The sequence below is a fragment of the Staurois parvus genome, unplaced genomic scaffold (genome assembly GCF_062004578.1).
Source record: "Staurois parvus isolate SC_StPar_1 unplaced genomic scaffold, SC_StPar_1.0 ptg000156l, whole genome shotgun sequence".
Lineage (NCBI taxonomy): Eukaryota > Metazoa > Chordata > Amphibia > Anura > Ranidae > Staurois > Staurois parvus.
In genome coordinates this window covers 280,389-419,790 of record NW_028317952.1, presented here as the reverse complement: position 1 = coordinate 419,790, position 139,402 = coordinate 280,389, and the positions used below count along the sequence as shown (strand labels likewise).

Genomic DNA, 139,402 nt, shown 5'->3' with positions numbered 1-139,402 from the left:
TTCTGTGGACAAATGAAAATTTGTATTGGCAGCTCTCAGCCAATTTAATATTAAAAAATCCATTTGCAATGTCAAGTACAGAGAACACTTTAGATACTTGTTTATACTTTACATAGGCTTATTCTAAAGAAAATATAAACCTAGACCTTTCGTAAATATCCAACCCAGACACAAATAATTTACATCTGTTGCTACTCAATTTCAAAACCTTTCATTCACATCCAATTAGGAGGGTATATATCCTGCCAGGCATATATCAGAACTTACTAGAGACCGAATTAAAATTTAGATATTAAAAATTAATATTACAGAGAGCAATAACACAGCATAAAGGTAACAGAAAGAAGTTTAGAGAGGTAGAGTACTTGCCAAAAGTCCTGGGTTAAGCAGATCAAGTTTCAGAGCAAAAGGGCACCGTCTCCCAAGTTGGTTCTGATGTTAAAAGGGAGAATTCTTCAACTTCAACTTCTCTCTTAGGCCTGACAGCTTATTTTGTAGTCCCCCAGCAGAGGGTGTCTCTGAAGCCAAGGACCAATGCCTCATTTGGGGAGGGGGTGTCTAGCCGGAGACCCAAGCTAGGACCAAAATCTCTCCTAGCTTATATTTTGGCTCATATCTTTTCCTAGGCACAAGTAACATTCCACCCACGGGTAGATTAATATGCAGACGCATGTGCGGAACGGTTAGATATGAAATATGAAATACATACTTGAATGGTTCAAGAGATGTAATTTTCTGCTTTCCTATATATTCCAGCCAAGGAGTGTGACATATCAAACGGTTTGTCTTATCTTGACCAATCTGAAGATATGCCTGTTTTTTTATGTAAGTCTCTCATATTCCAAGATATGAGACATAGGGGGAAAATGGATTTTAAAAGTGGTATCTAGTTTATTACTTCTCTGGAATGTCTTTGAACTCAGGGGAAAGCTTGGGTTATACTTTTACGAGGTCCCAGAATGCACAGTTTCTTAGACAACCCGGCACCCAGCTCAGAGAGGTTTTATAGCTCGGAGCTCCCCGCTGTGCTCTGGCGTGCCTGTGACACTTCCAACACACACCGACCACATGTCACTGTGGATCTCAGAGAGGGATTGGGATGAGGAAAGATATACAATATTTGTACAAGATGGATGATACTTTGCCAAGATGGAGGTTGGAGCAAAATGGTTGAACCACGTCCATCTCTGTGGGTACGATTGCTACAGTGATATCATGTATCCCTTCTATTTGTCCTCTAATACTAAGGGAGGCCATGACATTTTTGTAAATTCATCTTGTCCAACCAAAGCACACAATTGAGATTCCAACTCCGAAATCTGTTGTGTCAAAGATGACCACTCCTGTTGTAAAAACTATATAGTCAAGGTAATAAGATCAAATGAGCATTTGTTGATCATCTGTATAAATGTTTTAAAATCCTCATTCTGAGCAAAGAGGGTAGGGACAAGATTTGCCCTGAGTCCTCTTGGAATCAACTGTAACTAATAATATGCTGCAAATGTCGCCTCATATAGTTCCGTGGTAGTCAATTTGTGTGCTGTTTGGGTTGAAAAATCTCTTGATCCAGCTGTGCCCATATAAATACGGGACATATCCTCCTCTGTGTAGGAGAAAGAGCCATTTGCAGCCATGAACTTCACATGGGTATATTATTTGATGACAAGGTGAAATGCACTTCAGTCCTTTTGCAAGTGCAATGCAATCAGATCCTCCATATATAGATACCATATACCTATATATCAAAATCAGAATCCAGGATTGCTGCACTTCCAATTTATTGTATAAGTGAAAACAAGTGAAGAATATGTACAACGTTCCATAAGCAAAAGTTTGAGCAATGTTACAAACACCCTTTGTCAGGCAGGAACCCTTTGTCAGGCAGGAACACAAATAAGAGTACATACATACATACAAACAAGATGTGGACATGTCTCACATCATGGAACCTGATCCATTTACTGCCCTATTATAAAAGTACACAAACATAAGTCATTGTACATAGTCTTCACTTATTTTTGCTTTTTCAATAAATGGCAGCAATATGACTGACAATATCTTGAACATGCCGCTTTTTTGTGGCATTGACTCAGTAGAGGCTTCTTTCTGGCAACTATCATCATATTGTGCACAACCACTCTTTTTCCAGAGCAACCTGCATTTCTCTTGACTTCACTTGTTGGTTTTTCTTTGCAGTTTTGGCTGCAATCTTTCTTGGTCTACCTGACCTTGGCTTGGTATCAGCAGATCACGAATTTTCCACTTTTTAATAAGTGATTGAACAGTACTGAATGGCATATTCAAGGATTCGGATTTGTTTATAAAGTATCAGTGCATCCACATGAAAACTAGCAAACTCATTGACTATTTATACATAAACACTACCGTATATACTCGAGTATAAGCCGAGTTTTTCAGCACATTTTTTGTGCTGAAAAACGGCCCCCTCGGCTTATACTCGAGTCAACGTCTGCAGGGGGCTGCTGTCTCTTACCTGGCTCCGGTCCCACGACGATCCGGTCCAGGAAGCGCGGCTGCTCCTTCATTCGGTTCGTCCACTGGATGTTCGCGCGGCTGCTCGGCTCCGCCTTCTCACCGGTGATTGGCCGCCAGAACTGTAGCTCAGGAAAGGCACACAGGCGGTCAATCACCGGCGAGGAGGCGGAGCTGAGCGGCCCCGCGAAAATCGAGTGAAGGAGTTGCAGGTAAGTGTGCCGTGCTTAGGTGCTGCTGCAACCGCATATGCTGGCTGCAGCAGCACCATACTGGAACAGGGGTCAGCAAGTGTCAGTGGGAGGAATAGTGCCCCATCACTGACACCAATTATGGGGCATTATTCCTCCCACTGACACCAACGATGGGGCACTTTTCCTCCCCCCCACTGACACCAACGATTGGGCACTATTCCTCCCCCCCCACTGACACCAATGATGGGGCACTATTCCACCCCCCACTGACACCAATCATGGGATACTATTCCTCCCCCCCACTGACACCAACGATGGGGCACTTCCCCCCCCCCCACTGACACCAACGAAGGGGCACTATTCCTCCACCCCCCCCCCCCCACTGACACCAATGATGGGATACTATTCCTCCCACTGACACCAATGTTGGGACACTATTCCTCCCACTGACACCAATGATGGGACACTATTCCTCCCACTGACACCAAAGATGGGGCACTATTCCACTGACACCAATAATGGGGTGCTATTCCCCCCACTGATACTAATGATGGGGCACTATTCCTGCCACTGATACCAATGATGGGGCACTATTCCTCCCACTGAAACCAATGATGGGGCGCTATTCCTCCCACTGACACCAATGATGGGGCACTATTCCTCCCACTGATACCAATGATGGGGCACTATTCCTCCCACTGACACCAATGATGGGACACTATTCCTCCCACTGATACCAATGATGGGGCACTATTCCTCCCACTGATACCAATGATGGGGCACTATTCCTCCCACTGATACCAATGATGGGGCACTATTCCTCCCACTGACACCAATGATGGGGCACTATTCCTCCCACTGACACCAATGATGAGGCACGATTCTTCCCACTGGTGTTCCCACCCTCGGCTTATACTCGAGTCAATAGTTTTTCCCAGTTTTTTTGTGGTAAAATTAGGTACCTCGGCTTATATTCAGGTCGGCTTGTACTCGAGTATATATGGTAATTGCAATTTAAAAAGCCACAGATGTTGGAAATTAACCTTTAATTGCCATTTTACCCATTTGCCTACTGGGTATTTTTACCCCCTTCCTGCCCAGGCCAATGTTCAGCTTTCAGCACTGTCGAACTTTGAATGACAATTGTGCAGTTATGCAACACTGTCCCCATATACATTTTTTTTTCCTCACAATTAGATTCCAAAATTCTTTTGGTGGTATTTAACCACTTGCCTACCGGGCACTTATACCCCCTTCTTTGCCATGCCAATTTTCAGCTTTCAGAACTGTCGCACTTTGATTGACAATTGCGCGGTCATGCAAGATTGTACCCATATGACATTTTTATCATTTTTTTCTCACAAATAGAGCTTTTTTTTGGTGGTATTTAATTTCCACTGGGCACTTTACTTTTTGCTCTATAAATAAAAAAATTGCAAAAAATTTGAAAAAAAAAAGTTTCTTTGTTTCTATTATAAAATTTTCTCCTTCACTGATGTGCGTTGATGAGGCAGCACTGATGGGCACTGATAGACGGCACTGATGGGCACTGATAGGCGGCACTGAAGGACACTGATAGGCAGCACTGAAGGGCACTGATAGGCAGCACTGATAGGCAGCACTAATGAGGTGGCACGGATAGGCGGCACTGATAGGCAGCATTAATGAGGTGTCACGGATAGGCGGCACTGATAGGTGACACTGATGATGGGTACTGATAGACAGCACCGATAGGTGGCACTGACTGGCATCACTGCTGGGCACTGACTGGCGGCACTGCTGGGCACTGACTGGTGCCACTGACTGGCAGCACTGCTGGTCTGCACTGATGGGCACTGGTGGGCACAGGTGGGTGGCACTGGTGGGCAAAGGTGGGTGTGCACAGGTGGGTGGTACTGCTGGGCACAGGTAGGTGGCACTTCTGGGCACACTTGTGTGACACTGCTGGGTGGCACAGGTGGGTGCACTGCTGGGCACAGGTGGATGCACTGCTGGGCACAGGTGGGCGGAGCTAGTGGGAGCACTGCTGGGCACAGGTGGGCGGAGTTAGTGGGCGCACTGCTGGGCACAGGTGGGCGGAACTTGTGGGTGGCACTGCTGGACACCGATCATCAGGGCACCGATCACCCGTAGGACACAGCGATCACGGAGATCGCCGGGTGCGCGCCCCCAGGTGCATTCTGGGAGTACGTCATATGACGCCCACCCAGAACTGGCCGGCCACAGTGCAGCCGTCATTCGGCTATCTGCAGTCGGCAAGTAGTTAATCATCACTGGATGTTTTATATTTTGCTAAACAAATGAAAAAAGAGCAACATTTTTTGGGAAAAAAAACATTTTACTTAGATTCTGTTATAAATTTGGCAAACAGGTAATTTTTCTCCTTTACTGATGTGCGTTGATGAGGGTGCACTGATAGACACCACTGATAGGCTGTGTAGATGTCTCCTTTCACACTTGCCAGCTATTGGCAGTACTTTCCTCATGCTGACACAGCATGAGGAAATTTCTGCCGATAACCGCCAAGTGCGTTTATATCATGATCAGCTGTGATTGGACACTGTTGATCACATGGTAAACGGCAGCTGTGATTGGCCCTTTACCGTGATTTGTGATCAGCTGTGTCCTTCGGACACAGCTGATCACAGAGAACGCTGGGTGCCAGGCTCTCAGGGGATGTCAAGAGATGCCCTCCCAAAACTGGACGACCTCGCTGTAGCCGTCATTCGGCTATAGCGTGGTCGGCAAGTGGTTAACCTGTGGGTGTCATCTTGTGTGTCTGTACCAATGCCAAACATTTCAGGGTATGGAAACTTTTGATCAGGGCCATTTGGGTGATTTCAGCTATCATTATGATTTTAAAAAAAAACAAATAACTATGTGATAATAAATGGCTTCCTATGAGCATTATTCTTCATTAAAAGGCAGTTTTTTGGTATGATCAGTCATATTTTCAATATCAATGCCAAAATGTCCCGATTTCTGCCAGGTTATGCAAAATTTTGAGCACAACTGTATATACATTCATCACTTTATATAGCTCGAGATTCCCAGACAGGATTTACAATACTTCCCTTTCTTTTTGTACCCCATGCCAGTAAAACCTTCATAAACCTCTTTCAGTGTTTCTTTCAGCACCCAAATGACCTCCCAACAAGTGTCAATGGGAGAGTTTCATTACCACTTTTCTGTATTAAAAAAAGGAAAAAAATCTGCGCTATTTCTAAAATACTGTATCTTGGAAAGCAGCTTGCACAATACCCTGATACTGCATATTCATAAAATATTTCCAGAGTGCAGCGCATATGGGAGACTATAAAATGGATACCTGTATATGTATCATACAAGTGAAATATTACAATATAACATATTTCTCATGCAAAAAACAATAGTGAGTAAATTGCAAAGCCATATAATACCCTGTTAAATCATCTTGTAAAAAAATTACTGACCCTTTTAAAGATGGCCGCCGGGCCTCCTCATGGCTCCGGTGGCAGAATGACGCTGTGACAGCCTCCCCTCTGATGATGTGCCTGTAGCACGAAAGGCCTAAGGAGGAGCTGTGCAGAGCGTGACGTCATTCTGCCCCCGGAGCCACGAGGAGGCCCGGCGGCCATCTTTAAAAGGGTCAGTAGGGCATTTCTTATACTGACACATATATATGCATACTGCCTGTTTTATCATTTATTAATAAACTACATTTTGGAACATACTACACTATCTCTGGCACCTGTTTTTGGGGCTCCTATGTGGAGCTATTACCCCTACAGAGAAGGTGCCTTTACTATCCAGAGGAGGGAGTATTATCATACAAGTGGATTACCCGACTGACCTTAAGGGGATCTCTGGATCTGAGCTGGAGCTCTCACTATATCCAAGCCTGATGACCAACCCTTAGATGGATGCCCACCACCTGGCTCATGGCAGATTAAATACCTAGGAGGATCATTCCTACATGCGCATAATCCATGCATTTCTGGTGAGTGCGCATTGCTACTATTTGAGGCATTAGGCTCTGCAACTTTTCATCTTTCTAGAGAGCACCGTGGATGCTACCTGTTCAATCTGATTGACTTATACATTTTATCCTATCATAATTTTGCTGCATTTTATTCATTTTTTAGTGCTGCACTTTATTATTCTTATTGTTATTTCAAAAGGTATTGTGGTTGCCTCAAGTGTTCTAGCTGCTATACGTATGCAAGAGCGCTCACTACATTTTGCTTTTTAGCGGTAACTCACTGTTCCTATGTGAGGAGGAGAACCCAGGAACAGTGAGTTAACTGTTAACCCCTTCACTACTGTGCACAACACTGCCCCTAATAAAGAGTACCTGTCAGTGCCATCGGTGGATCTGTCAGTGCAGCCATTAGTGGACCCATCAGTGGATTTATCAGTGCAGACATCAGTGGACCCATCAGTGGATCTGTCAATGCAGCCATCAGTGGACCCATAAGCAGACCTGTCCATGCAGCCATTAGTGGACCTGTCAGTGCAACCCATCAGTGGATCTGTCATTGCAGTCTATCAGTTGATCTGTCAGTGCAGCCATTAGTGGACCTGGCAGTGCAACCCATCAGTGGATCTGTCAGTGCAGCCATCAGTGAACCTGTCAGTGCAACCCATTAGTGGATCTGTCAGTGTAGCCCATCAGTGCAGCCATCAGAGGACCTGTCAGTGCAGCCCATCAGTGGATCTGTCAGTACAGCCCATCAGTGTACCTGTTACCACAGCCATCAGTGCAGCCTAATCAGTGTTGATATCACAGAGTTGACATCACTGCCACCCATCAACAGTGTACCCATCATAGCCACCCACCTGCAGTCTACCCGTCATACAGCCACTATCACCAAAAAATATTTTACTAGTGGGAAGGTATATCAAATTCTCAATATGATGGATGAGAGCAGCGGGGAACTCTCACCATCTGATTCTGAATATGAGCCAGTAGAAAATAGTGGGTCAGCGAATGAATTGGAGGAGGAAGAAGTCCCTCCTAAAAGGATACGGTGCTCTGAAGAGCAGGCAATCACAAGCAGCGCCATACACCCCAATGGTCAATCGGCAGACACTAATTGTGCTAAACCCCAGGATGAAAGGCCCAGTACCAGAACTGGGATATCCCACCAGACTCCAAGAATTAGGACCCCAAAATATTTTCCTGATATCCTAGCAAACTGATTATGGCTGTCTTCTAGCTCAGGATCAGCTTCAATCCCCCCTTTCACCACACAGCCAGGTGTGCAGAGCAATCCAGAAATTTTTCTGAAATTGATTTCTTTTATTTGTTTTTTTTTCTGCCGATTTACTTCAATACATTGTGGACCAGACGAACCTTTTTGCCCAACAATATGTTGATAACAATCACAGTACATCCTATGCCCATCCTTTTCAATAGAGACGTCTCACAGTGGAGGAGTTTAAACTGTTTTGGGGTCTTACATTTAACATGGGGCTTACAAAAAAAATGAATTACATGCCTACTGGTCCACCAACCCTATCCATCATATGCCCATTTATTCTGCTGTAATGTCCAGGTCTCACTATGATCTGATCATGCGATTCCTGCATTTCAATGATAACACACAGTGCCCTCCCCGAGATGATCCCAACTATGACAAACTATATTAAATCTGCCCCCTAATAAATTATTTTGCTAAAAGATTTGTGGATCTTTATGTTCCTGAGCAACACATTTGTATGGATGAATCCCTTGTCCACTTCACTGGCCGGCTGAGATTCAAGTAATACATTCCCAGTAAAAGGGCTAGGTATGGCTTGAACCTGAACAAGCTCTGTGAAAGAGCTACAGGATATAGAGAATAATAATTGGCGCTGGAGGGGTGTTAATTATATTTAAAGTCCATATATTAGGAGAGACCATGTGGAGACCATGTGGAAATCCAAAAGAGAGCAAAATAGGCAACATAAGCAGCAGCACCCTTAAAGCAAAGCTGAAACTCTGTAAGTGGAAGGAAGCAGAGGGGCGCAGGCTAAGTGCAGAATTAATAGCGAAGTTTATTAAGACCAAACAATTGGCAACTCACTGAAAAGTAGACAAAGACAGGCATGTCAATGTTATGTCCGGATCCCCTATGGGTGGTGGATACCAGGCGATCTGTGTGTAGCTGAGTTGCGGAGCAGAAGGAGCATCCTAGTGTGGCCGATTGCAGCATTTACCAGCGTGGAACTCAAGATGGCGCCGGACCGGACGTGACGTCAGCAGAGAACATAATGACATAAATGGGTTGTATATATTTGTCATCTGGACAGGTACTGTTGAGATGTTGGACATATTCATGGTATTACTCAATAAGAACTCGTTTAATTAGATTTTTACCATGAATCGGTACAAAAATACCATTGCATTTTTGGATTTGCTAATTTTTGTAGACAAAATGGGATGCATTGCCACTACGCTGTTCCGTAAGGAAACTGTTTGCAACATGATACTTCATAAAAATTCTCATCCCCCTGCACTACACAGAAGCACAACATATCTGCTTGCGGCAGAACTGTACATATTTACAAGATTTGAAATATCAAGCTAAATTGTTACAACGTCTATTAATACATGGATATTGTAGAACACTATTACGCAAAGCATATAATAGAGCTCTGATTCGGGATAGGAATACCTTGTTATATTCTACATCCAAATCTAAAATTAGTTTTCCTCTGTGAGATTTATAACACAATACTCAGTACAACATCAGCAATTACGTAACATATTGCAACATTATTGTTATCTTCTATGGGAAGATCCTACTCTACATAAATATATTCAAGATTATCCTGAGGTGACTGTAGCCGTATTAGTGCACTTGCGACAGAAACAATTGAGTACTGTCCGTGATACTTTTTTTATTTGCACTAACAAACAATTTTAAGGACAAGCTTTCGGGGAGTGTCCCCTTCTTCAGGCCAAAGCAGTACTGATCACAAAGGGTTAGAAGAGATGTTTTGGAGTTGGAAGAAAAAAAAAAGAATAAAGCAGGAAAGCTCGCTCCATCAGAGATACAGTAACATCTAGCCATTACACATTAGGAGCCCATGGTCCCGTTTCATCTAGGGGAGTCACTGCTTGTGGGAAGTGTAGTTATTGCCCTTGGGTTTGGATGGGAACACGCTTCCAGCTACCCAGTGGGGAATTACTCCTCCCCAGATTCCAGGCCAGTTTTGAAACCAGGGGAGTAGTTTACCTTATGCTATGTACATGTTACGGACCGCCTGACAGCACCACTAGCACTCCACTGGTCAGGTGTCCCCAGAGCGCGGAATCTAAGCCCCAGAGTACTTGTTCACCAGGGCCCCTGATGGTGGGGATGGACTTGGAGTACCCCGAGACCAGGTCGCGACTACTGAGTACACCCGTCAGTGGTAGGGGTGTTCGCCAGGGGCTCCAACAGGGGAGAACCTGATATGAGGAGGTTGGGTGACCCCGATGGGATGGATGGCTGAGCAAGTGCGAAGTCAGACAGGCCGAGTCGGTAACAGAGAGGACGGTACGGTACAAGGCAGCGGGCAGAGAATAGTCGAGTCACACGCCAGGTCAGCACAAGCAGGTCAGATCTAATGGGGGGCATTCAGGAGAAAGGTCAGGCAAAGCAAGGGTCTGGGCAGGAGAAATCAGCAGGTCAAGAACAATCTGGGTCAACAACTTACTAGGTACAGGTTCGCAGGATACAGGATACAGGTAAGACCAGAAGACACTGAATGACAGCTCAGGGCCATTTAAATATCCTGCCCTGCGCTGTCATTGGTGCCACGCGCACGCCCACGGTCCCTACTGCGCATGCGCGAACTCACTCGCCGCGGTCAGCCAGGTCCCAGTGCCCGCATTCCAACACAGGGCGGTGCACTGTGCCTGCACCGAGCCCATCGCGGCGGTGATCCCTGACATTGCCGACCCCCTACGGGCAACCTCTGGGTGCCCACCCGATCTCTCCACCACGGGTGGTCACGAAGAAACCTCCGGACAAGTCTGGGTGCATGGACATTATGGGCTGGTTCCCAAGAACTGTCCTCAGGGCCATAGCCCTTCCATTTAATAAGAAATTGGGTCTGGCCCCTTCTTCGGCACTTCAGGGTTGTTTCCACCTCAAATTCCTCTTCTTCTTCAACCGTTATGGCCTCCGGGGGTCTTTATTCTCGTTCTGGGAAGGCATCTGGGATTACTGGCTTCAGCAGGGACACATGGAAGACCGGGTGGATCTTGAGTGTATCAGGTAGAACAAGTTCATAGGCCACTTCATTGACCATCCGCTTAATGCAAAAGGGGCCTATAAATTTAGGTCCCAACTTCTTTGAAGGGCAGAGCATCTTTAAGTTGGACATAGCCAGCCAAACCTTCTCTTCGGGCCGCAACACCAGATCTCCTCTTTGTTTCCTGTTGAATGCCTTTTTGTAGTCTTCTTGGGCCCGACTGATGGCTTCCTGTAGTTTCTTGTTGTTCGAAGAGAAAAATGTTAGTGCATCCTGTGTTGCTGGAACTGGGCATTCCGGGACCAAATCCGGGAGGAAGACAGGGTGAAACCCATAGTTGGAAAAGAACAGGGACTGCCCTGTTGCTGAATGGCAAGCGTTGTTGTACGCGAATTCCGCCAAAGGAAGATGTGGCACCCAGTCGTCCTGAGTGAATGATGTGTAACATCGCAAGTATTGCTCCAGGGTCTGATTGGTTCTTTCGGTCTGTCCATTAGTCTGAGGGTGGAATGCAGAGGAAAGGGACAGTTTGATATCCAGGGCTTTGCACAGTGCCCTCCAGAATCTCGAGGTAAATTGAACCCCTCGGTCCGAGAGGATGTCTTCAGGGACCCCAAGCAGTCTTACAACCTCTCGAATGAATACTTGCACCGTCTCGGCTGCCGATGGAGTTTTCGTAATGGTATGAAATGGGCCATTTTGGATAAACGGTCCACGACCACAAGAATTGCTGTGTGGTCTAGTGAAGGTGGAAGTTCGACTATAAAGTCCATTGGAATCTTCTGCCAAGGCCTTTCAGGAATGGGTAACGGACGCAGCAGACCCCAAGCCTTATTCCTTGAAGGCTTGTTCCTCTGGCAGGTGACACAGGAGCCCACGTAGCGCTTACAATCCTTGGCCATGTCTGGCCACCAGAAAGAGTGTTGGAGAAGCTCCAGGGTCTTGGCCGGGCCAAAATGTCCTGCCATCGGGTGGTCGTGGCAATGTCCCAAGACCAGGGTTCAGGCTTCTTCTGGCACCACAATCCGATCCTCTCTCCATAGGAGTTCCCCCTTGTTCTGGAGGGGCATCCCAACTGGGGTTGACATGGCTGTGGATGCTCCCATTATCCTGGAGCAAAGGTCCGTCTGGAGTGCCAAGAAGTTTCCTGCGGACAGAATAGTGTCGGGTACTGGGACCTCCTTGGCGTCCTCGTACATGCGTGATAACACATCTGGTTTCGTGTTCTTTGATCCCGGCCTGTACGTGATATGAAAATGGAACCTTGAAAAGAACAATGCCCATCTCGCTTGTCGTGGGCGTAAACGTTTAGTGGTCCTCAGGTATTCCAGGTTCTTGTGGTCTGTGAATATCAGGATGGGGTGTGAGGCACCTTCCAGCAGGTACCTCCATTCCTCTAATGCTGTCTTGATAGCCAGTAATTCTCGATCGCCGATATCGTAATTTCTCTCTGCAGGGGTAAGTTTCCGTGAGAAAAATGCTACCGGGTGGAGCAATTCCTTGGTGCCCTTTCGTTGGGATAGAATGGAACCTACCGCATTCTCTGACGCATCTACCTCTAAGATGTAGGGTAGGGAGGCGTCAGGGTGACCCAGAATGGGTGCCGAGGTGAATAACCTCTTTAATGCTTCAAAAGCTTCCTGTGCCTCTGGCGACCATCTGAACCGGGTCCCAAGCTTGGTTAGCTGAGTGATGGGGGAGACCAGACCCGAGAAGTTTTTGATGAACTTCTGGTAGAAATTTGCGAACCCGATAAACCGTTGGACGACTTTCCTGTCCGTGGGTTCAGGCCAATCCAGAATCGCAGAGACTTTTTGAGGGTCCATTGCGACCCCCACGGTGGAGATAGTCAGGCCCAGAAATGTAATGCTGGACTGTTCAAAGCAACATTTATCTGCCTTAGCGTACAACCCATGCTGCCGCAACCGCCCCAACACCCTTGTTACATGTATCCTGTGCTCCCCCAGGGAAGATGAGAAAATCAAAATGTCGTCTAAGTAGACGATAACAAAGATATCCAGGAAGTCCCTAAAAATGTTGTTTACGAAGTGTTGAAAAGTGGCCGGTGCATTGCACAACCCGAAAGGCATGACGAAGTATTCAAAATGGCCAAAACGGGTGCGGAAGGCCGTTTTCCACTCATCCCCCTCCCTTATGCGAACCAAATTGTAGGCTCCCCTTAAATCCAGCTTGGTAAATACTACTGCAGCCTTTAAACTCTGGAACAATTCCAGTACCAATGGCAGTGGGTAACGATTTTTGATTGTGACCCTATTCAATTCCTGGTAATCAATACACGGTCTCAAGGTCTTGTCCTTTTTTTCTACAAAAAAGATCCCTGCCCCTGCTGGAGAAGTGGAGGGGCGAATGAACCCCTTCTGGAGGCTGTCCTCAATATATTCCTTCAGGGCCCCTAATTCGAGCTCAGAAAGGGAGAAAATTCGCCCAAAAGGAATCTCTGAACCAGGTAACAGGTCAACGGGACAGTCATACGGGCGGTGGGGCGGTAGAGTATCTGCTCCCCGTTTACTGAACACATCAAGAAACTCATGATAGGCTGCAGGAATCACTTGTCGGCATCCCCTTCAGAGCACAGGAGGACCTGGGGGACCTCCGGGCCCGAAGTGCGGCAAAGTTCCCGACAGTATGGGGAAGGGAACGAGATTACCCCAGTTTCCCAGTCAATTTGGGGGTTATGGGCCCGTAACCATAGGAGCCCCAGAATGACTGGGAAAAGGGGTGATGCGATAGCATCCAGGCGGAGGAGTTCCTGGTGCTGGCCGGCGATGGCGGTGACAATGGAAGGGGTCTCCCTGATTTTATCCGGGAACCATCGGCCAAAAAGATGTGGAACCCCTTCTCCTTTGGTTGGAGGGGAATACCCTGCTGGTGAGCAAAATTGATATCCACAAAACAGCTGCATGCCCCCGAATCAACTATGGCCATCACCTCCACGGTCCTTTCTGAAAGCTGAAAGGAGAGGGGCACAACTAAGTATTGGGACGGACTCATATTGCCAATAGATAAGGAAGACGAGGTGAACTTACTCAGTTTCTGCGGGCAGGATCGTACCATGTGACCAGCTTCACCACAGTAGAGGCACAGGTTCTGGGAGCCTCTGCGCTGGCGTTCCTCTGGAGATAGCTTAGGCCGTGCCAGGCCTAGCTGCATGGGTTCGGGAGCATCTTCAGGTGGCAGGTTCTGGATGTTTGGCCTAGTTGTTTGGCTGGACCCTTGGAATGACCCCCAGGTATTTCCGCGACCCTGACCAGACCTCTCCAACCTGCGTTTCCGTAGTCTACGGTCAATTTTAATGGTTAGTGCAATCAAGTCCTCTAATGTCTCAGGCACCTCCACCCGGGCAAGCTCGTCTTTCAGGGCCTCTGACAGGCCCATACGGAACTGATGCAATAGTGCAAACTCTTTCCAGCGTGTGTCCCCCATCCAACGCCAAAAATCAGAGGCGTATTCCTCTGCCGCTCGACGGCCTTGTCGGAGCGTGTATAATGTGGCTTCGGCCGAGGCTGCCTGTTGTGGATCATCGTATAAGATGGCCATGGCGTTAAAAAAATTGTCAACCGAACCAAGATGTGGGTCATTGTTTCCCCTTAGTCGGTGGGCCCAGTCTTGGGGTTCACCCTGCAGCAGGGAGATGACAAACCCCACTTTTACTGATTCCGTCAGAAAGGTCCGTGGTTGCAGTTCAAAATAGAGCAGGCAGGAGTCACGGAACGACCGGAAGCGTGTGCGGTCCCCGTGGAGGAGCTCTGGTAAGGGTACTCGGGGTTCCGCCACAGGGAGTGGTGCGGAAGACCCGGGAGCTGGCTCATGGGCTGCTACGGCCGGGGGTGCAGGAGCCGGGGCCTGTGAAACAGGGACAGGTATGGTGCAGGTCTGGAACCAGTTTTCAATCTGCAAACATCTGTCCTGTAATGCGTTTACAGCTTGCGTCAGGGTAGCCAGGTGTCTGCAAACTTCCTCCATCGGGGAGGGTCCTCCTCGAGGCTCAGTCATGGCCTTCTGGTACTGTAATGGACCGCCTGACGGCACCACTAGAACTCCACTGGTCAGGTGTCCCCAGAACGCGGAATCTAAGCCACAGAGTACTTGTTCACCAGGGCCCCTGATGGTGGGGATGGACTTGGAGTACCCCGAGACCAGGTCGCGACTACTGAGTACACCCATCAGTGGTAGGGGTGTTCGCCAGGGGCTCCAACAGGGGAGAGCCTGATATGAGGAGGTCGGGTGACCCCGATGGGATGGATGGATGGCTGAGCAAGTGCAAAGTCAGACAGGCCGAGTCGGTAACAGAGAGGACGGTACGGTACAAGGCAGCGGGCAGAGAATAGTCGTGTCACACGCCAGGTCAGCAACAGCAGGTCAGATCTAATGGGGGGCATTCAGGAGAGAGGTCAGGCAAAGCAAGGGTCTGGGCAGGAGAAATCAGCAGGTCAAGAACAATCTGGGTCAACAACTTACTAGGTACAGGTTCGCAGGATACAGGATACAGGTAAGACCAGAAGGCACTGAATGACAGCTCAGGGCCATTTAAATATCCCGCCCTGCGCTGTCATTGGTGCCACGCGCGCGCGCCCGCGGTCCCTACTGCGCATGCGCGAACTCACTCACCGCGGTCGGCCAGGTCCCAGTGCCCGCATTCCAACACAGGGCGGTGCACTGTGCCTGCGCCGAGCCCATCGCGGTGGTGATCCCTGACAGTACATGTGGAGGCTACTATGTGGGCAAGACCATAAGTCAGCTTAATCAGAGAATACAGGACCATATCTATTATTCCTTGAATGCTAAGATGGTGACTCCTATTAGCCACCATATGGGACTCTATCACAAATTTGATAGTTCACAGGCCAAGTTTACTGTTTTGGAGGTAGTCACTAAAGATCCACGTGGTGGTAATTGGGATCAAAAACTACTACGTAAGGAAACTATGTGGATCGAACGGCTTAATGCAATCCACCCCCAGGCCTTAATGAGATAATATCATACAAACTGTTTCTATAGAAACAGGTAATGGTAATAATGGCTGTCGTGTTTATCTTTGGCCCATACAGTATTTAATTAAACTTAATGTACATGACATATACACTAACTATTAGAGTTTTCTTCCTAGTGACCCCTATTACCATCTTTGGCTATATGGGCTCCAGTCACGTGGATTAATCTTATAGGAACACATGGTTTTTTACTGCGTTTCCATGACTTCCTTTGCGTTTCCATAATCTCCCCTATACCACTGCTTTAATGCAGTACCTCTTTTGTGGAAATTATTACAATCACCCGTAATGTCCTTTTTTGTAATCTTTAGCCATGCTGTAGTTTATGTCCATTTTATGTTATGTTACTGTATCTAACTTATGTAATAATCTGTATGTTATACTGTAGTAGCATTTACTGCAAGATCATCAATTGCTTTTTATGCATTGTTATTTTGATGTGCCTTGCTGCTGTTTCCCCTCCTGATTTCTAGGGGCCAAACCTGTGATTGCTCCTTTGTTGTTCCTGTGGAGTGGGAGCCGTTCCTTATGGGCCGATGTGCTGCCGGGTGGCCACGGTGTCCTTTGCCCCTTTTTAGGGGCCAGACTTCCGTGGCATGGTTGGGACTCCTTCGTCCCTCCCTGTGCACCTGAGCGAACCCAGCCCGCTGCTCTGGATGGCGCATGCATGGCAGCAGTGCACCAGCGTCACCACTGACGGTCGGACGCGGTGACGTCACACACAGCGCCTGGGAGCTATATAGGCTGCAGTTCCTAGCAGTTCAGTGCCATTCTTTCCAGGGCTGGTTGCCATGTAGGTTACTGGGTATTGTCAGGAATGGACTGGCCAGCAATAGTGGGACTCAGCTGCCTTATGAGCTGCAGTACCAGGGCTGGCCAGCGGGTGCTCCCAGCAATCAGAGACTCAACCTTGCAGCCAGTCAAACACCTGGAACTAATTATACTGGTGTATTTAAGGGACATTTAGACCTGCAGACTCTGCCTTGGTGTTGTGTTTCTCTTGGGCCCTGTATCCTGTTCCTGCTCTCTGTTCCTGTCTGATTCTCTGCTGACCCTGCTCTGATCCCTGGCTTGTCTGACCATTCTCCTCTGCCTGACCCTCTGTACCACGCTGCCCGCTACCTGCTGAACCTGGCCTGTGACCCCGACCATTCTCCGCTTGCTCCCCCTGTACCTACCTGCCCAACTGATATTGACCCGGCCTGCCTGACGACGCTTGCATTGTATGCACTGTTATCTGTGGGTGGTTGGTTTGGTTTGTTTGCACTGTGTTATGTTTTAGTATTGCACTGCGTTTATGTTTGTATTGTTAGCGTTAATAAATTATATTGTTTATAACATATCTGAAGTCTGCGTTTCCCTGCGTCAGTCACACACCTCTGGTCATACCCGGGAGCCCTGACATTTATATATGCCTCGAGGTGCGGAAGCGACTCCTTCTCTTTTCTTGCAGTTATGGTCTCTACCCCGCTGAACAATTTGTGCTTATTCCATCGACTAAGCACCAACATTTTTCAACATTGGTAAGATATTCCATTTTGAAGCATCAGGATGATTTTATCTCTACATAAGTAGCCAATGAGATAATACATTTTCTCCTCTTATCTTTACTTATGTTCCCAGACCTGCTTTCCAGTTGGAAGCTGGGCCTACTTTTTAGTATCCCCTAATATTTTGATGGGCTGGCCCAGGTGTACTTTTCAAGCTATACCACTGTGACCTGGACTCATGTTTTCACAATTCAGTAGGTTACCATAACTTATGTTATTATACAATGGGTTATTTTGGGGAAGCATCATATACTAACGATATATATTATAATATTGTAGGGAGTATTTCTGCCTTTTCTACTGCGATATCTTCCCGTTTTGTCCGCTCTTGTACACTAGGGGATATGCCCCCCCTTTCCTTTCTACATCTTCTGCTTAGGCTGAGGAAAAGGCCTGTTTCCTGCAAGGAATTTTGATCTTTGTCACAACAACACCTTTTCAAGGTAACACTCATTAGCATTATTATCACTGGTATGGCCTGATATAAGGAAATGTTTGAAGTTTATATACATATATACTTTTGTACTCTTTGGCTTGAGCTTTAGTATATATTTTTTCTTCTCTTCCTTACTGGCTGGTCTAGACCTTTGGGGCTCTGGATTGTTTGTCATTACTGTGTCCCCATATCTGGCCTTCTGGATGGCCCCTCGCCTTGCGGGAACACAGAGGAGGCCTACCCCTTATGATTGGAGGGTTTTACCGCTGCATGGTGCATATTAATATTATATGTAAGTCATGTTATATTATTGTATGATCCTGTTTGTGTTTACATGATATAATTTGGTATATTCAACATATGTATATCTTTTCTGGATTTTACTACTAAGCCCCTGAAGAAGCGACTGTTGTCACAAAACATGTTGGGCCATTCTTCCAGCGGCTTAATGTCTCTCACCCCCCATAGGATTCTGGTGGTTACTGTATGCTTTATCACTAGTTTTGTTCCATGCAATATGGTGGGTTGTGGGACATTGTCTGCGGGGACATTGTACAATGATTTCTTTTAAACTGAAAGATATTTTTTCATGACTTATTGTCATAATAAAGTACAAATGATTTTACTAATATGTGTTTAGCGTTTCTGTGCCTTTAAAGTCTATTTGCATTCCCCCCCCCCCTTTCTTTACCCCCTTTTTTTGACTGGGCCAATACTTTGACTGTGCTGACCATATTTCTGCCTGCTGCCTGTAATGATCCAGGACTTTTTTTGGACTATGTTCCTGCCTGCTGCCTGGACTATTCATGTGGCTTTTGCTGGCCACATCTCTGCCTGCTTCCTGGACCAGTGCTCTCCTCTTCAGACAACTGCTCTACTATAACCACAGGTAATCTTTTGTTAACCCCTTTTTTTAGCTAGGCTGTGAAAAATTCTTACACATGTGGTATTGTCATACTCAGGAGGAGTAGCAGAATGTATTTTGGCATGTAATTCTTGCTATGTCCATGCTGTGCTTCAGAAATATCTTATAAATTGACAACTTTGTGTAAAAAAAACATTTCATTTTTTCCCATATTTTTCAAAAACCTGTGGAAAAAAATGACACATTCAAAAGACTCATTATGCCTCATAGAATATATGTTGGGGTGTTTGCTTTCCAAACTTTCCCTGGTGCTCCAGGGCCTTCAAAAATGTGATAGGTAGTCAGGAAATTAGATGTGTAATTTATGCCCCTAGATCGAGTGAAGGTGCTACTTGGACGTTTGGCCTCTGTATGTGGCCAGGCTCTGTAAAAGTCTCCATGTGGTATCAGCATACTCAGGATAAGTAGCAGAATGTATTTTGGGGTGTGATTCTTGGTATGTACATGCTATCTGTTATAAATATTCTATGAATTGACAACTTTGTGTAAAAAAAAAAAAAGTTTTAATTTTAATTTTCTTTTCACATTTTTCAAATACTTGTGGAAAAAATGACATGTTCAAAAGACTCATTATGCCAGAATATGCTGAATATGCCAGAAAACAGAATATACAGTATGTTAGGGTGTTTGCTTTCAAAAATTGGGTCATTTTGTGGGTAATTCCATTGTCCTGGTGGTCCAGGGCCTTCAAAAATGTGATAGGCAGTCAGGAAATTAAATGTGTAATTTATGCCCCTAAAATGCCTGAAGGTGATACTTATTATTACTAATATACAGGCTTTATATAGCGCCAACAGTTTGCTCAGTGCTTTACAATATAAAAGACAATACAGCAACGATACAGTTCAATACAAGAGGGTTAGGAAGGACCTGCTCCTTGGAGCTTACAATCTAAGAGGGAGGGGCTGGTGGCACAAAAGGTAATAACTGTGAGGGATGAACTGATAGGAGGAATAGAAGATTCCGTTATTAGCTGAAGGCGGGATAGGCTGCCCTGAAGAGATAGGTTTGCAGAGATCGACTAAAAGTGGGCAGAGTAGGCGATAGTCGGATAGATTGGAGTAGAAAGTTCCAGAGGATGGGGGAGGCTCTGGAGAAATCCTGGAGATGAGCATGGGAGGAGGAGACAAGGGAGCTAGAGAGCAGGAGGTCATGGGAAGAGTGGAGAGGACGGTTTGGGTAATATCTGGAGACGAGGTTGGTGATGTAATTTGGGGCAGTTATAAATGGCTTTATATGTTATTGTTAATGTTTTGAATTTTATTTGTTGGGAAATAAGAAGCCAGTGGAGGGATTGGCAGAGAGAGATGGCAGATATGGAACAGTTAGTAAGGTGGATGAGCCTGGCAGCAGCATTCATGATAGACTGAAGAGGGGATAGCCTGCGATTAGGTAGGCCAATGAGGAGGGAGTTACAATAGTCAAGGTGAGAGATAAAGGAGTGAATAAGTTGCTTAGTGGTTTCAGAGGTGAAAAACAGGCGTATCTTGGAGATGTTGCGGAGGTGAAGTCTACAAGATTTGGACAGTGATTGGATTTGGGGCTGAAAGGACAGATGGGAGTCTAGGATTACACCTAGTACCCTGGCATGAAGGGAGGGACTGATGGTTGTATTATTGCTCTTGATGGAGAAGTCAGGGGAGGGGGCACGAGGTGGAGGGAATAGTATGAGCTCAGTTTTGGAAAGATTGAGTTTGAGGAAGTGGAGTGACAGAAATGCAGATATATCACTTAGTAGGTTAGTAATGCGAGAGGAGACTGAAGGGGTGAGGTGAGGAGTAGAAAAATAGATTTGTGTGTCATCAGCATAGAGATGGTACTTAAAGCCATGGGATTTTGTCAAGTGACCAAGGGAGGGAGAAGAGAAGGGGTCCAAGGACAGAACCTTGAGAGACCCCTACAGAAAGAGGAAATGGAGAGGAGGAGACAGAGTTATAGGTAACGCTAATACTTGGATATTGGGCCTCTGTATGTGGCCTGCCCACCATATAAGGTGATGACAGGTGGGTGGCGGTTCTCTCATTCTGGGTGGACATCATATGACATCCTTTTACTCTAACTGTGCATGTGCGCCCTTGGGGGCACATGGCGATCGGTGATCTGCTGTGTCCCTGGGACACAGCGGATCACCGATCACTGTAAAGAGCCAATGACGTCAGCTCTGTCATGTGATCAGCTGTGTCCAATCACAGCTGATCACATGTAAATAGGAAATGTCGGTTATCGACAGTCCTCTCCTCCCGCTGACACCTCGTGAGGAGAGCCGATAATCGGCATTCCTCAGAGGGGACATGTACACTGGTCATCTAGGCACTAATGATCAGTGCCCTGATGATCGGTGTAGCCCCCTCAATGCCACCTGTAAGTGCCCATCAATGCCACATACCAGTGCCCATCAGTGCACATCAATGTGACATATCAGTGCACATCAATGCCACATATCAGTGCCCATCAGAGTTGCCTTTCAGTGCCGTCTATCAGTGCCTGTCAGTGCCACCTATCAGTGCCAGTCAGTGCCGCCTATCCGTGCAAGTTAGTGTCACCTATCAGTGCCCATCAGTGCAGCCTATCAGTGTCACCAAAAAGTTCCAGTCAGTTCCGCCTAACAGTTCCAATCAGTGCCGCCTATAAGTGCCAGTAAGTGCCGTCTATCAGTAACAGTCAGTGCTGCCTACCAGTGCCCATCAATGCCATATATGACAGCTGCCTTTCAGTGGCATCAGTGATCCCTGTCAATGCCTACAAGTGATGCCTGTCAATGCTCATCAGTGGCACCCATCAGTGCCTCCTCATCAGTGCCACCTATTAGTGCCCATTACTGCAGCTTCATCAGCGCACTTCAGTGAAGGAGAAAAATTACTTAGTTACAAAATTTTACAACAGAAACTAAGAAAAAAACTTTTTTTTTCAAAATTTTCAGTCTTTGTTAGTTTGTTTAGCAAAAAATAAAAACCAAAGTGGTGATTAAATACCACCAAAAGAAAGCTCTCTGTCTCAAAAAAATTATAAAAATTTTGTTTGGATGCAGTGTTGCATGACCGCGCAATTGTTATTCAAAGTGCGACAGCGCTGAAAGCTGAAAATTGGCCTGGGCAGGAAGGGGGTAAAAGTGTCTTGTAAGCAAGTGGTTAAAAACCACCAAAAGAAAGCTCTGTGTGAAAAAAAATGATACAATTTTTGTTGAGGTACAGTATAGCATGACTGAGTAATTGTCGTTGAAGTGTAAGAGCACTGAAAGCTGAAATTGGTCTGGGCAAGAAGGGGGTAAAAGTACCCTGTATTGAAGTGGTTAATCACATGACCCACACAACTAACATGAGTCAAACAATGATTTTACCTATAATATACGACACTATTCTAGTAGTACACCAGAGGGTGCTAGACTCGCCCCCACCCCTTCAAACAGCCATGTTCCCATTGGCTGGGAAAAAATATGTACAAAAAATGGCTCCTGGGCCCAGCAAGGGAATCCCATAAGAAAAATGGAGGGAGAAGGGTACAAACTTGGAAGGAAATATATACAAATACATATTAAATATCAGATATATATTCACAAAATATACATTTTGTTTCCAAGATTTAAATAAGGAATATGTACAATTTTGACTACAGGTCCCTGTAGCCAGCAAATTATCAAGGTGGAACACATATACTGTACATCCTGCCTTTGCTAGCAAATCTGTTAAGCATTTCTTTCTCTTGTGTTGAAGCACCTCCCCCTAAAAGGAAGCCCTCCAACAAGTTGTAGAAAGTAGATATTAGCAAAAAGCCAAAGTCCCAATTTTGGATAGGACAGCCGTCCATGATAAGCCTGTAAAAGAGGAAAACTAAACTATCTACATAGTATGCTAGCAGGGGGTTATGATCCTGCTAACAGAAAAAAACTTTTTTACATACAAGGGTCTCTGAAGGAGGAGCCCCTCCTAGTTTTCATTCTCTTTTAATAATGTCCTGGACCTTACCACAAAGTCTCTCTCAATATCAGTGGGAAATAGAATAGTGGATACAGAAATAAACAAAGGATTTCCCCAATGTTTCAGAAGTATAGTTTAGGATTGAGTAATCTAGTGACTTTTACGTTGGGGCCCCTTCTGGCCACCTAGTAGCTTTTGCTAGGACGGCCGGCCTTGCTAATGGCCACTCCGTCCTTGTAGATGGCCCTCCCTCAGCTCCACTCCAGCCAGATATCCTGGAACTGGGCCTGCACATCAGGATTAGGGGACCCCCTTTGGGACTTAGGGACATGCAGATAGTCCCAAATCAGCTCCTCTTCCCAATGGGAGCGGGAGGTCTCAATAGTGTCCATAACATCTGCGGGAACATACGGGAAGTCCAATCCCCACTCCAATGCAGTTCTCTTTTGCACATTTCTCTGGAACCTGGAGAACCTGGGGAGCTCCCTGCATCTTCCCTGTCCAAGTAGTACACAAGCTTGCGGATACTGAGTAATCCACAACTTGTGGGCTAAGTGCTGAGCCATTTTCCTGCCCTTGGTGTCCCATGGCCCCTCCTGGGTTTGATGTTAAACGTTAATGGAATCTGGCCTGTCTGGTTGCTGTCTTTCTGCAGGTGTTGATGGTGACTCCGATCCAGCCACCAATCCTGCCTGGTCAGGGGTAACGGTCCTTTCCCTCAATCCTGCTTCCCCTCCAGAGTGTCCCTTATGCATGTCAGCGATGTCTTGAGCATCCCCCCAGTGCCATTCCTCATCCAAATCAATCTCTGGGGAATACTCAATCTCTCTCTCCAGTCAGGGGGATGCCCAATCAATCAGTTCACCAGATATATAAACTTGACTCCTTCTGAATGGGGGTGACAGGAGAAACTTCAGCAGCCGGCCTCTTCTGGGAAGCAGCTTGGGGTGAACCAACCACACTTGCCTCTGGTCGTGACTTTTCCTTCTCCAGGCTCCGGGCCATGGCTATCATCCTGACCTCTCCTGCAAGAGTAGTGGCGGACACCTGACTGACTGTAGGATTGCACACAACACACCTCCAGCCAACCGTGATTCTTCCTTCCTCTCCATGCACAGTCCTGAGCTCAGATCCACTGATTAGATGACCGGTAGCAGGTCACTGGAAATCAGTCTCATCAGTGGCTCATCATAGTGCCCACACCTCAACCAGTCTCCGATTGCTGCAGTAGTTTTCCAGCAATCAGGACACATCAGGCATAGCCTCTCCACTCTTTTGACTATGCCAAGAGCGAATCCTCCTCGGTGTTCCAACCGCACATCGGTACCCACCATCCAAAGGTCTGGTACCGATCCCAGTGCCATAACAAGGTGTACATCAGGACCTTATTATTTTTCTGAACTAGCTGAGGTTTTTTAGAGGCTCTAGTTACCATTAGTAAGTTAATTTACTTTTGCTGTAATGTAATGAGTACCAGTTAGTGGATAATTAATAATTTCACCCTTTATAGCATTTTTAAATCTGTGTAATGTCATGTTTATTTATTTTTCCTCAGTTTTCTCCAACTTAATACATTTGATTAATTTTATTCAGGCTGTTGTGGCTTTATTCTTGAGCATCCTTAGTGGTAGCCTACTAACCCTTAAGCCCACAGGTGTAAATGGCTTTTGTGTAGGACCAAGTGTGTCAGTGGGGACTGAGTAGCTTTAAGAGTCATAGCAGAACAGAGGACCCATCATCATAAGCAGCTCCTGCGGGGTAAGTCCTACAACAATCACAACATTTTCTCAGTGGTAGTGTCTTTTCTCTGCTTGGTGCCAAAATATTACCTTAGCTTATTAGGATCAGCAAACACCAGACACGTCAGTCTCTGTAGAAGGTTGCCTATTCTCATTGAATGTAGGAACTTCCTCAGACTCCTCCAGTTTTTTTTTTTGCCAAAACAGAGAAAGGAAAACTTTGGGGTCTTGAAGAGAAGTTCTGCAAACCCTTTTTTTTGCAGGTCAAGCATTCTAGCTAAGTCTCTGGTTCTGCTACTGTGGCCAAGTCTGAACAATCCCAAAATTCCTATAATTCAGGGAAATCCCTCTCAATTATTTCATAAGGCAACAACTGGAGTACAACACCAACCAGAAGAGTCACAGTGCCCAAGGCCACTCCAAACTTCACAGATGCTATAGGATACTCTTGAGTATACCCATGTATACAGATTACAGAAATATTTCTAGCTTGGAAGTCTACAGGGACATTCACATTGCTTTAACAAGAGTAAACAAAGCAATAATAAGCTTATCATTCACCATTGTCTGGTACATATGCTTTCCTATTACAAGTACTGCAATGCACAAAATAGTGCCATTTATCCCTGAAAGAGAAGTCACACTGCATGTTCATGGACAGAAACATTTTAATACTTACTAAACCAGGTCTGCCAACAGGCACCAACATCCTTGGTTTGGGATGCCAATCTCCAGACCTGACACTAAAAGTTCCTCCCCATCTCTTTGCCATGCTTACCACGCACTTCCCCTCAAAAGGTCTTACCAGTTGCTGTGGAAGACCGTGGCTTTGGGTGGAAGATCTGTGGGGTTTAGGGGAGCTGAAAAAGTTTTCAGCTTCAAAGTAATGCTCCAACGAGGTGATGTCACAGAAAGCTCCGCTTGAAACAAGCGTTTCTCCAAAAATGGCATCCTCTGGGATTGGAGAACTGTTCTTTTGGGACTTTTAATTATTTAATATATGAATGTGGACTTATATCCTTTCAATTAATTTATGCACATTTTTATGTAGCAGTATTTATTTGATTGATTATTGTTTATGATTATTTAGTGTACAGCGCACTAATTTTTTATATGTTTTGTATTTTCTGGTGTTCAGGGAAAGAGTAGCAGCAGTTCACTAAATGTTTCACTATTGTTTCAGAATACATATAGATTTTTTTTTCACACATTTATTCACATACTATATTGTCTGCGGTATAGCGCAGGTTTCTTCCCCGTTTTTAATGAGATATCATATGACTTGAAGTTCCTTTTGTAGGGAAGGGAATAATTTGGCTAGGATGACCTGGGAGACCCCGTCAGAATTCTGGGAGCACACCACGAAGGACCACAGAGGCAGGTTGTTTCTGGTATGCTCGTTTATTGATAGCGTGAAAGGCAATTAAATACAAAACAGTTATGGAAGGAGGATGGAGGGAGGATGTCCCTTCATCCAATCAGATTATTACAGCCAATACCAAATCAACCAATCAGAACAGTTATGGAGGGAGGATATCCTTCCATCCAATCAGAACATCATTAGCTAAGCATATTTTATAACATGATTATATATAAAATGTTATGGTCTGCAAAAAATCCAAAGTTTGCTTATCTGTAAATAGTGTGATCTTACAAGTTTGTCATGACATCCTAAAATTAGAGTAAACAGTAGCTAGAATAAACATGCAGTATTGATTTTTGATCAAAGTTCTCTATCTGTGGAGGAGAATAAAATGTTAGTATTTTTCAGATTTATTAAAGTACATTTGAGACAGGCTTAAGAGATTAACCCTTTCTCCCACACCTTTGGCTCACCCACTTTTGCAGTGAGATACCGTAGATAAGTACCTTAGGTGGAGATCCATGGCTACCCACTCCACTATTCCCAGACAGGGACTCCAGTTGCATCCACTTCCAGACCAAGTGGATGAGGTCAAACATTTGTGATAGGGAGGACCAGTTGCTGACCCTCTGTGCTCATATCACCAAAGTAACACCCAGACATGCCAGTATTTCTTGCTTGACTTTATCATAATCCACAAGATCAGCAGACTCTAAACTATAATAGGTTTTCTGTGATTTACCGGTTAGTAACAGGGCCACCAGCCTTGCCCACTGCTCTTTTTAGGCTAGCCCTCCCTCTTGGCTGTTCTTTCAAATATTACTAGGAGGGCATCTGGGTCATCATCAGTGGTCATCTGGGACAAGAAGTGACCAATATGGATAGCTGAGATGTTGAAAACATTGGTGGCTTTTCCAGGAGACCTCTGTGCAACCATCTGCACCTCTGTTAAAGCCTTTTCTGTCCATTTCTGCAGCACTTGCTAACTTTTCAAATAGCATTTATTCTTGTACAGTATTGATCTGTTCATGCAACTCCTGTGTATGTTCCTGTACAGCATTGACATTTTTTTTTACTGTAGTAATGCAGTTACATTGCATTGGCATGCATTAATGTACATTGCAAGGAATTAAAATGCATGTATACAGCATTGCACATGTACACAACATTGTAATATATACAAGGCACATAGAAAACCATTTTTTTTTGTCACTGGGCATGGTGTAAACGAGCCCTAAAATCAACAGCAAAAAAGAAAAAAAATTTACAATCACTTGAAAGTTAAAAAATAACACATAAAATACAGATTCACGCATTGTTTAACATATACAGTGTATATATGTAATGGTGAAAAGAAACTGTAATTACCCTTTAAGGATGATTTTTTTTTTCTTACTTTATCATTTTACACTGTCCCAGATATTTTACAAGTACTTGGGGATTCTTTTCCCCATGATGACATCATCATCATTGTTTCCACAGCAACAAGATAGCTAACAAGCCTTAGGTCAATGAGCAAGGCCTTTGGAGAGTTGTGGCCTATAAATAATGCAGATGTGCTTATATATTTACACAAACTTCAGAGCATAAAATAAAACAGAAAAAAAGCACTGTGATTTTACCACAAGTTTTGGAACTTCATGGAAGATACAGTAAAGCAGGCCATAGATTTGGAAAAAGTCTCTCGATTTTTTTCTTCCGATAAACGAAAAATCGGTTGGTCATAGAGCCAATTAGACCACCAATTACAATGAAAATCGGCAGATAAATTCTTTGTAATTGTTACCTCTACAGGAAATGATGTCATTTTTTGGGCGGAAATGCTGTCGTATTTTTGGCGGAAAGGATGTCGTTTGGTGACCTTTTTTTCCCTCCCTCTTTTCGTAATCTGCCGTCAAGACATCAGCAACGTGTCGTCCCTACGAATTTTCTTCATTTATTTTATGAAAATACCCAAACAAAACCTGTCCCTTATAATGCTAGGTGTGTTAGCACTGGAGGAGGAAAAAAAACAAAAAAAGAAACAAAGGAAGAGCAGAGTATGCTGTTATATTTTTTATAATTTTTATAATGAATGAAAAATAATGCTTTTGATACTGTCTACCTACATGTGTCAATAAAGCTTTGCTGCTTTAAAAGTATATTGCTGTTATTTTTATATATATACATAAAGTATTATAGGTGTTAATTGTGCCAGAAATTCTATTAATTATGGGCTAATTAAGCACAACACAATAAGCATAGTGGATGCATGTTATTTCTGTACATAAAACACAAAGGTTACAACACAGAAATACATGACATGATGTTCTGTTTACATACTAAAACTTTTGACCTTTCTCCCGGAAAAGAAATTTCGTTCCTTGAGAAACTTTCAGGTCATCACACATGCGCATTAATTTGTCATTTAGAAATTCAGGGAATATTACCATCAATGGGATGAAATTCGGTTGTTTTTATAAAATTTACCAGCAGGACCGATAATCAAAAAGACAAAAAAATGAAAATCTGCAGACAAAATTACCCATACACGACAAGAATATCGGTGGAGTTTAATGTCGTTTGAAAAATCGCAGGATTTTTCACAAATCTATGGCCTGCATTAGTCTTAAATGTTTCTATGACACATAAATATTTGTGAGGTGTGAGATATGAGATGAATAGGTATTTACTATCCACTCACTCATGATTTTTTTTCTCTGTTTACATTCTCTGTTCTCTGGTTTAAATAAACTACTGTTTTTTTTCTTTCATTTTGCAACATATTGGTAACTAAAATTATGTACTCTGTGATATTTGTACTATTTGTACTTTATACAACTGAAGCTGAAATATATTTTATTGGGTTACATATGAAATATAAGAAATAGAGAAAAAAAGCACCACAAACTAAATAAAACAAAAGCTGCACTCCTAACCAAAAAAAAGTAAAAATGTGAATAAATCAAAGAGTGCGCTAAATATAAGAAAATACAAAAATTATTAGTTTAAAATAATGTCCGTGATAAAAAAATATTATATAAAAGTCCATCCACCATCACAAAGTAATTAAACAGTTCTGAAATCTTGTATAAATCAAACACCGTGCAAAAAAAAAATCCACCACCGAATGAAATGGGTACACTCACCAGAGCTCCATGCTGACCAGATTATAAATCAGCAAAGATAGCGTTTGCTCTGGGAGCGATGATCAGCAGAAGTAATCCAAACTGAGAGCAATATACTGCAAGCAGCCAATCAGCACAATATGGAATAGCCTTAACAGCAGGTAGTCATCACGTCTCCATACCATAGATCATGTTCGGGGAATCAAAAAAGGAAATCATGGTGCAGTACGTTTAAAACCAAAATGTTTTATTAAAACATCAGAAATGCACTCACAAACAGGGTGTCTAGCCGACACCAGCAATGACAGCCTCAAGAAAGCAGGGACGAGCCTTGCTCACCACGATATCACAGCCAACAGTCTACGAGGACGAACATCCAAAAGAAGCCCCGCCCTACTAGTTTCGTCATCCGACGTCCTCACGGGGCGGAATGCTAAATCTTGATTTATACAAGATTTCAGAACTGTTTAATTACTTTGTAAAGGTGGATGGACTTTTATACAATGTTTTTTTATCACGGACATCATTATTTTAAACTAATAAATTTTGTATTTACTTATATTTAGCGCACTCTTTGATTTATTCACATTTTTACGTATGAAATGTTTGGTGAAGTGGTGGAGTCCTTATGCTTCAGCCACAGCACAGCTATGGCAAAGGGTGTGGTTTAATGGGAGAAAATCATTAGCATTTTGCAAATGTTTCTGCACACCAAATCTGGTTTAGAAGTATTTTTAGGCCATTGCATTCTTGTGATCATGTTGCTAGTGAGAACTTGCAAGCAACAGGATCCCTCTACAGGGCCGAGAAAAACTCACCCATTTTCTTGCATTGTTCGTTTGCTGGTAGAATAAATGAAGTATGATTTTGTTGCTGGCAAATGGCATTCAGCAGTGTGTCTGCTGGCAAAAGAAGGGAGTCATGCTTCACTCATCTAGTCAATAAGGAAGCAGCTTTGGGAAACATGTATTTTCTCTAAACTTATTATCAATCCTGTTGCTGGCAACAGTATCACAAGTATGCCATTATCCTTTAGTGAAAAAAAAAAAACCAAAGCTGGATCTATAATTGCAGAAGTTAAGAGACAAGTCATGCCTATCCAGACTTCAATTTCAAGGCACCAGTACCTTTTAAAGGGATTCAAAGTGGCTCTCTGGAGGAAAAGAGTATTATTATATGCAGACAATATGTTACTGTATATTTCAGACCCTCTGCACAGTGTTGCTGCTGCTCTGGAACTTATCCAGCAGTTTTGGCGCTTCTCTGGGTCCAAGTTCAAAATCTTGTTTATTTCCTGTTGATGAAGACCCACCTCTCCAGTTACCCCAGTCTTGCCCATTACAAATTACCCACAAATAGATATCTGGATTTTGACATCCAGCTTTCATTGGCAAAGCATTTTGATAACAATGTCCTCCCTTGCATCTCCTCCTTTTGCACCTCAATTAGTCATTGGATTAAGCTACCTCTCACCTTGTTGGGGCGTGTGAACCTATTCAAAATGATCTTCCTACCAAAATGTCTTTATATTCTTGCAAATTACCCGGTATATGTTTCCAAACACTACTTCCAGGAAATTGACTCACTTCTCACTACCTTCCTTTGGTACCCAAACTTTCTTTGGAGACTTTGCAGCTTCCTGTCTCCAGGGGGGTCTGGCAATGCCAAATTTGCGCCTCTATTATTATGCCACACATTTGGTTTATATACATTGGTGGCTTTTCCCCCAACAGAGCGATGCAGCCACTGCGGCCGAAGCAGCAGTGGTCTCCTCATTTAAACCTTTGGGTAATCTTATATACAGACAAACACTTAACACTACCACAGGGACATTAACTCTAAAGGCCTCTTCGAATTTACAACCACTGCTTAAATATTTTAGGTGAAGTAAAGCACCTCTGTTCCCCAACCAACTGTTATGGTTTAATCCCTGTTTGCCACACTTCTATGACCTACCAGATAGTCTGCAATGGGCTATCTTCATCAATTATATCAAGTGGTCAAATTTAAAACTTTTACACACTTGCAGAGAGAGCTACATATCCCATTGTGGCACTTCAGGTACTTACAATTACAGCAGAGGCGCAGCTGGGACTCCAGGAGATGAGTTTAACTAATTCTAAACTGGAGCATGCACGTCTTTCATCTAATCAGACACAACTTTTTTCCACTTACTACTGGACAGACCTTCCACCCAGCTAACTAAAGTACAAGAAAGGTGGCTAATTGGTATCCCCAGACCTCCTCTCTAGATGACTGGAAGGAGGTGTATGCCTCATATTCCGATACTGTAATCTCTGCTGGGACAAGCTCATACAATTGTGATACTGTACTTACATAGAACGTATTATACACCTAAGCATTTATTTCTTATGCGCAAATGTGCCAAACCCACATGCCATAAATATGAGTCAGAACAAGGGGACTTTCTGCATACCGTTTTGGTTATGCATTAAGGTCAGACCATTTTGGTCTGAGATTACTGCATTTATTTCAGTTCATTTTGATCTCTCCAATGTCTGTAGTCCTAAGTGGTGTCTTCTCGGGGTATTGGATGATATTGAACTGACTGCTAAAGCCAAACAATTCTTACAAATATTGTTCTATTACACCAGGAAGACCATTGCATTATACTGGATACGTTCTGACCCCCTGCACATTTGTTTGTGAAAACGTTTATTTAATCAGAACCTCCCAGTTTATAAGCTAACTTATGAGGCGAGAGGGTGTCCAGGGAAGTTTACTAGACTCTGGGGATCCTGGCTGGACACACAAGACACCAGTGACTCTCTTCTACATTTGGTCTTTAACCCAATACCTTAGTTACCCTCTGTTTTAAGTCGAACCCTCCCCTCTGTTCTTGCTACTACCCCTATTTGGGCTAGAAGTCAGATTGTTGTTATGACTTTTGGGACAGCTACTAACATTGAGTTATCTTTCTTTTATCATTAGTACCTGTTTATGATGCTGGGAGCCTGGGTGGACACACTGGCCCTGATTTACTAAGACTTGAGTCTACCAGCAGACTCTGAACATTCAGGTAGACTCAGTTAAATCAATCAAGACCTGTCAGTCTTCTGAGCGGCGTCTAGAGATCTCATTGACGAACGTCTACTTTGCTATTAAATGTGGAATCGCGTCTGGCACATTTTTAGGTGCAATACCGGATATGTCCACTAGATGGCGGACAAGCGCGGGCTTTGTGTTGGTGTTTTTGTGTTAGCATAAGAGAATACTTAGAATGTAACATAAATAGTACACCTATATTAGAATTGTTTTGTTTTTTTTTTTTTGCTCTTTCTCCAAAATGATCAGACAACTAATGCATTTACTAATGAATGTCATACATTCTATTTTCAAATGTTAAACATTTTCACACTTATATCTCAAATAACTTGGAATGTCTAGTTCTAAGTAAGTTCTCAATATAATGATATAGCTTCCTTCTCTTTAATCATGTAACTATTCTATGTTAAGGTATTAATGCGAATGGGTTATACACATCACACATCTGGGGGTGCAGCGGTATGCTGGCAGCTATGGGTTAGTCATCCAGCTCCATCCATCCATCCGGGTGGGTGCCAAAATGGTAAGGGGAGGAATTAGCTATGCCACAGGAGCCATAAAGGTGCTTAATAGTGTAAAACACACGTCCCAAGGGTGGTTTACCTTTCACGATTTCATGCACTACTGTTTGTCACGGATAAACCACACGTGCCATTCATAGGCACTCTCTAAGTTGGTACTCTCACACGAAGGACATTCCATTATTCAGGAATGATTATATGAACTTTTTTTTAGCACCATTTACCAGTTTACATCATCATTAATGGGCAGCACAGTGGCTTAATAGTTAGCACATCTGCCTTGTAGTAAATGGGTCATGGGTTCGATTCCTGATGATGGCATCTCCTGCATGGAGTTTGCATGTTCTCCCTGTGCTTGCATGGGTTTCCTCCGAGTACTCCAGTTTCCTCCCACACTCCAAAGACATGCTGGTAGGTGTATTGATTCCTGTCCAACTTGGCCCTAGTGTATGAATATGAGTAAAGGACCTTAGATTGTACACCCCTTGAGGGTTAGGGACAGATGTGAATGTACAATATATGTGTAAATAATATGAACAATAAAAATATGAGCGCTGGGTGATAGCAGGAAAAAACAGAGGGGAGCAGCCAGCATAGAAGTGGAAACAACCTCAAATCCTCCAAGAAATGCCAAGAATAATAGTACAGATGCAGCGCTATATAGTATTAACAGTACACAAATGGTATCTCACAGTAACAAAGCGTATTGGATAGAGTTCATGCGAAGTAATGTGACTGTGGTGACACAATGCGCAACAATTAACTTTCGTGACTGCTGTGGCTGGAAACAATGAGCATACTATGCACTAACCAGATAGCACAGATTAATGTGCGTTGGAGTATATAAGACCTACTCCTTGGTACTCTGGGGGTGGGAACTCTGCATGCGGTAAATAATAATAATATTGATAAAAGCTGTTATCGTTATCGTCCCATGATAATAGATCGAATGACCTCCATGGGTTATTCATACACTTGTCTAATCACACTACATTAGAGATATGCACACTGTGGTGTGGGATATCTCTTTTCTAGAGAAGTATATGGTATGGTACCCCAATCTCTGAGATGGGACATACCATCGGAAACTGATGATATCAATAGTGAAAATGAATGGTACCTGTTCTTTAATAACATGGGTCTTGAATTACTTAAATTACTCATACTTAGAAAGAAAAAGAAATTGACCCATTTGGATAAAGAAATCAATATGACTAAAGAAAAACTGGTCCCATTCATGAACACTGAAGAATACAAAAGAGAATCAGATAAACTCAAATTACTCCTTGAAAAAACCGAAAAGGAACAAAGAATCAAGAAAAGGAGAAAGTATGTGAGGGATTATAATGATTATAAAGAAAAAACAGTATTCAAGTGGGAGGCCAATAATTATGATTTTGTTCCATCCCATTCTAATATGGACACCTCAGGCCCTCCAAACATGACTACTGTTAAAACTAATAACAACCTGAGACCTCCACACACACCAGTTATTAGACAAAGGAACTTCTCATACAACACACCAAAGCATTATCCTAATATCCCCATCAGTAATAGATTTGACACTTTAAGGAACCTACATAGCCCTTATACTGCTCATAAACCATAAACCACCTTCCACCAACAGACAACAATCTAGGAATGGACTTCCACCATCAAAGCACCATCCTAATTCTCAGCCTAGGTCACCATTTAGAAATGGACCATCATCTAGACCACACCACAATAACCAGAAGGCGAATTTCTGTCACAGATCACCATCTAGTGGACATCAACAGAATTATTATTACAATTCTAATTATCAACTTGATCCTTACTATAATAACGGACAACAATATTCTTATCAAAGAACGCCTTCTAGGAATAATTATAATAATCATAATGGTTATCACAACTCTAACCATACTCAACATAATTATTCGCATCATGAGAATAATCACCATAATGAGCAGTCACACTCGAATCACTATAATAATGAATATAATCATGGCCAATGTAATAATCCCTATCCTCATTATCATAACCAATCAGATCGTTTTTTAGACAGAGGCCCAGGAGTAAAAAGGGGCCTAAGAGAAGAGGAAGACAAGGAGGGATCAGGTATAACAGACAAAAGAAGAAGAATGTAATCTCCAGAGGGATTTATAACCTTATTGACAAAACCCTCACTAATGATGAATTAAATCTTCTGAATAAAGGTTTAAAATATGCTTGTTCTGTTAGTGGATCCTGCTCAGATGCTCACACACTGTAGTTAACAGGAGACATTTTATTAGGTGCTTCTAGCTGCCATTATACATGTGTCTGCCCTAGAACTACAACCAAAGAGAGGCAATAACACAGTTGTACCAGTATCTAAGTAGTGAGACCCCTAGAGGCCATACACAGCATATAACATATTGCTACATTCTTTCTCTTTTAAATAAAAGATTCATAGTCTCATCGCTTTGAGTGTCCATATACTGTTCCCAGGGCCCTGTATCATCTCCTTCTTGTGTTTTTCTCAGATGTCTCCGATTTCTCCTCCATCTTCTTCCTTCCTCTGTTATAATTTCATAGGACCGTGGTCCCAATTTCTGTACAACCTTCGCTTTTTTCCAGTGTTTGTCATATTTCCCTATTGGCTGAATCCGTACATTGTCATTGCTCTGGAGAACAGGCAGATCTTTTGCAGATTTATTATAATAGAAAGCTTGCCTATCTTGATTCTTCGTTAGTTTGGCTTTAACATTGCCCACAAGCTTTGGCTTTAGTAGTTGACCTGCAGTTGGTAGGAGAGTCCTTGTACGTCTACTCATAAGCCGCTGTGCTGGACTGGTGTCTAGGCCTTGTGTGGGTGTGTTTCTGTGGTCCAGTATAGACAGGTATATCTCTGTACCTGCCTGTTTTGCCTTTTGCATGAGTCTTTTGGCTGTTTTTACTGCTGACTCGGCTTTACCATTACTCTGCGGATTTCCAGGAGATGATGTCTGGTGCTCAAATTCCCACCTCTCCCTGAATTTTTTGAATTCTTCCGATGTAAATTGAGCGGCGTTGTCAGAGAACACAATATCCGGAATGCCATATCTGGCAAAATGGGCCTTGAGTTTTTTAATTACTGTTTTGGCCCTTGTGTCTTGTAAGTAGTCTATCTCCCAGAAGCTGGAAAAATAGTCCACAGTTACCAGATATTCCTTGTCGTTCCACGTGAACAGATCTGTTCCTACTTTTGACCATGGTCTGTTTGGAATTGTATGTGGTTGCAATGTCTCTTTCGGTTGCTTATCATTGCACGATGCACATATTTCACACTGTGCTATAAAGTTTTTTATGTAGTCATTCATTCCAGGCCAATAAACATATTCTCGTGCACGACGTAGACATCCTTCTACACCTAAGTGAGTCGAGTGCAATCTTTCTAAAGGCTTGTGATCTGAATGCACCACCACTTGTCGACCGTAGGTGTACTGGTGAAATTTCTCTAACCCAAATACTACCGCTAGTAGTTCCTTCTCGATTTGAGCATATCCTTGCTCTGTTAGAGTTAACGCTCTGCTTGCATATGTGATTGGCTGTTTATCCTGCATTAGTGTGGCTCCAAGGCCGGTTTCTGAGGCATCACATTGTACTACCACTGCTTGATCTGGATCAAAATATTTTAGCGTTGCTGCGTCTGCAATAGCATTTTTCACTGACTGAAAAGCAGTTTCATGGCTTTCTGTCCATTCCCAGAGTACGTCTTTGTGAGTTAGCTGTCTCAGTGGCTCACACATGTCTGATAAATGCTTGCAAAATTTGGAAAGATAATTCACCATGCCCAGGAATCGTTGTACTCCACGTATATCTGTAGGTGTCGGCATGTCCTGTATCGCCCTCACCTTCTCTGGATCGACTTTAACACCATTTGAGGTAAGAAGATGTCCAATATATGGTACTTCTGTCATTTTTAGTTTGAATTTTTCCAGGTTCAGTTTGATTTGTTTTTTTCTACATCTGTCTAAGAATTGTATCATCTTTTTATCGTGATCCTTTGTTGCGGATTCTAGATCATCACCTTCCCCAACTATTAGTATATCGTCTGCTATTATTTTTACTCCAGACAGTCCTTCCAAAGCTTGCATCAATTTTTGTTGGAACACTTCTGGAGCTGGGCTTACTCCCATTGGCATTCTAAGCCACTTATAGCGTCTAAATGGGGAAGAAAATGCTGTTAATAAACTTGATTCTTTATCCAGTTCCACGTGCCAGAACCCATTTTTCACATCACATACCGAAAATATTTTAGCCTTTGATAGATCTGGTAGAATATCTTCTATTGTTGGCATTGGATAGTGATTTCTTTTAAGGGCCTTGTTCAGTGGCTTAGGATCAATGCATATTCTTAACTTGCCTGATGGTTTTTTCACTATCACCAAACTGCTTATCCAGTCTGTGCTTTCCTGTACTGGTGCTATCATACCTCTGCTGTGCAAATCCTGCAGTTCCTCTTTAAGCAGTTGCATTAAGGCTACAGGTACTCTTCTTGTAGGCAGTCTGGTAGGCTGTATTGTGTGATCAATTTCTAGTTTGTATTTACCTTCCAGGCACCCATCACCTTCAAATAAATCAGCATACTCTGTTTTTATGTGGTGAAAATCCAAAATGTATTCTGCCTTTTGTGTAGGATTTTGAGTATTGTCAGAAACTTCCAGAGCCATGATGTTATGGGACTGCACCTTTATTAAGTCCATAGCCTGAACTGCTTTAACTCCCAGCAAAGGAATGTGATCGTCCTCCTGCAACACAGTAAACTCCACTCTGTAGCTCTTTCTGTTACGTGGATTTCTTAATTTTAGCTTGCATGTTCCCATGGGTTTCAGAACACTTTTGTTGTACATGACCAGTACCTTATCAGTGGGCTCAATGGGAACCTGTTTGTTAAGCAGAGTAAATGGAATGACATTGCAACTTGCTCCACAATCCAGCTGAAATCTTATGGGCTGTTCATCCACCATAAATATGGCAAAGAGCTGCTTTGCATCATTGGCTACTGGCTGTTTGACTACATTGACGTTCTCTGTTGCAGACTGCAGCTGCAGCCATGTGATGCCCTCTGTGCTGTCCTCGTCTGTGTCCTGGGTCACTGTGTGGACTTGTCTGTACTGTTTGCTGGTTTTGAATCTGCACACAGCTGAAAAGTGGTTCATCTTGCCACAAGTCCTGCAGGACTCCCCATACGCTGGACATTTCTCTTTGTCTCTTTCATGTCTTTTGCCACAGTATTTACACTGGACTGAGCTCACAGGGAGCCTGGACCTTGCTCTGCCTTTCACAGATACTGCATGTACTGAGGCATCACTGGTGCCCTCCATCATCTTCAGCCTGTCTTTAGTCAGCTCTGCAGCCCTGCAGATTTGTATACATTTCTCCAGCGCCAGCTCTTCCTCCCTCAGTAATCTTTCTCTGAGGTGAGAGTCTCTGATGCCACACACTATCCTGTCTCGGATAAGGGAGTCCCTGATGTCCCCAAATCCACAGGTTGCAGCCAGTCTCCTCAGCTCTGTCACATATCTGTCCACACTGTCCCCAATCTCCTGATTCCTTGAGAAGAACTTGTATCTCTCCACCGTCTCATTATTTTTGGGGTCACAGTGCTTATCAAATGCTTGCAGTATGTCTGTCAGTGCCATGCTGTCTGTGAGCAGGGTCTCGGCTAGTTCTCTGCCTTTTTCCCCAATCAAGTAATAAAACAGCTTTACTTCCCTCTGCTCATCTCTGGGTGCCACTGTCAGGTCCACATACAGAGTAAACTCTTCCTTCCAGTGTCTCCATGTCTGTGAGAGATTGGAAGAAGTGACATCCAGTCTCTGAGGGGGTTTCAGGCCACTCTCCATAGTGCAGTCTGATAGGGACTCTGTACTTACAGTTGCTGATTCTCTGTACAGTTCCAGTGTCACACAATCTGTATTTGTAGACAGAAGACTTGCTATTCAGAGGTTCAGTGCCCAGCTGCCACCATGTTCTGTTAGTGGATCCTGCTCAGATGCTCACACACTGTAGTTAACAGGAGACATTTTATTAGGTGCTTCTAGCTGCCATTATACATGTGTCTGCCCTAGAACTACAACCAAAGAGAGACAATAACACAGTTGTACCAGTATCTAAGTAGTGAGACCCCTAGAGGCCATACACAGCATATAACATATTGCTACAATGCTCCACCAGCCAAACTTAACAAGTTTGCAACTTTCATAGATATCCATAAGTTCACGAGAAAATTATCCCTAAAAAGACACTTTCTGACTAACCCTGTTACTAGGGAAATCAATAATACTTTCCCTAATAGTATCAAGAATTCCAATCTGAAGAATGCCTCACTGTATAATCCCCCGGCACACTCCCATATTACCATTTTTAAAAGTATGGTTCTTAACCACTTCCCGACTGGCCGTTGCATATAAACGGCCGGATGGTGGCAGTGCAGGGTCGGGTGGTCGTCTATAAATGGCCTCCCCGCACTCTGCTTGGGAGCGCGCAGCACCGCAATCCAGTGCGCGCTGTGTCCTCCGGACACAGTGAAACACCGATCGTCGGACGGGACCTCTGTACGAGGTCCCGATCATGTGATCACTGATTGGCCAATCAGTGATCACATGCAAAGTAGTAAGCAAGATGTCACTTGTGACATCATTGCTTACTACGTGTGAAATCTGTGAATGATCACAGAGGTCACATGGTACAAGGCTATTCACAACAGCCTTGTACCATGTGACAAGCTGTGACCAATCACAGCTCACTCAGTACTTCTCAATGAATGCACACATAGAGAAAGAGAAATGATTGCTTTTACATCCTATATGGGTGTAAAAGAAATCAGTGTAAAAAAACAAAAAACAAATCATCACCCCCCACAAGTAGTACAGTGTCACCATGGTGACACTGTACTGCTAGGGTGACAGTATGTAAAAAAAATAAATAAATAAAAAATAATAATATAAAAAAATAAAATAAAAATGTAAAAAAAAAATGTTTAAAAATTATAATTTTTGGTTATAAACTAATTTGGATTTTTTTTTTTACTAAAAAGATAATGGAATACATTTTGGCAAAGATTTATGATGAAATATTATTTATTTGCAAAATTTAACAAAAAAACACTTTTTTTCAAAATTTTTGGACATTTTCATTTACATAGCAAAAAAAATAAAAATCCCAGCGGTGATTAAATACCACCAAAATAAAGCTTTATCTGTGTCAAAAAAAATGGTAAAAAATTCATTTGGGTACAGTGTTGCATGACCGCGCAATTTTCATTCAAAGTGTGATAGAGCTGAAAGCTGAAAATTGCCCTGGTCAGGAAGGGGGTAAAAGTGTCCGGTCTGGAAGTGGTTAAAGATCTACAGAAAATGAAAATTAGAAAGCCCACTAACAGGTATCATGATCAAAAACGTATTGACTAATTAACTAAGCACCTATTGGAAGATAAAGAATTGGTGGTCCGTCCTGCTGACAAAGGAGGCGGTGTAGTCATTATGAACAAAAACTATTACATTTCCCAGGTACAAGTTATCTTAAACAACCTATATACCTATATGGAACTACCGAACAACCCACTTATCCCTTATAAAAGATTATTAAAGGCACTCATTAAAAAAGGTTTTGATGAAGGTATTTTAAACATTAAAGAGAAAAACTACCTGTGCCCTATAGTCCCCAAGCTTCCAGTCTTATATTGTTTACCAAAAGTGCATAAGGATCCTGTCAAACCCCCGGGGTGCCCAATAGTCAGCGGTATTGATTCTCTCTGCTCCCGTGTAGGGGAGTATATAGATTATTTCCTCCAGCCCCTAGTTGGCAGCACACCATCTTATCTAAAGGATACCAAACAAGCTCTAAGAGATATTAAGAACATTACACTTAGCAACCCCACATATCTTGTAACAGCGGATGTAGAAGCTTTATATAGTAACATTAAACACGCTGATGGCCACACAGCTGTTGAGTTTTATTTAGATACTGCCGATGACATCCCTCTAATATAAAAGCACTTTATTTTAGAGTTACTTGGTTTTTCCATGAGTCATAACTACTTTTGGTTCGACAACAAATATTATTTGCAAATGACCGGAGTTGCTATGGGTGCGAAGTTCGCACCCAGTCTAGCCAACCTATTTATGGCAAGATGGGAGGAAGACTTGATTTATTCTCGTGATTGGCCCCAATTAATTTTCTACTGCAGATACATAGATGACATCTTGCTATTATGGGAAGGAGATGAGTTTACATTAATTAATTTTTTACTACTCTATATAATTCATTAAACATCAAGTTATCTTTTCAGTATGATTATTTCTCTATTAATTTTTTAGATGTTACGCTTTTTAACACTGGCAACACTATTTCTACAAAGAGTTATTTTAAACCCACGGATAGGAATAGTTTCATTCCCAAAGACAGCTGCCATTTACCTAGATGGCTAGCTAATATACCTAGGGGACAATTTTTACGTATACATAGGAACTGTACAAATCAAGAAGATTTTATCACACAATCCAACATTCTCAAAAATAGATTCATTGAGAAAGGATACAATGCTATCTCATTAGAAAGTGAAATTAATTAAATTATTATTATGGATAGGAATGACCTTTTAACCATCAAACCAAAGGTCCAAGTGGAAAGAGTTTGTCCTTTCGTCACAAATTTTTTGACACAATATAAGGACATTGCCAAAATTGGACCATCCTCAAAAGCGACCCAGTTTTATGTAACACGTTACCGGATTTGCCAGAAATCACCTATCGCAGAGCACCAACACTTAGGAACAAGCTGGCACCTAATATAATTAACCCTCCCAAACAACCAAGTTTTTTCTTTAACCGCAATGGCTTCTACCCCTGTAATAGATGCATGTTATGCGTTTATAATGGTATACACAAAAATACTGTAAAATTGTTTAGATCGAACAGGTACAACTTTCGATATCGAAAATACCATTACATGCAACACTACACATGTGGTCTACCTCTTAGAGTGCTCCTGCGGGAGGCAATACGTTGGGAGAACGACTCGAAGGCTAAGAGACAGATTGCGCGAACACTTGAAGAACATCACAAAGGGGTTTAAAGAACACTCTGTATCTATGCATTTCAGACAACATCACCATAGAAACCCCCACTGTCTGAAATTTACAGGAATTGATGTTATTAAAAAACAATGGAGAGGTACATATAGTAAAAGAGCTGTATCAAAGCTCGAAACTAAATGGATATATTTATTACAAACGCTGTCACCCTCTGGCCTGAATATCGATCTTGATATTAATTGCTTCATAGACACCAGTTAATAACATCATACAATTTCACATTCCTAATATGGGTACATTTTTTCTGTCTTTCACACTGATGATGGTTTTTATAGTCATTATTATCCATTTTACTTTAAGATGGAGAGTATTTTATACTCTTATACTTTTATGATCCATCCCCAGCTTTAACAGCTTTTATTATTATTATTTACCACAGTATATCTATATTTATTTATGTTGCTATTTTACACCTATTGGGCATTACAGGCCTCTTTGTTGTTGTTTTTTAGCGATGTTTATTATCATGGTGTAGGACATTATTTTCATGTATGTATACATATTTTTATATATGTTTTATCATTACGGTGTGGAACATTACTTTTATAATTTTTATTATATATGTTTTTTATACTGTTTTTAATTTATCACTATTTTAGTTAATATGAGGTATTTATTTCTTTGATTGATAGATTATATTTGTTTAATCATATATAGTGACAGAGGACATGCTATATACAGAAACAATGGTTTTAAAAGGAGAGAATTTTTCCCTACTATTTACTCCACATCTGGCCACCAGGTGGTGATATTGCTGCGGCCCCTACCATATCTCTGCACTGAGATTGACACCTTGGTATAATCCACCAATAACGGCTCTGGAGTTATAAGACTCATTTGGACCACTTCATATGGAATCGCAAGATGTCTATATGCCCCGTCAAATCATTTGCCACCTATTACTCTTCCCCTGCGCTCTGTGCACATCCTTCGGCACTTAATGCTGTCCCAATCCACAGCAAAATGGCCGACGGAGGTCTCACTGCGCATGCGCAACTTGTATTTGTTCTCTAGGCATTCATAGCCAAAAACATGGCCGCCGCACACGCTAGTGCGCATGCGCGTGAAGCCCACGATGACGCGGAATTACCGAAGGGCTCATTTGCGCCCTAGCCTATTTAAACAAGCATATGGAACAGGGTTCTCTCCCTTTGAAAATGTGTTGTTACACGAAACGCGTTAGCAAGATACCCTTTCTCATGGAACACTAACCACATGACCTACTGTCTACCTCAGATGTAAGTGCTGGTTCTTCTTTTTTACCTGTACCTTGATGTTACTCCTTTGTGATCATTAAACATACTACACTATTGGAGTTCTTTCTCTCTGGGCTCATTCTTTTGGCACTGAGAGTCCTTATCCTGAAGGAACCTTTCTGGATTCTCATCTGAATGCATGATCCCCCTGATGGCTGGAAATTGCACTGCTGGACGCAGTTAATCTAAGATGTGGAAACCTGCTCTGGATAGATGACAGCTGGTGAAGCACCCCCACCTGATGACCACATCCGCATGCAGAGTTCCCACCCCCAGAGTACCAAGGAGTAGGTCTTATATACTCCAACGCACATTAATCTGTGCTATCTGGTTAGTGCATAGTATGCTCATTGTTTCCAGCCACAGCAGTCACGAAAGTTAATCGTTGCGCATTGTGTCACCACAGTCACATTACTTCGCATGAACTATATCCAATACGCTTTGTTACTGTGAGATACCATTTGTGTACTGTTAATACTATATAGCGCTGCATCTGTACTATTATTCTTAATATATGTGTAAAGCACTGCATAAATTGACAGCACTGTAAGAGTACCTAAAATAAATAAATTATTGCACTTTTTGGATTTTACATGCATTGATGATTGATAACATGCATTTAGAGCACCGCACTATTATTTTAACATATTTCTATTCTGGAACTGTTGCCAATACCCTGAGTGCTAGCTGCTACCTTCTATACCTAGATTTATATTGATCTTGTGTAATACCATTTTAGTAGTCTATATAATTTGACCAGCGCTCGCTTTATCATTATTTTTAAACAATATAACTATTCTACATTGCAGCTCAAATTCTGTCTCCTACAGTGGCTTAGTGGTTAGAACTCAGAACTTACAACACATGGGTCATGAGTTATAATCCCAGTCATGGCTGCATCTCAGTTTGCATGCTTTCTCTGCACAGGTGTGTTTCTACCAACACTCCAAAGACATACTGTTAGGTTAATTGGGCCTAGTCTTCTTCTTCCCGATTTTTTTTTTCGGCCGATTTTCGACCCATCTATGGCCTGCATTAGATTGTAAGCTCCTTGACATTTGTGAATGCCCAAAATATGGAGATCAATTTCCAGGGTTCTGTCAGTGCCAGGAATATAGATCAATTAATTAAGATTTTGGCTACTGACTAGAAAGTGGAAAGGGAATGAATCTTACCTTGTCTTCTGACAAGTTTGAATTTTTCAATTTTCCTTCTGTTTATATTTCATTACAACTTTATTTTCTCTAAGGCTGCGTTCACACTAGCTTTGTCAGCAGTCATCAGACAGGCATTTGGGAAGCAGTTTTTACGCTTCTCAAACGCCTATGAAAATTCTGCACATGGCAGCACACAGTGCTGTTCACACTGAAGCTTTAGCATTGCATCAAGGCAAAACTGGCGTCTCATGTCGAGTCAGGAGGAGTTGAAGCCTCGCATTCAAGTCTATGGTGCCGCTCCTCAAATGCCTGGCAGACATTTGCAATGCAGTTTCGAGGCATTTTCGGAGCATTAATACCATTTAACTTCATTACAGGCATTTGTGGTGCAGTTTTAACGCTTGGTAAATGCTTATCATGTGAACTAGCACTTAGGACTTGTTCACACCATTTGTGGTGCAGAAACGCATGCAAGAGCACGCATTGTCCAGCACAGCAATGAAATGCAATGCCCTCTGCAGATATGCGCAGGTACCATGATGAAAACTTAATTGCACCTCCACATGTCTAGTAAAAACAGAGGCATTCACAGCCACCAAAACGCATGGCACCACACTACTGTGCGGTTAGGTGCAACACACTTTTACAATAACATGCCTGCAGTATTTTTGCATGTTCCCACACGTTAGGCAGCCCATTGAAATTAATGAGCTGAGGAAAAAAAAGTAAAAAATGTACATTCACACAGGTCCTCTGGCCTGTACAGCATGAATGAGGGGGTTGTTCATGAGGTTGGAGCCACCTGTTACACTATGTGGACACAGCAGCTGTATGAACACAGGTTTTAATCTGACAGGTGTGAAGGCGTGGGGAAGTGGCCCTGAATGCTCACTGTCTGTGTTCAGGGCTGTACACCTGCACCCATATGCTTGTCAAATTATGACCTGCAGCATTTCCATAGCGTAACATAGATTGCCTGCAAACAGCGACAGCCACAAAAACAAACCCCTGATTCCCACTCTACAGGCCACAGCACCCATGAGCCCCAAAACCTCAATTACACACACAGCTTTATTTATGAACTCAGTACAGTTTTATCATTTAGATTTCACAGGAATATGGTTGGGATTATGTCCATTAATAATGTTTTTAGTGTATTTTTACCATAAATATAATTTGGATATTTTCTCTGGCGATGGGGGGCTGTCAGGTATGCTGTACGGGGCCCCGTGATATCTAACAGTGGCCCTGGGTGTATGCTTGTGTCTGTGCCACCTGTATAGTTAGGAAGAACCTTGAACCTCTGCTATGTACCTCAATGGATCTAGAAATTGGACATGTTTTTAACTGAAAATACAATTATTAGTAATGTTTCCCCTGCAAATGAAGATCAGCTCCTTGGTGGAGAACAGCAATCTCGCCATGTCCAGATGTGGTCTGGAATTCCACAAAAGAACAATTCACAAAACTAAAAAATAGACTTGCAAGTTACCACTAAACTCTCCTAACTACACTCCCATCCACTAACACTCCCCACTACCACTTCAGGGTGTGTGCAAACATCCTTCCGCAAACATCATGGCGTATTTCTGGTATGACAGCTGCTCTAGCGCCTCCTCCAACAGCTGTCTTGGTGTTTATTTGTGCACCATAGCAATTTTACATGTGGCTCCATTGTGTATATGACATTTGCAAATATGTTTGCAGTTCTATTGTGGATTTGGCATTGGTGACTGTATGCTTGCAGCTACATTGGCATTGGCGAATATATATTTGCCAGTAAAGGCCCAAAGTCAACATAAATTGGGGGCCCAATTTATTACTGTTAAGAGGATTGTAGAAAAAGAATAGCTAGCTGGACATTGAACACAACCTATTCATTGGTACATAACATGGTCTTGTGGTGCAATAGGCGGCTTTTGGTTTGTTATTTTGGACATACTTGCATATGTGCACTCTAACAAGGAAGATTTGGGAATATTATATAGCTAGGAAAAATAAGTGTTAGGGGTGCTAGTACATTTCAGATACTTATATAGCGCTGTCAATTTACGCTGCGCTTTACATATAGATGTGGTAAATTCACATCTGTCCCTAACCTTCAAGGGGCGTACTAAAGGCCCTAACTTACATTCATACATATACTAGGGCCAGTTTTGACAGGATCCAATTAACCTACCAGCATGTCTTTAGAGTGTGGGAGGAAACCGGAGTACCCGGAGGAAACACAGGCACAGGGAGAACATGCAAACTCCAGGCAGAAGGTGCCGTGGCTGGGATTCAAACCAACAACCCTAGTACTACCAGGTGGAAGTGCTAACCATTTAGCCACTGTGCAACATTCAACTAGAAAATGAAATAATCCCCCCAAAAAATACATAGTACAAATGTTTATTGATCAAATACACATTCCACATTTATTTGGACAGCAACAAAAAGCTACAATATCTTGGTGAAAGAAAAAAAAACCCACAGGATTGATGTTGCTAAAATAGAACAGTCCTGCTCATAATAGCTTACAATCTAAAAGATTATACTTCTAATGAACTGTGCTTTCACAGGTTACAGCAGGAAACAAACAGTTAATATGAATCACTTGGGCTTATTCACAAGACAAGCTGCAGATCGAAATATCAATATAAAAATACATACAGTTGTGGCCAAAATTATTCAACCCCCACTGAAATTGAGTGTTTTGGCCAGTTTGACATTGCTTTTGATCATTCAGTCATCTTGCTTACATTTACATTAAAGAGGCACTTGTAGGTCAGACAAATATAACATAACAGTTATAATGAAATAACCACAAATGTCTTTTCTGTGCTCACAGCATTATCAGTTTTATTCAACCCCCAAGTGACATTCAATCTTAGTACTTAGTACAGCATCCTTTTACAGTTATAACAGCTTTTAAACGTGAAGCATAGCTTGACACAAGTGTCTTGCAGCGATCTACGGGTATCTTCGCCCATTCTTCATGGGCAAAGGCCTCCAGTTCAGTCACATTCTTAGGCTTGCGCACTGCAACTGCTTTCTTTAAGTCCCACCAGAGGTTCTCAATCGGATTTAAGTCTGGTGACTGCGATGGCCACTCCAAAATGTTCCAGCCTTTCCTCTGCAACCATGCTCTAGTGGACTTGGAGGTATGCTTGGGATCATTGTCCTGTTGAAAGGTCCAACGTCTCCCAAGCCTCAGGTGTGTGACGGACTGCATCACGTTTCCATCCAATATCTCCTGGTACTGAAGAGAATTCATGGTACCTTGCACACGCTGAAGCTTCCCTGTACCTGCAGAAGCAAAACAGCCCCAAAGCATGATTGACCCTCCACCATGCTTCACAGTAGGCAAGGTGTTCTTTTCATCATAGGCCTTGTTCTTCCTCCTCCAAACATAGCGTTGATCCATGGGCCCAAACAGTTCTAATTTTGTTTCATCAGTCCACAGAACACTATCCCACAACTTTTGTGGTTTGTCCACATGGCTTTTGGCATACTGCAGTCGACTCTTCTTATTCTTTGGAGACAGCAAGGGGGTACGCCTGGGAGTTCTGGCACGGAGGCCTTCATTACGCAGTGTGCGTCTTATTGTCTGGGCTGAAACTTCTGTACCCACATCTGACAAATCTTTTCTCAGTTCCTCAGCAGTCACACGGGGACTTCTCTCCACTCTACGCTTCAGGTAGCGCACAGCAGTCGAAGTCAGCATCTTCTTTCTGCCACGACCAGGTAGCGTTTCAACAGTGCCCTTTGCCTTGAATTTGCGAATGATGCTTCCTAAGGTGTCTCTTGGTATGTTTAACATCTTTGCAATCTTCTTATAGCCATTGCCCTTCCTGTGAAGAGAAATCACCTCTTCTCTTGTCTTCCTGGACCATTCTCTTGCCTTCACCATGTTTGTAACCACACCAGTAAATGTCTAGAAGGAGCTGAGTATCACAGTCATTTTAAAGCTGCCTAATTGGTGCTTATTATGCTTGATTGCTGCTCGGTGACATCCACAGGTGTTTTCAATACCTGATGGAAAGCACCTGTATGAACCTCTGTTCTTCAGAGTGGTAGTCTTTAAGGGGTTGAATAATTGTGGCAATGAAGAAACCACATAAGAACCATTTACTACTGTATTACATAAACAATTGATGTCATTTTAGTTGCATTTGGGTAGTTACAACGTCCTTGTAGGATTTGATTCTGAATACAATTCCAAATGTACACTATAGTCCCTAAACCCCTTTACAGCATTGGGGGTTGAATAATTTTGGCCACAACTGTACGTGCCAAAATAACACCTCCCACTTCCCCAAATCCCCCACACACACATTTCTCACCATGTTTGTCTCAAAACTGCATTTCATTCTAAATAAAGCAAATTTGGAAGAGCAGAGCAATGGACATGTGTTAGGATTACAATGCAAAGATAATAAACACACAATCATTGTACAATAACACACAAACACACCTTAGAAGGAAGAACATGCAAAACATTTACAGCCCACATCAAAACACAGCGTGAGTGTGGCCTGGGGCACTTCACCACAATATCTCTTCCTCCCCAAACCACCACAGACAAGGACTTGCAGAAATAATGTGCCTATACAAGGCAAAAAATCACCACTACTGGGTCTCTTTATATAAGGTAGGCCACACCCACCACTGTCATTCATTTGGTCAGAGAAAGTGTTTGCACCTGATTAATTCTCTTCCCACCTGTGTTAACCCTTGGTATTCAGGCCCCACAAATCAGAGTCAGAAAGAAAGCCACAGTGAAGTGTACCTGTGCAGCATACAACAGAACATTGAACAGGGATGTGAAAGGGAACCCTATTGGCAATATTTCTTGATCCTATGGGCACAATTCACTCCAGATTATCACATGAGTTAAGGCAGTCACATGACCACATCTCGCATGCAATACTGAAAATGCCAATTCACTTTTGCTAGTATGCGGCATTTTCCATAAATCGGAAAAACACTCAGGAAATCAAACATAAAAAGCCCTTACACCCCGGTCACATCAAAGCCGATTTAGAAATTGTGCGACGTACAGTGAAGATGCTGATTTCCTTACAATTTGCAAGACATCTGACACAGATATCTATGCAAATCGTCACAAAAGTAGTACATGTACTACTTTAGAAATCAGTGTCGGAAACGCACCCATGTGACTGCTCTAATAGCAGACAATAGGGTGCGACTGGGCATACGATTTGCAAGTCGCATGTCATGCAAATCGCGTGCCAAGTCGCATCCAGGGTGCACAATTTCAGGTGCGATTTGGGAATTCAAATTGTACCTGATATCGGATCTAATGAATGTGGACTCGCAGGCAAAACCACGTTTTAAAACGTGTGTTTTGTAAACAAATAGGGGGCGCGCGCCGCCGCCCTATCTGTCCCGCCGATCACCGCCGCAGATGTGAGTCGCCGGGTCACAGCTGGTCCTTAGCGGCTATGTCCCGGCGATCGGCGGCAAACAGTGACAGACAGCACAGCTGCAGTAGCTGTCTGTCACTTTTCTGTCAGCTCGAGGATGAGCTGATCAAGAAAGAACAGTTTCACTTTCTCGATCAGCCTTGTCCCGTCCAGTACACACCCCCGCCCCCTAGTAAAACACTCCCCTCACTCCTATAACCCTTCCCTGCAAAATAAAGTTAACCCCTTCCTCCCTATTGCCATTAGTACAGTGTTAGTTTTTTTTTTTTTGCACTGATCACTGTATTAGTGTTTTTGGGGATGTCAGTGACCCCAAGTCAGTACCCCCCAATGTCAGAATGTCCGCAGTCCTGCCATAAGTCGCTGGTCGCTGCCATAAGTCCATGATTGCCGCCATAATTCGCTGATCGCCGCCATTATTAGTATAAAAAAAAAACTAAAAATCCCAGTATCTTTCCCGCCATTTGTAAACGCTATAACTTTCACGTAAACCAATTAATTTACACGTATTGGCGTCTAGTTCTTTACTGTGTTGATTTGCTTTAAAAAAAACTATTTTTAACACATTTTTAATTTTTTTGGAAATGGCAGATATTGTTTAAAGTGAAGTCCTGATTTTTGGCAAAGCAAATTTCAAAGTGAACATGTCTCTGCAGTGATTTTTCATGGTGTTAGACGTGCCTCTTAGCAAGTCTGCTTTGTGAGTCTGATTCCTGGTGTGTGTCTCGTTAGTAAATTCGATTGGGCGTCTACTTGTTGACGCTGCTCAATAGTAAATCTCTTAGCGGGGTAAAAGTAGATAGTCGCTCATAAAAATTAGACGTTCGCCCACGGAAATGCGCCCAGGCACAATAGTAAATCAGGGCCAATGAGTCTATGCCACTGACTATAGGCCTGTCAGGAGGCTTCACTGGGTCTTTGTGTACTTTTGGCAAAATATAGAATACCGGCAGCCTTGGTGCTTTGGGGCACAGATATTCCTTTTTCTTTTTTGTTAATAATTTTCATCTCATAGCCCGATTTAATAATGGTCTTAAGTGTCCACTTGTATTCGAACACAGGATTCTTAGATAATAATTGATAAGTGGAGGTGTCACCTAAGATATTATAAACTTCATGAATGTAATCCTTTTTGTTTAACACAACCACATCACCTTCTTTGTCAGCTGGTCTGACTACAAGGTCTTTATTGTTTAAGAGTGATTTAATGGCTTTGTCAGGACTTGTTCCTTAAATTACAAATCGGAGACATCACCAACCACTATTCACATTTAAGCAATGCATCCACATTCAACCCTCCTTCACAAGCCAATTCTGCTGTGGGGCTATTTAAGGAACAAGTCCTGAAGAACCTTAAAAAGCTTCCCATTAAGAAAACTTATAAGGATCCTAATACCGACAAAGCCATTAACCACTTGCCCTCCTGAGGATTTACCCCCCTTCCTGACCAGGCCTCTTTTTGCTACTCGGCGCTACACTAATTCAACTAATAATTGCGCAGTCATGCAATGCTGCACCCAAACTAAATTTATGTCCTTTTTTTCACACAAATGGAGCTTTCTTTCGGTGGTATTTGATCACCTGTGTGCTTTTTATTTTCATGCTATAAACAAAAAAAGACCGAAAATATTGAAGAAAAAGGATATTTTTTACTTTCAGCTCTAAAAAATATATAGTAAACTCAAAGTTAGTTATAAATTTAGGCCAAAATGTATTCTGCTATATGTTTTTGGTAAAAAAAAATCCCAATAAGTGTATATTGATTGCTTTGTGGGAAAGTTATAGCGTCTACAAACTATGGTATAGATACTGCAATTTACGCCATTTTTTTGCTATACAGCGCTGCACTAGTTTAACGGACAATTGCGTGGTCATGCAATATGGTACATAAATGAAATTTATGTCCTTTTTTTCACACAAATAGAGCTTTCTTTTGGTGGTATTTGATCACCTGTGCACTTTTTATTGTTGGCGCTATAAAGAGAAAAATTTTGAAGAAAAAAAAATTTTTGGAAAAAACAATATTTTCTCATTTCGGTCATAAAAAATATCCAAAAAAACTAAAATTTCGTCATAAATTTAGGCCAAAATGTATTCTGCTACGTTTTTGGTTAAAAAAATCCCAGTAAGTGTATATTTATTGCTTTGTGTTAAAGTTATAGCGTCTACAAAACTATGGTATAGATAATGGAATTTACACAGCTTTTACTTTCTGACTGCCCATCACATTTCTTGAGGTGCTAAAATACCAGGATAGTACAAACACCCTCAAATGACCCCTTTTCGGAAAGTAGATACCCTAAGCTATCTGCTGAGAGGCATATTGAGTCCATGGAAGATTTATTTTTTTCCACAAGTTTCTGAAAATTGACAAAAACATTTTTTTTTTGTACACAAAGTTGTCATTTAAATGATTTATTTCTCGCACAAACCATGGGTATATGTGGAATACATTCTGCTACTTCTACCGAGTATGGGGATACCACGTGTGTGAGACTTTTTGGGAGCCTAGCCACATACAGGAGCCTGAAATCCAATGACCACTTTGAAAGCCTGAAGGTGCGTAACTTCCTCATTACACTTCCTCACTACCTATCACAGTTTTGGAGGCCCTGACATGCCAGGATAGCACCAAACCCCCCCAAATGACCCCTTTATGGAAAGTAGACACCCCTAGGAATTTAAAAAGAGTCATGGTGAGCATTTTGCAGATCTCATTTTTTCTCACAAGGTTTTGAAATCTAAAAAAAGAACAGAAAAAAAAATGTTTTTGTTTTTTTTCTTCATTTTCCAAAAACGTGTGGCAACAAATGAGATCTGCAAAATACTTACCATGCTTCTTATCAAATTCCTTGGGGTGTCTACTTTCCAAAAAGGGGTCATTTGGGGGGGGGGGTTAGGTGCTATCCTGGCATTTCAGGGCCTCTGAAACTGTGATAGGTAGTCAGGAAGTGTAATGAGGAAATAAAGCCCTTTAAAAGCCTGAAGGTGCTTATTGGATTTTGGGGTTCTGTACTTGGCTAGAGTGCCAAAACGTCTCTCACATGTGGTACCCCCATACTCGGTAGAAGTAGCAGAGTGTATTTTGGGGAGTAATTCCACATATACCCATGGCATGTGTGAGCAGTAAATCATTTAAGTGACAATTTTGTGTAAAAAAAAAAAGAAAATTTTTTGTCATTTTCCAAAAACTTATGGTAAAAAAATATTCTTCTATTGATTCAACATGCCTGTCTACTTTCCAAAAAGGAGTCGTTTTGGGGGGTGGGGGCATTCTATTCCCAGCATTAGAAGTTTATGCCAGACATTATTCACTCTTCTAACCACCTGAAGATCAAGCCTTTTCTGACACTTTGACCCTGATTTACTATTGTGCCTGGGCGCATTTCCATGGGTGAACGTCTAATTTTTACGATCGACCGTCTACTTTTACCCCGTTAAGAGATTTACTATTGAGCAGCGTCCATAAGTAGACGCCCAATCGATTTTACAAACAAGACACACACCAGGAATCAGACTCACAAAGCAGACTTGGTAAGAGGTATGTCTAACACCATGAAAAATCACTGCAGAGACATGTTCACTTTGAAATTTGCTTTGCCAAATATCAGGACTTCACTTTAAACAATATCTGCCATTTCCCAAAAAAATTAAAATGTGTTAAAAAGTTTTTTTTTTAAGCAAATCGACACAGTGAAAAACTAGACGCTCGTGCAGCTTATTTGGCTGATACAAATGCGCATGTGCAGAACACATTTTAGCCGTCCTCTGTGGGCGCTTGCTTTTTAGCCACTGCTCAATAGTAAATCTCAGTGTGGAGTCCTCTGACAGCCGGCACTGGGTCGCGTCTACTGTGTTTAACAAACAGCACTCGGCATATCTTTATGTATTCTAATTTGATTTCCTTAGTTCTAGTGATTCTATTTTTGTTTCTTATCCTTTATAATTATTTCTGTAATGATTTTACTTATTTCGAAGGTCTATTTAAAACTTATTTTGACAGCTGAATGTAAAAATAAAGGTCCGCAATAAAAAAAAAAAAACAGTGTGGGGTCCCCCCTCTCATCCATACCAAGCCCTTCGGGTCTGGTATGGATATTAAGGGGTAACTCCACGCCGAAAATTTAAAAAACAAACAACGTGGAGTACCCCCCAATATCCATACCAGACCCTTATCCGAGCATGCAGCCCGGCAGGTCAGGAAAGGGGGGGGTACGAGCGAGCGCCCCCTCCTGAACCATACCAGGCCACATGCCCTCAACATGGGGGGGGACAAGGGCCTCTTCCCCACAACCCTGGCTGGTGGTTGTGGAGGTCTGCGGGCGGGGGGTTTATCGGAATCTGGAAGCCCCCTTTAACAAGGGGGCCCCAAGATCCCGGCCCCCCCTACATGAATGAGTCTGCGGTACATGGTCCCGCTACTCATTCACAAAAAAACAAAGTGTTGTGTAAAAAAACACAGTACAGGGTCTTTGACAAGTCCTTTATTAAAACAATGTCCCCCCGAAGTAGATCCAACTTCAATCATGGCGGCAGCAGCGATCCGAAAAAAGAAAAAAAAAAAGTTCTGGTCCCGTCGGAGGCTTCCAGCCTTATGAAAAAAGTCTCGCTGACAGCTCTTAAATAGGTTAGGGGCCGGGCCAGCCGGGGACATCATCTGAGTGACCCCGCCCCATGTGACATCATTGATGTCACATGGGGCGGGGTTTCTTGGATGATGACCCCGGCTGGCCCCGCCCCTTACATATTTAAGAGCTGTCAGCGAGCGACTCACCACATAAGGCTAGTAAGCCTCGTCGAGTGTGGAACGGATTTTCGGTTTTCGACGAGGCTTACTAGCCTTATGCGGTGTGTCACTCGCTGACAGCTCTTAAATAGGTAAGGGGCGGGGCCAGCCGGGGGCATCATCCGAGAAACCCCGCCCCATGTAAAATCAATGGGGCGGGGTCACTCAGATGATGTCCCCGACTGGCCCCGCCCCTAACCTATTTAAGAGCTGTCAGCAAGACTTTTTTTCATAAGGCTGGAAGCCTCCGACGGGACTGGAATTTTTTTTTCTTTTTTTGGATCGCTGCCGTGATTGACGTTGGATCTACTCGGGGGGACATTGTTTTAATAAAGGACTTGTCATAGACCCTGTACTGTGTTTTTTTTACACAACACTTTGTTTTTTTGTGAATGAGTCTGCGGGACCATGTACCGCAGACTCATTCATGTAGGGGGGGCAGGATCTGGGGGCCCCCTTGTTAGAGGGGGCTTCCAGATTCCGATAAGCCCCCCGCCTGCAGACCCCCACAACCACCGGCCAGGGTTGTGGGGAAGAGGCCCTTGCCCCCATCAACATGGGGACACGGTGCTTTGGGGGGGAGCCCCCCCTGCCCCAAAGCACCCCCCCATGTTGAGGGCATGTGGCCTGGTATGGTTCAGGAGGGGGGGCGCTCGCTCACCCCCCCCCTTTCCTGACCTGCCGGGCTGCATGCTCGGATAAGGGTCTGGTATGGATATTGGGGGGTACTCCACGCTGTTTTTTTTTTTTTTAATTTTCGGCGTGGAGTTACCCCTTAACATCCATACCAGACCCGAAGGGCTTGGTGTGGATGGGAGGGGGGACCCCACGCTGTTTTTTTTATTATTTATTTAATTCACAGAAATAATTTAAAATTCAGCTGTCAGTGGGAAACCCTGATGACAGCTGAATCATTCCTTCTGTCCCTGCAGAGAGCTCTGCTATTACATTAAAAAGTAAAGAGGCTGCAACATTGTATCTATTTGTATCCATTTCGGATATAGATGTTTTTATTCGGATACATACAGATACAATGTTGCAACCTTTATACTTTTTAATGTCAAATATAATAGCGCAGCTCTCTGCAGGGACAGAAGTAATTACTTCGCTATTATATTTGCCAGCCGTAGACGGGGCGAAAATCGGACAATTTTTTTTACCGTTGGTGGTAACATCGGCCCATTGAACAACCGATTTTTCGGGGTTTTTTTGTTTTTTTTAAAAACAGACAGATTTCTCCCCATCTATGACCTGCATTTTTCTTTTTCTCATTTTTTTTTTATTCTTCTTTTTCATTTTCTTCTTCTTCTTTTTCTTGCAGGTCATGGCTCATGCGCAGATTTTTTATCTGTAAAAAGATCAACCATTTTGCCGATCATTGCCGCTAAAATCAGCCAATCTGCAAAATCGGCCGATTTTTATCCAAATTTACCGATTAAAAAAAGTGGCAAAATCCCAAAAAATGGCTGACCAATTAACCCACTAACGGCCCGAAAATCAGCCGATTTTTTCTCGGCCGATTTTAGACCCATCTAAAGCAGGCCATAGATGGGTCTAAAATCGGTTAATTTTTCTGCCAAAAAAAAAATCGAACGATTTTCGGGCCGTTAGTGGGTTAATTGGTCGGCTGTTTTTCAGGATTTTGGCACATTTTTTCTATCAGTAAATTTGGAAAAAAAAATTCCAACTTTACTGATAAACAAAATGTGCCAAAATCCCGAAAAACAGCCGACCAATTATCCCACTAACGTAAGAGGCCCTTGTCCCCATTAACATGGGGAGAGAGCCCCCCCTTCCTCAAAGCACCTTCCCATGTTGAGGACATGTGGCCTGGTATGGTTCAGGAGGGGGGGGGCGCTCGCTCGTCCCCCCCCTTTCCTGACCTGCCGGGCTGCATGCTCGGATAAGGGTCTGGTATGGATTTTGGGGGGAACCCCAAGCTGTTTTTTATTTAATTTCGGCGTGGAGTTACCCCTTAATATCCATTCCAGACCAGAAGGGCTTGGTGTGGATGGGAGGGGGGACCCCTTGCCATTTTTTTTTTACATTTTGGTGTGGAGTTACCCCTTAAGATACATACCAGACCTGAAGGGCTTGGTGTGGATGGGAGGGGGGACCCCATGCCGTTTTTTATTTATTATGGTGCTGGTTTTTAAATGTAATTTTCCCTTCTTTTTTTTTCACTATAGCTCAGAAATTCACCTGTCACTTCCCCCAGCTAAAAGAGAAAGTTTTCTTGGAATTTATATCCCTAAAGGAAACAATGTTTACTTTCAGTTTATTAAAAGATACAAAGTGTTCTGTAACTTCGGGGAAAGTGACTTCTAAGCTTGTGAACTATAGTGAAGAAAAAAAAAAGGCTGGCATTTGCATTTGAAAATCAGCGCCGACATACACTTTGTATTGCGAAAAAAATTATGAACAATTGTGTAAACCGAGGCATTATTTTCAATGGATTTCATTCGTAAACTGAAAATTACGTTAACCGAGGCGTTGGTAAACTGAGGTACGCCTGTATTAGTATTACAATCCTTTGTATTGGGATACATAGAACCAACGTACATCTGAATTGGCAACATAGCACAACATTTGTGTCACATTTGAGATATCTGGCTAGTTACACTGACCTTGCCCAGGGACCTAGGATTGATTCACACCATAGAAATACAGGCAGGATTAGTGTTCAACAGCTCCGTGGATAAGTGGTTAGCACTACTGCCTCCCAATGCTAGGGTTGTTGGTGTGAATCCCAACCACAGCAATGAATTTGCATAATCTGTGTGACTACCCTAACAAACATGTGCTGGTGACAGCATCTTTGCTTTCTGTTTAAATGATCCCTAGAATGTGAAATAGAATGAGGCCTTGTCTGTTCAAACACCTTTAAAGTAGCACCTTATGTGAATGTCAAAGGATGGGATGAGATAAGGGCCTGGACTAATGATTGATTGGATAATGCTGGTTTGCACTCCACCTCCTTTTGGGAAAGTTTGTCAAACCATGAGAAGAGTGAGCGAGAGAAAGAAAAGGATTAAAAAAAAATAAAATAATGGCATGGAGTCCCCCCCCCCCCAAATCCATAACAGACCCTTATCTGAGCATGCAGATACCGCATGCCTTCAAAGATTTATTTCCTTTGTTGAATTGCCTGCTTGGTTCACACTAGATGTGATTTAAAATTGTGCTTTTTTGTTAGCAATTTCACCGTGTTTTCTGTAGATTTACCGATGAGTTATTGCGTTTTCAATTGTGTTTTGCATTGCGATTTCTATTGTAGTCTATATGTGAAATCACTACAAAATGCTGAAAAAGTTAGACGGAGCTACTTTTGAAATAGTGCTGCAGAAAATCGCTTACGTTAAGACACTCACATCCACATTCATTAGATCGGATATTAGGTACAATTTCAATACCCAAATCGCACCTGAAATCATACACCCTGGATGCGACTTGGCATGCGATATGCATGGCCTGCGACTTGCAAATCGTATGCCAAGTCGCACACTATTGTCTGCTATTAGAGCAGTCACATGGGTGCGTTTCCGACACTGATTTCTAAAGTAGTACATGTACTACTTTTGTGGCGATTTGCATAGATATCTGTGTCAGATGTCTTGCAAATCGTAAGGAAATCGGCATCTTCACTGTACGTCGCACAATTTCTAAATCGGCTTTGATGTGACCACGGTGTAAGGCCTTTTTATGTTTGAGTGTTTTTCCGATTTATGGAAAATGCCACATACTAGCAAAAGTGAATTGACATTTTCAGTATTGCATGCGAGATGTGGTCATGTGACTGCCTTAACTCATGCGATAATCTGGAGTGAATTGTGCCCATAGGGCCAAGAAATATTGCCAATAGGGTTCCCTTTCACATCCCTGTTCAGTGTTCTGTTGTATGCTGCACAGGTACACTTCACTGTGGCTTTCTTTCTGACTCTGATTTGTGGGGCCTGAATACCAAAGGTTAACACAGGTGGGAAGAGAATTAATCAGGTGCAAACACTTTCTCTGACCAAATGAATGACAGTGGTGGGTGTGGCCTACCTTATATAAAGATATGCAGTAGAGGCTGATTTTTGCCTTGTACAGGCACATTATTTCTGCATGTCCTTGTCTGTGGTGGTTTGGGGAGGAAGAGATATTGTGACGAATTGCCCCAGGCCACACTCACGCTGTGTTTTGATGTGGGCTGTAAATATTTTGCATGTTCTTCCTTCTAAGGTGTGTTTGTGTGTTATTGTACAATGATTGTGTTTATTATCTTTGCATTGTAATCCTAACACATGTCCATTGCTCTGCTCTTCCAAGTTTGCTTTATTTAGAATGAAATGCAGTTTTCAGACAAACATGGTGAGAAATGTATGTGTGGGGGATTTGGGGCGGTGGGAGGTGTTTTTATTTTGGCATGTATGTATTTTTATATTGATATTTCGATCTGCAGCTTGTTTTGTGAATAAGCCCAAGTGATATTAACCGTTGGTTTCCTGCTGTAACCTGTGAAAGCACAGTTCATTAGAAGTATAATCTTTTAGATTGTAAGCTCTTATGAGCAGGACCGTTCTATTTTAGCAACATCAATCCTGCTTTTTTTTTTTTCACACCAAGATATTGAATGTAGCTTTTTGTTGCTGTCCAAATAAATGTGGAATGTGTATTTGATCAATAAACATTTGTACTATGTATTTTTTGGGGGGGATTATTTCATGTTCCAGTTGAATGTTGCACAGTGGCTAAATGGTTAGCACTTCCACCTGGCAGTACTAGGGTTGTTGGTTTGAATCCCAGCCATGGCACCTCCTGCCTGGAGTTTGCATATTCTCCTTGTGCCTGTGTTTCCTCCGGGTACTCCGGTTGCAATGTTTTTGTTTTTGTTGCAATGTGAGTGAAATACTTTTTATCTGGATATTTATCTATTAAAATAGTTGCACTATGGAGGGTCTCTGCTTGTGTTTCATTAAGACCCTGGGAGGAGCTGGCTTCTAATCTGGTGAAGGCTGGAGACGTTTACCAACAGTGAGGGGAAAGCCTGTGAGGAATTTATTCTTACAGGATCGCTTGATCCTCAAAGCATGCTGGCCCTGTGGGGTCTAAGTAAGGAGCTGAGGGGTCATTTTGGATGTTGAAGGATTGACACGTGTGAATCACGTACACTGCACGATACTTTGCATGAAGAGTGAAGTGGGAGGACCACCTTAAGCATCGCATTTATTTTTCAGACTTTGGAATTGACTATTTGTTCACTAATATTGTGCACTATTGTGTTTTTTCACAGTATTGATTTAGGGTTGTACTTGTCACCCTATGCACTGGATATTCCCTTATGAGGGAATTCACGCATGACACTATTATCTATATATGTGTGTGGTTTTTTCCCCGATGTTTATATTCAGAGGATGTTTATTAATTTATTTTGTGTTTTGTAATCACCGATTTACATAATACTTCTTAGTAATATTAGCGCTACACTGTTTTATTTTTATTTATATATTTGCGAATGTCATATACACAATGGAGCCGCATGTAAAATTGCTATGGTGCACAAATAAACACCAAGACGGCTGTTGAAGGAGGCGCTAGAGCAGCTGTCATACCAGAAATACGTCATGATGTTGGCGGCAGGATGTTTGCACACACCCGGAAGTAGAAGTGGGGAGTGTGAGTGGATGGGAGTGTAGTTAGGAGAGTTTAGTGGTAATTTGCAAGTCTATTTTTTAGTTTTGTGAATTGTTCTTTTGTGGAATTCCAGACCACATCTGGACATGGCGAGATCGCTGTTCTCCACCGAGGAGCTGATCCTCATTTGCTGGGGAAACATTACTAATAATTGTTGTATTTTCAGTTGAAAACATGTCCAATTCCTAGATCCATTGAGGTACATAGCAGAGGTTCAAGGTTCTTCCTAACTATACAGGTGGCACAGACACAAGCAGGGCCACTGTTAGATATCATGGGGCCCCGTACAGCATACCTGACAGCCCCCCACCGCCAGAGAAAATATCCAAATTATATTTATGGTAAAAATACACTAAAACCATTATTAATGGACATAATCCCAACCATATTCCTGTGAAATCTAAATGATAAAACTGTACTGAGTTCATAAATAAAGCTGTGTGTGTAATTGAGGTGTAATTGAGGTTTTGGGGCTCATGGTTGCTGTGGCCTATAGAGTGGGAATCAGGGGTTTGTTTTTGTGGCTATCGCCGTTTGCAGGCAACCTATGTTACACTATGGAATTGCTGCAGGTCATAATTTGACAAGCATATGGGTGCAGGTGTACAGCCCTGAACACAGACAGTGAGCATTCAGGGCCACTTCCCCATGTCTTCACACCTGGCAGATTAAAACCTGTGTTCATACAGCTGCTGTACCCATAGTGTAACAGGTGGCTCTAGCCACATAAAAAACCCACTCATTCATGCTGTACAGGCCAGAGGACCTGTGTGAATGGGGCATTTTTTACTTTTTTTTTTCCTCAGCTTGTTAATTTCAATGGGCTGCCTAATGTGTGGGAACATGCAAAAATACTGCAGGCATATTATTTTAAAAGTGTGTTGCACCTAACCGCACACATCTGCAAAGGGCATTGCATTTCTTTGCTGTGCTGGAAAATGTGTGTACTTGCATCCGTTTCTGCACCACCAATGGTGTGAACAAGTCCTAAGGGCCAGTTCACACTATAGAAACAGTCTAGATGTGTTCCTGATGCATTTTTGCATGCCCTTTTGGCATGCATGTTTAGCGTGTTCCAGTACATTTTGGATGCGTTTTGGACACATTGCATTGCATTTTTGTATCCCTTCCAGTTAGTTTTTTCTACTTTCTTTTTATTCAATTTAATTAGGGACATGTGCGTTTTAGTACATTCAAGGACTTTTCAATGTGTTCCAGTACAGTTCTGTGCAGAAACAATGCAGCGTGGTCAACTTTGTTTACAGCACCTGCAATGCACTGAAAATGCAAGCGCTTTGTTGTATTGATGTGAACTATGACATTGACAACCATATAACCTTCTTTCTGTGCATTTGTGATGCCGAAAAAGCAACTGAAACACATGTATGATGGGGTGGGGGAGGGGGTCAAGTTGTATAAGGAGACAGATTTAAAAGAAGAGAAAAAGGTTACAATGAAATATACACAGTATGAAACTTGCACATTTCCTAATTGGCAGAAGAGCAGTACGCAGGTAACATTCATCCACTTTCTAGTCATTAGGCAAAATCATAATTGATTGATCAATATTCCTGGCACTGACACAACCCAGAAAATTGATCTCCATTTTTTTAACGTTCATAAATGTCAAAAAGCTTATAATCTAAGGGCAGAAACTCAGCCATGTAACTAGGTCCAATGAACCTAACAGCATGTCTTTGGAGTGTTGGCAGAAACACATCCATACAGGGAAAGCATACAAACTGGGATGCAGCCATGACTAGGATTAGGACCCATGACCCAAGTGCTGTAAGTTCTGAGCTCTAACCACTAAACCACTGTGGGAGACACAGTTTGAGCTACAATGTAGAATAGTTACATTTTTTAAAAATGATAAAGTGAGCGCTGGTAAAATTATATAGACTGCTAAAATGGTATTACACAAGATAAATATAACCACGAACAGTAGTGCATGAACTCGTGAAAGGTCATCCACCCTTGTGACAGTGTACTACACTATTAAGCACCTTTCTGGCTCCTGTGGCTGAGCTAATTCCTCCCCAGGACCATTTGGGCACACACCCTGATGGATGGATGGCTGGATGACTAACCCATAGCTGCCAGAATACCGCTGCACCCCCAGATGTGTGATGTGTATAACCCATCCGCATTAATACTTTTGTTCTGGTGAGTGTAGACCAGTCCCAAGGGTGGTTTATCTTTCACGAGTTCATGCACTACTGTCCGTCACAGAGAAACCACACGTGCCATTCATAGGCACTCTCTGAGTTGGTACTCTCACATGAAGGACATTCCATTATTCAGGAATGATTATATGAACTTATTTTAGCACCATTTACCATTTTACATCATTATTGCAATTATTTGCACTTTTTGGTTTTTACATGCGTTCATTATTGATCACATGCATTTATAGCGCAGCACTTCACTTTAACATAGAATAGTTATGTGATTAAAGAGAATGAAGATATATAATTATATTGGGAAATTAGAACTAGACAATCCAAATTATTTGAGATATAAGTGTGAAAATGTTTAACATTTGAAAATAGAATGTATGACATTCATTAGTAAATGCTTTAGTTGTCTGATCATTTTGGAGAAACAGCAAAAAAAAAAAAAATACAATTCTAATATAGGTGTACTATTTGTTACATTCTAAGTATTCTCTTATGCTAACACAAAAACGCCAATGCTACAAAGCCCGCGCTTGTGCGCCATCTAGCGAACATATCTGGTATTGCACCTAAAAATGTGCCAGGCGCGATTCCACATTTACTAATAGCAAAGTAGACGTTCGTCAATGAGATTGCTAGACGCTGCTCAGAAGACTGACAGGTCTTGATTGATTTAAGTGAGTCTGCCTGAATGTTCAGAGTCTGCTGGTAGACTCAAGTCTTAGTAAATCAGGGCCTTTTTGTTCACATGAAACAAATCAGTATTTTTTGCTAGGAAATTAATTTAAACCCCCAAACATTATATATTTTTTTAAAGCAGACACCCTAGTGAATAAAATGGTGGGCACTATAATTTTTTATGGCACATAGTACTCGTGTAGCGATTTTTCAAATGCAAATTTTGTTTTAAAAAATACACTTTTTTTACTTTTAATGCACAAAACACAATATATTGGCCAATTATTTGTTAAAATATAAAAAGATAATGGTATGCCGAGTAAATGGATACCAAACATGACATGCTTTAAAACTGTGCATGCCCCGTGCAATGGCGACAAACTGCATACATTTTTAATATAAATAGGTAACGCTTTAAAAGCTACCATTTTAGATTTACAGAGGAGGTCTAGTGTTAGAATTACTGCCCTTGATCTGACATTCACAGCAATACCTCGCATGCATGGTGCAACCGCTATTTACATACTGGCACAGGGTCAAGGCTTGTGCACACAGGTGTGCGCGCATGGGAGGGGCCTTTTTTTTTTTTCTTTAGTTATTTTGATTTTTTTAATTATTTTTACACTGTACCCTTCATTTTTTTATCACTTTTAATGCTATCACAGGGAATGCAAATATCCCCTATAACTTCAATGGGCATTGTCATATATACTTTTTTGAGAAATCTGGGGTCTATCAGACTCTGGATATCTCCTCTGCCCTTACATTATCTAATCAAACCAAAATCGGTGTGATCAGATGCTTTCCCAATTTACAAATGGCGCTGTTTATATCCTGCAAAACTGAAGTGATGAAATGCTTGTAGCTTCCGAATTCTTAGACTATAGAGATGATTGGCACCACTCTGGTCTCCAATCAGCTCTATGGTCAGCTGGCAGAAACACCGGCTGCATTCTCAGGTTTCCCCGATGGCACGAGACTACCAGAGAAGGCCGTGGAAGGCAGTGGGGGAGGGGGGGGACATCATCTCCCCCTGCTTGTAAAAGCACTCCTGCAGCTAATTAGCCACTAGGATTGCTTTTACATGAAAGCCGATCGAAAAATGATACCAGGATGATGCCCGCAGCTGTAGGCATCATCCTGGTATAACCATTCAAAGTCCAGTGATGTACCAGTACATTGCTGATCCTTGTTGGGTGTATATGCTATGTTCTTTTTTTTTTGTGTATGCAGCCTGTGGACTGAATGAAAAAAAGAGAAATCTCTGCCAGAAAAAGTGTGTGGTATGCCCACCATTAGAATATACCACCCTGCATCCACCCACTTCTAATGGTGGGTACAGATTAGGTCAGACTTTGCCACAAGCGCCAGTTCCAAGATTGTACAAATGTCTAAATAGTGGCATGCTTGAATAAAAATTGTCCACATATAAGTGGTACCCCATATGGAAAAAGGATGACTCTAAGTCCCAAACTATCTTGCCAGTGCTCCCCATGTAGTCTGGGCAACCGGGGGGCTCCTCATGACTATCTTTTCCCTCGTAAATCCGAAAGTATAGCCTGTTGTCCTCTCACAGGTCTTGACCCCATATCTGGCACGCTTGCAGGGGAAAAATTGTTTGAATGCAAGGCGGCCAGAAAAATGAATGAGGGACTCATCAATGCAGATGTTTTGCAGGGGAGTATAGACATCTGAAAATTTTTGGTTAAGGTGATTTGCGAGGGCCTGAATTTTGTGGAGCCGGTCAAATTCAGGGTCACCCCAAGGATGACAAAGTGTATTGTCATTGAAATGTATAAAACACATTATACTCTCATATCTATGCCTGGCCATGGCAGCAGAGAACACGGCATATGATGAATCGGGTCTGCGGACCAATACAACCGCAATTCATTTTTTTTAGTAATGCCCATGTTGAGGGTTAGGCCCAAAAAAAATTTAAATTTGAAAACTGTAATGGGTTTCCATGCGCTGGTTTGGCAAGGTTTGATTTTGGGTTGGCGGCGATAAATTGTTGTGCATATAAATTGCTTTGATCCACAATCAACGCATACAGATATTCCGTGAAAAACAGCTCCAAAAATCAAGGGTAGTAGTTTTCTATTTCCACCTGAATTCCGGGTTGGGCAGTGAATAGGGGAAGTACGTGTGCTGCAGAATTTGTGGGCTGTCAATCGGGATTTGCAAGCACATCTGAAAGGATACTAGGAGCTCTACGGGCCTGTGTGCGAATTCTTTGTGGTTGCGAGACAATACTTGTGCTCGCCACCGCACCAGCTTGTACTGCACTTATGGGACTCACCACGTCGCCAAGTCATACTGCAGTGCTGGTATTATTATTATTATACAGGATTTATGGCGCCACCAGTTTGCTCAGAGCTACAATATAATGGGAGACAATACAGAACAACACAGTTCAATACAAGGGGGTTAGGAGGGCCTGATCCTGGGAGCTTACAATCTAAGAGATATGTGAAAGACCAGGATGTACTAGGCTACTAGTACTCACCAGTTCACCAAAAGGTAGCGTGGCACTAGTACTGGCACTCTGCTGCATATGAGAGTCATCAAAATTTACTGACAAGTGCTAACAGAGATCAGGCCTGATTCTGCAAACACTGCGGTTTTGTGTGCAATGTATCAAGCATAGGGGCTAAACGCAGGTGCTGGGGCTGATCCCGCTAACGCTGCATTTTTGGGGACACTATACTAACACTGGTATAGTGCTGATCTGATCAAAGATATTGATCCGTTCAGACACTATACTAGCAATGGAGGTTTATTGTGTATGAGCATGTTCCTGGCAATCGAGGGGTTAAATGTGATGAATGGTGTACTGATGGGCAATCTGACGCTATCTGGGAGGGGCGTGAACACCGCGGGAGTGTGAATCACATATATATACAGTGGGGCAAAAAAGTATTTAGTCAGCCACCAATTGTGCAAGTTCTCCCACTTAAAAAGATGAGAGAGGCCTGTAATTGGCATCATAGGTAGACCTCACCTATGAGAGACAAAATGAGAAAAAAAAATCCAGACAATCACATTGGCTGATTTGGAAAGAATTTATTTGCAAATTATGGTGGAAAATAAGTATTTGGTCAATATCAAAAGTTCATCTCAATACTTTGTTATATATCCTTTGTTGGCAATGACAGAGGTCAAACGTTTCCTGTAAGTCTTCACAAGGTTGGCACACACTGTTGCTGGTATGTTGGCCCATTCCTCCATGCAGATCTCTTCTAGAGCAGTGATGTTTTGGGGCTGTCGCTGGGCAACACGGACTTTCAACTCCCTCCAAAGGTTTTCTATGGGGTTGAGATCTGGAGACTGGCTAGGCCACTCCAGCACCTTGAAATGCTGCTTACGAAGCCACTCCTTCATTGCCCGGGGGGTTGGTTGGGATCATTGTCATGTTGGAAGACCCAGCCACGTTTCATCTTCAATGCCCTTGCTGATGGAAGGAGGTTTGCACTCAAAATCTCACGATACATGGCCCCATTCATTCTGTCCTGTACATGGATCAGTCATCCTGGTCCCTTTGCGGAGAAACAGCCCCAAAGCATGATGTTGCTACCCCCATGCTTCACAGTAGTTATGGTGTTCTTTGGATGCAACTCAGCATTCTCTCTCCTCCAAACACGACGAGTTGTGTTTCTACCAAACAGTTCTATTTTGGTTTCATCTGACCATATGACATTCTCCCAATCCTCTTCTGGAACATCCAAATGCTCTCTAGCAAACTTCAGGTGGGCCCGGACATGTACTGGCTTAAGCAAGGGGACATGTCTGGCACTGCAGGATCTGAGTCCCTGGCAGCGTAGTGTGTTACTAATGGTAGCCTTTGTTACATTGGTCCCAGCTCTCTGCAGGTCATTCCCTAGGTCCCACCGTGTGGTCCTATGAATTTTGCTCACCGTTCTTGTGATCATTTTGACCCCACGGGGTGAGATCTTGCGTGGAGCCCCAGATCGAGGGAGATTATCAGTGGTCTTGTATGTCTTCCATTTTCTAATTATTGCTCCCACAGTTGATTTGTTGACAAGCTGCTTGCCTATTGCAGATTCAGTCTTCCCAGCCTGGTGCAGGTCTACAATTTTGTTTCTGGTGACCTTCGACAGCTCTTTGGTCTTCACCATAGTGGAGTTTGGAGTGTGACTGTTTGAGGTTGTGGACAGGTGTCTTTTATACTGATAACAAGTTCAAACAGATGCCATTGATACAGGTAATGAGTGCAGGACAGAGGTTACGTCGCTGCGTTAATTTAACTGACAATTGCGCAGTCATGCAACACTGCACCCAAATTAAATTTATGTCCTTTTTTCCCCACAAATAGAGCTTTCTTTCGGTGGTATTTGATTGCCTGTGCGTTTTTAATTTTTTGCGCTATTAAAAAAATTTTGATAAAAATACAATATTTTGGACTTCGTCATAAATGTCACAAATTTCGTCATAAATTTCGGCCAGAATGTATTCTGCGACATGTCTTTGCTAAAAAAAATACGTGTAAACTAATTGGTTTATGTGAAAGTTATATCATTTACAAATGGCGGGAAAGATACTGGATTTTTTATTTTTTTTTATACTAATAATGGCGGTGATCAGCGACTTATGGCGGTGATCAGAGACTTATGGCAGCAATCAGCGACTTATGGCGGGACTGCGGCAGACATTCTGACACTGGGGGGGAACTGACTTGGGGTCACTGACATCCCCAGTGACACCAATACAGTGATTAGTGCAAAATAAAAACACTGACACTGTACTAATGGAACTGGGGAGGAAGGAGTTAACTTTTTTTAGGTACTGAAAGGGTTAACTGTGTGAGGGGAGTGTTTTACTAGGGGGTGGGGTGTGTGCTTCACAGGAACACTGCAGCTGTGCTCTCTGTCAGTGATTGCAGGTAATCGCCAGGAACCGGCCGGTAATGACCGTCCGGGACCCGGTGATTGACACCCGCGGCCGCGATCAACAGCACAGGTAGGGCGGGTGCGCGCCCCCTACCTGTTTTGCAGAATGAAGTTTAAAAACATGATTCTGCACAGTGGTGCCGCCCTGCCGCAGTAAAAACACTGTGGCTGGACAGCAACCAGTTAAATCACTCTTAAATAATAACATTGATGAAGTTTATAATATCTTAGGTGACACCTCTGTCGCAAACGTGCGCAACACACAGTGAAGGACGCAGACTCCATTTTGTTAAGAGTATCCATTTGTGTGTGTGTGTGTGTGCTGGTTGTGGGTCACTGGCAGGCCAAGGCATCTCTTTGCTAGGTGCCTGGATGTCTGGGCGACCTGTGCCATTTCACACATCAGAAGAGATAAGGCAGGCTTTCTCAGGAGTTGAAAGAGATTATGACCTAATGAACCTAAGGCAGCTTAGGTGACAGAATCAGATAACACTCCTCAAAATCCATTTTTCCCCTACGTCACATATTTTGGAATATGAGAGACTTACTTAAAAACCAGACATACCGTCAGATTGGCTAGGAGGAGCCGAACAGTTTGATGGGTCACTCGACTTGTCTCGCATACACAGGAAAGCAGAAAAATAGATCTTGTGAACCGTTTAGCATATACTTTCATTATTCATATCTAAAATAGATCTTGTGAACCGTTTAGCATATACTTTCATAATTCATATCTAATCAATCCTCAAACTTGTCTGCATAATAATCTACCCGTGGGTGGGATGTCACTTGTGCATAGGAAAAGTTATGAGCCCAAATATGAACTACACAAGATTTCGGCTCTAGTTTAGGTCGACACCCAGACCTCCACGCCTACACGAGGTATTGGTCCTTGGCGTCAGAGACACCCCCTGCTGGGGACTTTAAAACAGGTTGTCAGGCCTAAGAGAAGTTAGTTGAAGAAGTCTCACTTTTGATAACATCAATACCACCTGGGGAGACACGTGCCCTCTTGCTCTGAAACTTGGATCTGCTAACCCAGGACTTTGGCAAGTACCTTAACCGTTTCACCTCTCTCTGATATCTCTTTGCTGTGCTATGGTTCTTTGTATATGTATATACAGTGGGTTCGAAAGTTTGGGCACCCCAGCTAAAAATTTGTATTAATCTGCATAAAGAAGCCAAGGAAAGATGGAAACATCTCCAAAAGGCATCAAATTACAGATTAGACATTCTTATAATATGTCAACAAAAGTTAGATTTTATTTCCATCATTTACACTTTCAAAATAACAGAAAACAAAAAAATGGCGTCTGCAAAAGTTTGGGCACCCTGCAGAATTTATAGCATGCACTGCCCCCTTTGCAAAGCTGAGACCTGCCAGTGTCATGGATTATTCTCAATCATCGTCTGGGAAGACCAGGTGATGTCAATCTGAAAGGTTTTAAATGCCCAGACTCATCTGACCTTGCCCCAACAATCAGCACCATGGGTTCTTCTAAGCAGTTGTCTAGAAAACTGAAACTGAATATAGTTGACGCTCACAAAGCTGGAGAAGGCAATAGCTATAAGAAGATAGCAAAGCGTTTTCAGATGTCAATATCCTCTGTTCGGAATGTAATTAAGAAATGGTAGTCATCAGGAACAGTGGAAGTTAAAGCAAGATCTGGAAGACCAAGAAAAATATCAGACAGAACAGCTCGCAGGATTGTGAGAAAAACAATTCAAAACCCACGTTTGACTGCACGATCCCTCCAGAAAGATCTGGCAGACACTGGAGTTGTGGTACACTATTCCACTATAAAGAGATACTTGTACAAATATGGTCTTCATGGAAGAGTCATCAGAAGAAAACCTCTTCTACGTCCTCACCACAAAAATCATTGTTTGAACTTTGCAAATGAACATATAGACAAGCCTGATGCATTTTGGAAACAAGTTCTGTGGACCGATGAGGTTAAAATTGAACTTTTTGGCCGGAATGAGCAAAGGTACGTTTGGAGAAGAAGGGGCACAGAATTTAATGAAAATAACCTCTGTCCAACTGTTAAGCATGGGGTTGAATCAATCATGCTTTGGGGTTGTGTTGCAGCCAGTGGCACAGGGAACATCTCACGAGTAGAAGGAAAAATGGATTCAATAAAATTTCAGCAAATTTTCGATGGTAACTTGATGCCATCTGTGAAAAAGCTGAAGTTAAAGAGAGGATGGCTTCTACAAATGGATAATGATCCTAAACACACCTCGAAATCCACGGGGGATTACATCAAGAGGCATAAACTGAAGATTTTGCCATGGCCTTCACAATCTCCTGACCTCAACATAATTGAAAATCTATGGATAGACCTTAAAAGAGCAGTGCGTGACGGACAGCCCAGAAATCTCAAAGAACTGGAAGACTTTTGTAAGGAAGAATGGGCAAAGATACCTCAAACAAGAATTGAAAGACTCTTGGCTGGCTACAAAAAGCGTTTACAAGCTGTGATACTTGCCAAAGGGGGCAGTACAAGATATTAACTCTGCAGGGTGCCCAAACTTTTGCAGACGCCATTTTTTTGTTTTCTGTTATTTTGAAAGTGTAAATGATGGAAATAAAATCTAACTTTTGTTGACATATTATAAGAATGTCTAATCTGTAATTTGATGCCTTTTGGAGATTTTTCCATCTTTCCTTGGCTTCTTTATGCACATTAATACAAATTTTTAGCTGGGGTGCCCAAACTTTCAATCCCCACTGTATATATATCTTAGTTACATCTTGTTTCTGTAAATATTTTTATTGCACCCGTTTGACCTTTTAGTAATAAATCTTTCTTTCTGAAAGTGTTGAACTGTTTCTATAGCTCTGTATTGCAATTTACAAATCCCTGCCTCTAAAGAGAACGCTACTGTTTGTTTAACCCTCTGTATAACAGGCCTGTGTTATGACCATTTTATACAGACGATTATCTCAATCATTATAGTGTTTTAGCTGAGATCGCTGAGTTTCCTCTTTCTCTGACAAAAAGGAGGTGGTGGCAGTGTGACGGGTTAATTGCGTAATTAACCTGACCCAGTAACAATCGCCCAGGCTGCCGGTACATCGATCTGTGATCCATTAGCTGGAAAATCGTTGTGCAGGGTGCAGCTGGGTGTGGCATTGTTACGCACGTCACATCGTGGTTTTAGATTGGCTAGTCCTTCGGTCACGGGTTTGGGTGAGAAGGTCTGGGGTCTGACACCGCGATCGTGACATATTGGACTTCGCAATCGTGGAATTGTCGCATGTTGGTGGCAGAGATCTTGCAATCGTGACAATCTCCACTTATCAATTATTGTCTAAGAATCATCTGTTCGAATACAAGCGGTCACTTAAGACCATTATTAAATCAGGCTATGAGATGAAAATTATAAACAAAAAAGAAAAGGAATATCTGTGCCCCAAAGCACCAAGGCTGCTGGTATTCTATATTTTGCCAAAAGTACACAAAGACCCAGTGAAGCCTCCTGGCAGGCCTATAGTCAGCGGCATAGACTCATTGGCCCTGATTTACTAAGAATTGCGTCTACCAGCAGATGCTGAACATTCGGGCAGACTCAATTCAAACAATCTAGACCTGTCAGTCTTCTGAAAGGCGTCTAGCAAACTCATTGAAAAGCGTCTACTTGTAGACTCTTTCTTGTTAGTAAATGTGGAATCATGTCTGGCACATTTTTAGGTGCAAATATGTTTGTTAGGTGGCGCACAACCACAGGCTTTGTTGGCGTTTTTCTGTTTGCATATGAGAATACTTATAATTTAAAGTAAAAGTACACCTATATATATATATTTTTTTTTTTGGTTGCTGTTTCTCCAAAATGATCAGACAACTAATGCATTTCCTAATGAATGTCATACATTCTATTTTCAAATGTCAAACATTTTCACACTTATAGCTCAAATAATTGGGAATGTCTAGTTCTAATTTCCCAATATAATGATATATCTTCCTTCTCTTTAATCATATAACTATTCTATGTTAAAGTAATGGTGCAGCACTATAAATGCATGTTATCAATCATAAACACATGTAAAATCAAAAACGTGCAAATAAGTACCACACGTGCCATTCATAGGCACTCTCTGAGTTGGTACTCTCACACGAAGGACATTCCATTATTCAGGAATGATTATATGAACTTCTTTAGCACCATTTACCAGTTTACATAATTATTGCACTTATTTGCACTTTTTTATTTTACATGCGTTTATGATTGATAAGATGCATTTATAGCGCTACACTATTACTGTAACATATTTCTATTCTGGGACTGTTGCCAATACCCTGAGTGCTAGCTGCTACATTCATATCTATACCTAGATTTATATTTATCTTGTGTAATACCATTTTAGTAGTCTATATAATTTTACCAGCGCATGCTTTATCATTATTTTTAAACAATGTAACTATTCTACATTGCAGCTCAAACTCTGTCTCCCTCAGTGGCTTAGTGGTTAGAACTCAGAACTTACAGCACGTGGGTCATGGGTTCTAATCCCAGTCATGGCTGCACCTGTCTGCATCTCAGTTTACATGCTTTTTCTGCACAGGTGTGTTTCTGCCAACACTCCACAGACATGCTGTTAGGTTAATTGGGCCTGGTATATGTCTGAGTTTCTGGTCTTATGCAGGCCATAGATGGGTCAAAAACCAGCTGTTTTTTAAAACGAAAAATCGATCGTTCAATAAAAAAATTGGCAGATTTTCGTCCCGTCTATGGCCGGCATTTTTACTTCTGTCCCTTGCAGAGAGCTCCGCTATTATATTTTACATGAAAAGTCTTGTGGTTGCAACAATGTATCCATTTGTATCCATTTTGGATACAGATGGTTTTATTCGGATACAAATAGATACATTGTTGCAACCGCAAGACTTTTCATGTAAAATATAATAGTGGACAGGAATTCTTCTTCTTCTTTTTCTTCTTCTTGCAGGACATGGCTCATGCGCATATTTTTATCGGTAAAACGATCGGCCGATTTGCCCATCATTGCCGGGAAAATCGGGCGATAGTCAAAATCGTCCGCGTCCTGTTCTTCTGACAAGTTTGAAACTTTCATTTTCCTTATGGTTAGATTTCATTACAACTTTATCTTCTCTAAGGCTACATTCACACTAGCTTTGTCAGCAGGCATCAGACAGGCGTTTGAGAAGCGTAAAAACACTTCCCAAATGCCTATGAAAATTCTGCACATGGCAGCACACAGTGCTGTTCACACTGAAGCGTTAGCATTGCGTCACGGCAAAACTGGCACCTCATGTCGAGTCAGGAGGAGTTGAAGCCTCCCATTCAAGTCTATGGTGCCGCTCCGCAAATGCCTGGCAGACGTTTGCGGTGTGGTTGCGAGGCATTTTCGGAGCGTTAATACCATTTAACTTCATTACAGGCATTTGTGGTGCAGTTTTAACGCTTGGTAAATGCTTATTACATGCCTCAAAACCGCACACAGGGCATTTCGGGAGCATTTTAAGGAGCATTAAAAACGCTTCCCAAACACCTGTCAAACACTATAGGGCCATTTGGCAAGAGTTAGAAATAAAGTCAAGAGTGAACGGGCGCTTAAACCTCTCTCCTTATAGAACTTAACCCCCTCCCCCACCATCACCTGTTCCATCTGCCAATCTATGTATCCCCGCCCCACTCTTTTTATTTAACTATTTATTTACTGATCAAGTTAATGTGTCTCATTTCCTATCACCTCCAGCTCAGATCTCACATTATTATACGATTCCTGATTGTATCTCACCACTAATCTGATTGAATTCACAATTCCTGGTCAGTCCAGTTCCCTGACCTATAATAACCTTTAGGGCCAGTTCACGCTACATGTGTTTCAGTTGCTTTTTTTGCATCCAAAATGCACAGAAAGAAGGTTATATGGTTGTCAATGTCATAGTTCACATCAGCACTTGCAGTTCCAGTGCGTTGCAGGTGCTGTCAAAAAGGCGAACAGGCTGCATTGTTTATACATAAAACTGTACTGGAACATGGTAAAATGCCCTGGAACACACTAAAACGCACATGTCCCTAATTAAATTTAAGAAAAAGAGTGGGGAAAAAAAATTAACTGCAATGCATAAAAAAATGCACTGGAACACCTCAAAAACGCATCCAAAATGCACTGGAACACGCTAAACATGCATCAAAAAAGTGCATGCAAAAACATCTGGAACACATCTAGACTGTGTTTCTATATTGTGAACTGACCTTTAGGACTTGTTCACACCATTTGTGGTGCAGAAACGCATGCAAGAGCATGTTTTTTCCAGCACAGCAAAGAAATGCAATGCCCTTTGCAGATGTGCGCAGGTACCATGATGAGAACTTAATTGCACCTCCACATGTCTAGTAAACACAGAGGCATTCACAGCCACCAAAACGCATGGCACCACACTACTGTGTAGTTAGGTGCAACACACTTTTAAAATAATATGCCTGCAGTATTTTTGCATGTTCCCACAAGTTAGGCAGCCCATTGAAATTAATGAGCTGAGGAAAAAAAAAGTAAAAAATTCCCCATTCACACAAGTCCTCTGGCCTGTACAGCATGAATGAGGGGGTTGCTCATGTGGCTGGAGACACCTGTTACACTATGAGGACACAGCAGCTGTATGAACACAGGTTTTAATCTGACAGGTGTGAAGGCGTGGGGAAGTGGCCCTGAATGCTCACTGTCTGTGTTCAGGGCTGTACACCTGCACCCATATGCTTGTCAAATTATGACCTGCAGCATTTCCATAGTTTAACATAGGTTGCCTGCAAACGGCAATAGCCACAAAAACAAACCACTGTTTCCCACTCTACAGGCCACAGCACCCATGAGCCCCAAGACCTCAATTACACCTCAATTACACACACAGCTTTATTTATGAACTCAGTACAGTTTTAGTTTTAATAATGTTTTTAGTGTATTTTTACCATAAATATAATTTGGATATTTTCTCTGGCGGTGGGGGGCTGTCAGGTATGCTGTACGGGGCCCCGTGATATCTAACAGTGGCCCTGGGTGTATGCTTTTTCTGTGCCACCTGTTTAGTTAGGAAGAACCTTGAACCTCTGCTATATACCGCAATGGATCTAGGAATTGGACATGTTTTTAACTGAAAATACAATTATTAGTAATGTTTCCCCGGCAAATGAGGATCAGCTCCTTAGTGGAGAACAGCGATCTCGCCATGTCCAGATGTGGTCTGGAATTCCACAAAAGAACAATTCACAAAACTAAAAAATAGACCACTAAACCCTCCTAACTACACTCCCATCCACTAACACTCCCCACTACCACTTCCAGGTGTGTGCAAACATCCTTCCCCAAATGTCATGAAATATATCCAGTATGACAGCTGCTCTAGCGCCTCCTCCAACAGCAATCTTGGCGTTTATTTGTGCACTATAGCAATTTTACATGCGGCTCCATTGTGTATATGACATTCGCAAATATATGTTTGCAGTTCTTTGTAGATTTGGCATTGGTGACTGTATGCTTGCAGCTATACTGTGTATATGACATTGGCAAATACAGTTGTGTCCAAAATTATTCAACCCCCAATGCTGTAAAGGGGTTTAGGGACTATAGTGTACATTTGGAATTGTATTCAGAATCAAATCCTACAAGGACGTTGTAACTACCCAAATGCAACTAAAATGACATCAATTGTTTATGTAATACAGTAGTAAATGGTTCTTATGTGGTTTCTTCATTGCCACAATTATTCAACCCCTTAAAGACTACCACTCTGAAGAACAGAGGTTCATACAGGTGCTTTCCATCAGGTATTGAAAACACCTGTGGATGTCACCGAGCAGCAATCAAGCATAATAAGCACCAATTAGGCAGCTTTAAAATGACTGTGATACTCAGCTCCTTCTAGACATTTACTGGTGTGGTTACAAACATGGTGAAGGCAAGAGAATGGTCCAGGAAGACAAGAGAAGAGGTGATTTCTCTTCACAGGAAGGGCAATGGCTATAAGAAGATTGCAAAGATGTTAAACATACCAAGAGACACCTTAGGAAGCATCATTCGCAAATTCAAGGCAAAGGGCACTGTTGAAACGCTACCTGGTCGTGGCAGAAAGAAGATGCTGACTTCGACTGCTGTGCGCTACCTGAAGCGTAGAGTGGAGAGAAGTCCCCGTGTGACTGCTGAGGAACTGAGAAAAGATTTGTCAGATGTGGGTACAGAAGTTTCAGCCCAGACAATAAGACGCACACTGCGTAATGAAGGCCTCCGTGCCAGAACTCCCAGGCGTACCCCCTTGCTGTCTCCAAAGAATAAGAAGAGTCGACTGCAGTATGCCAAAAGCCATGTGGACAAACCACAAAAGTTGTGGGATAGTGTTCTGTGGACTGATGAAACAAAATTAGAACTGTTTGGGCCCATGGATCAACGCTATGTTTGGAGGAGGAAGAACAAGGCCTATGATGAAAAGAACACCTTGCCTACTGTGAAGCATGGTGGAGGGTCAATCATGCTTTGGGGCTGTTTTGCTTCTGCAGGTACAGGGAAGCTTCAGCGTGTGCAAGGTACCATGAATTCTCTTCAGTACCAGGAGATATTGGATGGAAACGTGATGCAGTCCGTCACACACCTGAGGCTTGGGAGACGTTGGACCTTTCAACAGGACAATGATCCCAAGCATACCTCCAAGTCCACTAGAGCATGGTTGCAGAGGAAAGGCTGGAACATTTTGGAGTGGCCATCGCAGTCACCAGACTTAAATCCGATTGAGAACCTCTGGTGGGACTTAAAGAAAGCAGTTGCAGTGCGCAAGCCTAAGAATGTGACTGAACTGGAGGCCTTTGCCCATGAAGAATGGGCGAAGATACCCGTAGATCGCTGCAAGACACTTGTGTCAAGCTATGCTTCACGTTTAAAAGCTGTTATAACTGTAAAAGGATGCTGTACTAAGTACTAAGATTGAATGTCACTTGGGGGTTGAATAAAACTGATAATGCTGTGAGCACAGAAAAGACATTTGTGGTTATTTCATTATAACTGTTATGTTATATTTGTCTGACCTACAAGTGCCTCTTTAATGTAAATGTAAGCAAGATGACTGAATGATCAAAAGCAATGTCAAACTGGCCAAAACACTCAATTTCAGTGGGGGTTGAATAATTTTGGACACAACTGTATATAGTTGCTGGTAAAGGCCCAAAGTCAACATAAATTGGGGGCCCAATTTATTACTGTTAAGAGGATTGTAGAAAAATAGCTAGATGGACATTGAACACGACCTATTCATTGGTACATAACATGGTCTTGTGGTGCAATAGGGGGCTTTTGGTTTGTTAGTTTGGACATACTTGTATATGTGCGCTCGAACAAGGAAGATTTGGGCATATTATATAGCTAGCAAAAATAAGTGTTAAGGAGTGCTAGTACATTTATTTATGGTACTTATATAGCGCTGTCAATTTACGTAGTGCTTTACATATACAGTCAGGTCCATAAATATTGGGACATTGACACAATAACATTTTTGGCTCTATACACCACCACAATGGATTTGAAATGAAATGAACAAGATGTGCTTGTGCTTTAACTGCAGACTGACAGCTTTAATTTGAGGGTATTTACATCCAAATCAGGTGAATGGTGTAGGAATTACAACAGTTTGCATATGTGCCTCCCACTTGTTAAGGGACCAAAAGTAATGGGACAGAAAAAAAATCATAAATCAAACTTTCACTTTTTAATACTTGGTTGCAAATCCTTTGCAGTCAATTACAGCCTGAAGTCTGGAACGCATAGACATCACCAGACTCTGGGTTTCATCCCTGGTGATGCTCTGCCAGGCCTCTACTGCAACTGTCTTCAGTTCCTGCTTGTTCTTGGGGCATTTTCCCTTCAGTTTTGTCTTCAGCAAGTGAAATGCATGCTCAATCGGATTCAGGTCAGGTGATTGACTTGGCCATTGCATAACATTCCACTTCTTTCTCTTAAAAAACTCTTTGGTTGCTTTTGCAGTATGCTTTGGGTCATTGTCCATCTGCACTGTGAAGCGGCGTCCACTGAGTTGTGAAGCATTTGGCTGAATATGAGCAGATAATATTGCCCGAAACACTTCAGAATTCATCCTGCTGCTTTTGTCAGCAGTCACATCATCGATAAATACAAGAGAACCAGTTCCATTGGCAGCCATACATGCCCACGCCATGACACTACCACCACCATGCTTCACTGATGAGGTGGTATGCTTAGGATCATGAGCAGTTCCTTTCCTTCTCCATACTCTTCTCTTCCCATCACTCTGGTACAAGTTGATCTTGGTCTCATCTGTCCATAGGATGTTGTTCCAGAACTGTGAAGGCTTTTTTAGATGTCGTTTGGCAAACTCTAATCTGGCCTTCCTGTTTTTGAGGCTCACCAATGGTTTACATCTTGTGGTGAACCCTCTGGTGAAGTCTTCTCTTGCTTGTTGACTTTGACACACATACACCTACCTCCTGGAGAGTGTTCTTGATCTGGCCAACTGTTGTGAAGGGTGTTTTCTTCACCAGGGAAAGAATTCTTCGCTCATCCACCACAGTTGTTTTCCGTGGTCTTCCGGGTCTTTTGGTGTTGCTGAGCTCACCGGTGCATTCCTTCTTTTTAAGAATGTTCCAAACAGTTGTTTTGGCCACACCTAATGTTTTTGCGATCTCTCTGATGGGTTTGTTTTGTTTTTTCAGCCTAATGATGGCTTGCTTCACTGATAGTGACAGCTCTTTGGATCTCATCTTGAGAGTTGACAGCAACAGATTCCAAATGCAAATAGCACACTTGAAATTACCTCTGGACCTTTTATCTGCTCATTGTAATTGGGATAATGAGGAAAGAACACACACCTGGCCACGGAATAGCTGAGAAGCCAATTGTCCCATTACTTTTGGTCCCTTAACAAGTGGGAGGCACATATGCAAACTGTTGTAATTCCTACACCGTTCACCTGATTTGGATGTAAATACCCTCAAATTAAAGCTGACAGTCTGCAGTTAAAGCACATCTTGTTCGTTTCATTTCAAATCCATTGTGGTGGTGTATGGAGCCAAAAATGTTAGAATTGTGTCGATGTCCCAATATTTATGGACCTGACTGTATATGTTGTAAATTCACATCAGTCCCTAACCCTCAAGGGGCGTACAATTTAAAGGTCCCTAACTTACATTCATATATATACTAGGGCCAATTTTGACAGGATCCAATTAACCTACCAGCATGTCTTTAGAGTTTGGGAGGAAACCAGAGTACCCGGAGGAAAACCACACAGGCACAGGGAGAACATGCAAACTCCAGGCAGGAGGCGCCGTGGCTGGGATTTTAACCAACAACCCTAGTACTGCCAGGGGGAAGTACTAACCATTTAGCCACTGTGCTACATTCAACTAGAACATGAAATAATCCCCCCCAAAAAAAAATAAATAGTCCAAATGTTTATTGATCAAATACACATTCCACATTTATTTGGACAGCGACAAGTAGGTACATTCAATTTCTTGGTAAAAAAAAAACAGGATTGATGTTGCTAAAATAGAATGGTCCTGCTCATAAGAGCTTACAATCTAAAATATTATACTTCTAATGAACTGTGCTTTCACAGGTTACAGCAGGAAAGAAACAGTTAATATAAATCACATATTAGGCTTATCTATCCACAAAACAAGCTGCAGATCAAAATATCAATATAAAAATACATACATGCCAAAATAAAAACACCTCCCACCTCCCCAAATCCCCCACACATACATTTCTCATCAGGTTTGTCTGAAAACTGCATTTCAGTCTAAATAAAGCAAACTTGGAAGAGCAGAGCAATGGACATGTGTTAGGATTACAACGCAAAGATAATAAACACAATCATTGTACAATAACACACAAACACACCTTAGAAGGAAGAACACGCAAAACATTTACAGCCCACATCAAAACACAGCGTGAGCGTGGCCTGGGGCAATTCACCACAATATCTCTTCCTACCACCACAGACAAGGACTTGCAGAAATAATGTGCCTGTACAAGGCAAAAATCAGCCACAACTGCATCTCTTTATATAAGGTGGGCCACACCCACCACTGTCATTCATTTGGTCAGAGAAAGTGTTTGCACCTGATGAATCCTCTTCCCACCTGCGTTAACCTTTGGTATACAGGCCCCACAAATCAGAGTCAGAAAGAAAGCCACAGTGAAGTGTACCTGTGCAGCATACAACAGAACATTGAACAGGGATGTGAAAGGGAACCCTATTGGCAATATTTCTTGGCCCTATGGGCACAATTCACTCCAGATTATTGCATGAGTTAAGGCAGTCACATGACCACATCTCGCATGCAATACTGAAAATGTCAATTCACTTTTGCTAGTATGCGGCATTTCCCATAAATCGGAAAAACACTCAGGAAATCAAACATAAAAAGGCTTTACACCCCAGTCACATCAAAGCCGATTTAGAAATTGTGCAACGTACAGGGAAGATGCCGATTTCCTTGTGATTTGCAAGACATCTGACACAGATATCTATGCAAATCGCCACAAAAGTAGTACATGTACTACTTTAGAAATCAGTGTCGGAAACGCACCCATGTGACTGCTCTAATAGCAGACAATAGGGTGCGACTGGGCATACGATTTGCAAGTCGCATGTCATGCAAATCACATGCCAAGTCACACTCAATGTGACCGCTATTAGAGCGTTCATATTGGTGTGGTTCAAACTTGGTTGGAGCCGCAACAATTTCTAAAGTAATGAATACACTACTTTTCATGCGTTTTGCAGAGAGATCTGTGTAAGATGTCTTGCAAATCGCACTTTAAATCAGCATGTCCCCCGACTTTGAAATCATGACTTCACTGTAAGTCTCATGATGTGACTGTAGTGTAAAAAACACCACTTAGAAATCTGCTTTAATGTGACCGGGGTGGCCCCCAGTAACATTGTTTGCGATTTGGCATGCAATCGGCATGACAGGCAACTTGCAAATCGTTGACCAAGTTGCACCCTATTGTCCACTGTAGGCTCTGTTCACATCCAATTGGATTGTGAAATCGTGCAACTTCACTGTAAGTTGGGCAATTGCCACATCGGATTAGATGTGACAGTGGTGTTAGCCCCCAGTAACATTGTGTGCAATTTGCCATGCAAATGGAAAGTTTCTGGCCATGCCAATCGCATGACAAGTCGCATCCAGGGTGTGCAATTTCAGGTTCGATTTGTGAATTGACATCGTACTTGATATCGGATATCATGAATATAACTTTTGGGCCATTTACTGGCAATTTCACATTTAGACTCCAATAGAAATTACAATGCTAAACACAACTGAAATCACAACTAGTTTGAAAATCTTTAGAAAACACAGTGAAATTGGCAACTTAAAGCGCAATTTTCAATTGCATATAGTGTGAACGAAGCAGATAAATCAACAAAGGAAATAAATCTTTGAAGGCATGCGGTATCTGCCTGCTCGGATAAGGGTCTGTTATCTATTTGGGGGAAAAATCCATGCCAGTATTTGTAACAATTTTGATGTGTGGATTCCCCACCCAAGCCTTTTCTCTCTCTCTCTTCTGTATGTCTCTCTTTATCACTCTTCAGTATGTATCTCTTGCTCACTCTTCTCTCAGCTCTTTGCTTGACAAATCCTTCACAAAAGGGGGTGGAGTGTAAACCAGCATTATCAAATCTACTAGTAGTCCAGGCCCTTATCTCATCCCATTGTATGACATTCACATTAGGTGCAGCTTTGAAGGTGTTTCAACAGACAAGGCCTCATTCTAGGGATCATTTAGACAGAAAGCAAAGATGTTGCCAGAACATCTATTTGAAGACAGCCACACAGGGAGATCATGCTACTTTCTTGCCGTGGTTGGGATTCAAACCGACAACCCTAGAGCTGTGAGGCAGCAGTGCTAACCACTAATCCACAGAGCTGTAATACTAATCTGCCCTGTATTTCTGTGGTGTGAATCAACCCTAAGTCCCTGGGCAAGGTCAGTGTAACTAGCCAGATATCTCCAATGTGACACAAATGTTGTGCTATGTTGCCAATTCTGATGTATGTTGGTTCTATGTATCCCAATACAAAGGATTGCAATACTAATACATGCGTACCTTGGTTTACCAACGCCTCGGGGAACGTCATATTTGGTGTACAAATGCCAAGCCATTAAAATTCATTGGTCGGTTTACAAATGTTCGAATAATTTGGTTCACAATACGAAGTGTATGTCGGTGCTGATTTTTCAATGCTAATGGCGTGCCTTTTTTTTTCCTTCACTATAGTTCACAAGCTTAGCTGTCACTTTCCCCAAAGTTACAGAACAATTTCTTCATTTTAATTAACTAAAAGTCAACCTTGTTACCTTTAAGGAAATAAACTCAAACAAAACTTTCTCTTTGAGCCGGGGGGAAGTGACAGCTGAATTTCTGAGCTATAGTGAAGACCAAAAAAGCCAGAATTACATTTAAAAACCAGCACCCTAATAAAAAAAAAACACCGTGGGGTCCTCCCTCCCATCCATACCAAGCCATTCGGTCTGGTATGGATATTAAAGGGTAACTCCACGCCGAAATTTTAAAAAAAACAGCGTGGGGTACCCCCCAAATTTCATACCAGACCCTTATCCGAGCATGCAGCCCGGCAGGTCAAGAAAGGGGGGGATGAGCGAGCACCCCCCCGATCCATACCAGGCCACATGCCCTCAATATGGGGGGGGTGCTTTGGGGCAGGGGAGCTCCCCCCCCAAGCACCTTGTCCCCATGTTGATGGGGACAAGGACCTCTTTCCCGGTGGTTGTGGGGGTCTGCGGGCGGGGGGCTTATCAGAATCTGGAAGCCCCCTTTAACAAGGGGGCCCCCAGATCCCACCCCCCCACGTCACCCTGGCTCACTGCATAAGGCTGGTAAACCTCCGTCGGGAGCAAACTTTTTTTTGTTTCTCTTTTTTCGGCTCGCTGGCGCCTGACACCGTGATTGACGTTGGATCTACTTCGGGGGACATTGTTTTATTAAAGGACTTGTCAAAGACCGTGTCCTGTGGTTTTTTACACTACACTCTATTTTTTTGTGAATTAGTAGCGGGACCATGTATCGCATACTCATTCACGTAGAGGGGGCCAGGATCTGGGGTCGCCCTTGTTAAAGGGGGCTTCCAGACTCTAATAAGCCCCCCGCCCAACATGGGGACAAGGTGCTTTGGGGGGGAGCCCCCCTGCCCCAAAGCACCCCCCCATGTTGAGGGCATCGGCCTGGTATGGTTCAGGAGGGGGGGCGCTCGCTCGTCCGTCCCCCCCGTTTCCTGACCTGCCGGGCTGCATACTCGGATAAGGGTCTGGTATGGATTTTTGGGGGAACCCCACACTGTTTTTTTTTATATGGAGTTACCCCTTAATATACATACCAGACCCGAAGGGTTTGGTATGGATGGGAGGAGGGACCCCATGCAGTTTTTTTTTTTTTTTTTATTGTAGACCTTTATTTTTACATTCAGCTGTCAAAATAAATATTATCTAGACCTTCAAAATAAGTAAAATCATTACAGAAATAATTATAAAGGATAAGAAACAAAAATAGAATCAATAGAACTAAGGAAATCAAATTAGAATACATAAAGATATGCCTAGTGCTGTTTGTTAAACACAGTAGACGCGACTGAGTGCCGGCTGTCAGAGGACTCCACACTGAGATTTACTATTGAACAGGGTCTAAAAAGAAAGCGCCCACAGAAGACGTCTAAAATGTGTTCTGCACATGCTCAGTTATATCTGGCCATAGACACTGGAAAAGCGTCTAGTTCTTAGTAGACGGTCGCTATTAAAGTAATTAAGTAGACGGTCGCTATTAAAAAGTAGACGTTAGCCCACAGAAATGTGTCTAGGCACAATAGTAAATCAGGGTCGCTGTGTTCCAGAATAGGAGCATATATCAATAATTATCTCCAGCCTCTTGTGGTGCAAACCCCATCCTACTTAAAAGATACTAAACAGGTCCTTAATGCTGTTAAAGATATTATTACTACTCCATCCACATTTCTGGTAACTGCCAATGTGGCAGCTCTTTATAGTAATATAGATCATATTGAAGGGATGAGAGCAGCAGTGTTTTATCTGAGACATGAAAGTTTATTATCATCACCGCATATTGACTTTATATTGGACCTATTAAGTTTTGCTATGCAGAAAAACTATATGTGATTTGACAATAAATACTTTTTACAGGTTAGAGGTGTTGCTATGGGGGCTAAATTTGTCCACAGCTTAGCAAACCTGTTTATGTCCTACTGGGAAGAGGACAATATTTATGTGATGGAATGGCCGGAATTATCATTTCATCTGCATTACATAGATGACGTACTTCTACTTTGGAATGGCACTGAGCAGCCTCTTATTAATTTTTTTAAAACACTTAATAACAATAAGATCAACATCAGCCTTTCCTATAATTATAGCACCACTGAGATTGACTTTCTGGACCTTACTTTGATGAATGTAAATGGTAGAATTATTACTAAATCATACTTTAAATCAATGGATCGTAACAGCTATATCCCTTTGTGGAGCTGTCACCATCCCAGTTGGCTTGCCAACATTCCTAAGGTTCAGTTCCTCAGACTCAGAAGGAATTGTACAGATGTCAATACCTATTATTCACAGGCCGCCACATTAAAAGATAGATTCCTTGAGAAAGGCTACAACAAGGAGGTCCTAGTTAACACCCTTGAATCTGTGACTAATATGAACAGGGATGATTTATTAAGTACCAACAACAAACCCACAAAGAATTTGATATGTCCCTTTACCACTACATTTTCGGTCCAACATAGGGCTATTCGGCACATTATTAAAAAGAATTGGGGTATCCTAAAAGCTGACTCTACATTAGCTAAAATACTACCTGATATACCAGAGGTTATTTTTCATAAATCTACCACATTGAGAGACAAAATAGCTCCCAATGTGGTTACGTTACCTGCTGAACCACCTTCATTGTTTAATCTTACCGGTTTCTTTCCCTGTAACAAATGCATCGCCTGCAGATGCAATAATACGGGGAAAAAGAGAATCAATGTGTATACATCCAAACAAACTAATAAGTCTTATAATATAGATAAGTTAATTTGCTGCAACAGCAAATTTGTGGTTTATCTGCTGGAATGTCCATGCTCTAAGCAGTATGTGGGCAGGACAACTAGAAGATTAAAGGATCGCTTTCGTGAGCATATCAATAACATTAAGAAGGGATATAAAGAACATTCCCTTTCTTTTCACTATAGGCGATTCCATAATAGAGATCCATCCAGCTTGAGATTTATTGGGATCGATATGGTAACCGCTCATTGGAGGGGCACCTATAAAACCAGGGCTGTCTCCCAATTAGAAACGAAGCTTATTTACGAATTGGGTACCTCATACCCAGCAGGGCTTAATGTAGAGATCGATGTAAATTGTTTCATCGATAATAGTTGATTTTATTATACCTTTTCCTTTATACTTTTTATTCCACATTATCTATTATTTTATCAATTCGGTCTTATATGCTTAGCAAGCTTTTTGATTTATATGAAATTTATGTTTTTTGGTGGAATTTACATATTCATGTTATGTTATCACATTTGTTTTACCTTCGTTCTTTGATACGGGGCTCTTACAGAATTATTTGGATATTTTACATCTTTAATATTTTATGACTTATTATATCATCTTACCCATACATCTTGCTATTATTCCCTTTTTACCATGGATCTTTTTTAATATATGTATTTTTGACTTATGCAAATTTATTTTTGGCTTTTTATTATATTTATACATTTTTATCACACATAGGTGCTTTAATATTCATACTAATTTTTAATTGGATTTATATTATTATTAAAGTGGTTCTTAACCTTTTTATTTGTTTTCCATTTTGGATTCATGACATATTGATATCATGTCGTCCAATTCTCTATATATGTTTTGGATTGCTCTCATTTGAGTTACTTTTAATCTGTTCATATTTTATTTTCCATGAGATGTTCTTCGTCTTTTAAATGATTACATACTTACCGTTTCATATATTAACGCACCTTATTAGTTTTCCATACGAACAGGTACTTAGCAATATACGTCTTATTGATTTTCCTATCCATGGTAAAATGGCTTTGCGCAAGTGCACTGAGTACTATTGTCTTAAGACTTCGGCAAGATGGCACCATCTATTGTTTAAATTGCTGGCTTCACGATCATGGAGTCACTCGGTCTCCACCTCTGAAGAAGTGTGTGCGCACAAAACGCGTTAGGAGGAGCCTAGGACGTCGTGACGTCCCATCGCCGTTGCCACGTGGAGGCCCAGTGGCCATCTTAGTTCCTGGACGAGAGGGAAGCATCTGTAAGCAGGCATCTCTACCCATCCATCCCTTAAAGGGATCTCTGGCCAGCTGGATCAGTCTACATCCTCTGAGGGCTCATATCCTTACCACCTGGAGAGAGAACCACCTTATGTTCCAGTCTTGTCCTTTACCTGTGAAGGGATTCCTGGTTGATATACACACTGCGTAATTTTATTACGCTTCTGGCGAGTGCGTAATTCTTACCTTACCACAGGGAGCACCACCACTGGATTGAAGTCATATCTCACGCTATCATACAGACTGTCACTTATTTACAGTTTTATACTATTTGGGACATTTATTATATTTTGCTCCATTTGTTTTGTTGATTAGCGCTGCACATATTTTATATGTTTAAGACTAAGTTTTTTTGGTTTCCTTGGGTGTTCAGCTGCTTACCATAAGAGCGCTCACTTTCATTGCTATCTTTTGTTGCCCTTTTAACCTGACCAAAAGCAGAATTTAGATCCATCTATGAGCACACTCTGTCTATGGGCAAGCTGGTTGTACTGAATTTGATCTATCAATTAACTTCAGTACAACCAGCCTGTCAGGCTTTTTTCATATGGTCACTCCTGGTGGCTATAGCTGCTAGCAGTGATCACTTGTATTCTGATAGCTGGGAAACTTCCTGCTATCAGAATTCAGTAGTGCAATGGGAATCAAGTGATTTTCTTTTTTTTAAGCCGTTGTTGATGGAAAAAAAAATGGCATAATCTATGGCCAGCCTAAGCTGTCTTATTGTAGTAAAGCCTTTTTAAATGATAAGAAATACACAGCTCAAAAAAATTAAAGGAACACTCTGAAAACACTTCAGATCTCATTGGGGAAAAATATCATGCTGGATATCTATACTGATATGGACTGGGTAATGTGTTAGGAACGTAAGGACGCCCCATCGTTTGATGGAAATAAAAACGGTCAACCTACAGAGGACTGAATTCAAAGACACCCTGAAAATCAAAGTGAAAAAATTATGCAGCAGGCTAGTCCATTTTGCTGAAATTTCATTGCAGCAACTCAAAATGGTACTCAGTAGTTTGTATGGCCCCCATATGCTTGTATGCATGTCTGACAACGTCAGGGCATGCTCCTAATGAGGCAACGGATGGTGTTCTGGGGTATTTCCTCCTAGATCTGGACCAGGGCATCACTGGGCTCCTGGACAGTCTGAGGTGCAATCTGGTGGAGTAGGATGGACTAAAACATGATATCCCAAAGGTGTTCTATTGGATTTAGGTCAGGCGAGTGTGGGGGGCATTCAATGGAATCATCCAATTCAATTATTTCATCCTGATACCGAATGGCAGTCAGGGCGCCATTGTCTAGCCTGTAAAGGTCTGTGCGTCCCTCCATGGATATGCCTCCCCAGACCATCACTGACCCACCACCAAAACGGTCATGCTGAACAATGTTACAGGCAGCATAACATTTTCCATGGCTTCTCCAGACCCTTTAACTAGTTGCTGACCGCAGATAGCCGAATGACGGCTGCACTGCGGCCGGCCAGTTCTGAGTGGATGTCATATGACGGCCTCCCAGAACGCGCTCTCCTGCGCGCCCCAGGGGGCGCGCACCCGGCGATCTCCGTGATTGCTGTGTCCTACGGACACAGCTGATCACGTGATGTGGTAAAAGGCCAATCACAGCGGCCTTTTACCACGTGATCAGCGGTGTCCAATGACACGCTGATCACAGGGAAATGCAAGTGCCGCTTCTCGGCTGCACTTTCCTCACGCTGTCAGATCGTGAGGAAAGTACTGCCGAGAATCGGCAGTTGTCAGAGCGGGGATCGGCACCGATCATCAGGGCACTGATGATCAGTGCCCTGGTGATCGGTGCCCAGCAGTGCCACCCGCAAGTTCCGCCCACCTGTGCCCAGCAGTGCGCCCACTAGCTCCGCCCACCTGTGCCCAGCAGATCACCCACCTGTGCCCAGCAGTGCACCCACCTGTGCCCAGCAGTGCACCCACCTGTGCCACTCTGCAGTGTCACACACCTGTGCCCAGAAGTGCCACCTACCTGTGCCCAGCAGTACCACCCACCTGTGCCCACCCACCTGTGCCCACCAGTGCCACCCACCTGTGCCCACCCACCAGTGCTGCCCACCAGTGCCATCCACCAGTGCAGCCCAGCAGTGCTGCCAGTCAGTGCCACCAGTCAGTGCCCAGGGGTTGTGCCAGTCAGTGCCGCCAGTCAGTGCCCAGCAGTGATGCCAGTCAGTGCCGTCTATCAGTACCCATCATCAGTGTCACCTATTAGTGCCGCCTATCCGTGACACCTCATTAGTGCTGTCTATCAGTGCCGCCTATCCGTGCCACCTCATTAGTACTGCCTATCAGTGCCCTTTAGTGCTGCCTATCAGTGCCCTTTAGTGCTGCCTATCAGTGCCCATCAGTGCTGCCTATCAGTGCCCATCAGTGCTGCCTCATCAACGTACATCAGTGAAGGAGAAAAAATACCTGTTTGAAAAATTTTATAATAGAAACAAAGAAACTTTTTTTTTTTTTCAAATTTTTTGCAATTTTTTTATTTATAGCGCAAAAAGTAAAGTGCCCAGCGGCGATTAAATACCACCAAAAGAAATCTCTATTTGTGAGAAAAAAATGATCAAAATTTCATATTAGTACAATGTTGCATGACCGCGCAATTGTCAAGCAAAGTGCGGCAGCGCTGAAAGCTGAAAATTGGCCTGGTAAATAAGGGGGTATAAGTGCCTGGTAGGCAAGTGGTTAATGTCTGTCACATGTGCTCAGGGAGCACCTGCTCTCATCTATGAAAAGCATAGGGCACCAGTGGTGGATCTGCCAATTCTGGTGTTCAATGGCAAATGCCAACTGAGCGCTATGGTGCTAGGCAGTGAGCACAGGGCCCAATAGAGGACTTCGGGCCCTCAGGCCACCCTCTTGAAGTCTTTTTCTGCTTGTTTGGTCAGAGACATTCACACCAGTGGCCTGCTGGAGGTCATTTTGTAGGGCTCTGGAAGTACTAATTCTGCTCTTTCTTGCACAAAGGAGCAGATACCGGTCCTGCTGATGGGTTAAGGACCTTCTACAGCCCTGTGCAGCTCTCCTAGAGTAACTGCCTGTCTCCTGGAATCTCCTCCATGCTCTTGAGACTGTGCTGGGAGACACAGCAAACTTTCTGGCAATGGCACGTATTGATGTGCCGTCCTGGAGGAGTTGGACTGCCTATGCAACCTCTTTAGGGTCCAGGTATTGCCTCATGCTACCCTACTCAAATGCAAAACTAGTGAAAAACTGTCAGAAAAGATGGATAGGGAAAAAAATTACAGTGGCCTTCACCTGTAAAACCATTCCTGTTTTGGGGGTCATCTCATTGTTGCCCATATAGTGCACCTTTTGTTAATTTCATTAACACCAAAGCAGCTGAAACTGATTAACAACCTCTACTACTTACTGACAGGATCAGTATCCCAGGAGTTTAATTGACTTGATGCTATTGTCTGATTAAAGAGTGTTCCTTTAATTTTTTGAGCAGTGTATATACTGTATTAACCCAGATAGGCATAGTACTAGCAACCTTAATTTTCATTTCAGTCTTAATCTCACCTTTACTGTTATAGGTTGTGCAATGTGTCTAAATTTGACTGCATAGTCCAAAAATGCACCAGAATTGGGCCCACTGCCCAGTGCACTACGTAGACTAGCAGGCCTAGTTAGACATGCCCCCTGCCTTTCTGAGTGCTACAAATGTTTGTAAGGATATATTTGATAAGGGGTGTGCTTGTTACCCATCTATGCTAGCATAGACCACTGGGGTGAGAGCACAGGAAGCACATTTCTAATAATAAAAAAGGGTATTTTAAGGTATTTCAAGCTAAATCAGTTAGAAACAACTTAGTATGGGATAAAAAAGGTCTTGGACTCCATTTGGTCTCTTGCTTCTATTGTAAGTTTGTCAATTTATATTTCCACGGATAGGGGAACCACATTTTCTCATTACAAATACAAGTATTACTTGCTGCCTTGCAGTGCTACACCATAATTCTGCAGTTCTGCTTCACTGCCCCTTCTCACATTGTATTCTATTCTATAAATCGTACAGGTCATTGATAAAAATGTACTTTCTGTTCTTTAAAATGTTCACAGAAGACCAAAACCAAAAACAGAAAATTCAATCAATCACTATGGGGCAGCACATTGGCTGAATGCTTAGCACTTTTGCCTGGCAGAACTAGTTCAAATCAGTACTAGTTCAAATTGGTTCAAATCCCAACCACAACACCACCTGCCTGGAGTTTGTATTCTGTTTCTGTGCCTGCATGGTTTTTCTCCAAGTGCTCCAGCTTTCTCCCACACTCCAAAGACATGCTGGTAGGTCAATTGGATCCTGTCTAAATTGGCCCTAGCATGTGTATGCATGAATGTAAGTTAGAGACCTTAGATTGTATGCTCCTTGAGGGTTAGCGACTGATGTGAATGTACATCCATGGCAGTATACTGTATGTAAAGCACTGCGTAAATTGATGGCGCTATATAAGTACCTGTAATAAATAAATACTATAATTTTCCTTTCCTGGTGCCCATTTATGGCAGTATACTAATGAGGGAGCTCCACCACTTCTCCACCTAAAGGACCAGTCAAGATCTGTAAATACAGAGACCCACAGTATTCTGAGCAACTATACCAGGACTGAGGGTGGGTCCTTATACTGCCGAGGAAATGAAAAATTACGAAAAATTTAATACAATTTTCAGGTTGCTGGTGCTTACTTGGCAACATATTAATAATAGTTATCTAGCTGATAGGGAGGATGATGCTGTACAAGCCAAACTTTAATAACACAATACATGGAGACCTGAATCATCTTTCTGCCACAGTCCACTGTAGTAAGGGTCCCGGGATCCATGTTGTAGTGTCTGAGATAGGTGTGCTATGATGACTATTTTTCCTCTCTGCAAATGGTCTTAAAAGAGACTCTAGAATGTGTTGCTCATGAAGTGGAGATGGATCTAGTCAAATGAGCATTTACCCCCACTGGAGGCATCTGCCTAGCTGCCCTATATGCCATTGGCAAAATAAACAGCATTTCTGAAGCTCTGAGTGAAAAGGTGGCCTGAAGATGAGTGCTTAGAGTTCTGACAATGCCAAGCTCATGAAGAGAGAAAGCTCCTAATCAGCTGGTAAGGATGAAAGCACCCACTCGCTTGCAAGATTGAATATTAAGGACACCTTGGGGATGAAGTGCTGGTGTGGTCTAAGTACCACTTTATCTGGGAAGAACAGGATATTTATATTGGCAAGACCAAGAGACAACTAAAAGTTAGGATAGGGGAACATCTACGAGAAATCAAAGATAGGAACCCTAAGAATCAGGAAAAACCACTTGCTAAAAATTTAAAAATTCAACCAAGGTAGCCCGGAAGAGATGAAGATTAAGGGCATTTTTGCCCTTAAACTATCTCAGAGACGAGGTGATTTCAATACGGAGTTGCTTAAAAAGGAAAAATGGTGGATTTACAAATTGAGATCATTGGCCCCACTTGGCCTTAATACCAAACTGAATCTTCAGGTATTTTTGGAAGAATAAGCTGTATGCAATATTTCTTGCTTCTTTTGAGAATGAGATCTGTTATTTGAATATGTCTCTAAAATATGAACAGTAAATTGATCTCCATTGGGATGATGTACGTAGTATGTACGCCATAAATAATTGAGGGATCTATATCCAGTTGATGTTTTACTTTATGATTCAGATTTGACTGACATCTAACTATTTACCTGGTCAGGTACTAAAAACATAATGTCCTCTTTAAGAGAATAACAATGTGTAGAAAAAGGTGGGGCAAACTACCATTTAAAAGGAGCAATGGAGCTGCCTACACGTTCTCCTGACTATGCATGTACGTAAGCGAAATGCTTTGACGTCATAAGGAGTCGGTGACGTCACACTTTCACACTTTAATATTGCTACTGCTAATAATTTTGCTAAACAGAATAAAATTAATTTTTTATTCATCATAGCCTGATACAAGTCTTGTTTGCTGTCCAGTTAACCACTTGTCTCATGGGATGGGCTTTACCCACTCATCCGATACTTTTTGTTTTTGCTCTGGTCAATGGTTTAGATGGCAACACTTTTAAAGTAAGGAAGTAAGGAGGAAATCAATGATTTTTCATATTTCCCTCCACATTCTTTTTTTTTTTTTTTTTTTTTTTTTTTTTTAGAGTATTTGATTCTGTGGCACACAGTGCCTAAAGCTCTGAAACCATGCCCCCCATAGGTTATGACCATGAAGTACTGTATACTGCTTTTAAGGTAATGTCCCATAGCAAACAACTCTCTTTGGGAGACCAGACAATGAAACCACTAAAAACTTCAGCACAGTCACTAAAAAGGAGAGTGTAGTGCTACCACTTGTTTCACTCTAATACAGGTGCTATATGATCGTAAATACAACAAAAAAATTATCTAGTGACCATGAGCCAAAGTGCATGTGTGCTATATGTTAATTATTAGTTAAAAAAACCCAAAACATGTAAATTCATAGACTAGTGTCCTTAATGCTGCTGACACTTCTTGTGTTCCACAATAATATAAATAAGCCTATGTGACAGTATCACGCAGTATACTGTAAAGTGCATTAATCCATCTAACATATAAAGTGCGTTATCCTAACACACATATACCATTGTAAAATATGTTGCACATACCCAAACAAACGTGATCAAATAAATTCCCAAATGTGATGAAATAAAGTTCCAAAAGTTTATATGAAATGAAATTTCCACAATAATTCTTATATTTGTACAAGACTTCAATTCCTTAGTGTGTTTATATATTCTTCACTTTTAACTTCTTATCACCACATGCATCTCTCCCAACATTTATTTCCCAACAACTATTTCCATATGCTCTCACCCCTAATGTTCTGACCCGACAATAGGTCTCATGCTCCTTCCCCTTATAGTGGGGTCTCCTTTATCACAGTTGCTCTCTCCTTCTCCTCTGCACTGATGATTTCATTCCACCTCCATCCTCCGCAATCCTGGAACCTACACATAATATTCTCTCAAAAAAATAACAAAATATTTAGTGCTCTGTGTATGGGTACCAATATTTAAATTTCCACCTCTTCCTGGTGAAAGCCAAAATAGCCAAGTCTTAAACCTTTAGGGAACTGAAGCTAAGGCCCAAGTCTAGGCCTATTTGAAAGAAAGATAACGACTCATAAACCTTTGAGTTGCTTGGGTCAAAGTTCTGACCTGCTGTAAATGCTGTAAATGCTGTGAAATATTTACAGTCATGGCCAAAAATATTGGCACCCCTGCATTTCTGTCAGATAATGCACCACTTTGCCCAGAAAATTATTGCAATTACAAAAGTTTCAGCATTCTCATGTTTGTTTCTATTATTGGTATGACACAAAAATGTGGAGAAACAAAAAGCCAAATCTAACACATTCCATGCAAAACTCCACAAATGGACTGGACAAAATTATTGGCACCTTCTCAAAATTGTAAGAAATAATTGTATTCCAAGTTTGTGATGCTTCTGTAATTTGTAATTAAACTCACCTGTATCAAGGAACAGATCTTAATGTTCATGTGTCCACTGTGTGCAACATTGGCAAAAGGTTTACAGCCCATGGCACTGTAGCTAATCTCTCTGGACATGGATGAAAGAAAAAACATGATCAAAGATTGCAATGAAGGATTGTTCGACTTCCAGACAAATTCAAGCTGAACTTTAAGCACAGGGTACAACTGTGTCAGCTCGCATTATGTGTCACAATCTGAATGGAAAAGAACACTATGGTAGGAGACCAAGGAGGACTCCACTGCTGACACAGAAACATGAAAAAAGCCAGATTGGAGTTTGCCAAAACTTACCTGAGGAAGCCAAAATCCTTTTGTGAGAATGTACTGTGGACAGATGAAACAAAATTACAGCTTTTTGGTAAAGCCTATCATTCTACCGAAGTAGATCCAACGTCAATCACGGCAGCGGAGGTGGCGGGGACCCGAAAAAAGAGACAAAAAAAAGTTCCGTTCCCGTCGGAGGCTTCCAGCCTTCTGGAAAAAAGGCTAGCTGACAGTTCTTAAATAGGTTAGGGGCGGAGCCAGCCGGGGACATCATATGAGAAACCCCGCCCCATGTAACATCAATGATGTTACTGGGGCGGGGTTTCTCGGATGATGTCCACGGCTGGCCCCGCCCAAAACCTTTTAAGAAATGTCAGCTAGCCTTTTTTTCAGAAGGCTGGAAGCCTCCGACGGGAACGGAACTTTTTTTTTTCTCTTTTTTCGGGTCCCCACTGCCGCCGCTGCCGTGATTGACGTTGGATCTACTTCGGGGGACATTATTTTAATAAAGGACTTGTCAAAGACCCTGTACTGTGTTTTTTTACACCACACTTTGTTTTTTTGTGAAGGAGTAGCGGGACCATGTACCGCAGACTCCTTCACGTGGGGGGGGGGCCGGGATCGGGGGGCCCCCTTGTTAAAGGGGGCTTGCAGATTCTGATAAGCTCCCCGCCCGCAGTCCCCCACAACCACCGGCCAGGGTTGTGGGGAAGAGGCCCTTGTCCTCATCAACATGGGGACAAGGTGCTTTGGGGGGGAGTCCCCCCTGCCCCAAAGCACCCCCCCATGTTGAGGGCATGTGGCCTGGTATGGTTCAGGAGAGGGGGGGGCGCTCGCTCGTCCCCCCCCTTTTCCTGACCTCCTGGGCTGCATGCTCGGATAAGGGTCTGGTATGGATATTGAGGGGGTCCCCACGCTGTGTTTTTTTTTTAATTTCGGCGTGGAGTTCCCCCTTAATATCCATACCAGACCTGAAGAGCTTGGTATGGATAGGAGGGGGGACCCACACTGTTTTTTTAATTATTTATTTAATTCACAGAAATAATTTAAAATTCAGCTGTCAGTGGGAAACCCCGATGACAGCTGAAACATTCCTTCTGTCCCTGCAGAGAGCTCCGCTATTATATTTGACATTAAAAAGTATAGAGACTGCAACATTGTATCTATTTGTATCCATTTCGGATATAGATGTTTTTATTCGGATACATATAGATACAATGTTGCAACCTTTATACTTTTTAATGTCAAATATAATAGCGTAGCTCTCTGCAGGGACAGAAGTAATTACTTCGCTATTATATTTGCCGGCCATAGACGGGGCGGAAATCGGACAATTTTTTTACCCATTGGTGGTAACGTCGGCCCATTGAACAACTGATTTTTCGTTTTTTTTTTTTTTTAAAAATGGTCAGTTTTCGCCCCATCTATGGCCTGCATTTTTTTTTCTTCTTTTTCTTATTCTTTTTTTTATTCTTCTTTTTCATTTTCTTCTTCTTTTTCTTCTTTTTCTTGCAGGTCATGGCTCATGTGCAGATTTTTTATCTGTTAAAAGATCAGCCAATTTGCCGATCATTGCAGCTTAAATTGGCCGATCTGCAAAATAAGACGATTTTTATCCAAATTTACCAATTAAAAAAAGTGGCAAAATCCCCAAAAATGGCTGAACAATTAACCCACTAACAGCCCGAAAATCAGCCGATTTTTTTTTCGGACGATTTTAGACCCATCTAAAGCAGGCCATAGATGGGTCTAAAATCGGCCGATTTTTCTGCCGAAAAAAAAATCGAACGATTTTCGGGCCATTAGTGGGTTAATTGGTCAGCTGTTTTTCGGGATTTTGGCACATTTTTTTTATCAGTAAATTTGGAAAAAAAAATTTCCAACTTTACTGATAAACAAAATATCCCAAAGAATGGCTAAAATCCCAAAGAATGGCCGACCAATTATCCCACTAACAGAAGAGGCCCTTGTCCCCATTAACATGGGGACAAGGTGCTTTGGGGGGGAGCCCCCCTGCCCCAAAGCACCCCCCCATGTTGAGGGCATGTGGCCTGGTATGGTTCAGGGGGGGGCACTCGCTCATCCCCCCCCCTTTCCTGACCTGCTGGGCTGCATGCTCGGATAAAGGTCTGGTATGGATTTTGGGGGGATCCCCAAGCTGTTTTTTATTTAATTTTGGCGTGGAGTTACCCCTTAATATCCATACCAGACCCGAAGGGCTTGGTGTGGATGGGAGGGGGGACCCCATGCCATTTTTTATTTATTATGGTGCTGGTTTTTAAATGTAATTCTCCCTTTTTTTTTCTTCACTATAGCTCAGAAATTCACCTGTCACTTCCCCCAGCTAAAAGAGAAAGTTTTCTTGGAATTTATATCCCTAAAGGAAACAATGTTTACTTTGAGTTTATTTAAAGATACAAAGTTTTCTGTAACTTCGGGGAAAGTTACTTCTAAGCTTGTGAACTATAGTGAAGAAAAAAAAAAGGCTGGCATTTGCATTTGAAAATCGGCGCCGACATACACTTTGTATTGCGAAAAAAATTATTAACAATTGTGTAAACCGAGGCATTATTTTCAATGGATTTTCATTCGTAAACCAAAAATTACGTTAACCGAGGCGTTGGTAAACCGAGGTACGCCTGTATTAGTATTGCAATCCTTGGTATTGGGATACATAGAACCAACATACATCTGAATTGGCAACATAGCACAATATTTGTGTCGCATTTGAGATATCTGGCTAGTTACACTGACCTTGCCCAGGGACCTAGGATTGATTCACACCATAGAAATACAGGCAAGTTTAGTGTTCATCAGCTCTGTGGATTAGTGGTTAGCACTGCTGTCTCACAACGCTAGGGTTGTTGGTTTGAATCCCAACCACAGCAATGAATTTGCATGAACTCTGTGTGACTACCCTAACATACATGTGCTGGTGGCAGTATCTTTGCTTTCTGTTTAAATGATCCCTAGAATGTGAATTAGAATGAGGCCTTGTCTGTTCAAACACCTTTAAAGTAGCACCTTATGTGAATGTCAAACCAGGGGATGAGATAAAGGCCTGGACTAATGATTGATTGGATAATGCTGGTTTGCACTCCACATCCTTTGGGAAAGTTTGTTAAACCATGAGAAGAGTGAGCGAAAGAGATGGATTAAAAAAATAAATAAATAATGGCATGGAGTCCTGTCCCCCCCAAATCCATAACAGACCCTTATCTGAGCATGCAGATACCGCATGCCTTCTAGGATTTATTTCCTTTGTTGAATTGCCTGCTTGGTTCACACTAGATGTGATTTAAAATTGTGCTTTTTGTTGGCAATTTCACCGTGTTTTCTGTAGATTTACCAATGAGCTATTGCGTTTTCAATTGTGTTTTGCATTGCGATTTCTATTGTAGTCTATATGTGAAATCGCTACAAAATGCTGAAAAAGTTAGACGAGAACTACTTTTGAAATTGTGCTGCAGCAAATCGCTTACATTAAGACACTCACATCCACATTCATTAGATCGGATATCAGGTACAATTTCAATTCCCAAATCGCACCTGAAATTGTGCACCCTGGATGCGACTTGGCATGCGAATTGCAAATTGTGTGCCAAGTCGCACCCTATTGTCTGCTATTAGAGCAGTCACATGGGTACGTTTTCGACACTGATTTCTAAAGTAGTACATGTACTACTTTTGTGACGATTTGCATAGATATCTGTGTCAGATGTCTTGCAAATCGCAAGGAAATCAGCATCTTCACTGTACGTCGCACAATTTCTAAATCGGCTTTGATGTGACCGCGGTGTAAGGCCTTTTTATGTTTGATTTCCTGACTGCCTTAACTCATGCAATAATCTGGAGTGAATTGTGCCCATAGGGCCAAGAAATATTGCCAATAGGGTTCCCTTTCACATTCCTGTTCAATGTTCTGTTGTATGCCATACAAGTACACTTCACTTTGGCTTTCTTTCTGACTCTGATTTGTGGGGCCTGTATACCAAGGGTTAACGCAGGTGGGAAGAGGATTCAGGTGCAAACACTTTCTCTGACCAAATGAATGACTGTGGTGGGTGTGGCCTACCTTATATAAGGAGATGCAGTTGGGGCTGATTTTTGCCTTGTATAGGCAAATTATTTCTGCATGTCCTTGTCTGTGGTGGTTTGGGGGAGGAAGAGATATTGTAGTGAATTGCCCCCAGGCCACACTCATGCTGTGTTTTGATGTGGGCTGTAAATGTTTTGCATGTTCTTCCATCTAAGGTGTTTGTGTGTTATTGTACAATGATTGTGTTTATTACCTTTGCATTGTAATCCTAACACATGTCCATTGCTCTGCTCTTCCAAGTTTGCTTTATTTAGAATGAAATGCAGTTTTCAGACAAACATGGTGAGAAATGTATGTGTGGGGGATTTGGTGAGGGGGAAGTGTTTATATTTTGGCATGTATGTATTTTTATATTGATATTTCGATCTGCAGCTTCTGTGAATAAGCCCAAATGATATTAACCGTTGGTTTCCTGCTGTAACCTGTGAAAGCACAGTTCATTATAAGTATAATCTTTTAGATTGTAAGCTCTTATGAGCAGGACCATTCTATTTTAGCAACATCAATCCTGCTTTTTTTTTTTCCACACCAAGATATTGAATGTAGCTTTTTGTTGCTGTCCAAATAAATGTGGAATGTGTATTTGATCAATAAACATTTGTACTATGTATTTTTTGGGGGGATTATTTCATGTTCTAATTGTATGTTGCACAGTGGCTAAATGGTTAGTACTTCCACCTGGCAGTACTAGGGTTGTTGGTTCGAATCCCAGCCATGGCACCTCCTGCCTGGAGGTTGCATGTTCTCCCTGTGCCCGTTTCCTCCGGGTACTCCGGTTTCCTCCCACACTCTAAAGACATGCTGGTAGGTTAATTGGATCCTGTCAAAACTGGCCCTAGTATATGTATGAATGTAAGTTAGGGCTCTTAGTACGCCCCTTGAGGGTTAGGGACTGATGTGAATTTACCACATCTATATGTAAAGCGCTGCGTAAATTAAGAGCGCTATATAAGTATCTGAATTGTACTAGCAGCCCTAACACTTATTTTTGCTAGCTAGATAATATGCCCAAATCTTCCTTGTTAGAGCGCACATGTGCAAGTATCTCCAAAATAACAAACCAAAAGCCCCCTATTGCATGACAAGACCATGTTATGTACCAATGAATAGGTCATGTTCAATGTGCAGCTATCTATTCTTTTTCTACAATCCTCTTAACAGTAATAAATTGGCCCCCAATTTATGTTGACTTTGGGCCTTTACTGGCAAATATATATTTGCCAATCTCATATACACACAGTATAGCTGCAAGCATACCTTCACCAATGCCAAATCTACAATAGAACTGCAAACATATATTTACGAATGTCATATACACAATGGAGCCGCATGTAAAATTGCTATGGTGCACAAATAAATGCCAAGATAGCGGTTGGAGGAGGCGCTAGAACAGCTGTCATACTGGAAATACGTCATGACGTTTGTGGAAGGACGTTTGCACACACCCGGAAGTGTGAGTGGATGGGAGTGTAGTTAGGAGAGTTTAGTGGTAATTTGCAAGTCTATTTTTTTTAGTTTTGTGAATTGTTCTTTTGTGGAATTCCAGACCACATCTGGACATGGCGAGATCGCTGTTCTCCACGGAGGAGCTGATCCTCATTTGCTGGGGAAACATTACTAATAATTGTATTTTCCATTGAAAACATGTCCAATTCCTAGATCCATTGAGATACATAGCAGAGGTTCAAGGTTCTTCCTAACTATACAGGTGGCACAGACACAAGCATACACCCAGGGCCACTGTTAAATATCATGGGGCCCCGTACAGCATACCTGACAGTCCCCCACTGCCAGAGAAAATATCCAAATTATATTTATGGTAAAAACATTATTAATGGACATAATCCCAACCATATTCCTGTGAAATCTAAATGATAAAACTGTACTGTTCATAAATAAAGCTGTGTGAATGGGTCATTTTTTACTTTTTTTTTTTTTTCCTCAGCTCATTAATTTCAATGATTCAGAAAAAATGAGGAAGGGTTGTAACAGCGCAAACACTGCAAAGTCCTGGGAAATGGTAGTATGGGTGATGGTGGTATTAGTGGCTACTGTATGAAGAGCGTAGGATTCCGTGTGGCACTGAGGGCAAGGCTTCCAAATAAGCTGTAGCAACTTCTGTAGATGAGAAAAAGGAGAGAAGCGCCTCTAAGTGCAATAAGTCTTTTAATTCAAGTCTAAATGTAGAAACACTCACATGTGTGAAGTAATCATAAGCATAAAAACCGTGGTTAACAATAGTTAACGGTGGGGTGGTAACCCGGGTGAAGAGCCGTCATCTCTCTGCGATGTGGGGAGGTCAGCTCTCGGCTGGAACAGCGTGGTGGCTGGAGGGGGAACAGTGGTGAGGCCAGCCTTCATGCACGTCCTCCCTCAAAGCCGGATGGAACGCACGCTGGAACGTAGCGGCGGCGTGGCCGTGATGACGTCAGATCCCAGGGTGCACTGCAACGCGTTTCGGAGCATGCACTGGCCGTGGAAGGCGGAAGTGCACTCCTTTTTCAAGCAGGGGGAAGTGGATGAACAGGGGTGAATATATAGGGAACGTGAGTCTAATTGATCAATTAACCAATTAACCAGTGATTGACCATTGCTGTCAGGTGAATAGTGTAAAGTCATGGATGTTAACTGGGGGGTAAAAGGAAACCAAATGGAAAAAAGAGAGGATGTAATAAATAAGAAAACGGAAGACGAAAGAAAAAAAAAAAAAAAAATTATGTTCTGGGAGATTAGTGGGGTAAAATGTTCACCTTGCAGCACTGGCACATCAATTATGTAACAGTAGTGAGCAGATATTTAGTGGTAATACAGCATGATTGCAAGATGATACAGCATGATTGCAAGATGATAAACATATTGGTAATAATACATGCAGATGACATTATAAAAAGTAAATTACATTGTAAAAAATTGTAAAAAATAGAATAAAATATAAATAATGAACAAAAGGTTATAAATAATAAACTAAAAATTGGATAAAAAAAAAAAAAAAAAAAAAAAAAAAAAAAATTCGATAAAAAATTTGATTAAAAAATTTGATTAAAAAATTCGATTAAAAACGCCGCTACGTTCCAGCGTGCGTTCCATCCGGCTTTGAGGGAGGACGTGCATGAAGGCTGGCCTCACCACTGTTCCCCCTCCAGCCACCACGCTGTTCCAGCCGAGAGCTGACCTCCCCACATCGCAGAGAGATGACGGCTCTTCACCCGGGTTACCACCCCACCGTTAACTATTGTTAACCACGGTTTTTATGCTTATGATTACTTCACACATGTGAGTGTTTCTACATTTAGACTTGAATTAAAAGACACTTAGAGGCGCTTCTCTCCTTTTTCTCATCTACAGAAGTTGCTACAGCTTATTTGGAAGCCTTGCCCTCAGTGCCACACGGAATCCTACGCTCTTCATACAGTAGCCACTAATACCACCATCACCCATACTACCATTTCCCAGGACTTTGCAGTGTTTGCGCTGTTACAACCCTTCCTCATTTTTTCTGAATCATTTTGTGCTCATGTAGCAGTACCAGCAGCATCCACTCACTTAGTCCTCCACATGTACATGCCTGTGCATAGGTTGGCAAACATATGTGTGTTTAATGTGCATATATGTGTACATGCATGTATACCTAGACATTTATTTGTAGTATTTAGTTATTTGGTCGTTTTCTGTAATTTGACCATCATTATGATTTAATATTTTTTAACTCATTGTATTACCAACACTATTTTACTCATTCACTACTCCATAACTAATTGTCAATTAACCACTCTCTCCTTTCCCTTTTTTTTTTTTTTTTTTTTTTTCTCCTCTCCTTTCTTTTCTCTCAAACAATTTTGATACAATCTATTTTTGACACAATTCAATTTTTTTTTTTTTTTTTTTTTTTTAAATCGAATTTTTTTTTTTTTTTTTTTTTTTAATCGAATTTTTTTTATCGATTTTTTTTTTTTTTTTTTTTTTTTTTTTCCTTCCCCTCTCTCATACACCACTGAATACTTATCCATCTATTCACCTTCATCATGGAGCTACTCCATGATATTGAGGCAATCAGATACGATATCCTAGACAATTTCTTTACCCTCTTTCCATCTGATTTATTTTCTGATCTTGTCATATTACCAAGGAAGACACGTTATCTCTTTGGGGGCAAATTTAAAAAATTAGAAAGACTCATTTCCATCGCCAACCACCAATGGTGGGACAAATTCTTCCTCAATCAATATCTTACATACAAGATTACCCCTAGAGGCCTGAGAATCTTAAAGGCCTGCCCCTTCTTGGATCCTACAAACCACAAAAATTGGCAAAATCTCTCTGAATTTTGTACCACCAAGTGGATAGAAGTCATCATCTCCCAAAGAGAGAACAAATTCCAACAGCATACACATCACATCCAAATCATGTTACAAGAATTCCTAGACAGCGGACACAAATTACCCACACAGTGGCTAAAAACTCTAAAAAAGAACACCAAACATCAAGAGAACCTCATAGTATCAAACAAAATTGCCAAATTTAAAAGAGATCTAGATGACTATAACCACAATAGAGTTTTCACTTGGAAAAATCACAGCATCCCCGCCCTCATGGATTTAGTCCTCCCCCGCACATCTAGAACACCACAACAACATACCACACCACGACAACCCATCCCCCCTCTCATTCAAACATGATTCACCAAATCATATCCCACACAACACACCAATCACTTCAACCACAAAAGCTTGCACAATAAAGACACACCCAAGTCTCGCCCCAACACTAAAACACCTCCCAATAACACTTCCACAAACCAACAACAAAAAAACCCTATAAATATACCTCAGACCATCACCACCCCTATACCCATAACTGGTGACACCACACCTAATGGCACTCAGATTCCCATCACCCACACAAACACCCCTCAACCCATATCCCCATCCACCGATGCCCATACTGTCATCACCCTTGGCCTTCCGATTTCGAACAATCATCTTAACCCCACTCTCATTTCTGCTCACCACTCCCCCACCAACACCTCACCGTCTTTTTTAGGTCAAAATCCCCCCCACGGAAAAAGAAAACACACAGAGGCTGTAGGGGGGGACGAAATAAACACCGCAACACACACCAAACACAAACACCGCAAACTGTAAAAATCTTCAACTTATCCAACCATCAACTATCACAAACTGAAATCTCTCTGCTCAATCACGGTCTAAACTTTGCCCCAACTTCCCCACCCAACTTATTCACACTATTCAAAGACCTGAATAAATTTATACGCAATCTCACCTTAAAAAGATTCTTTCACATTCAATCCAAAAAAACTCAGCCTACAGCCATTTCACCTGACACAGACAATATCAACCCCTCAACCCCATCTGACTCAGACGCCTTAGACATATTAGAACAATTATTTGCTGAGTCTCACCCTGATGATGGCCCACCTTTAGATTTTACACTCACTTCACAACTTTTATACCCCCCACCTGTGGCACACACTACGCTCAGACCCAAATCAGTATTCAATCCCACACATTCTAAGGGCCCCTACCTGGAAAGTTTTTATAGAGTAGTCTACTCGGAATTCATCAAATTGTGCAATCCCAACCAGCACCATTCCGCCTCTAATCTACCAAACACTGTAAAAAAATCCATTACCACTTTATCAAACAATAAGGACATTATTATCAAGCCCGCCGATAAAGGCGGCGGCATTGTACTTCTTAATACCACTGACTACATAGACGAAGCCCTCAGACTCCTCTCAGACACATCCACGTATACCAAATTAACTAAAGACCCACTACCCGAATTCAAACAGGACGCACTACTACTAACGAACACAGCCTTACTTGATGGTGTCATCACCAAGCAGGAAGCCTCTTTTCTATCTAAAGACTTCTACAACACCCCGTATTTTTACTTTCTCCCCAAAGTACACAAAAATCCAAATAATCCACCAGGAAGTCCAATCGTAGCGGCCACAGGGAGCATTACCAGCGGTTTCTCCCAATATATCGACCACTTCCTACAACCCCTTGCACAGGCTCAACACTCATATATCCGGGACAGCGGACACTTGCTAGAATTACTCCAAACATACTCCTGGGAACCCGACTATTGTTGGGTCTCGTTAGATGTCTGCTCCCTATACACCTCGATACCCCATGATGTAGGCATCACCGCCATCCAGCATTATCTATCCTTGGATCCATCACTCAACCCCAAACAATCTTCCTTTATAGTAGACGCCACCTCATTTTGCCTCAAACACAATTACTTCACATTCAACCACGATTTCTACTTACAAACTCAAGGTACAGCCATGGGAGCCAACTTTGCACCCTCATATGCCAACTTGACTATGAGTTTCTGGGAGGACAAACACATATGGCACAACAATCCCTTTGCCGCCCACATCATCTTTTACGGCCGTTACATAGATGACATTATCGTCATCTGGGATGGACCAATATCACACGTAGACCAGTTCGTAACCCATTGCAATTCAAATCCTTTTGGACTGTCCTTCACCTCCACTCACCACAAACATACTCTTGTATTCCTAGATCTCGAATTATACCATGACAATCTCCAAATATTAACAAAAAACCACTTCAAACCCGTATCTGGCAACTCATACCTCCACTTCAACAGCTGCCACCACCCCAAATGGATCCAAAATATACCTAAAGGACAATTCTGTCGTCTCAGACAAAACTGCACCACAGATTCAGATTACAATCTCCAGAGTGACATTCTAATAAAGAAATTCCTAGACAAAGGTTACCCACACAAGCTAGTAGATGAGGCCCACTCCTTCTACCACAAGGGTAGACCCCAAACACACAATAACTCAGAGCCTCCCAACCAGGTCAGATTTATAACCAAATTCCACAACAACTTTCACAAAATGGAGTCTATCATCAATAGACATTGGCCGATACTACTACAGGATCCACATTTAATAGACATCTTAGATAAAAAACCAAAATACACCTACCGCAAAGCCATCAACCTTAAAAACAAGATTGCCCCCAGCAAATACAACCCACCCACCAACACACTCAACACAATCTGCCTCATACCCATTGTCGGCATGTATAGATGCAACAAAGCGCTATGCAAAACTTGCCAATTCGTTAAACACGGACAAAAAAACTTCACCACAAAAGGAAAAACCTATTCATTCAAAGAATTTTACAACTGCTCCACTGATCATGTGATCTATTGTATATCCTGCCCTTGCGGCCTCCTATATGTGGGACGAACCATCAGACCCCTCCGCGCCAGGTTTGGCGAGCACAGACGTCTTATTGAAGATGGTAAAGACAAACATAGCGTCCCCCGCCACTTCCTTGAATATCACCAAAAATCCACTGATGGCCTACAAGTATGGGTCTTAGAATCCATACACAACAATCTCTCTGAGTCTGATCGTTTCAAAAAACTCTGTTCACAAGAAACTTATTGGATATTTACATTAGATACATTGTCCCCAGGCGGACTCAACGAGGAATTAGACATTAACACTATACTATAAACACTACAATCTCCCATTCACAGCCACTCAACACTCACAATGATACTTCCCCCCCCCCCCCCTTTCTTTATAATTTTTTTTTTTTTTAATCGAATTTTTTAATCGAATTTTTTAATCAAATTTTTTATCGAATTTTTTTTTTTTTTTTTTTTTTTTTTATCCAATTTTTAGTTTATTATTTATAACCTTTTGTTCATTATTTATATTTTATTCTATTTTTTACAATTTTTTACAATGTAATTTACTTTTTATAATGTCATCTGCATGTATTATTACCAATATGTTTATCATCTTGCAATCATGCTGTATCATCTTGCAATCATGCTGTATTACCACTAAATATCTGCTCACTACTGTTACATAATTGATGTGCCAGTGCTGCAAGGTGAACATTTTACCCCACTAATCTCCCAGAACATAATTTTTTTTTTTTTTTTTCTTTCGTCTTCCGTTTTCTTATTTATTACATCCTCTCTTTTTTCCATTTGGTTTCCTTTTACCCCCCAGTTAACATCCATGACTTTACACTATTCACCTGACAGCAATGGTCAATCACTGGTTAATTGGTTAATTGATCAATTAGACTCACGTTCCCTATATATTCACCCCTGTTCATCCACTTCCCCCTGCTTGAAAAAGGAGTGCACTTCCGCCTTCCACGGCCAGTGCATGCTCCGAAACGCGTCGCAGTGCACCCTGGGATCTGACGTCATCACGGCCACGCCGCCGCTACGTTCCAGCGTGCGTTCCATCCGGCTTTGAGGGAGGACGTGCATGAAGGCTGGCCTCACCACTGTTCCCCCTCCAGCCACCACGCTGTTCCAGCCGAGAGCTGACCTCCCCACATCGCAGAGAGATGACGGCTCTTCACCCGGGTTACCACCCCACCGTTAACTATTGTTAACCACGGTTTTTATGCTTATGATTACTTCACACATGTGAGTGTTTCTACATTTAGACTTGAATTAAAAGACTTATTGCACTTAGAGGCGCTTCTCTCCTTTTTCTCATCTACAGAAGTTGCTACAGCTTATTTGGAAGCCTTGCCCTCAGTGCCACACGGAATCCTACGCTCTTCATACAGTAGCCACTAATACCACCATCACCCATACTACCATTTCCCAGGACTTTGCAGTGTTTGCGCTGTTACAACCCTTCCTCATTTTTTCTGAATCATTTTGTGCTCATGTAGCAGTACCAGCAGCATCCACTCACTTAGTCCTCCACATGTACATGCCTGTGCATAGGTTGGCAAACATATGTGTGTTTAATGTGCATATATGTGTACATGCATGTATACCTAGACATTTATTTGTAGTATTTAGTTATTTGGTCGTTTTCTGTAATTTGACCATCATTATGATTTAATATTTTTTAACTCATTGTATTACCAACACTATTTTACTCATTCACTACTCCATAACTAATTGTCAATTAACCACTCTCTCCTTTCCCTTTTTTTTTTTTTTTTTTTTTTCTCCTCTCCTTTCTTTTCTCTCAAACAATTTTGATACAATCTATTTTTGACACAATTCAATTTTTTTTTTTTTTTTTTTTTTTTTTTTTTTAAAATCGAATTTTTTTTTTTTTTTTTATCGAATTTTTTTTATCGATTTTTTTTTTTTTTTTTTTTTTTTCCTTCCCCTCTCTCATACACCACTGAATACTTATCCATCTATTCACCTTCATCATGGAGCTACTCCATGATATTGAGGCAATCAGATACGATATCCTAGACAATTTCTTTACCCTCTTTCCATCTGATTTATTTTCTGATCTTGTCATATTACCAAGGAAGACACGTTATCTCTTTGGGGGCAAATTTAAAAAATTAGAAAGACTCATTTCCATCGCCAACCACCAATGGTGGGACAAATTCTTCCTCAATCAATATCTTACATACAAGATTACCCCTAGAGGCCTGAGAATCTTAAAGGCCTGCCCCTTCTTGGATCCTACAAACCACAAAAATTGGCAAAATCTCTCTGAATTTTGTACCACCAAGTGGATAGAAGTCATCATCTCCCAAAGAGAGAACAAATTCCAACAGCATACACATCACATCCAAATCATGTTACAAGAATTCCTAGACAGCGGACACAAATTACCCACACAGTGGCTAAAAACTCTAAAAAAGAACACCAAACATCAAGAGAACCTCATAGTATCAAACAAAATTGCCAAATTTAAAAGAGATCTAGATGACTATAACCACAATAGAGTTTTCACTTGGAAAAATCACAGCATCCCCGCCCTCATGGATTTAGTCCTCCCCCGCACATCTAGAACACCACAACAACATACCACACCACGACAACCCATCCCCCCTCTCATTCAAACACGATTCACCAAATCATATCCCACACAACACACCAATCACTTCAACCACAAAAGCTTGCACAATAAAGACACACCCAAGTCTCGCCCCAACACTAAAACACCTCCCAATAACACTTCCACAAACCAACAACAAAAAAACCCTATAAATATACCTCAGACCATCACCACCCCTATACCCATAACTGGTGACACCACACCTAATGGCACTCAGATTCCCATCACCCACACAAACACCCCTCAACCCATATCCCCATCCACCGATGCCCATACTGTCATCACCCTTGGCCTTCCGATTTCGAACAATCATCTTAACCCCACTCTCATTTCTGCTCACCACTCCCCCACCAACACCTCACCGTCTTTTTTAGGTCAAAATCCCCCCCACGGAAAAAGAAAACACACAGAGGCTGTAGGGGGGGACGAAATAAACACCGCAACACACACCAAACACAAACACCGCAAACTGTAAAAATCTTCAACTTATCCAACCATCAACTATCACAAACTGAAATCTCTCTGCTCAATCACGGTCTAAACTTTGCCCCAACTTCCCCACCCAACTTATTCACACTATTCAAAGACCTGAATAAATTTATACGCAATCTCACCTTAAAAAGATTCTTTCACATTCAATCCAAAAAAACTCAGCCTACAGCCATTTCACCTGACACAGACAATATCAACCCCTCAACCCCATCTGACTCAGACGCCTTAGACATATTAGAACAATTATTTGCTGAGTCTCACCCTGATGATGGCCCACCTTTAGATTTTACACTCACTTCACAACTTTTATACCCCCCACCTGTGGCACACACTACGCTCAGACCCAAATCAGTATTCAATCCCACACATTCTAAGGGCCCCTACCTGGAAAGTTTTTATAGAGTAGTCTACTCGGAATTCATCAAATTGTGCAATCCCAACCAGCACCATTCCGCCTCTAATCTACCAAACACTGTAAAAAAATCCATTACCACTTTATCAAACAATAAGGACATTATTATCAAGCCCGCCGATAAAGGCGGCGGCATTGTACTTCTTAATACCACTGACTACATAGACGAAGCCCTCAGACTCCTCTCAGACACATCCACGTATACCAAATTAACTAAAGACCCACTACCCGAATTCAAACAGGACGCACTACTACTAACGAACACAGCCTTACTTGATGGTGTCATCACCAAGCAGGAAGCCTCTTTTCTATCTAAAGACTTCTACAACACCCCGTATTTTTACTTTCTCCCCAAAGTACACAAAAATCCAAATAATCCACCAGGAAGACCAATCGTAGCGGCCACAGGGAGCATTACCAGCGGTTTCTCCCAATATATCGACCACTTCCTACAACCCCTTGCACAGGCTCAACACTCATATATCCGGGACAGCGGACACTTGCTAGAATTACTCCAAACATACTCCTGGGAACCCGACTATTGTTGGGTCTCGTTAGATGTCTGCTCCCTATACACCTCGATACCCCATGATGTAGGCATCACCGCCATCCAGCATTATCTATCCTTGGATCCATCACTCAACCCCAAACAATCTTCCTTTATAGTAGACGCCACCTCATTTTGCCTCAAACACAATTACTTCACATTCAACCACGATTTCTACTTACAAACTCAAGGTACAGCCATGGGAGCCAACTTTGCACCCTCATATGCCAACTTGACTATGAGTTTCTGGGAGGACAAACACATATGGCACAACAATCCCTTTGCCGCCCACATCATCTTTTACGGCCGTTACATAGATGACATTATCGTCATCTGGGATGGACCAATATCACACGTAGACCAGTTCGTAACCCATTGCAATTCAAATCCTTTTGGACTGTCCTTCACCTCCACTCACCACAAACATACTCTTGTATTCCTAGATCTCGAATTATACCATGACAATCTCCAAATATTAACAAAAAACCACTTCAAACCCGTATCTGGCAACTCATACCTCCACTTCAACAGCTGCCACCACCCCAAATGGATCCAAAATATACCTAAAGGACAATTCTGTCGTCTCAGACAAAACTGCACCACAGATTCAGATTACAATCTCCAGAGTGACATTCTAATAAAGAAATTCCTAGACAAAGGTTACCCACACAAGCTAGTAGATGAGGCCCACTCCTTCTACCACAAGGGTAGACCCCAAACACACAATAACTCAGAGCCTCCCAACCAGGTCAGATTTATAACCAAATTCCACAACAACTTTCACAAAATGGAGTCTATCATCAATAGACATTGGCCGATACTACTACAGGATCCACATTTAATAGACATCTTAGATAAAAAACCAAAATACACCTACCGCAAAGCCATCAACCTTAAAAACAAGATTGCCCCCAGCAAATACAACCCACCCACCAACACACTCAACACAATCTGCCTCATACCCATTGTCGGCATGTATAGATGCAACAAAGCGCTATGCAAAACTTGCCAATTCGTTAAACACGGACAAAAAAACTTCACCACAAAAGGAAAAACCTATTCATTCAAAGAATTTTACAACTGCTCCACTGATCATGTGATCTATTGTATATCCTGCCCTTGCGGCCTCCTATATGTGGGACGAACCATCAGACCCCTCCGCGCCAGGTTTGGCGAGCACAGACGTCTTATTGAAGATGGTAAAGACAAACATAGCGTCCCCCGCCACTTCCTTGAATATCACCAAAAATCCACTGATGGCCTACAAGTATGGGTCTTAGAATCCATACACAACAATCTCTCTGAGTCTGATCGTTTCAAAAAACTCTGTTCACAAGAAACTTATTGGATATTTACATTAGATACATTGTCCCCAGGCGGACTCAACGAGGAATTAGACATTAACACTATACTATAAACACTACAATCTCCCATTCACAGCCACTCAACACTCACAATGATACTTCCCCCCCCCCCCTTTCTTTATAATTTTTTTTTTTTTTTTAATCGAATTTTTTAATCGAATTTTTTAATCGAATTTTTTATCTAATTTTTTTTTTTTTTTTTTTTTTTTTTATCCAATTTTTAGTTTATTATTTATAACCTTTTGTTCATTATTTATATTTTATTCTATTTTTTACAATTTTTTACAATGTAATTTACTTTTTATAATGTCATCTGCATGTATTATTACCAATATGTTTATCATCTTGCAATCATGCTGTATCATCTTGCAATCATGCTGTATTACCACTAAATATCTGCTCACTACTGTTACATAATTGATGTGCCAGTGCTGCAAGGTGAACATTTTACCCCACTAATCTCCCAGAACATAATTTTTTTTTTTTTTTTTTTTTTTTTTCTTTCGTCTTCCGTTTTCTTATTTATTACATCCTCTCTTTTTTCCATTTGGTTTCCTTTTACCCCCCAGTTAACATCCATGACTTTACACTATTCACCTGACAGCAATGGTCAATCACTGGTTAATTGGTTAATTGATCAATTAGACTCACGTTCCCTATATATTCACCCCTGTTCATCCACTTCCCCCTGCTTGAAAAAGGAGTGCACTTCCGCCTTCCACGGCCAGTGCATGCTCCGAAACGCGTCGCAGTGCACCCTGGGATCTGACGTCATCACGGCCACGCCGCCGCTACGTTCCAGCGTGCGTTCCATCCGGCTTTGAGGGAGGACGTGCATGAAGGCTGGCCTCACCACTGTTCCCCCTCCAGCCACCACGCTGTTCCAGCCGAGAGCTGACCTCCCCACATCGCAGAGAGATGACGGCTCTTCACCCGGGTTACCACCCCACCGTTAACTATTGTTAACCACGGTTTTTATGCTTATGATTACTTCACACATGTGAGTGTTTCTACATTTAGACTTGAATTAAAAGACTTATTGCACTTAGAGGCGCTTCTCTCCTTTTTCTCATTAATTTCAATGGCCTGCCTAATGTGTGGGAACATGCAAAAATACTGCAGGCATATTATTTTAAAAGTGTGTTGCACCTAACTGTGCACATCTGCAAAGGGCATTGCATTTCTTTGCTGTGCTGGAAAATGTGTGTTCTTGCATGCGCTTCTGCACCACCAATGGTGTGAACAAGTCCTAAGGGCCAGTACACACTATAGAAACAGTCTAGATGTGTTCCTGATGCGTTTTTGCATGCCCTTTTGGCATGCATGTTTTAGTGTGTTCCAGTACATTTTGGATGCGTTTTGGACACGTTGCATTGCATTTTTGTATCCCTTCCAGTTAGTTTTTTCTACTTTCTTTTTATTCAATTTAATTAGGGACATGTGCGTTTTAGTACTTTCAAGGACGTTTCAATGTGTTCCAGTACAGTTCTGTGCAGAAACAATGCAACGTGGTCAACTTTGTTTACAGCACCTGCAATGCACTGAAAATGCAAGCGCTGATGTGAACTATGACATTGACAATCACATAACCTTCTTTCTGTGCATTTGTGATGCCGAAAAAGCAACTGAAACACATGTAGTGTGAACTGGCCCTAAAGGTTATTAGAGGTCAGGGAACGGGACTGACCAGGAATTGTGAATTCAATCAGACTAGTGGTGAGATACAATCAGCAATTGTATAATAATGTGAGATCTGAGCTGTAGCTGATAGAAAATGAGACACATTCACTTGATCAGTAAATAGATAGTTAAAGAGTAGGGCGGTGATCCATAGATTTGCATATGGGATAGGTGATGATGGGGTGGGGGAGGGGGTCAAGTTGTATAAGGAGACAGATTTAAAAGAAGAGAAAAAAGTTACAATGAAATATACACAGCATGAAACTTGCACATTTTCTAATTGGCAGAAGAACAGGACACAGGTAACATTCAACCACTTTCTAGTCATTAGGCAAAATCATAATTGATTGATCAATATTCCTGGCACTGACACAACCCAGAAAATTGATCTCCATTTTTTTAATGTTCATAAATGTCAAGGAGCTTATAATCTAAGGACAGAAGCTCAGCCATGTACTAGGCCCAATGAACCTAACAGCATGTCTTTTAAGTGTTGGCAGAAACACATCCATACAGGGAAAGCATGGAAACTGGGATGTAGCCATGACTGGGATTAGAACCCATGACCCAAGTGCTGGAAGTTCTGAGCTCTAACCACTAAACCACTGTGGGAGACACAGTTTGAGCTACAATGTATTACACAAGATAAATATAACCACGAACAGTAGTGCATGAACTCGTGAAAGGTCATCCACCCCTGTGACAGTGTACTACACTGTTAAGCACCTTTCTGGCTCCTGTGGCTGAGCTAATTCCTCCCCAGGACCATTTGGGCACCCACCCTGATGGATGGATGGATGGATGGATGGATGGATGGAGCTGGATGACTAACCCATAACTGCCAGCATACCGCTGCACCCCCAGATGTGTGATGTGTATAACCCTTTCAAGAGTTCATGCACTACTGTCCGTCACGGAGAGACCACACGTGCCATTCATAGGCACTCTCTGAGTTGGTACTCTGACACGAAGGACATTCAATTATTCAGGAATGATTATATGAACTTATTTTAGCACCATTTACCATTTTACATCATTGTTGCAATTCTTTGCACTTTTTGGTTTTTACATGCGTTCATTATTGATAATATGCATTTATAGCGCTGCACTTGTCTTTAACATAGAATAGTTATGTGATTAAAGAGAATGAAGATATATAATTATATTGGGAAATTAGAAGTATCCAAATTATTTGAGATATCAGTGTGAAAATGTTTAACATTTGAAAATAGAATGTATGACATTCATTAGTAAATGCATTAGTTTCCTGATCATTTTGGAGAAACAGCAAAAAAAACCTAACAAAAAACAATTCTAATATAGGTGTACTATTTATTGCATTCTAAAGATTCTCTTTTGCTAACACAAAAACGCCAATGTTAATAAAGCCCGTGCTTGTGCGCCATCTAGCGAACATATCCGGTATTGCACCTAAAAATGTGCCAGACGCGATACCACATTTACTAATAGCAAAGTAGACGTTGGTTAATGAGACTGCTAGACGCCGCTCAGAAGACTGACAGGTCTTGATTGATTTAACTGAGTCTGCCTGAATGGTCAGAGTCTGATAGTAGACTCACGTCTTGAATGTCTTGACAGTGCATGGCATTATGAAATCTGAAGAATACCAAAGAATTCTGCAGTGCAATGTAGGGCACAGTAGCAGAAAGTTGGGTTCCCTCAGAGATCATGGGTCTTACAGCAGGACAATGACCCAAAGCACATGCCAAAAGCACCCAGAAATGGTTTAAGACAAGGTGCTAGAGAGTACTGAACTGGCCAGCAGTGAGTCCAGATCTCAATCCCACACAGCACCTGTGGAGAGATCTCAAAACTGCAGTTGGGAAAAGGAAGCCTTCCAATCTGAGAGACCTGGAGCACTTGGCGAAAGAAAAGTAGTCCAAAATTCCAGTAGAGAAGTATAAGAAACTCATTGGTGGCTACAGGAAGCATTTGATTTCAGTTATTTTTTTCCAAGTTGTTTGCTAACTTGAGGGTGCCAATAATTTTGTCCAGTCCATTTTTGGGGCTTTGCATGGAATATGTCAGATTTGGCTTTGTGTTTCTCCACGTTTTTGTGTCATACCAACACAAACAAAAGAAATAAACATGAGAATGCCTAGACATTTGTAATTGCAACAATTTTCTGGGCAAAGAGGTGCATTATCTGATAGAAATGCAGGGGTTCCAATATTTTTGGCCATGACTGTATTATTAGTTAACTGCTTAAGGACCGCCCTATAGTACATTTACTGCAACAGGGCAGCCCCTGTGCGCAGGATCATGTGTATATACGTGATTCTGCATTTCCGGGTAGGGGGCGCACATGAGCAGTGCCCTACCCATGCTGCCAATCGTGGCCCCGAGTGTCAATCACTGGGTCCCCGCCAGTAATTACCCGCCGGCGCCCGGAGATTTTCAGCGATCACCGACAGTGAGGAGGGCTGCATTGTTTACCAACAGCCCTCCTCCCTGTCAGTTTGGGCACAGTGCTCTGGATGGCTGAGCAGAGCCATCAAGAGCAGTGTGCTTACAGTGAAGAACACCCCGCCCCCAAGTAAAACACTTCCATCATAGTTAACCCTTTGATTGCCCCTCATGTTAACCCATTCCTGCCCAGTGCCATTAGTACAGTGTCAGTGCTTTTTTTTAGCACTGATCACTGTATTGGTGTCACTGGGGATGTCACTGACACCAAGTCCATTCCCCACAGTGTTATAATGCCCACCGCAGTCTTGAAGTCCTACTATAAGTCGCTGATCACCACCATATGTTGCTGATCGCCACCATAAGTCTCTGATCACCGCCATTATTAGTATTGACAGAAAAAAAATTCCAGTATCTACACCGCCATTTGTAAACACTATAACTTTCACGTAAACCAATTAATTTACAAGTATTGGGATTTTTTTTAGCAAAAGACATGTCACAGAATACATTTTGGCCTAAATTTATGATGAAATTTGATTTTAACATTTTTTTACTGGACATATTTAATAGCAAAATGTCCAAAATATAGTTTTTTTCTCAAAATTGTCGGTCTTTTTTTTATATCGCAAATAATAAATAAACAGGCGATCAAATACCACCAAAAGAAAGCTCAAATTATGGGGAAAAAAGGACATACATTTAATTTGGGTGCAGTAACGCAACGCCGTAATGTAAACCTCTTCTTTAACTGCTTCCTGACTGCCCTATAGCAGAAATACTGCTACAGGGCGGCATGGGTGCACACAAACAAGTATATATATGTGATTCACGCTCCTGTGGTTTTCACGCCCCTCCCAGATAGCATCAGATTACCCATCAGTATGCCAGTAATCACATTTAACCAATAGATTGCCAGGAACATGCTCATACAGAATATCTTTGATCAGATCAGCACTATACCAGCATTCACATTAGTATAGTGTCCCCAAAAACACAGCGTTAGCGGGATCAGCCCCAGCACATGCCAGCACCTGCATTTAGCCCCTACGCTTCCTCCCCCCCTTCTCCCCCAGCAAGTGCAGTGTCAGTAGGTCACTGTCACTTGATACATTGCACACAAAACCGCAGTGTTTGCAGAATCAGGCCTGATCTCTGCTAGCACTTGCCGGTAAATTTTGATGACTCTCATATGCAGCAGGGTGCCAGTACTAGTGCCGCTATACTTTTTGGTGAACTGGCGAACACCAGCAGCCTAGTACATCCTGGTCTTTCACATACCAGCACTGCAGTTTGACTTAATGACGCGGCGAGTCCCATAAGTGCTGCACAAGCTGGTGCAGTGGTGAGCACAAGTATTGTCCCGCAACCACCAAGAATTCGCACACAGGCCCATAGAGCCCATAGTATCCTTCCGGATGTGCTTGCAAATCCCGATTGGCAGCCCACAAATTCTAAAGCACCCATACTTCCCCCATTCACTGTCCAACCCGGAATTCAGGTGGAAACAGCAAATTTAACTACTCCCCTTGATTTTTTGGAGCTGTTTTTCATTGAAGATCTGTATGCATTGATTGTAGATCAAAGCAATTTATATGCACAACAATTTCTCGCTGCCAACCCAAATTCAAACCTTGCCAGACCATTCACATGGAAATCCATTGCAGTTTCTGAATTTAAATTTTTTTTGGGCCTAACCCTCAACATGGGCATTACTAAAAAAAATTTATTGCAGTTGTATTGGTCCTCAGACCCGATTCATCATATGCCCATGTTCTCTGCTGCCATGGCCAGGCATAGATATGAGAGTATAATGTGTTTTATGCATTTCAAAAACAACACACTCTGTCGTCCTTAGAGTGACCCTGAATTTGACCGACTCCACAAAATTTGGCCCCTCATAAATCACCTTATCCAAAAATGTGCAGATATCTATACTCTCCAGCAAAAAATCTGCGTTGATGAGTCCCTCATTAATTTTTGTGCCCACCTTGCATTCTCTCCCAATTTCTCCCCAGCAAGCGTGCCAGATATGGGGTCAAGATGTATAAGACCTGTGAGAGGCAAAGAGGCTATACATATAAGTTTCGGATTTGTGAGGGAAAAGATAGTCATGTGGAGCCCCCCGGATGCCCAGACTACATGAGGAGTAGTGGCAAGATAGTGTGGGACTTGGTGTCATTCTTTTTCCATATGGGGTACCACTTATACGTGGACAATTTTTTTTCAAGTGTGCCACTTTTTAGACATTTGTATAATTTTGGAATTGGCACGTGACACCGTGCGACCTAATGGCCCTGATTCACTATTGGGCGTGGGCGCATATTCATGGGCTTAAGCCCAATTTTCATGGGCGTCTATTTTTTAAACTGCAACCTAATTCACTATTGACCAGAGCCCATAAGCAGATGTCCAATCTAATTCACAAAAAGACACACGCCCGGAATCAGACTCACAAAGCAGACTTGCTAAGAAGCAAGTCTAACACCATGAAAAATCACTGCAGAGACATGTTCACTTAGAAATTTGCTTTGCCAAATATCAGGACTTCACTTTAAACAATATCTGCTATTTCAAAAAAAATTAGGAATGTGTTAAAAATCGTTTTTTTGAAGGAAATCGACACAGTAAAAATCTAGACGCCCGTGCAGTGTCTTTGGCAGATACAACTGAGCATGTGCAGAACACATTTTAGACTTCTGCCATGGGCGTTTGCTTTTTAGCCACTGACTAATAGTGAATCTTACTGTGGAGTCCTCTGACAGCCGACACTCGGTTGTGACTACTGTGTTTAATAAACAGCACTAAGCATATCTTCATGTAATCTAACTAGATTTCATTAGTTCTAGTGATTCTATTTTTGTTTCTTATCCTTTATAATTATTTCTGTAATGATTTTACTTATTTCAAAGGTCTAGATAATATTTATTTTGACAGCTGAATGTAAAAATAAAGGTCCGCAATAAAAAAAAAAAAAAAAAAAACCAGCGTGGGTCCCCCCTCTCATCCTTACCAAGCCCTTCAGGTCTGGTATGGATATTAAGGGGGAACTCCACGCTGAAATTTAAAAAAAAAACAGCGTGGGTCCCCCTTAATATCCATACCAGACCCTTATCCGAGCATGCAGCCCGGCAGGTCAGAAAACCTGAACCATACCAGGCCACATGCCCTCAACATGGGGGGGTGCTTTGGGGCAGGGGGGCTCCCCCCCCCAAAGCACCTTGTCCCCATGTTGATGAGGACAAGGGCCTCTTCCCCACAACCCTGGCCGGTGGTTGTGGGGGTCTGCGGGCAGGGGGCTTATCAGAATCTGGAAGCCCCCTTTAACAAGGGGGCCCCCAGATCCCGCCCCCCCCCCTACGTGAAGGAGTCTGCGGTACATGCTCCCGCAGACTCCTTCATAAAAAAAAAAGTGTGGTGTAAAAAAAACACAGTACAGGGTCCCCCCCCTTTTCTGACCTGCCGGGCTGCATGCTCGGATAAGGGTCTGGTATGGATATTGAGGGGGACCCACGCTGTTTTTTTTTAAATTTCAGCGTGGAGTTCCCCCTTAATATCCATACCAGATCCGAAGGGCTTGGTACAGATGGGAGGGGGGACCCCACGCCTTTTTTTTATTATTTCTGCAATAAAGGGAATTATTTTACATTCAGCTGTCAGTGGGGAACCCCGCTGACAGCTGAAACATTAACACATGGCTGTCGCTCCTACAATCCCACATGATATGTTATCAACTCATGCAGCGTTTTAGTAGTGAAAACCAATGCAGCGCTCATGTTTCAGCTGTCGGCGAAGTTCCCCACTGACAGTTGAATGTCAAAGTATTGCAGGGAATTATAAACAGTGTTTTAAATAACCGGCGTGGGGTATTCCCTCCCATCCATACTAAGCCCTTCGGGTCTCGTATGGATGTTAAGGGGTAACTCCACGCTGAAATTAAATAAAAAAAAGCATGGGGTACCCCCCAAAATCCATAACACATACTTATCCGAGCATGCAGCCCGGCAGGTCAGGAAAGGGGGGGGGGGGCGAGCGAGCGCCCCCCCCCCTCCTGAACCATACCAGGCCACATGCCCATACCAAATTATTCAAACATTTGTAAACAGAACAATGAACTGAAATGGTTTGGCATTTGTACCCCAAATATGACGTTCCCTGAGGCGTTGGTAAACCGAGGTACGCCTGTATTAGTATTGCAATCCTTTGTATTGGGATACATAGAACCAACATACATCTGAATTGGTAACATAGCACAACATTTTTGTCACATTGGAGATATCTGGTAGTTACACTGACCTTGCCCAGGGACCTAAGATTGATTCACAGCACAGAAATACAGGCTGGATTAGCAATGTAGCTCCGTGGATTAGTGGTTAGCAGTACTGTCTCACAACTCTAGGGTTGTCGGTTTGAATCCCAACCACGGCAAGGAAGTAGCATGATCTCCCTGTGTGGCTGTCTTCAAATAGATGTTCTGGCAACATCTTTGCTTTCTGTCTAAATGATCCCTAAAATGTGAATTAGAATGAGGCCTTGTCTGTTGAAACACCTTCAAAGCTGCACCTTATGTGATTGTCATACAATGGGATAAGGTAAGGGCCTGGACTACTAATAGATTTGATAATGATGGTTTACACTCCACCCACTTTTGTGAAGGATTTGGCAAGCAAAGAGCTGACAGAGAGAGAGAAGAGCGAGCCAGTGAGACGAAGAAGAGTGAGCAAGATATACACACTGAAGAGTGATAAAGAGAGACATTCAGAAGAGTGAGCGAGAGAGAAAAGACTTGGTTGGTGAATCCACACATCAAACTTGTCACAAATCCTGGCGTGCATTTTTCCCCCAAATGCATAGCAGACCCTTATCCCAGCAGGCAGGTACCGCACGCCTTCAAAGATTTATTTCCTTTGTTGATTTTCCTGCTTCGCTCACACTATATGCAATTGAAAATTACTCTTTAAGTTGCCAATTTTACTGTGTTTTCTAGAGAATTACTAACTAGTTGTGTTTTCAATTGTGTGTAGCATTGCGATTTCTATTTGAGTCTAGATGTTAAATTGCTAATAAATGGCCACAATTCTCAAATACCTTTGAACTCTCGCTGCAACAAATGGCGTATGTTAATACACTCACATTCACATTCATTATATCCAATATCAGGTACGATGTCAATGCACAAATCGCACCTGAAATTGCACACCCTGGATGTGACTTGTCATGTGATTGGCATGGCCAGCAGCTTGCTCTTTGCATGGCAAATTGCACACAATGTTACTGGGGGCCAACACCACTGTCACATCTAATCCGATGCGGCAATTGCCCAACTTACAGTGAAGTTGCACGAGTTCACAATCCAATTGGATGTGAACAGAGCCTACAGTGGCCAATTGGGTGCGACTTGGTCTACGATTTGCAAGTCACCTGTCATGCCAATTGCATGGCAATCCCAAACAATGTTACTGGGGGCCACCCGGTCACATTAAAGCAGATTTCTAAGTGGTGTTATTGACACCACAGTCACATCATGTGACTTGCATAGAAGTTGCATGATTTCAAAGTCGGGGTACATGGTGATTTCAAGTGCAATTTGCAAGACATCCGACACCGATCTCTCAGCAAATTGCATGAAAAGTAGTGTACTCATTACTCTATTATTACTTGCGGCTCCGACCAAGTTTGAACCACAACAATATGAACGCTACAATAGCGTTCACATTGAGTGGGACTTGGCATGTGATTTGCACAACATGCAAGTTGTAAATCGTCTGCAAAGTCGCACCCTATTGTCTGCTATTAGAGCAGTGTTTCTCAACTCCAGTCCTCATGGACCCCCAACAGGTCATGTTTTCAGGATTTCCATTATTTTGCACAGGTGATTTGATCAGTTTCACTGCCTTAGTAATTACCACAGCTGTTTCATCTGAGGGAAATCCTGAAAACATGACCTGTTGGGGGTCCATGAGGACTGGAGTTGAGAAACACTGTATTAGAGCGACCATATGGGTGCGTTTCAAACACTGATTTCTTAAGTAGTACATGTTCTACTTTAGTGGCAATTTGCATAGAGATCTGTGTCAGATGTCTTTGAAAATTGCATTGAAATGGTCAACATTACTGTAAGTCGCATGATTTGTAAATCCGCTTTGCCCAGAGTGTAATGTTTGGTGATGTGTGATTTCTGGAGTGTTTCGCCAATTGATGGGAAATTCACCATACTAGTCAAATCGATTTGTCATTTTCAGTATTGCATACAAGATGTGGTCATGTGACTGTCTTAACTCATGGGAGAATCTGGAGGGAGTTGTGACCATAGTAGCAATAACGGTTCCAATTGGGGTTCCCTTTCACATCCCTGCTCAGTTGTATGTTCTGTTGTATGCTGCACACGTACATTTCACTGTATATATCTTTCTGATTTGTGGGGCCTGTATACCAAGGGTTAATGCAGGAGGAAGGGGATTCATCAGGTGAAAACACTTTCACTGACCAACTTAAGGTCAGTGGTGGGTGTGGCTTAATTGGGTGTGGGGCCTTGTTTGGCGCTCGAAATACAACGTAGCTTATATAAAGACGTGCAGTAGTGAGTGATTTGGCCTGTTACTGTTGTTGGCCTGGCGTGTGGTTTTTGACTAAGTCCTTGCATGGTGTGGTTTGGGGGAAGAAGAGATTTTGTGCTGAATTGCCCCAGACACCACTCAGGCTGTGTTTGGAAGTGGGCTGGAAATGTTTGCATATTTTTGGCCTTGTAAAGTGTTTGTGTGTTATTGCACAATGATTGTTTTTTCTCTTTGCATTGAAAGCCTCACACATGTCAATCGTTTTGTTTAAAATCTGCTCTTGTTTTAATTTTGCTTGCTTATTTAGACTCCAATGCATTTTTCTGACAAACCTGCTGACAAATGTATGTGTAGGGGATTTGTAGAGGTGGGAGGGGATTTGTAGAGGTGGGAGGGTTTTTTTTCACATGCTTTGTTTTCTTTATATTTTGATGTGTAGACTTTTTTTGTGAATGGATCTTCATACTAAGTGATTGTGTAAGTAAATCTTATGTGCATGAAAATGTTACTTGATTCATCTTCCCCTTTGTTTCCTGCTATAACCTGAGCACACACAGTTCATTAGAAGTATCTTTAGATTGTAAGCTCTTATGAGCAGGAGTGTTTTATTTTCGCCACATCAATGCTATTCTTTTTGTGACTCACCAAGATATTGACTATACCTACTTGTTCCTGCTGACCAAATAAATGAAGATATATTTGATTAATAAATGTTGGACTGTTGTTTTTGTGTTTATTTTATGTTCAATATATGATCAACCTTAATAGTTACTTTGTATACTTACAAGCTACATTTGAGTAGATTATATAAGAGTGTGAATATGCAAGTGGGTGCAAACTGGCTTTTTCAAAAACAAAACAAAAAAAAGAACCAGTTTGCACCACAATATTATGTACCAATGAATACGTCACATTCACTGTGCAGCCAGCTACAGGTGTTCTACAATTCGATTTACAGTTATAAAATAGTCCACACTGTGTTGATTTTTGACCTTTGGAAACCAATATATATTAGCCAAGGTTAAACAAATCACTAAGTAACACACATTCACGAAAGCTATCATAGCCGCGCATACAAATGCGCGATAGGGTACAAAATTGCGCGATCGCATACGAATAAGCGCCAAACAGGTGTCCCCATGGCGCACGAGCGGCTGTCCTCCCAGAAGTCCGTCATCACGTGCGCGCGCACCCGAAAGTGGTTGTGGGGAGTGTCAGTGGATGAGGAGTGGTTGGCGGTTTGCTGTGTGTCGTATATTTTGAGAACTCTAGTGGCATTTGGACATGGCGAGAGCACAGTTTTCAACTGAGGAGATGATTCTTATATGTAAAGTAAGTATGGCCATTGCAAATATGTTAATAACATGTGAGGGACAGGTAATTGTGATTTTGTGGGTGGGGCCTAGCAGAATCTCACTTGGTGCACATGCTACTTATCTGTACATTAGCTCCTGGGTATTGAGGGGTCAATTATATTAACCACTTGCCTACTGGGTACTCATACCCCCTTCCTGTCCTGGCCAATTTTCATCTTTCTGCACTGTTACCCTTTGAATGACAATTGTGCGGTCATGCCACATTGTACCCATCTTAAATTTAGATCATTTTTTTCACACAAATAGAGCTTTCTTTGGGTGGTATTGACTTGCTGCTGTGTGTTTTACTTTTTGCTCGATAAACAACAAAATAGCTCATAATGAATAAAAGTCTGTTTATGTTATAACATTTGGTAAACTGGTAATTTAGCAACACTGATGTGTGTTGATGAGGCAGCACTGGTGGGTGGCACTGCTGGCCACAGGTGGGCGGAACTGTTGGGTGGCACTGGTGGGCACTGATCATCGGTGCTGACCCCTGCTCTGATAACTGCTGGTTCTTGGCAGTACTTTCCAAACATTCTGACAGCGTGATGAAAGTGCAGCCAAGACCCGGCAAATGCATTTCCCTGTGATCAGCGTGTCATTGGACGTGGCTGATCACATGGTAAAAAGCCGCTGTGATTGGCTTTTACCATATGACGTGATCAGCTGTGTCCTTAGGACACAGCAATCACGGAGAGCGCGTTCTGCCAGGATGTCATATGACACCCTCCCAGAGCTGCCTGGATGCAGTGTAGCGTTATTCGGCTATCTGCGGTCGCCAAATAGGAAACCAGCTAGGCCTTCATGGCTAATCTTTGAATATCTGCACATGTATACTGCGTATAATGCATTACATTCTACAATGTGTTGGTGTACACGGTATTACAGTGTGCAATGCGTTGCTGGATTCTGCATGACAGTGTACAGTGCATCACAGTCTACAATGTGTGGGTGTACACGGTATCACAGTGTGCAATGCGTTGCTCCATCCTGCATGACAGTGTACAGTGCATTACAGTCTACAATGTGTGGGTGTACACGGTATTACATTGTACAGTGTATTACAGTGTGCAATGCGTTGTACGCTGCAGTCTGCACTAAAGCATTTTACACTCATGCACTGTACACACTAACGCATTTGACATTTCTAGTGTGCAATGCGTTGGTGTGCAATGCCTTGGACAGTACAATGCATTTGCAGTATTGGTGTATGTTTATTAAGCACAGATAATTAATCTGATTTTAGTTATCAAGGAGAAGTCTTCTCTGTCCCCCTGTTTATGAGGTGGAGGACAATTGTTTTCCGAAGAAGAGAGGAGACATTTTTTCAAGGAGATCTGTATAGATTTCCAGAGATATGTGTAGATGGTTGAGGGGCTGCATGTGATCTCCGGAGATAATTGTGATTAACGATCACCTGAGTTAAACCAGTGAATGAAAAGTGTAAAAAAACATGGATTGAAAATAATCTGCACTGACCACTGTGCTTTGTCAAGCCACATATTGGCACATTCTGGTTTCACACAGATGCGATGTGAAATTTGCAGTGTTTTCTGTGCAAGCGCTGCACCGCATCACAACCGCAACCCCTTCATGCCACCTGCTGCGGCTTTCTAGGTGAAGTTACCAACACACCAAAATTGGTACACAAAGCGTATTGCGATTTGCCAAATTGGATGGCATGCCTATTCATACCCATGTGCATACCCTGAAAAAGGGTCCTGCACATTTTTGGCCCGGATGCGGTGCAATTTGAGGTGTGCAAAATGTTTGTCTCTTAATTGCAACGCACACAAATTGCATGTGAGTTGCCCAGGAGTGCGGTGTTAGACCACAATGCATGTATGTGAAGCCAGAATAAAAGGATGTGGATTTTGTCTACTTTTACTTGCGCATGTTAACATTATGTAAGTGCGTTATTCTTCTGTTTAACATGCTATAGAAATGCAACATGCATTTGGATGTAGTGTTTTTGTATGTGCATTTTGGAAGTATTCTAAACACACATTGACCCTAGGGCCACACCATATCTTATGCAGGCCATAGATAGGTCGAAAATCGGCCGATGCAACATTGTATCTATTTGTTTCCGAATAAAAACATCTGTATCCTAAATGGATACAAATACATTGTTGCAACCGCTATAAATGTCAAAGAACTGTCAAAGAAATAGCGGAGCTCTCTGCAGGGACACTTTTTGCTGGCTGTAGACGGGATGAAAATCGGCCGATTTTTTTTTACCATTGCTGGTAACGTCGGCCGCTTGAACAACCGATTTTTCATTTTTTAAAAGAAAAATTGGCTGTTTTTCTCCCCGTCTATGGCCTGCATAAGCATTAGTGTGCCTGGGGGAGGGGGGGACCTTGGGCCTTTCCAAACACAGTAGATGCTCCAAGAATGTTTCCTTGAACTCTTGAAATGGTTAAAAAGGAAAGACACTCTAGATAGCCTGCACTGAGAATTGACTGTCATGATGACGTGTCAATGATTATTTGCTCTAATTTTTCAGGAGTGGTACTGCTTGCGGTTGAAGCTGGTAGAAATCCACCTTCACGTCCTCCACTCACCTTCACTTGTGGCCAGTGGATATTTTCGAGGACCTGCATAATGACCCTGGCATGCCTGAGGTGGTTTGGAAGCAGCACAGCAATTTGACCATCCCTTTCCATGTTGGTTTTAGGGGTGCAGAATTGCCTCTCGTTCATGAACGGACTGTCGCCGGATATCAGAGTCCCCATATTTTCAAGATATGTTTTAGCCATGTTGGCTTATTTTTATGTTATTTTCCAAGTGTGTCGCACCTAACCGCACAGTAGTGTGGTGCCATGCGTATTTGTGGCTGTGAATGGGGCTGTTTTTAATAGACGTGTGTAGGTGCAACAACGTTTTCATCATGGTACCTGCGCACATCTACATAGGGCATTGCATTTCTTTGCTGTGCTGGAAAATGTGTGTTCTTGCATGCGTTTCTGCACCACCAATGGTGTGAACAAGTCCTAAGGGCCGGTTCACACTATAGAAACAGTCTAGATGTGTTCCTGATGGGTTTTTTTCATGCCCTTTTGGCATGCATGTTTAGTGTGTTCCAGTACATTTTGGATGCGTTTTGGACATGTTTACATTGCATTTTTGTATCCCTTCCACTTATTTTTTTCTATTTTCTTTGTATTCAATGTAGTTAGGGACATGTGCGTTTTAGTACATTCAAGGACGTTTCAATGTGTTCCAGTACAGTTCTGTGCAGAAACAATGCAGCGTGGTCAACTTTGTTTACAGCACCTGCAATGCACTGAAAATGCAAGCGCTGATGTGAACTATGACATTGACAACCACATAACCTTCTTTCTGTGCGTTTGTGATGCCGAAAAAGCAACTGAAACACATGTAGTGTGAACTGGCCCTAAAGGTTATTAGAAGTCAGGGAACGGGACTGACCAGGAATTGTGAATTCAATCAGACTAGTGGTGAGATACAATCAGCAATCATATAATAATGTGAGATCTGAGCTGTAGCTGATAGAAAATGAGACACATTCACTTGATCAGTAAATAGATAGTTAAAGAGTGGACTTGCACATTTCCTAACTGGCAGAAGAACAATACATAGGTAACATTCATCCACTTTCTAGTCATTAGGCAAAATCATAATTGATTGATCAATAGTCCTGGCACTGACACAACCCAGAAAAATGATCTCTATTTTTTAGGATGTAGCCATGACTGGGATTAGAACCCATGACCCAAGTGCTGGAAGTTCTGAGCTCTAACCACTAAACCACTGTCGGAGACACAGTTTGAGCTATAATGTAGAATAGTTACATTGTTTAAAAATGATAGAGCGAGCTGGTCACTGATATAGACTAGTAAAATGGTATTACACAAGATATATATAACCACGAACAGTAGTGCATGAACTCGTGAAAGGTCATCCACCCCTGTGACAGTGTACTACACTATTGAGCACCTTTCTGGCTCCTGTGGCTGAGCTAATTCCTCCCCAGGACCATTTGGGCACCCACCCTGATGGATGGATTGAGCTGGATGGCTAACCCATAGCTGCCAGCATACCGCTGCACCCCCAGATGTGTGATGTGTATAACCCATGCACATTAATACTTTTGTTCTGGTGAGTGTAGACCAGTCCCAAGGGTGGTTTACCTTTCACAAGTTCATGCACTACTGTCCGTCACGGAGAGACCACACGTGCCATTCATAGGCACTCTCTGAGTTGGTACTCTCACACGAAGGACATTCCATTATTCAGGAATGATTCTGTGAACTTATTTTAGCACCATTTACAATATTACATCATTGTTGCAATTCTTTGCACTTTTTGGTTTTTACATGCGTTCATTATTGATCACATGCATTTATAGCGCTGCACTTGTCTTTAACATAGAATAGTTACGTGATTAAAGAGAATGAAGATATATAATTATATTGGGAAATTAGAAGTATATAAATTATTTGAGATATAAGTGTGAAAATGTTTAACATTTGAATACAGAATGTATGACATTCATTAGTAAATGCATTAGTTTCCTGATCATTTTGGAGACACAGCAAAAAAAAGAAATAGAAGAAAATAGAAAATTCTAATACAGGTGTACTATTTATTACATTCTAAGAATTCTCTTTTGCCATCATAAAGACGCCAATATTAATAAAGCCCGCGCTTGTGCGCCATCTAGCGAACATATCCGGTATTGCACCTAAACATGTGCCAGACTGGATACCACATTTAGTAATAGCAAAGTAGTCAGTAGACGCTCGTCAATGAGCTTGCTAGACGCTGGTCAGACGACTGATTGATTGACCGGAGTCTGCCTGAATGGTCAGACTCTGCTGATAGACTCACATCTTAGTGAATCAGGGCCAATGTGTCTAATGCCCACCATTAGAAGTGGGTGGATGCAGGGCGGTATATACTAATGGTGGGCATACCACACACTTTTTCTGGCAGAGATTTCTTCTCTTTTTTTTCATTCAGCCCACAGACTGCATACAAAAAAAAAAAACATAGCATATATACCCAATAAGGACCAGCGACTTACTGGTACATCACTGGACTTTGAATAGTTATACCAGGATGATGCCTACAGCTGCAGGCATCATCCTGGTATCGTTTTTTTCAGCCGGAGATTGGCTTTCATGTATAGGCAATCTTAGTGGCTAATTAGCTGCAAGATTGCTTTTACAAGCAGTGGGAGACGATGCCCCCCCTCCCCCACAGCCTTCTCAAGCAGACCCGTGCCATCGGGGGAACCTGAGCATGCAGCCAGTGTTTCTACCAGCTGACCATAGAGCTGATTGGAGACAGGAATGGTGGCAATAATCTCAATAGTCTAAGAAATCGGAAGCTATGAGCATTTCATCACTTCAGTTTCGCAGGATATAAACAGCACCATTTGTAAATTGGGAAAGCATCTGATCACAGCGATCTTGGTGAGATTAGATAATGCAAGGGCAGAGGAGATATCTAGTCTGATAGACTCCAGATTTCTCAAAAAAAAATATATGACAATGCCCATTAAAGTTATAGGGCATATTTGCATTCCCTGTGATAGCATTAAAAGTGATTAAAAAATAATGAAAGGCACAGTGTGAAAATATTTTTAAAAAATCTAAACTAAAAAAAAAAAAAGCACCCTCGCCCCTTCTTGTGCGCATGCTTTGACTCTGTGTCGGTATGTACACAGCGGTTGCACCATGTATGTGAGGTATCGCCATGACCGTCAGATCAAGGGCAGTAATTCTAACACTAGACCTCCTCTGTAATTTTAAAATGCTAGCTTGTAAAGGCTTTTAAAGCGTTGTCTGTGGATATTAAAAATGTATGCAGTTTGTCGCCATTGCACGGGACATGCGCAGTTTTAAAGCATGTCATGTGTGGTATCTATTTACTCGGCGTACCATCATCTTTTATATTTTACCAAATAATTGTCAATATATTGTGTTTTTGTGCATTAAAAGTAAAAAAAAAGTGTATTTTTTAAAAAAAATTGCATTTGAAAAATCGCTGTGTGAGTACTATGTGACATAAAAAATTGCAGTGCCCACCATTTTATTCACTAGGGTATCTGTTTTAAAAAATATATAATGTTTGTGGGTTCAAAGTAATTTCCTAGCAAAAAATTCTGATTTTTTTCAAGTGAACAAAAAGTGTCAGAAAAGGCTTGGTCTTCAGGTGGTTAGAAGAGTGAATGATGTGTGGCATAAACTTCTAATGCTGGGCATAAAATGCCCCCACCCCCCAAAATGAACACTTTTTGGAAAGTAGACACCCCAAACTATTTGCTGAGAGGCATATCGAGTCAATAGAAGAATTTATTTTTTTACCACAAGTTTTTGGATAATGACAAAAAATGTTTTTCTATTTACACAAAATTGTCACTTAAATGATTTATTGCTCACGCATGCCGTTGGTATATGTGGAATTACTCCCCAAAATACATTCTGCTACTTCTCCCGAGTATGGGGGTACCACATGTGAGAGACTTTTTGGCACTCTAGTCAAGTACAGGACTCCAAAATCCAATCAGCACCTTCAGCCTTTTAAAGGGCTTTATTACCTCATTACACTTCCTGACTACCTATCACCATTTCAGAGGCCCTGAAATGCCAGGATAGCACCAAACCACCTCCAAATTACCCCTTTTTGAAAAGTAGACACCCCAAGGAATTTGATAAGAAGCATGGTGAGTATTTTTCAGATCTCGTTTGTTGCCACAAGTTTTTGGAAAATTAAGAAAGAAAACAAAAACATAATTTTTTCGTTTTTTTTTATTTTTCAAAACCTTGTGAGAAAAAATTAGATCTTCAAAATACTCGCCATTCCTCTCTTTAAATTCCTTGGGGTGTCTACTTTCCAAAAAGGGGTCATGGGGGGGGGTTCCTATCCTGGTATTTCAGGGCCTAACTGTGATAGGTAGTGAGGAAGTGAATTGAGGAAGTTACGCACCTTCAGGCTTTCAAAGTGGCCATTGGATTTCAGGCTCCTTATGTGAGAAATATATCATTTAAATGACAACTTTGTGTAAAAATAAAAAATGTTTTTGTAATTTTTCAAAAACTTGTGGAGAAAAAAAAATATCTTCCATGGACTCAATATGCCTCACAGCATAGATAGAAAGGGGTCATTTGGGGGTGTTTTTACTGCCCTGGTATTTTAGCACCTCAAGAAATGTGATGGGCAGTCAAAGTAAAAGCTGTGTAAATTCCATTATATATCCCATAGTTTGTAGATGATATAACTTTCATACAAAGCAATCAATATACACTTATTGGGATTTTAACCAAAAACATGTAGCAGAATACATTTTGGCCTAAATTTATGACGAAATTTGAATTTTTTGGATATTTTTTATGACAGAAATGAGAAAAAATAGTTTAAAAAAAAAAAAAATTTTATAGCGCCAAAAATGTCATTTATGTGCCATATTGCATGACCGCTCAATTGTCAGTTAAACTAGTGCACCGCTGGATAGCAAAAAAATTGTAATCATAAATTGCAGTATCTATACCATAGTTTGTAGATGCTATAACTTTCACACAAAGCAATCAATATACACTTACTGGGATTTTTTTTACCAAAAACATGTAGCAGAATACTTTTTGGCCTAAATTTATTACCAACTTTGAGTTTACTATATATTTTTTATAGCCGAAAGTAAAAAATATAATTTTTCTTCAAAATTTTCGGTCTTTTTTTGTTTATAGCACGGAAAGAAAAAAGTGCACAGGTGATCAAATACCACTGAAAGAAAGCTCTATTTGTGTGAAAAAAAGATTGTAAATTTTATTTGGGTACATCATTGCATTACCACGCAATTATCACTTGAAATAGTGCAGCGCTGAATAGCAAAAAGAGGCCTGGTCATTAAGTGGGGTAAATCCTCAGGATGGCAAGTGGTTAACCCCTTCGCGCCGGCACCTCCCGGCCCTTTAAGGGTTTCAGAAGCCTGGAGGTGGGGGCGGGGTTTAGGGTCACGTGACCGCTGTGACACGCCGTCACGGCGGTCACATGATCGGGAAAGGTCCCGATCGAAAGAGGAGATCGGAACCATTCCGGGAGTACCGGACATGTGTGCCGGGAGTGCGCAGGGCGCGCGCTCTCAGTACATATATCTTTTTTTAATAGAACGCAAATGTGTGGCCACTCGGCATCTAGGCCCAGGCGCCGGGAGGCCACACATTTGCGTTTCGGCCGGCGTGTAGAGGTTAAAGACTTGCTGGACTTCTGCCAGGTCCTAATTACTGCCGGTGGACAACCTAACTTTTCCAGCTCTTTCCTCCCAGTCTTCAGGTGTAACGGGCAAGTCTTGTCTGCTGAGGATGGAGGAGTTCCTCTGGGACAAAAGTTATGTAGAAACCAGAAGCTGAATCGGTGGGCAGAGACTGAGGTCATTGGCCAAGGGAAACTTGCAGGGCTAATAAAGCAGGATAGCTATCATCTGGCATTGGCACCTCCGGGAACTTCATGATCAGAGGTAATGGGGGAAAGACATAGGCTAGATAAAAGTCCCATGGGTGTGCCAAAGAATCTGTGCATCCCTCCAGCGGGTGAGGATAGCAAGAAAGAAACTAGGGTAACTGGTGATTGACTGAGGAGGCAAACAAATTCAGCTGAAGCAGACCCCAAAACTAAATTATCTGAGAGAAGATGTCTAAATGGAGGCCTCAATCATTGGGATGTGAAAAACTTCTTGTGAGGTGGTCCACCGTGACATTCTGAGAACCTTAGAGGTATACCATCTGCAGTTCCTGGATATTTGCTTCTGCCAAGATCATGATTGGTTCTACCTCTCTTGAATAGGATCCTGCTGTGGGCCCCCCTGATTTTGGTTTTAACAAAAAGCTGCCCTGTTGTCCTTCCAAAGAATAACCAGACATCCCTGAATATTTGGCAACAAGGTATTGAGTGCTATCAGGGCTGCTTGAACTTCCAGAGCACTGGAAATCATTCCTTCCATTGGGAAGCTCCATCCGCACTGCTGTGAGAGAATCGCAAAGGGCTCCCTAGCTGTTGTGCCGGCATTGGTTGTAACAATGGTCCATTGTAATGAACTATGTAGGAGCGAGTGAGGGTTTCTTGATGTTACCCACCATCACCAGAGGCACATGTGGAGAGGGGGTTAATCTTTATGATCTGGCTAAGATGCTCAATCCGAAAAACAATGGTCAAAAATTCTTCAAGAAAATAATGTGCCCTTTATGCACTCACATGATAAAAGATATGCTCACGCTTTCATAATTATTTATTTTATTTTTTATTTATTTATTTTTATGTTTTATTTTATTTTGTATTTTTTTCTTTTTTCTAGGTTTATGAAATTAATGAATTTGGAATTTTTTTGGTATTAATATGAGTTTATAATAAAGAGAGAGGCAGTTAGTTGTCTGTGTAAATTAGACTATCGATATTGTAGTATGTATGTTGGCTTGGAGATTGTAATTGGGAAGTGGATTGGAGGGATGAGGTGAAATAGAGTTAATAGGATGGATTTAGTTAATAGGATGGATTTGGCTTAATGGGGAAAGGGAGGAATATTGGGGAGGTATAAAGGATGATAGGAGCTGGAAAATGGTGTCTTGGATAACGCCCTGGAGGAGGGGTGAAATGCGTCAATGTATTTCCGGTTCTGGTGGATGCGTGGCGACGTCACGTCCGGTGAGTGGAGCTCATGCTAGTTTGCGGCGCTCCAGAGTGACTTCCTGCTATTCTCGAGGGGAATTCATAATAATCACTGCCAGTCCACTTCTACAAAAATGGAGTTGTGTCATATAATATGAGCATTTGCGCCTATTGTGAAAGTGTGAGCATATCTTTTATCATGTGAGTGCATAAAGGGCAGCCTTTTTTAGATTAAAGAGTTTTTTTACAGTATTGTACTATTTGTGTCTTTTTATTTGTTTTTCATTGCCATCTAATCGTGGGAGTAGTTTTTGGAGGATATCAAGTACAGAGTTTTCTGGGGAGGATATGCTCAGTCTATAAAGCTTGTTTGACTCTTTAGCCATATCAGCAAAGAGTCCATTCCATCTGGTGAGTGGGGATTGGAGCATTAATCATGGATGGAGTGAGCACATTTTTTTTTTAAGAATTTTTTACCACTGTTTTTGGGATTGAGCACAATTTATATATTATTTTAAATATTCTTTGGACTTTATTTGGACTTTTTGTCACATTGTTAATAATTGTTTTTGCGCTGTGGAGTTTTTGTATTTATATTTGATTGTTTTTTTACTTTCTTGAACAGCAGCATTATTATTTAGATTGTAGTATTTATAATTTTTCTGTGGCGCAAGTTTATTTATTTTTTATTCATTGGCTGAGATGCTGTCTTCTTCATTGAGAAAGGAACACACTCAAACTTCCGGAGTGGGCCCAGGGCATCATATTAATAAAAAAGGCCATTCCTGGAGGTTCATGCACTGGGAAGCTGACCATATTAATGATGAAATTGTTTGAAACTTCACTCTGATGCCTGGTATCCTTTGAAAAGAAAGAGAGATGGCATTGAGACAAGTTCTCAATAGGGCCCCGAGATATACGGTATGATCTACTGGGTCAGTTCTGTCTAGCTCTTCTTTGTGTTTATTATCCAGCCAAACCTCTGTAGGCTGGCCAGGAGAATTTCCTGCTGTTTTGTATTGGTGTGAAGTGGTTGCATCATAACCTGATGCTGGCTGATAATACCACTCATCAGAATGCGCTGGCTAACCCCACTATGTACAATTGGCTTCCATGGAGCTTTTTTGTTTTCATATAGGGGTTTAATTTGGCAGATTGCTGATCTTGAGCATGTACCTGTCTAACAGATTCCTTTATTGGGTTATTTTACTGTTGTGTAGTATAATGTGGTGCACATAGTGTGGTCACTGTATATATCCTTGTCACAACTTTGTTAAAGAGGGCCTGTGTGTTCTTGAAATGTTGGCTCACTGTGCATTCAGTTGAGTAAGTGGAGTTTTCAAAGTGTGTTGGCTATTGCTTTACTTGACATGCATTGGGGGGATTTACTAAAACTGGTGCCCATAGAATCTGGTGATGTTGTGCCTATTAACAACCAGCTTCTAGGTTTTATTGTCAAAGCTTAATTGAACAAGCTGAAGTTAGAAGCTGATTGGTTACTATCCACAGCTGCACTAGATTCTGTTTGCACCAGTTTTAGTAAATATCCCCCATTGCAACATTATTAGCTGTGAGCCCTATTTCACTGTTTGTTCATGAAGCATTAGTATAATATGGATTCAAAAATGTATGAGTATGATGCAAAAATAGACAATAAAAACCAGACATAAAAAAATTAAAATGGCTTTCCAATGGTATCCAGATCAAACACAATAATTTGATTGGAAATAAGCTTTGAGGAGCATAAGGGATATCACTTATTATGTGTGGTGTGATGACACAAATATTGGCAAATGTATGTTTTCAACCAGTTGCCGCCTTCCCACAGTACATTTCCCACAGTACTGCAGGCAGATGTCACGGGCTGGCTGGATGACATACATGTTTGTCTTCCAGCCTGGGGCACGCAGTGCACCACTCCCACAACTGCTGTGTCAACCAGACATGGTAACTTGTGACTCCCAGTACCTGGCCGCTTTGAGCAGCCTGGGGAGCATGTGATTGTATATCAATGTCAATTGTAAAAAAAAAAAAAAAATCCCTGATCACCCCCAGAGTAGTACAGTGTTACCATGGAGACACTGAACTACTCTGATTAAACTATATATAAAAATAAAAAAAAGTGGAGAAAAAAAAGGATTTATTATACCATACAGTCAGTGTCCCTGATAACCGCCACCTCAGTCATATGATGGCACTGTACTGCCCTGGTGACAGTCAGTAAAAACATAACTGTAAAAAAAATAAAATTTTATTTAATTACTTCATTTTCAAAAATATTGTGACAAAAATGTTTGATTTAAAAAACTCGCCATGCCTTACTAAATACCTTGGACTGTCTACTTCCAAAAAGGGGTCATCGGGGGGGGGGCGTATTTGTACTTTCCTGGCATTTAAACCACTAGGGGACTGCCCACCGTACATATACTGTGGCAAAGCGGCCCCTGTAGGCAGAATCATGTATATAAACGTGATCCTTGTTTACATGCAAGGGGGCGTGCGCAAGGTGCGCGACTGCCCTGCCCGCTCAGCCATGGGTGTCAATCACCAATTCCCGGCCGGTGATTACCCGCCGGATCCCGGCGATTGCTGGCAATCATTGACACAGAGCGCGGCTGCATTGTTTTCAATGTCAGTTCCCAGCTCACTGTTCCGGAGAGTGGAGCTTAGTTTTCTGGGACAGCGTGCAGCAGTGAAGTACACACCCCCTGCCCACTAGTAAAACACTCCCCTCACACAGTTAACCTTTTGATTGCCTAAAAAAGGTAACCCCTTCCTCCCCAGTGCCATTGTTACAGTGTCAGTGTTTTTTTTTTTTGCACTAATTACTGTATTGGTGTCACTGGGGATGTCGATGACCCCAAGTCAGTTCCCCCCCAGTGTCTGAACGTCCGCTGCAGTCCCACAGTCCCACCACAAGTCGCTTATTGCCGCCATAAGTCGCTGATCGCCGCTATTATTAGTATACAAAAAAATAATCCAGTATCTATACCGCCATTTGTAAATGCTATAACTTTCACGTAAACCAATTAGTTTACACGTATTGGGATTTTTTTGGGGACATGTCGCATAATACATTTTGCCTGAAATTTATGCCGAAATTAGATTTTTAAATTTTTTTACTGGACATGTTTTATAGCAAAAAACCCAAAATATTTTTTTTATCAAAATTGTGGGTTTTTTTTTTTATAGCGCAAAAAATAAAAACACACAGGCGATCAAATACCAGCTAAAGAAAGCTCAAGTCATGGGGAGAAAAGGATGTAAATTTCATGTTTGTGCAGTGTTGCATGACACAGCACCATAACACAAAGCTCTTATGTAACTGCTTCCTGACCGTCCTATAGCAGAAATACTGCTACAGGGCGGCACAGGTGCGCAAAATCACATATATATACAGTCATGGCCGAAATTGTTGGCACCCTTGATATTTCTCCAGGAAATCATGTATTTCTCACGAAACGTATTGCATTAACACATGTTTTGCTATACACATGTTTATTCCCTTTGTGTGTATTGGGACAAAACAAAAAAAGGGAGGAAAGAAAGCAAATTCGACATAATGTCACACAAACCTCCAAAAATGGGCTGGACAAAAGTATTGGCACCCTTTCACAACTGCGGATAAATAAGAATGTTACAAGCATGTGATGCTCCTGTAAACTCACCTGGGGCAAGTAACAGGTGTGGGCAATATAGAAATCACACCTGAAAGCAGATAAAAAGGAGAGACGTTCACTTAACCTTTGCATTGTGTGTCTGTCTGTGCCACACTAAGCATGGACAACAGAAAGAGGAGACGAGAACTGTCTGAGGACCTGAGAACCAAAATTGTGGCAAAATATCAACAATCTCAAGGTTACAAGTCCATCTCCAGAGAACTAGATTTGCCTTTGTCCACAGTGCGCAACATTATCAAGAAGTTTGCAACCCATGGCACTGTAGCTAATCTCCCTGGTCGTGGACGGATGAGGAAAATTGATGAAAGATTGCAACGCAGAATAGTCCGGATGGTGGATAAGCAGCCCCAAACATGTTCCAAAGACATTCAAGCTGTCCTGCAGGCTCAGGGAGCATCAGTGTCAGCGCGAACTATCCGTCGACATTTAAATGAAATGAAACGCTATGGCAGGAGACCCAGGAGGACCCCACTGCTGACACAGAGACATAAAAAAGCAAGACTACAGTTTGCCAAAATGTACTTGAGTAAGCCAAAAGCCTTCTGGGAAAACGTCTTGTGGACAGATGAGACCAAGATAGAGCTTTTCGGTAAAGCACATCATTCTACTGTTTACCGAAAACGGAATGAGGCCTACAAAGAACAAAACACAGTACCTACGGTAAAATATGGTGGAGGTTCAATGATGTTTTGGGGTTGTTTTGCTGCCTCTGGCACTGGGTGCCTTGACTGTGTGCAAGGCATCATGAAATCTGAGGATTACCAAAGGATTTTGGGTCGCACTGTAGGGCCCAGTGTCAGAAAGCTGGGTTTGCGTCCAAGATCCTGGGTCTTCCAGCAGGACAATGACCCCAAACATACGTCAAAAAGCACTCAGAAATGGATGGCAAAGAAGCGCTGGAGAGTTCTGAAGTGGCCAGCAATGAGCCCAGATCTAAATCCCATTGAACACCTGTGGAGAGATCTTAAAATTGCTGTTGGGAAAAGGTGTCCTTCCAATAAGAGAGACCTGGAGCTGTTTGCAAAGGAAGAGTGGTCCAAAATTCCGGGTGAGAGGTGTCAGAAGCTTATTGATGGTTATAGGAAGCGACTGATTTCAGTTATGTTTTCCAAAGGGTGTGCAACCAAATATTAAGTTAAGGGTGCCAATACTTTTGTCCAGCCCATTTTTGGGGTTTTGTGTGACATTATGTCATATTTGCTTTTCTGCCTCTGTTTTATATTTGTTCCAATACATACAAAGGGAATAAACATGTGTATAGCAAAACATGTGTTAATGCAATACCTTTTTTGTGTGAAATACTTGATTTTCAGGAAAAATATCAAGGGTGCCAACAATTTCGGCCATGACTGTATATATAAGTGATTCACGCTACCGTGGTTTTCATGCCCCTCCCAGATAGCGTCAGATTGCCCGTCAGTACACCAGTCATCACATTTAACCCCTTGATTGCCAGGAAGATGCTCATACACAATAAACCTCCATTGCTAGGATAGTATCTGAACGGATAAATATCTTTGATCAGATCAGCACTATACCAGCATTCACATTAGTATAGCGTCCCCCAAAATGCAGCATTAGCGGGATCAGCCCCGGTGCGTTTAGCCCCTACGCTTACCCCCCCCTTCTCCCCCAGCAAGTGCAGTGTCAGTAGGTCACTGTCACTTGATACATTACACAAAAAAATCGCAGTGTTGGCAGAATCAGGCATGATCTCTGTTAGCACTTGCCGGTAAATTTTGATGACTCTCATATGCAGCAGAGTGCCAGTACTAGTGCCACGCTATCTTTTGGTGAACTGGCAAGCACCAGCGGTCTAGTACATCCTGGTCTTTCAAATACCTCTTAGATTGTAAGCTCCCAGGATCAGGCCCTCCTAACCCTCTTGTATTGAACTGCATTGTTGCTGTATTGTCTTCCTTTATATTGTACAGCGCTGAGCAAACTGTTGACACTATATAAATCCTGTATAACAATAATAACTAGAAAGGCTACAATTTCTGGGGAAATTGTGCGAAGTGTTCTTGCCTCCACCAGTAGTCTACAACTGGAGTGGGCGGAGTAACTGGGTGGAGTGGCTTGAGTAACTGTTGTGTGGTTGGAGTGGCTGGAGTAACTGTGAAAAGGTTGGACTGGGCAGAGTAACTTTATGGAGTGGGCAGAGAAACTGTGTGGAGTGTTTGGAGTGAGTAAAGATAGTAAACATTACACAAACCAATTGATTGATCAAATTTAAAAAGTGCACATGGCAAGCTTGATAGAGTGAGAAATGCATTTCAACTTTTATTTTTGAGCTCACACTCTAGCGTTTTTCACTCTGCTCACACACCTGGGTTCCTATGGCAACTCACTCAGCAAGGGCAGAAAAGAGCGGTTAAAAACAAACTGCTCCAACTTGCTCACTTCACTGGTGGTTGCCATCTTCAAATGCTTGTAGTTTAAAAATTATAAATCTTTATAATTTCCTTTATATTGTGAGAATCACAAGACCCAGACCTACATTTTGATGCATAGTATGTCTCTGAAATATTAAAAATGAAGGCACGGTCGCAGTTTAGAAATTGCCCTTCAAATTTGACGTGGCTAGAGTGGAGTTTCAATGAATGTCAATGGGCGGCATGAGTTGCAAACAAATGGTCATATTGTGAAAGCTATCAGGACTATGGCTTAGGCGTTGACATTTTTAGTGGCAGCAGGGATAGCTGAACATTTTGATATAAGATTTGTGTAGGTGGGCTTGAAAATGAGGGAGTGATGGCAGTTTAGAAATCATGTCCTGATTTTTCAGCTCACACTCTAGCTTTTGTCAGCTCCCACTCTAGTTTTGAACATTCCGCCATTCATTCCTATGGGACCAATATCACCACAAAAACGCCAATATTTCGTGAACCATTCGGCAAAACGTTCCACAAAGTAATAGTACACCAATCGGGAACAATCCGCATGTTTCAGTATATTACTGTCTATGTAGTGTAAAAACTGTGGGAGGAGTTAGGGTGGTAAATTTGGCTATAATAATAAGAATATATATGTGAGATAACAGTAAGTTGTCTTGCCATGCAAGAACACTTAATAATACCAACACTGCAGTATGACTTGGTGACGTGGCAAGTCCCATAAGTGCAGTACAAGCTGGTGTGGTGGCGAGCACAAGTATTGTCCCGCAACCACCAAGAATTCGCACACAGGCCCGTAGAGCCCCTAGTATCCTTCCAGATGTGTTTGCTAATCCTGATTGGCAGCCCACAAATTCTGCAGTACACGTACTTCTCCCATTCACTGCCCAACCCGGAATTCAAGTGGAAATAACAAATTTAACTACTCTCCTTGATTTTTTGGAGCTGTTTTTCACGGAAGATCTGTATGCATTGATTGTGGATCAAAGC

The 139,402-nt window shown here is 42.1% G+C and overlaps 2 protein-coding genes across 2 annotated transcripts; both read left to right on the top strand.

Annotated features, from left to right (window-relative positions):
- The first annotated feature begins 34,166 nt into the window (after positions 1-34,166).
- Positions 34,167-105,579, top strand: LOC149463217 (uncharacterized). Its single transcript, XM_089675688.1, has 2 exons — positions 34,167-34,520; positions 103,598-105,579. The coding sequence occupies exons 1-2, from the start codon at positions 34,167-34,169 to the stop codon at positions 105,527-105,529; spliced, it is 2,286 nt and encodes a 761-aa protein (XP_089531814.1). The 3' UTR covers positions 105,530-105,579.
- A 2,611-nt stretch (positions 105,580-108,190) lies between these two features.
- Positions 108,191-110,781, top strand: LOC149463216 (uncharacterized; the record flags this gene model as incomplete). Its single annotated transcript, XM_089675687.1, has 1 exon — positions 108,191-110,781. A coding segment is annotated over one exon (2,541 nt), but the record flags the coding sequence as incomplete, so codon positions are not given.
- Positions 110,782-139,402: the final 28,621 nt, after the last annotated feature.

Bases quoted from the DNA above. Each gene is read 5' to 3' on its own strand.
- LOC149463217 (XM_089675688.1), top strand. From the start codon at position 34,167: ATGGACTTCCACCATCAAAGCACCATCCTAATTCTCAGCCTAGGTCAC. The intron at 34,521-103,597 runs GTAATAATCCCT...AATCCCAACCAG, and splicing joins TGAATATAATCATGGCCAAT to CACCATTCCGCCTCTAATCT.